The sequence below is a fragment of the Euphorbia lathyris genome, chromosome 2 (genome assembly GCF_963576675.1).
Source record: "Euphorbia lathyris chromosome 2, ddEupLath1.1, whole genome shotgun sequence".
Taxonomy (NCBI): Eukaryota; Viridiplantae; Streptophyta; class Magnoliopsida; order Malpighiales; family Euphorbiaceae; genus Euphorbia; species Euphorbia lathyris.
In genome coordinates, this window is record NC_088911.1 from 110,414,822 (window position 1) to 110,559,000 (window position 144,179).

The following is a 144,179-nucleotide window of genomic DNA, read 5'->3' on the forward strand; positions in this document are numbered from 1 at the left end:
AACAAATGGGCCTTGGACTATAGATAGCCGTGCACTCATATTTGTAGCCTGAATGAAATTTTTCATCCTATTATTTCAAAAGGTATAGTTAGACCCGAAGAATAGGGGAGGCCGAGCTATGGACAAACCCTCAGGTAAAATCTGAGTTGTCAGATTTCCTGGGAGAAACCGAGTGCTGTTTTCAGGCATAGTGGGGATCAGCTCAATGTAGTTAAACCTTGCACAGTGAGCTTTTAAGCTCTGATACCACTTGTTGGTCCCTTATAACGTACAAGTATAGTTCCAAGGGGGGGATAGGAACTATTTTTAAAATTTGTTCGCTAAGGCTGACTTCTTTTTCTTTATGAAAAGAATTTCACAGCGCGCTGAGTGAGTTTAAGACACTAGCTTAGTCAACTGGTAACTAAGTCAGCTTCTTTCCTTGAGTCAGGAGATAGCACTTGAGTCTATTCCTGAACTCAGATACTTAATGCACACAACTCAGCGTGACCTCTTTACTTAGTCAGTTTTCAAGCAAGCAATATATATATATAAGGAGTTTAAGGTTAGAGAGATGTTACTCAGCAGATTTATCCAGGTTCGGCCTCTATACCTACGTCATGTCCCCGGAACACGTTCCGAGCTTTCGAATTCTCTACTCAGCTCTTTAAAGGTAGAGCACCAAACCTTTTACAACTAGAAGCTGAGTATAACAAGAGTACCTTCCTCTATACCTCTACTCACTCCTATTCTACCGCTGAGTACTATAACCGAGTACTCAGCCTCTCCTTTCTATTTCTAGAATTGATAATAAGATTGTCCTAAACAACAATTTCTAAGACACTTTAGATGATTGGAAATCACTCTAGACTTTTACACAATAATATGGAAATTGGTGTAAGTATTGCTTTGCTTTTCTCACAGATTCTTTGAGTATAAATTTGGTCAGCGTAATTGCTAGTTGAAGATCTGCATCGAATGAAGCAACTGAAAGGCCTATTTATAGTGACACTTGAGGCATTCGGTGATTTCGAATTTCGAAATAACCGTTGGAGGGAAACGGCTTTATATCATTGTCACTTAGTCTGCTCAGTGCCGTTGGCCAATCAGATTCTTGCATCTTCTGTCTTCGGTCAGTGCTGAGCAGCTTTTGGCCAGTCCAGCAGAATGTCTCTCCTTTTACGGCAAAGTCAACTAGATAGCTTTCTGTGTCTTCTGAACTTTACCCGAAGTGGAAATACTTTGTCTGGAAGTTGCTCTTGCTCAGTTGCGGTGTTGTACTCTTTGTCGTTCAACTCAGCAGCTTCGTTCCGAAGTAGTCAAGGAAGGTCTTCTCGATCCTTCTCATGCTGAGCTGCGTTTTATCAACAACGATAGCGTTTTGCTTACACGGGCCGAGTGGTCTTGATCTGTTTGACTTGGGCTTTGACTCTCACATTGGGCCTTTAGCCTTTTAATCTTGTATGTCTTATAAACAATTTAACTCAACATTTAACAAACACATTAGTGTAATAGATCAAAGCACTTAAACTTAGTGTGTTTAGAATATTTTTAATTATATACTTAAATAATTTTGTCAAATCAAAATCATGTGGAAAGGTGTTTCAACAAACTCCCCCATTTTGATGTTGACAAAACTAGTCAGTGAAGAACTCAGTGTTGAGCTCCCCCATGATAGTTGACCTAATATTACTTAGCAAACTCCCCCCTCAGGTATGAGCTACTGACTTAGTTTTACTCTAAACATTTTAAGGTTTAATCAAGTAAGTCTAAGGTCAGTTTTCAGATATAGGTCAGCTCATGGAACATATTCTATTTTACTCAGTTTTAAGCGGAAGATTTAACTATCAGAGAGTGCTGAGTCTGTTTTTGTTCAATGAGTCTTTATAAGACAGTGTGTTTAAAACATACAAGTTAATGTCAACATTTGATCAATACAGCAACAAGTATTACACAGTAAACATAGTTGATGTACTTGAAGATGCATAATAACTCAGCATTATATAAGATAAATCAAGTTGGATAAAAGATGCAGGCATTGTATTAAGTTTAAAGTAGTCAGCATACATAAGCAAAATAAACATAGAAGATAAAACTAAGAAAGCTAGTTCTATTTCTTTTTGCTCTTAGGCTTTTGCTGACTGCTCTGCTGACTGCTCCCAACAACATCCTCTTGCTGAGTTCTTCTAGCTTGTTCTTTCTCCCCCGTTTTGGCAGCATCGGGAGGAGGAGGTGGCCTGAAAGAGCTTGTTTGGACAGCTTCAGTAATTTTAGCTGACATGTTTTTAAACTTGAGGGTGCTTGCATTTATGCCATCAAAAATAATGACACCCTCTTCCAGTACATCTTTATCAACCTCGATGTTGGATGAGCTGAGCATGCTCAGCACATATTCTTGTGATTTGCCTACCCAAGTTATGGTGTCCGTCAGCGCAGCAAATGCCTGATGAAACATTCTCAGTAATGATGTGTCATAGTACTGACGTTGGACATTGGAATGATGTATATGGGTGAAGGTACGTTGTGAGTACTGGAGAATTTCGTTCTGCTTCAGTTGGTCAGTTTCCATTTCTTCCTTGTTTAGATTCAGCAAGCGAACAGCTTCGCCGATCTGCTCAACTGAGCATTGAGAGTAGGAAGCCAGCTGATGGTGGGTCTTTGCTTGCTCAGTTTGCAGCTGGTTGAATAGATGGTGGACTTCAGCTGAAGTGGCATACCCAGAATTCACAGCTGGCAAGGTTTGGAATTGTCCCAGAAGGGAGTTAGGGTGTTGAACCATAGTCAGCTGGAGTTCAGCCAGCTTTGTTATGGACTCCTTCTTTGGTTGTTGAGCTTGGATATTGGTCATGACACTCAGCAGGTCTTTTAGACCTCGAACCTCGTTGAGAAGTTGAGTGACTTATGAGAGCTGAGTGGACTCATTGTCGGCAGACCCAGCAGCAGTTTCTGAGGTCTAATGAAGGTCTTGGATCAAGGCCTGCGCCGAATTAATGATCCTTCCACCAGACTCAGTGGCAGTGAGATAGTTGTATGATCTTTCATCAGTTTGACCAGTTGGTGGAGGTGTTAGGTTTAGTTCAGCATTTGAAGTGCCAGCGGGGCCAGTGACTGGTCTTAGTGTTTCAATATGCATTTGTTCTGTTGGTTTGGGAAGTGATTGAATAGCAACATTGATGATAGGTTCAGAGTCAGGCTGAAACTGACTTGTTGGTGAAGGTGGGATAGGTTCAGTGCTGTCTGGAGCAGGAATTTCCGTAGTCGGATGAGGACTAGGTTCAGCAGCGGCATCGAGAACTTGCTCGGTGTTGGTTGGATTTTCAGAAGCATTCGTCTTCTCAAAGTTTATAGGAAAACGTTAATGGTTTGAAATGGTTTAAATTGGTTTCTAATCCTAATTTTGGTTATAGTTACGATTACAACATATAGAAATTAAGTTTAGGTTAAAGTAGGATTCGAGACTTATTTACTCAAAGCAAGAAAACAATTTATAACTTTGATCAGATTATTAAGATGTAACAATTTATCGATTAACATAATTAACGGGATTCGAACTGCAGACGATCTTCCTACTATCGGGCAAGATCGCTACCTTAATCAAATTGGTGTTTTATGTCTGATAAGCCGAGTTACCAATCATATTATCCATAAATCCTAATTCTTTTAAGTGTTCAACAAAGTTTCCTTGTAATTATAACGTTTTAATGAAAACACCAGAACATTACTTCGAAAATCATTTTGCCAGAATAACATCAAAGTAACAACAGAAGAATATATTGAATTGAAAAGATATATTATTAATTGATTATTAATCGAATCAAGTTAACAGAGAAGAAGAAACATGGATAGCATTTTAACTAATTTGAGTTCCGGGTTTTCAATCCTTTCCTCAAACTTCGTAGGTTTGTCAGACCCTGGGACGCTTCAGCCGCTAATTCTTCTCACTGAATCTCGGAATAGAGATTGCTGGATCCACTACCAGAATGCAAACTCATCTTCGAACAACACTCGAACTCTAAACTATAAGAACTACATATCGTATCTTAAACTATTTACACAAACTTGTAACTTTATAACAAGTTTGTGTAACAAAACTATGAACTAGAACAACCAACATAACAACATTGAAATAATCAACATTGAACCATATTAATTTTGAACTTCTTCATCTATTTATAATATTCTAAGAGGTGTATTTGAATAGATGTGTTCGTTGGTGAAGAGATGCGTCCGTTAGTGAAGAGTCGCCTCTATCCGAATGAACAGATGCGTCGTTTGGAATTTAAACATGTGAAATCGGTGCTAGAATCTTCGCTGTTGCTACCGAGATTTAAGAATCTCAGTCGCGACCTGGGGCTGAGAAATGTAGCTGAATGAAAGTGCATTTTCATGTCTAGAGTTAGTGTGTCGCGATCGAGATATGGGAATCTTGGTCGCGACATGGGTGTTTGTGCCAGGTCTCGACTGCTTTCCAACTCTTCGTACCGGTCTTCTAAATTCGCGCGTGCTTTTAGCTCGTAAATGTGATTTTCCTCTCGTTTTTGCTCCGTTTTAGCTCCTATTTGGATTTAACCAAATAATGAAGTACCTTGCATAATAGAAACAAATATAAACGTAAAAGTACTCTAAATGAATATAATTAACATGATTTTCATACAAAACTAACGTAATTATTAATGGTATTTTAGGTATATTTTGGGCTTATCGGCATTTTTCAACTTTTTCTGTTTCATGCTCTGGCTAGATTGGTGGAAGAGTAAACGACAGATCCGGCTATAGTTTTTTCTACATTACAAGAGTATAACCTCAAGTTAAATCCAGAAAGTGTACGTTTGGCGTTTTTTCGAGAAAGTTCTTAGGTTTCATGATATCTCAAAGAGGTATTAAAGCGAACCCGGATATAAAATTCAGGCTATTGTTAATATGGAGCCTCCGAAGAAATTTAATGATGTTCAAAAGTTAAATGGAAAGATCATTGGTTTAGGGCATTTCATTTCTTGTTCGGCCAAGCATTGCATGCCCTTTTACAAAAGCCTTAAGGAAGCTAAAAACTTCAATTGGACGACAGAATGTCAAACATCCTTTAAACAGTTAAAATCGTTTATTGCTTCGCCTCCACTACTTAGTAGACCTCTGCCTGGTGAGACGTTGTATTTGTACATGAGTGTTGCAGAGGATTCATTCGATATGGTGTTAATTCATGAAGAAGGAACAAAGCAGTTAGTTGTTTACTATGTCAGTAGAGTTTTAAGAAATGTAGAGGTTAGGTATCCGAAATTGGAGAAGCTTGCTTTCGGAGTAGTCATCACTATGCAAAAGTTAAGGTATTATTTCTTAAGTCATTTCATTGTGGTAAGAACGGATATGCCTCTTCGTAAACTCTTGCAAAGGCCAGAAACTTCAGGATGAATTGCTGAGTGGGCTTTATAGCTAATAGAGTTAGACATACGATTTGAACCTCGAAAAGATTTTAAAGCACAAGCATTATCTGATTTCTTCATAGAAATTCCAAAAGAAGGAGGTCTCATCCCGAAGCTTTCGGAAGTATGAGAATTTTTTGTTCATGGTAGTTCAAACAAAAATGGTCCAGGGATTGGAGTTTTTGCGCAGGGACCTTAGGGAGTAAAACTTCAAAATGCAGCTGCTTTGGATTTTATTGCATCCAAGAACATCGTAGAATATGAGGCATTACTTTAAGGGCTTCAAATTCTTAACATAATTAAGTAAGATAAATCTATTTTGAAGAGTAATCCTAAACTTGTGGTTAGTCAGCTTACTGAGAATTATGAAGCTCGTGATGATATCATGAAGAAATATTTGGATATACTCAAATCATTGTTGCAAAAAGGGAAGGTTGAAGGCCGAAGCTTGGAAGTTCAAAGAATCCCAAGAGAAGAAAATGGTGAGGCTGGTCATCTATAAAAATTGGCTTCGACTCTTAATAGGTCTCGTCTTTGTTCGCGCCGAATTGAAAGAATCACGACAGCCAGTATTAACCATGAAGAAACATTGGTAATTGATACAACTCAAGAATGTGTTTTTCCTATTTTGTCTTATCTTACCACACGTGTTCTTCCAGAGGACAAAAACGAGCAGGTAAAGGTCTTGAGGAAAGCAGACATATATTCGGTAATTGAAGGAATCTTATAAAGAAGATCCTTTGATAGGACATGGTTTAAAGTGTGTAGAATTTGAGGAAAGAAAATTTATTTTGCAAGAAATTAATGAGGGACTATATGGAGCTCACGAAGGAAGGGATGCATTGGCCAAGAAAGCACAACTATAAAGGTTCTACTAGTCGAAAATGGCCAAAGATGCAACTATAAGGGTAATTCAACCAGCTTGGCCATTCACGACATGAGGTATTGACATTGTAAGAGCTTTTCCAATAGCTAAAGTTGAGAAGAAACTCCTGATTGTAGATGTTGACCATTTTTCCAAGTGGGTAGAAGTCGAGGCAGTGGCAACTATCACTTCGTCTAGGATCATCTCCTTTGTTGATAAAATGATCCTATGCAGATTCAGAATTCTATATACAATTATCACCGATAATGGCAAACAGTTTGACTGTAATTTATTTCGATCATACTGTGAGAATCTACGCAACAAGCTTTGGTTTACTTAAGTTGCTCATCCACAAACTAATGGGATGACTGAAGTCACAAACTAGAAAATTGTCCATGGATTAAAGAAGAGATTGGAAAAATCAAAAGGCTCTTGGGTGGATCAGCTTCAACATGTCTTATCGGCATACAAGACCACTTTAATAGCAGGTACGGGAGAAACACCTTTTTCTCTGACATATGGAGTTGAAGCCTTCATTCCGGTTGAGATTAGGGTGCCTAGTCCTACAACAACGTATTACTCGGTTGATGGAAACAAAAAGCGCATGAGCCGAAGACTGGAATTTTTGGAAGAACGAAGTGAGCATGCCTCAATAAAAATGGCTACTTGCAAGGAAAGAATTAAAATGATAAACGGGTTCGGCCTCATCAATTCTTTTAAGGGGACTTAGTGCTAAGAAGTGCAGAATCTTCTCAATCTAGAGAAGACAAAGAAAGGTTGGTCAAAATTGGGAAGGTCCTTTCTAAGTTGATGAATGTGTTGGCACACATGCATATCAACTTCGGAAAGTAACTGGTAGACCTGTTCACCGAACATGGAACACAAATTCCATAAGAAAGTTTTATCAGTAAACCTACCTTTCGATAGTATGCAATTTTTCTTTGTGATAAACCTATTGTTCGATAGTCTTACTTTTTTGTAAATCCTGCATTTTTTGTGCATTCAAATGCAATCAAATATGGTTCCTTTATTTCAACATCTTATTTAGAATCTTTTTTTTATTATGTTAAAGACTAATCATATCCATGCTATAAGGATTCTAGTCACAATCATTAAGTCGAAACATTCTAAAGAAAGATACTAAATTTTATCTAAACTTTCATACAAAATCGATTAAACAAGTGAATTTTTATATAAAAGTAAAATTCTTGTATACATTCATTAAGGCTTGAAAGATAAAAAAATTGCAATAAAGGCAAGAAGTTAAAAAGGATTAGTGAATTCTCCTTATAGAGCAGCTTTAGGGACATTTTCAGAATCTTCGGGTAGAAACGTTATTACCTATAAATCAAAGTTAGCATCATGATAAATTTGCCTTAAGGTCCGAAGAAACACAACTTTGAACTTTAGTGATCGGATAATTCCTAATGTTTTGGCTTCTTCTGTAACCTGGGTTAAGGTAGTGTTCATATGTTCCTTTAGATCTTTTATTGTTTGCGTGAAGGTAACTTCGGCAACAGACTTCTCTGCCTCTAAGGATTTAACTTTTTTGTGCAAAACAACATTGGAAGAGCTAACATCAATCTTTTGTTAGTCAGTATAACCTTATTTTTCTCTTGAGCAGTTTCGGATTTCGATGTGGCCAAAGCAGTTTACACTATGCCCATATTCTCTTTTAGAGCATAGATGTCGACCTCAAACTTATTCCTTGCTCTCACATAGCTATCTGCATTTTTGGTTTGCAAGTCGTGATCAGCTTGTAATGTTTGCAGATTTTTTAGCTGTTTCTGAATTATCTCAACTTTATCACGGATCACTTGTTCCAAATCCATGGCACCTTTTTCTTGTTGCATAACAAGTTTCTGTTGATGTTTTGCTTTGGCCTCTGCAGCACGGGAAATTTCAACTTCATTTTTCGCTTCATCGAGTTCACCTCTTACATTATCTAACTCTTTAAAAGTTTTGACAGTAATAGAGGTCTTATTGGCAATTATTTCTTGTTGCTTATGGTACTTAGTAGCCAAAATCTGATATTGATCAACTAGCAGAGTGGTAGTAGACAAATCCTGAAAGCAAAGAAATGTGAGCAAAATTTGGGGAATAAATAATTCAGATAAATGCAAGAGGGAAAACTTACGGTAACTTTGCGTTCTAAGGTTTCTGGAGCAGTTGCGTACGCAGATAAATTTTCAAAAAACTCAGTATCATCCAGCATCACTGATAGACAGGCAATGTCCCTTGTGATGCCAGGGATATGCAAAGATAAGCGTTCCCCAAAGACTTTGTGCCATAGCTAGAAAACTGAAAGCATGGAAGATTAAAAAGTGTTAAAAGAAAAGATGAATGGTACAAAATTAGATGTCATTAATACCTTTGAACGATCATATTTGGCGAAGGTCTCCAGCATCTCAAAGCTTACTTTGTCAGTGACCTGATTAACGGTCTTTGTGCTTACTCCGGAGGGGGGGGGGATGGAGTATTTTTTACTTGCTTTTCTTCGAGCTCTCTCTTATTTGTAAACTTTAAATTTCTTTGTCATAGGCTCTTCTAAGTCCATTACTTCAATCTCATCAGATCTAGGACGTTTCTCTATAAAGTGAGAGCCTTCGACAAAAGGGATTTGGGTCCTTCTCAGATGGAGATTTTGGATTACTAGCGTTTTGATACTCATCTTTTCTATTTGCATCATTTCTTCGGTATTGGAAACATCCGAAACGGAGTATGAAGAAACACTTTTTACACTGATATAAGGTTCTTTTAACCGTTTGGCTTTGAGTTAGTTTGTGCAGGCCCTTTTGAACTTTCACATTGACCCGCAATCGAGGTTTGAATGGTTCAGACAACTTTAGGAGAAGAATGCACTGAAAATACTTATGCATTCTATGTTATTTCTTCATCTTGAAGATTTGGGGTGTCATTAAATTTCCCAGGTGAAGGAGGCATTTCTTCACTGGAGATAACTACATCATTTAATAAAGTGGAAGAAGTTAAGGGAAAAGCTTCGACATCTTCAGTAGTAACCAATAGGGGAGGCGTTGAAGCAACAGTAACAGTGGAAGATGTTTCGGCAGTAAGGTTCCCGAGGTTCGATTGAGCCTCTAGAGTTGTGTTTAGTTGAGATTCTGGCATTGAGATCAGTTGAGTTTCTGCAGTAGCATTCATCTCTTCGGCCACAACCTGGGCCAACTGAAGGATTTACCGCTGTTTGTTCGGCCTGCAACTTCTTAAGGCGAGTTATGATTTGATTACGAAGAGTAGACATTGGTCAGAATCGCCTGCATCAAAGAAAAGGAAAACATAAATTATAAGAATGAAAAGAAAGTCGCCTACTACAAAGGCAAATCCTTTAGATCTTGGATACGCGATTCCTTTTATTATGTTGAAAAAGCCGGTGTATCCACCAGTTCAGATCATTTCTATTATGTCCTGATACTTCCACTAAAGTGTGTATACTTCAATCCTTTCAGCTCCCACTTCTTCTTTGGGGCTTAACACTCTATTGGGTTTCCAAGAGGATTTCAGAGTGGGAGTTTCATTCCATTTTATGACGAAAGAAAATCCCAAACGTAGGGATTGTTCTAATCGGCTCTATTCGGTTCCATCCAGGACCACTTCGGTTTAAATTCTTTCACACTCTGGAACTTCTCATTCAAGAAAGTCCGTCTTCAAGAAGAAAGCATCCAATAAACCATGTCCTCATTTGTGTTCTTTATGGGACGCCAGTAGTTCTAAAATATTTCTCCGGTCAATTCAACATTCAAATATTCGCAAACTTTGTTGATGCTGAGAAGTTCAAGCTATGCGTACAAAGTAATTTAACAAAGGCACAAGGCGAACTCATTCATAACAGCCGCCAAGCCTTTGGGAAGAGGAAATCCCATCTGCCATTCTAAATACTGAGTAAATATGCTTAGTTTTGTTAAGGAGGGGGGAAGATGAGCCCTCTCATTACTTTAGGGAAAGGAGATACTCATTCTCCGGAGCCAGAAATATTGCTCTTTAATTGATCTAAGACGGTCAACAGTCAAGGTTAAGGGTTGCTCTGGAACCCTGGGATTCATCTGGCAAGGTTTTACAACTTTCTCGGCATTAGCAGCTTTTGATTGGCGAACTTTCTTTGAGCCAATTTTTGAAGATTTGGGAGCCATTCAAATAAAGAAAACAAAGGAATAAAATGAGAAAAAGAAGCAAAAGAACTTGCAAGTCTGCAAATGGCGGATTCACAGGAGCATGAAATAGAAGAAGTTGAAAAATGCTTTTCTTCTGGAATTTATAGCAGAAGGAAGATGATAAAACGATTTTACTCTTTATTATTCTTGGGGTCATCAAAGCACTTCTTAATGATGAGATTTAAGGGAAATGGTTGTGTGTGGCATTAGGATGATGTCATTAATGTCAGATGTGCCTAATAAGTGATGTTTCCATAAAAAAGAAGAAGCCCTAAAGGACTTTCTAGTATCTTTGGGGGGGGAGAGATTTGATATGATAGTAAATGAATGCGCCTGAAATGCTTAAGCAGTAACTTAGGCCCAGATCTAGTATTTGGGCCTAAGTTTATTAAGCTCGGAAAGAGTTGAAGCAAGAAAGCTTAACATTGAAGAAAGCTTCTTTGGGAGCTGAGACACGTGGACCAATAATTGTCTCGAATACTAAAGGCATGCTCCTAGCTCCCACTTAATATGGAACAATAGGAAAAATAGGGTCTGAACTCAATGGCAGTTGCCACGTGTAAAACACATAAACTTTATGTAAGTAACTGAATTACCTATAAATAGGTTGGGAATCAGGGCCTCTGGTACGTCATTCTCAATACTATATCTCCTATTCAATTGCTTTCAAGCTCATTTCATACTTTCTCAAGTACCATTCAAACTTAGGAATCAGAGAGGGTTCACCGGACTCGGACTCCTTTTCTGACTGTTTATTGTCACCTCATATCATCGGAGATGGTTAGGTAGTAGAATTTAGTAATGAAGACATCGACGAGAAATACCAAGGAAAATCGAGATAATTTAAATTTCCCATAACAACTCAAATTGGAAAACTGCAAAAACAAATCACAAAACAGAAATTTCTCAACATTTCAACGTGTAATTATACACCAAAACAAAAAGGAAATTAGATTTGATGAAAGAAAGTGGTGCCTACACATTTGGGCATTATAACAAACGCCTCAGTTCATAAAGGATCGAGTTTGGAACCGTATTAATTCATGGCATTCCAAGATCCTTTCCCGTGCAGGCAAAGAGATATTACTGAAGACGGTGGTGCAAGTTATTCCTAATTTCGCTATGAATGTTTTCTTACTTCCTAATTGTCTTTGTCTTGAAATTGAGCGTATGCTAAAGGGCTTTTGGTGGTGTAATAAAGGAAAAGACATAAGATGGCTCAGTTGGGATAAGTTTTGTGATGTTAAAGAGATGGTTGGATTGGGCTTTAAAAGGTTGCATGAATTCAATCTAGCTATGTTGGGTAAATAGAGATGGAGGTTTGTGACCCCACCCAATTCTTTGGATTCGCGCATTTTTAAGGCTAAATACTTTAAATATTGTAGTTTTTTTTGTAAGCAGTTAAATGTAATAACCTAAGTTTTGTTTGGAGTAGTATCTTTCAAGCGAAATATTTGTTCATTTAGGGTTGTAGGAGAAAGGTTGAAAGTGGTGAAGATATTAGGATCAGTCATGATCCTTGGTTGATTGGTGGAATTGAAGGGCATCTATGATTCTTCCCCAAGAAATTGCAGATGCAAAAGTTTCATCTCTTTTTGAAGTTAATTGTAGAAGATGAGATGAAGAAATCATAAGAGATGTCTTTAACGAGGAAGATCAAAACCTTATTCTTAGTTTGCCGCTTTCTAGTAATTGCATTCAAGACATTTGGTTTTGTAGTTTAGAGAAGGATGGTTTTTTCTGTGAAGAGTGCTTACAAATGGTTATGTAATGAGACCCAACTGGTTGGTAATAGTATGAGGAAAAAGATGTGGAGCTTGAAAGTTCCCCCTAAGGTGCATAATATGCTTTGGCGTGCTTATAGAAATGTTTTGCCTACAGTTGTTGTGCTTACGGAGAAACATGTGGCTGTCAATCCTATTTGTGTTATCTGTAATTTAGATTTTGAATCTATTTTACATGTGTTTAGAGATTGCATTCACGCTCAGTCTGTTTGGAACGCGTCTGGTTTGGGTAGCGTGTTGGGTGATGATTTTCTTTGCTTTAAAGATTGGTTGGAATTCATTCTTGTGAATTTTAGTGCTGAGAATTGTTGTTTGTGGGTTATGGTTGTATGGAATATGTGGCTGAATAGAAACAATTCTATTTGGAATAATTCAATGAATTCCGCAGATATTTGTTTTCATCCAACGTGCATTGGATTGAAGGAGTGGCAGGATGTTCAATCAAAGGCGATAAATGTTGGTGCCCAGGTTGTTCCAGGTGGGGCAGAGTCTATTCGATGTGCGATTCGCTGGTTACTGCCTCATCCAGCTCGCTTTAAACTGAATGTGGATGCCTCTATTATCTCGGGGTCAGGTCTGCTGGGTTTAGGGGCAGTGCTACAGGACTGCAACGACAAGTTTTGTGGGGTTTTTTTTCCAAATTTGTACGAGGTGATTTCTTGCCTCGTGTAGGGGAAGCTATGTGCATTCGGGAAGCTCTAAGTTGACTCAACAGAAAGGGTATGTACGCATGTCTTGTTGAAACCGGTGCAAAGGTAGTGGTTTTAGATCTTAATCAACCTACTTTCAGGTCTTATTACAGTTTTATTCTTGATAATTGTAATAGGTTGATTCATTCATTTAATGATGTTAGTATTTTTTTTTACTAGTCGTTCCGTAAATAGTGTTGCCTATAAACTTGCAAGGCTATCATATTCTATACCAGTAAATAGTGTTGCCTATAAACTTGCAAGGCTATCATATTCTATACCAAAACTGGTGGAGTGACATGCTAGTCCTTTATATTTTATTGTTCAAACTTATATTATGATCATATTTAATGCATGCGAATTTATAAGAATCAAAACACAAAATTGAATGCCAGTATCAGTTTTTGAATTTTGAATTTCAATTGTTTGAAATGATTTGGGTTTGATAAAGAGTGATGGAATTAAATTTATTTCAATATTTAAAAAAGAGAGAGTATGGGATAGAAAGTAGGACTAATAATATTACATTAAACATTTAAAAATGCTGGAAATTTGTGAGATGACACTTGCACATAATATTACATAGTTTGACAAGTGTAATTTTTCTTCCTCTATTTGTAGTTAGTAATAGATTATAGATTTTTATCAGAAGATTTAGCTAATATTTGGAGATCTAATTTTCCGGAGGATTCGATTCATTTTCTTGTCAACAAGCATGGAATTTGACTCCAAACCCAAACACGAACCCGACACTATCCACTCATGGACCTTTCTCTCCAAGATTCGGAATCAATCACCTCTAATTCAGTGCATCACCAACTTCGTCTCCATGGATTTGATGGCCAACACTCTTCTATCCGCCGGTGCATCGCCCGCCATGATTCACTCCATTGAAGAAATTCCCGATTTTACTCCTCATGCTCGAGCCCTCTGCATCAATGTCGGTACTCTCTCCCCTGACTGGCTACCGGCCATGAAAGCTGCCGCCCAGGTGCTCACTAAATTGGGTAAGCCCTGGGTTCTTGACCCCGTCGCTGCTGGCGCTTCCAATTTCCGATTGAATGCTTGTATGGACCTTGTTGCTATGAAGCCCACTGTTATTAGGGGTAATGCCTCCGAAATCATCTCGCTATCTAAGGCTTCTCTCAGCAGCTCTAAGGTATAACTGTTTCATAAAAAGATAACTTTTTTTTAATTATACAAGATTTTGATTTCAATTGCATATTTGGGGATTATTTTTATTTTCAAGGGTGTAGATAGCTTCCATGAGTCAATGGATGCCATGGAAGCAGCAAAGTCTTTGGCAGAAGCAAGTGGAGCCATAGTTGCAGTTTCAGGTGCTATTGACATTGTCACAGATGGGAACAGAGTTATTGGTGCTCATAATGGAGTTCCCATGATGCAGAAAATTACAGCAACTGGATGTGCAGTTACTGCTCTAGTTGCAGCCTTTGTTGCTGTTGATCCATTACATCCTTTAGAAGCTACTGTCTCTGCATTGTCTATATTTGGTATTGCTGGTGAATTGGGCATGGAGATGGCCAAAGGACCAGCTTCTTTGCGGATGCATTTGATTGATTCCCTTTATGGCCTTGATCAAGCTGCTGTCCTTTCACGCTCCAAAATCATCAGCCTGTAATAGCAATACAGCCAGTGACGGATCCAGGGGGTGATCTCTGGGTGCTCAATTGATATTTTGCAGACAAAATTGAAGGTCCGTAGACAGTTTCAATGGAGTTTTATATCAGTGGTTGCTCAAGCCCCTTGTATCCGTCATTGAATAAAGCCACCTCTTTGCAAATGGTAGGCCAAATAGTTGATTTGTTTATTTACAAAGTAGGATATAAACATAGCACAGTTAGAATTTAGAAAGAGTAATGTAGCAGGAAGACCATGTTTTACTTCAATCCATGTTTTTGTCAAGCAACATCATTAAGAGTTTATAAATAATACTTATGGTAGTACAACAAATTCATTAACAAAGAGAAACTTCACTCCTCAACCACATTCATTTGCACACAAACAATCAAGTGAAGTGCTTAATATTTTAGATGGACAACAATCCTCAGCAATGTTTCTGCACCGTTTAGGAAATGCTGACCTGACGGAATGAGTCCTCGCAGTTCAGCAACCCCTAAAGCATTCTTATACTTGCCTGTTCCACCAGTCACTGAAATCTGTGACATTGCACTTCCAATCTTGTATATGCCATAGAAATTAAGGCTGTCCCCAAACTCTCCACCTTCAAAGAATGCTGTAAATGTCATCATCTGTGTGCTTCCATCTGAAGAACTAGCCAAATAAATTCCTTGAGCTTTTCCCAGCTGTTGTGAACCAAGCTCAGGGCTAGAGGTCAAAATATCATCAATAACTGTGATAGTCCCGAAGCCTAGTCCCAACCCATCAGATCCCAGTTGGGTTTGAACCTGTGTGCTTGGGTTCTGATCATTGGGACTTCCTGCAAAAGTAGTACCAGCCAAGCCAGTTCCAAGTGGAATTCCATTGAGACCATTAACAGTTGGAATGGCACCATTGGCGTTCGGAATTGCTACTCCACTTGGAGGAATAAATCCTATTGGTTTGGCAAATGGTACTTGGCCGCTGTATATGTTTCCGAGCAGGCCAGTGATTGGCCTAGCGGTAGGATTGCTACCCCCAAGAATGTCATGCATATACAACTCTAGAACTGGCTCTTTGTCCGCTGGAGCAGGATTGATAGCAGCCACATATGTTGCTATTTGAACAGCAGCAATCAGGAGTGCAATGAAAAGAGATGGTGATGAGAGCTTCAACATTCTGTGATATTTTTGGAAATCTGAAGTAGTTGAGGAATGAAGGATCTTCAGATGAGAATACAAGTAAGGTGTGCATCTGACTCTTTAAATAACAGGTAATGGGAGAACAAAGATGGAGTAGGTGTGAGACTTAGATGATGGTGAAGTTGTTAGAGTTGCATTAGTTATACAAAGTCTTGCATAGTCTGTTTTAGGTATATCATCTCTTGATTCTTCCTTGTGCAATATTAATAATGTGAATTCCCAATTGCTTTAGTTTAAGTTGAATAACAATTGCTGTCAAAAAAAAAAGTTGAATAACAATGGGTTTATTTTGATCAATTGTTCGATGCACTTCTCATACTTAATTTGTGATCATCTATGTTGCACGAATACAGATACGGAAATAGACACGGGCAATGTTATTTTTAAACATAACTTTCATAAAATAGACTTCAAATGAAAACGGACATGGACACGAAACAGAAACAGATACGGGCATGAAATACAGAAACTCTATTAAAGAGAAGTCTTGTTGTAACATAGGTGATCATGATCATGATTAAATTGTAATCCTAGTTCAGGATTAGTGCTCATGTGATCCATAAGTGTCCAAGTCCTAACCCATCTGCTGCTTTTTCTATTTCTATTTACGGATTGAAAGCAACAGTAAGACTTTAAAAGGGTAAATTGCACCAATTGTCACTGGTATGTTTAAAAAATTTCATACTTGTATTACATATGTGTACTTTAGTGTGCATTTACCCTGATATGTCATGATTTACCTCTAATAGCCGGTCATATATATCATATCATAGTATAAGGGGGTAAATTTCATCAATGGTGTACAACTTTTATCTCATTTCACACTTTGGTGTACAACTTTTAATTTGTCTCACTAATATATACAACCTTATAGGTGACCTCCCAATATGGTATACATCAGGTAAAAATGACCGGTCAACGCCTGGTCAACGCGCCACCTCACTATTTTTTAACTTTAATTAAATACATCACATTTGCAATTACTAAAATACCCTTTAATGGGTTGTCTTCCTAGATTGAAAAATATACTCTTTCCTTCATTTATTTTCTGCAAATAGTTTCTCTCTCTAACTACTCTTCTCTCTTTAACCCCTCTCTCTCTCTGACTTTAATCATCAAACCGAAAAGGAAAATTTAAAGGATTTTGTTTTACCAAAGGTGTGGTTTTGCTTAATCAAAACTTGAAATCTGGAAATTCGACATTTAGGTGCCTAGATCAGTAAGCCATGTCCATTTCTCGTGACCCAAAAATCCTCTCGCTTACTTTTGGTGCAATATCGGCCAAATTGCAGAACTTCGTTCCCAGGAACCTTGGTTTTATTAGGCATTGTGTCTGTGTAGAATTTGGGATCTCGATGGTTATTAGAGTCAGATTCAAAGATAGAACAGTAGATCTGATTAAGGAGAGTAGATGAGAAAGATGGGTTATGCATAATTTGAAGAGACAAGGTTCAGATAGTGTGTTGTTATTGTTTATATAGAGAGGATCAAAAGCTGCAAAAAGAAAGAGCCTTGAGCGATGGGCAGTCATGGGAAATTGCTCTCAGACCTATAAACCTGCAATTGAATTTTGCTGCATCGGATTGAAATTCGAAGTAAGACAAAGGATTTCATAAGTTTCTTTTTCAAACATGAATTCCAAAATTCTTTATTTCATTAATTTGAACCCACCTGCAATTCACAAATTGAGATCATTCTTTATTTCCCTAATTAATTCTTTTGTTTTTTCTTTCCCCTGTTTGTAGCTGCTGGTTTTAATTCATTTAAGATAAAAAAAAATTAATTCATTAATCACCCAACTTTTATAAAATTGAGAATAACAGGAAAGTGGGAGAAAAGTAAGAGAGAAGAAGATAATCCAGGTTAATGGTGGGTTTAAGAAGAAAATCCAAATAAGGTCAATTTTTGACTTTTTGACTGATCAAATGGCTGAGGTGGCGCGTTGACTAGACGTTGACCGGTCATTTTTACCTGCTGTACACCAAAGTGTGAAATGAGGCAAAGGTTGTACACCATTGATGAAATTTACCCTAATATAAGGTCACTATAAGGTTGTACATTTTAATGTGCAGTTCTTTCAATGATGTTTTATGAAACAAATAAAACAAATCTCAAACTTCAACGTGCAATTTTACCCAACTTGAAAAGAGGGTAGAGTTTTTAAAAATTGCCTATTATCAAATAAGCATAGATCAGCTAGTATATATTCCAGAGACTGGAATTAGCACATGTGGAACTGATTAACATAATCATATATATGGTATTAATTTATAGTATTAAAAGGCTAATCTAACAAAATTGTATTAGTTTCGGACTATGATTTATTAATTTTATCTGAGTAGAATATAATACTAATCTGCTATTGGATAGTGTGGCAGGTACAACAGATCCAAAAATATTAATGCAGCAGATCTTCCCTGTGACAACTAGGAAAAAGAATTATCATCATTTTTCTGTGATTTGATTATAAGAAATTTGTCATCTCAGTACTTCTAACATTTCATTTTCAGGACAGGGCGAATCCAGGAAAAAACATTTAGAATACAACTGGAGTAGAATAAAAGGGCTATTGCTAGAACCTTTTAGGGTATAATAAAAAAAAAGACGGCCCGGTGCACTACGCGTCCCCGCTGAGCGAACCTTTTAGGGTATAATAAAAAAAAAAATTACATCTCTTTTTATAAATAATGGAGTATGTACTCCAAGAGTATTCCAAATTTTCTCGTGTGAATCCGCTAGTGAAAAAATAATGAAAAAATAAGGAGGGTTTCAGCTATCAGGTTCAGGTACACTATGTCCCTCCACATCCATGACTTTAGGCTGTCTCACTACTGGGGAAATCAATTTCCACACTGCATATATATGAACACAGAAGAAGAGAAAAGTGGGTATCTGTTAGAAAATAGATAAAAAGTAATATAAAGTGTTGTGAATTGAGATTGCTTACAGTATATAGTGGCTGCAAACCACTCATTGATGATTTTCACCCATGTGCTAGTCCATCCAACATCAATAACCCACCTTTTACATGTTTATATTAAGTGATTTAGGTACACTAATTCAATGTTTATGAAAAGCAGTAACTTAGGATCTGTGGATTCTTACTTGGTTGCAGAATTGTTTAGGTTCCAACTGATGAATAACATTGCAAAGTACATTGCTCCCAGTGCAAATACCATGTGAAAAAACCCATAATCATATGGGATATTATCCTCCTCTTCCACTTTATTCGTCCGGAACTGAATGATTGTGAATCAATCAACACATGATTAGCTCTTTTTGACAACAATCTTCTGTTTGAATTAACAATGTCTTACCTGAAATGATTGTGAATCAATTCCAGTCGAAAACGTCGCCATGACAATTGCACATATTGCTATTATGAACCCCTGCCACAACAACATAAATCAGAATACCAAAACCAAAATGCGATTTCTAGTTTATTTCATGCTGATATCTGAACATGTTCATCTTTATTTCATTCGAGAAAGTTGAGCCTTACGAGTATGGTGGTCCAATCTCTATTTCCATCAGCTTGATTCTGTTTGTTGCATTTTTCGTTCACAGGTTCGCTGAAAAACCATAAAAGGTTAGTGTTCGAGAAACAATATGAGTGAATAGTATAGTAATGCTCCTAACCTTCTCATAGCAGACCAACAGAGGAAGACAAGGTAAGAAGCCATAATTCCTGAAGACAAAAGACCTCTATTTACCTGCCATATTATGTTACTCAATAGCTTTGCTTGCATCTACAAACAATTTTCATCTTCACACAAGACACATTATAATAAAGATATACCTTGGAATGTAAAGATATAGCCATCATCACTGTAAGCAGGACGACAGTCCATGTAATAAAGAATATGTTGAGTGAACAATCTAGACTTCGCCCGTAGAAGAAATACATCACCAGGATTCCACATACCGAAGCAATGTAAATAATCGTTGACATGAATAATCCAAGAGAACAACTGCAAAAGAAGAAAATGGCTCGTCGGGGGAAGAAACCAACCAATACCGAAGCAATATAACAAGTAGGAACGGGGTTCGGGTGTGGATGTTAAGTGAACAAGTCTCACCTTTGCTTCATTTTCTTATCAGGCATCCAATAGTTGTTCCACCATGTAATAAACTCAATTACACTTACAAGTTGCAGGACTAGAAAAACCCTGTTGCATCCAACCCAAAAACTTTGAACATTATGCACAGAATCAACTGGTTTCAGCACAAGTAAAAGATCCAAAGATTACCCTGCTCCAATCCGAGCAAGTTCGCCTGCACGATGATTGAACATTCTTGTTAAAAAAAGAGACTTGTACATGATGATCTTCTCAAATGTATCACAGATTTATGCACTTGTGAAAATAAATATGCAGTTAAATGAACAAAGAACTCATACCATAGAGTTGAATGTACTTAGAAGGGAAGAAAAAAGGAGCTGCAGCTGAAATAATCAATAGGAAAAACTTCGGTGTCCACCATTCCGAGTGCCATTTGCTTCGAGCTTCGTATAATTTTCTCGTTTTTATTGTGGTAACGAACATACCGAAGAAAAATATCTGATTTAAATGTCAAGGATGCAGATTGCAGAGTACTAATTAATATAATTTCATAAATTGTCTGAAACATAAGTTGCATTTTCATGCTTCATAACGCGGCAGGCTCCAAAAGTCGCGTCGCGTGCCTTATGAACACCTCCCGCATCTATGTTTCTCAGGCGCGCATTTAACAACTATGTTTTATACTATCTGAAGAAAGATACAAAGCATCCTAAGCTAACACGAAGAACTCCGAAAGTATGACAGCAATCTTGTCCCTCAATTCCACAAGCCTTGATATCTGGAGAATTAAACAATAAAAATAAGTAGAAAGAAAAAAAACAGTAATGTTGATATAAATCATGAAAATATGGAACACCTTAGACCACCATTAACTCACAATTGAACTTAGACAGAATTTTTTGCCCGTAATCACGAAAGAACCAAGCTTTAAGATTCATGACTAAGAAGATAATGCCATATACGAAACGAGCACGCAACGACTTGTGTCTTTCTCGCGAACATTCATGCTTCCTTCGCATTTCCTCCTCAGAGTTGCTTACAGCCCTTGTTCCAACTAATTGCTCCATTCTGCTGCACCTTCCAGCAAAATTCTAGCAAATTGTACTTTCAAAACAAAAGAAAAAATGCAGATTTCTGATATAAGTTTGACAAACTTGCAGCAAATTCAAGATGGGGCGTTTCCATTTTCAGAAAAGACCTTAAATTTCTTTCACAAACGTGTGGACACAACTTATTTTTTTCCTGTGAGTTTGAAAACGCAAAAGTCTCTACAACCCAAACTGAGAGTCCAATTTCAAACTGCATTTAATCTACAAGAATGGAAATTAAACCCAAATGAACGTTATAGAAAAGGGTTAATAAATGAGTTTGTTCAAGCAGGTAACTGAGAATATTAATGCCCTTAACGGCTAAAATGCTATCCATCATAATGAATCTGACTGCAACAACAATTAAAGACAGTAAGTCTAACCTTTTTCTGATTCACCTGAGGAGGATAGAACACAGAAAGTGACTGAAGTTAATCATAACTCTTATACAAAACCCATAAAATCCCTATAAAAAAGGGAAAAGGAAAAGTTGTTTATTATTTTAAGGTTTATTAAATTGCATTCTAAGCTGATAGTCATAACCGTTCAAATTTAAAGTTTTGGTTAATTAAAGATGATAAAGAAAGGGGTTTTAATATTTAGTTGAAAAGATAATTAATTGATAATACACTCATTCACATGTTAATAACATAATAATGATGAACATATTAGAGATGTCTAATCAATAATTAATTAGTTGTAAATGTCTCAAATCCTTACTTTTATGCTGTTGTCTTTTTATGACTTTTATGGTAATAATAAGGGAGGGGAGCGTCTTGAATGGCACTCAACTAATATACAGCTAATTGGGTGTGTTTTTATAATAGAAAGTGTTGTTTTTTTTTGAAGAAATAGGAAGTGTTGTTAATCTTCAATCAGAAGAAACAAAATACAAGTTCACAAGAAAATTAAATACAGTAAGAGGGACAACCAAAGGTAATAAGAAAGAGTAATACTAAATAGAGGGATCAAACAATCTAAGAAAGAAATAGATAGACAAAGACAAGGAAATTGGAGACACAGTTTGACATTTTGATCATTTCTCCATGTTTCTAGACCGTGTGGGCCCATTTTCACTTGCAAATGCATATGATATGGACTATAGAGTACAGGGGTTTATAGTATAGTGGTGGGCATCCTATTACACAATAGTATTCACATGGACTTTAATAACCACAGTGGATTTCGTCATTCATCATTCAATTTAGGCTGGTTAAAATTTTAAGATGGAGATTCAAAATATCCTAAGACTTAGATTTAATCAGCCTAAATTGAATGGTGAATGACCAAATCTGCTATGGTCATTAGGGTCCATATGAAAAATATTGTCCGACTACATTACATGAAATGAAATAGAGAGTTTGGATTTAATTTAATAAATAATGGGTCATTTTTTATTCATGCGAAACTAATATATAATTTTTTAGGTTAAGGTTTACATACTAATCCAAAAATGAAACGAAATGACATAAATATTTAAAACTAGTGTTATATTCTTTTATATTTTTACATGTCACATTTATTATTAAATGCAATAAAATTACAATTATTACTGAAAACACGAGTTGAACATCCTATGTTGTTATTAACTTATTAGCATAGAACCAATTGAACTAATAGTTTAATTTTTTAGTTCAATTGGTTTTATGATATGGTATCAGAGTATATTTGACTAAGTGTTCAAAGGTTCGATACCTGTCAATCGCATACATAATATATGGTAAGATGTACATTTGTTATACATGATTTAATCCTAATGGGCATTGCGTGCGGTGCGGGGTTGATATTAGGCCTCAACTACCAGTTTAAGATTTTAGTTCAAATGGTTTATTCACATGATATCGAAGCCTCTTAGACCAAGTGATCGAGTGTGTTGGGGTTTTAGTGTCCTATAGACAATTGTTCTAGGATACAAACTTAATGTAAATGAAGTGTTCTTTATATCGTTTGTTTTAGTGAGATATGGTTTCATAACTATATAAAGGCAATCCCTTTTAAGAACTAAATAAAGTCTAATAAAACGAAATCCGTAAGTTTGTTTAAAGTGATTATAAAGTGTTCATACAAGCATGAAGTGAGACGAAACTTTATAATAAACTAATAAACTTAAAACCACCCCAAGTCAAGTAATATGTTTAGGATTGACATATCACTGCTGAGACTTGCATGTAACAATGTCTTCTGTCGCGACAGAAAGCTGATCTCACAAGCTTCATATATACAGATATCTGGACAGTTGCGTGGATCCAATGAAAAGGAGTTCATTAGGATTGGGGACCCGACTTGAGATAATAGGATGGGTAGATTCATCCTTGTCACCTGTTTATCTCATTGGTATTAATAGGTATAAGTAATCCTCAGACTCAAAGGAATGTTAATTAGTAATTCTGGATTACGGAATGTGACGCTTTGATCCTGTTGTAACACGATCCTTAACAGAGATGACTCCGGGGTGTGAACGGCAGACGTTGGGTATCACAGGAAGTAATTGCAGGATAGTTATACATTGGATTGAGCATTTATCCGATAAATGGGAGATATGTCCATGGATCGCTTGTGGAAGACTTGACTCTAAATCCTTGCAAAGTGATAGCTTAAGATTGAAATACAGATTTCTCTTAACCTATCTAATTGGAGTTGACTCGGCCTGTACAAGTAAAACGAACGTCTCGTTATATGTGACTTGACATTATCCATAGTCATAAGATTCAGTTGAAGGATGTAGTTGATAAAGGATCGAATTATACTGTAACTAATACGGAAAGGTCAATGACAGAATCAACCTGTCTTCTTATAGCTCCGGGGGAATGTTTCGGATTTGCCAATCACATTTTGCGTACTCATTCCGTTATGCAAAGATTAAATATAATTCTGTGAAAATTAATTTAATAGTTGCATACGGCTAGAAGCAATAAGAACCTAATGGGTCACACATAAGACTTGGAACCCAAAAGAGAAACAGATGTTAATTAATTGATGGAAGCCCAACTGAGCCCAATAAGGCCCAGTTAATGAAGGGGACGATTTTTTATGTATATAAGGGAGCGTTTGGTTTAAATTTCGGAATCGGAATGGGAATGTTACGGAATCAGAATCGGAATCACTATTTTATAATTATGTTTGGTTTAATCCGGAATCGGAATTTAAAAATAATAAAATAATATTAACTTTCATAAAAAAAATGTTAAACGAAATTGCATAGAAAAAATAACTGCAACTTAAAAAAATTCAATTAAAATAATCAGTTATTTGCAACTATTTTGAAAGCATAGCTATTAAAAAAAACAATCAGTTATTGGTTAATGTATTTTTTATAAAAAAAATTCAATTATGTGCAAACAGTTTAATGGAAAATGGGAGTGGAATCGTGGATGATATCTTTTTTAATAATTAATATTTTAATTATTAATAGATTAGGAGTGGAATCAATTATAATTGATGGGTTAGGAGGTGGGAATGAGATTCCCATTCTTTTGGGAATGAGATTCCTATACCATACCCCTTTTTTGTGCAACCAAACACTCAGAATGGAAAACAACCATTCCCATTCCCATTTCCGAGTAAAAAATCAATTAACCAAACACCATCTAAGATACATAAATAATTAATTTGATTTTATCAATTCTAATTAGATTAGGATTATGAACTAAATTAATTAAAGGATAAATAAGTTAGGAGTTTTAATTAGATTATATTACTCTCATTATTATCCTATAATGTTAATAATATTATCTTTATATTTAAGATATAATTATAGATAATAAATAAGAATTATATTCCGAATTAAATTCTTATTCAGTAACCTAATTCTATCTAACTAGGGTTTAGATACAAGAGGATATAAATACCCCCCTCCTATGCAATTTTCGAAATACACAAGCAAGCCAGGAGAGAGAAATTTCGATCCACACACTAGAGGACGAGATTATCTACCGCTTCCTTCCGTTCAATTGATTTTCATCTCTTTCTCTTTATCCTTGATCTTGTGTTGATTAATTAGAGACAATCTATTTTGGTTGTTATAAACGGTTGATTCTAACTTGATCTTCAATTGTTTTATTTTGTGCTCGGGAACTCGGAGTAAAAGTTGTGGGCACTTCGTTTGCAACGGTAGATAGAACTTCTGAAATGTATTTCTTTTATCCCTCTTTATATGAAATAACGATTAACGGATCTTGGGTTAATGGAAATAGGTTAAAAAATTTTATATTTCCGCTGCTATACGTTAGCCTATTTTCCTTCAGTGGTATCAGAGTCTGCGTTAAATCTGTTATTTCATATATGAAAATTTAGAAGTTTTTCAATCAGGTTGAATAATTATTTATAGTTAGGTTAATTAACAAAACTGTTTTGATTAATTAGTTCTAAAGATAAATAAGTTTTAATTAATTGTTAATTAAAATAGTTTATGCATATGTTCCTAATTATTTCGGTTGATAATCATTATAACAAAATCTATTAGTTTTATAGTTAGATTGATAAAAGTTAATTTTATTGATTCTAAAGATAAAACGGAAAATCTATAATAGGTTTTCTTATTTTCTGAAAATCGTTTTGAAACCGTTTTAAAACTGATATATATATACATAAAAAAAAGGACAGCAGCTCGGGTCGCGCCTCACGGCGCGACCCGGCTGCTGTCGCACGGTTGCTGCCCCGCGGCAGCAACCGCGCGGCGGCTGGCCGCCGCTGCCGCAAGGCAGCGGCTGGCCAGACGCACTAGGGCTGCTGCCAAACGGCAGCAGCCGCGTCCTCGGGCCCGGTCCGAGACCCACTTGTTTTTAAAACCGTTTTAATATCAGTTTTTAAATATATTTGTATATGTATATATATGTTTCAGAAATTAATAATTTTCTGTTTTGATTATCGAATGAAAATTTATTTAAAAGTTTGTTTTACCTATTTGTAAATCAAAAGTATTAAATGAATTGAAATCAAAAGTATTAAATGAATTGAAATCAAAATAATTGGGACATGCATAAATTAAAGTTTTGTATAGTAATATTAATCTAAAAGGTTAATATAGAAGATACGAAACTATTAGAAGTAAAATTGGATGAAAGTTAATTTAATGTGTTAATGTGATTAACCTAAATATTACATAAAGTATTTATGTAATCAACCAATTAAATTTATTTAATTGAGTCTATGCATGTTTGGAGTTATGGACATATTTGGACCCTCTTTTAGTCTTTTGGTATTTTTGAAATAGGGTCTGCGAGTCTTGCCTTTCTACTATCTATTGTAATTTCTCCTCTCATCTAATTCCCTTCAATTTAATTGAAGTTTTCTTTAGTAGAATAGAAATTAATATGTAATTTCAAGGCGCCATGGAGAAGACGGATGACCTATAGAGAAATATGTAATAGTTAGTATTTCCCTAGGTTTGGCCTTTTATTCCGTCTCTGGCTCGACGGAATAATTTAGATAATATTTCCATAACACCAATGTATGTGTCTGATGTATGCTAAAGCAAATCAAGACAAAGTTAGATTATGAGACTTAAAATAAAAATCCCTCACTAATTAAAAGTTAAGTAAATAAGCAAGTTATTAAAATCGGTTGCCCCTCCCTAATATTATAATTCAGCCAGCAGTACTGGGGGCCTTTGGGTTGTTGAGTAAACTCAAGCTCGGGGTCTTATGGTAACACCTGAATTATTGAAAATAATCTTTTCATGAATATGGGGTAATACTTAAATTAGATTATGATAATTGGATGAGTAAACTCATGTTTTCATAAACTAATGGGCAATATGGTTGGGATTAACATGAATAACATATTAAGTTACTAATGTGGTTAGTAACCCAATAACCTAGGAATCACATCAAAGATGTGATTGATTACATGAATCTACCTAACAAATGAGACTAGCTTGTTGAGTAAACTCAAGGCGAAATCTCAGGAGTTAGGATCCTAGCTCACTAAAGGATTTGTGAAATTCTTCGAATTAATATGGAGGGCTATTAATTTGGCAAAATAGTGGGAGCAATCTAAAATAAACTAAAAGGCCTATAATTTTAGATTGATGTATTTTAAAGCAAATGAATAACATACGTTTACTCTTTCTCACATCGCAGGTTTAATTAAACACTATTAAAATCATGACTAAAACCAATCTGCAAAACATTCTTACCGATAACAAATTGAACGGTTCAAACTTCACCGACTGGTTTCGTAACCTCAAAATCGTTTTGAAGTTCAATAAGATAGGGTATGTACTTGATACAACGATACCCCCTATCCCAGCTGATGGTGCTCCCATCGAAGAAATTGATGCTTACCAGAAGCACAAAGCTGATGACGATCATGCGGGATGCATCATACTTGCATCGATGACACCGGAATTGCAAAGGCAATATGAGGAAATGGATGCCTATTCCATCATCATGCACCTTAAGGAGCTGTTTGGGAAACAGACTAGGTGCGAACGCTACGAGATATCCAAGTTGCTATATCGTTGCAGGATGCAAGAGGGCACATCTGTGATGACACATTGTGTCAAGATGATTGGCTATATTACCAAACTTTCTAGTATTGGATTCATGATGGATAACGAACTAAGCATAGACTTAATTCTTCAATCCCTCCCAGAGAGTTATTCACAGTTCATCATGAACTACCAGATGAATGACTTGCAAACCTCTCTTGAAGAGCTTGCAAATATGCTCAAGTCAGTTGAGCCCAATATGAAGAAAGACAAGGCAATACCGGCTCTTGTGATAGAGGGATCAAAGAAGAGGAAGGGGAATTTTCCCAATCCTAAATATCCCAAGAAAGGCAAGGGAGCCTGCCCACTAGAGCTAAGGGAAAGGAAGTGAAGAAGCCCAAAGGAGAGTGCCACTTCTGTGGTAAAGACGGGCATTGGAGAAGGAACTGCAGGGAGTACCTAGCCTCCCTCAAGAAGGGAAAAGGCGGTGCTTCAACGTCTGGTATGTTTTATATTGAAATAAATACAGTTTCACAGTCTGAATCTTGGGTACTTGATACCGGATGTGGATCTCATATTTGTACAAATATGCAGGAACTAAATCGGACTAGGGAACTGAAGAAAGGAAGCATAAACTTACGAGTAGGAAATGGAGCAAGAGTTGCCGCCCTCGCCATTGGAGATTATGCTTTAAATTTGCCCTCTGGGCTTGTAATAGAACTAGGGAACTGTTTATATGTTCCAGAAATGTCTCGTAACATTATTTCTATTAGCCGTCTTGTTGACGACGGTTTTCATATTTCAATAAAAGACAAACACTGCGATTTTTATAGAGATGGGCTTATAAATTCAATTGATCCTGAATCATTGGAAACATGCGAAGCATGTTTAAAAGGTAAAATGACAAAGACACCCTTTAGCAATAAAGGTGAGCGTGTATCAGACACTCTAGGATTAATACATTCTGATGTATGCGGTCCTATGTCAGTCCAAGCAAGAGAAGGATTCAGATTATACTTCATATGCTTCATAGACGACCATACCCGATATGGTTATATCTACTTGATGAGGCACAAGTCCGAAGCCTTTGAGAAATTCAAATGCTTCAAGAATGAAGTAGAAAATCAATTAGGAAAGAAAATAAAGACACTTCGATCCGATCGAGGTGGCGAATATCTTTCAGATGATTTTCTGAATTATCTAACTAAATGTGGGATATGCTCACAATGGACACCTCCCTATACACCATAACACAATGGTGTATCCGAGAGGAGGAACCGTACCTTACTAGATATGGTACGATCCATGATGAGCATAGCATTACTTCCAAAGACATTCTGGGGCTATGCCTTAGAAACCGCCCTCTTCACCCTGAATCGAGTACCAACTAAATCCGCTAGTTCCACACCATATGAATTGTTCGTTGGTAGGAAACCCGTGTTCTCATTCATGAGAGTATAGGGTTGTTCAACATTTGTCAAACGCATTGCGTCCGATAAACTAGATTCTAAATCTGATAAATGTTTCTTTATTGGATACCCTAAGGAAACTATGGGATATTACTTCTATCATCCAGATGATCAGAAAGTAATAGTATCCAAGCACGCAGCCTTCTTAGAGAAAGAGTTTCTCGAAGAAATAGAAAAGGGAAGCATGATTGAACTTGATGAAGTTCAAGAACAAGAAACATCGACTGAAACAACAGAAGCGTTTGAGGAACCCGATGCAGTCCCATTAGATGAGACTCAAGTGCCACCCATTCGTAGATCACAAAGAGTTTGTGAACTCCCTATTAGATATGGTTTTCTAGTGGGAGATGATGATGAGGTTCCCGTGTTAGATGATGAACCCGAAAACTACGAAGAGGCTCTTAACAGTCCAGATTCTAAAGCATGGCTCGAAGCCATGGATTCTGAGATGGATTCCATGTACACCAACCAAGTGTGGACTTTGGTTGATCCACCCGAAGGGATAAAACCCATTGGGTGCAGGTGGATCTTCAAAAAGAAGACTGACATGGATGGAAAGGTTAGCACCTACAAAGCTAGGTTAGTAGCGAAAGGATATCGTCAGAAACAAGGAATTGATTATGACGAAACTTTCTCTCCTGTGGCTATGTCCAAATCAATCAGAATAATGCTTGCTATTGCCGCTCACTACGATTACGAGATTTGGCAAATGGATGTGAAAACAGCTTTCCTAAACGGAAACCTGCTTGAGGATGTATATATGATGCAACCTGAAGGTTTCATATCAAAGGATGCAAACAAGGTTTGCAAACTTCAGAGATCCATTTATGGACTCAAGCAAGCATCAAAAAGCTGGAACAAGCGTTTTGAAGAAACCATAAAACAATTTGGTTTCGAACAAAATTGCGAAGAAGCTTGCATTTACAAGAAAGTAAGTGGGAGCTTAGTTGCATTTCTGATATTATATGTGGACGATATATTATTAATGGGAAATGACATAGCTCTACTACAGTCGGTAAAAGTATGGTTATCTGGTAACTTCTCCATGAAAGACCTTGGTGAAGCAGCTTATATACTTGATATAAAGATCTACAGAGATAGATCAAGAAGACTGCTTGGTCTTTCACAGGCTACATACATCGAAAAGGTGATAAAGCGGTTTAGCATGCTTGAATCGAAACGAGGTAACTTACCCATGATACATGGAGTAAAGTTAAGCAATCATCAATGTCCTAAAACCGAAGATGATAAGAAGCGCATGGCTGTAGTCCCGTACGCCAGCGCAATCGGTTCGATTATGTATGCTATGCTATGCACTAAACCTGACGTAGCGTTCGCGTTAAGTATAACGAGCCGTTACCAAGGTAATCCGGGAGACGAGCACAGGAATGCCGTCAAAAACATTCTTAAGTACTTGAGAAGGACTAAAGACATGTTCCTAGTGTACGGAGAAGGGGATCTGAAAATAGAAGGATTTTCAGATGCCAGTCATCTCACAGATGAGAACGATTTTAAATCCCAATCAGGATACCTGTTTATCCTGAATGAGGGCGCGGTCAGCTGGAAGAGTTCCAAGCAAGGAAGCGTAGCTTTCTCTACGACCGAGTCAGAGTATATCGCTGCTACGGAAGCAGCAAAGGAAGCGGTTTGGATTAGAAAGTTCATTACTGAACTTGGTGTGGTGCCTGACATTGTAAAATCTCATTACACTGTACTGTGATAACAATCGAGCCATTGCGCAAGCAAAGGAACCACGGTCTCATAATGCATCCAAACATTACCTGAAGCGATACCACATTGTAAGAGAAATTGTGGCAAGAGGAGATGTGAGAATAGAAAGAGTACCTACTGAGGACAACGTTGCAGATCCGTTGACAAAGGCCTTAACCGAGAAAGTACATGATCGTCATCTAACTTCTACTGGGATAAGTTGTAGAAACAATTGGCTTTAGTCCAAGTGGGAGTATGTTGGGGTTTTAGTGTCCTATAGACAATTGTTCTAGGATACAAACTTAATGTAAATGAAGTGTTCTTTATATCGTTTGTTTTAATGAGATATGGTTTCATAACTATATAAAGGCAATCCCTTTTAAGAACTAAATAAAGTCTAATAAAACGAAATCCGTAAGTTTGTTTAAAGTGATTATAAAGTGTTCATACAAGCATGAAGTGAGACGAAACTTTATAATAAACTAATAAACTTAAAACCACCCCAAGTCAAGTAATATGTTTAGGATTGACATATCACTGCTGAGACTTGCATGTAACAATGTCTTCTGTCGCGACAGAAAGCTGATCTCACAAGCTTCATATATACAGATATCTGGACAGTTGCGTGGATCCAATGAAAAGGAGTTCATTAGGATTGGGGACCCGACTTGAGATAATAGGATGGGTAGATTCATCCTTGTCACCTGTTTATCTCATTGGTATTAATAGGTATAAGTAATCCTCAGACTCAAAGGAATGTTAATTAGTAATTCTGGATTACGGAATGTGACGCTTTGATCCTGTTGTAACACGATCCTTAACAGAGATGACTCCGGGGTGTGAACGGCAGACGTTGGGTATCACAGGAAGTAATTGCAGGATAGTTATACATTGGATTGAGCATTTATCACTCCCGATAAATGGGAGATATGTCCATGGATCGCTTGTGGAAGACTTGACTCTTAATCCTTGCAAGGTGATAGCTTAAGATTGAAATACAGATTTCTCTTAACCTATCTAAGTGGAGTTGACTCGGCCTGTACAAGTAAAACGAACGTCTCGCTATATGTGACTTGACATTATCCATAGTCATAAGATTCAGTTGAAGGATGTAGTTGATAAAGGATCGAATTATACTGTAACTAATACGGAAAGGTCAACGACAGAATCAACCTGTCTTCTTATAGCTCTGGGGGAATGTTTCGGATTTGCTAATCACATTTTGCGTACTCATTCCGTTATGCAAAGATTAAATATAATTCTGTGAAAATTAATTTAATAGTTGCATACGGCTAGAAGCAATAAGAACCTAATGGGTCACACATAAGACTTGGAACCCAAAAGAGAAACAGATGTTAATTAATTGATGGAAGCCCAACTGAGTCCACTAAGGCACAATATATAGGGAGCGATTTTATGTATATAAAATACATAAATAATTAATTTAATTTTAACAATTTTAATTAGATTATAAATTGTGGATTAAATTAATTATAGGATAATTCAATTAGAAGGTTTATTATGATTAAATTACTTCTGATTGTTATCCTATTAAATAAGTTAATATTATCTTTATATTTAGATATAGTTATAGATAATAATAACAAGAGTATTATTCCGAATATAACTCTTATTAAGTAACCTAATTCTATCTAACTAGGGTTTAGATACAAGAGGTTATTTATACCCCTCCTATTAGCAAATTTCGACCAGCCCTAGTATTCCTGGAGAGAGAATTTCGACACCCCTTGTTGAGGACGAGATCATCCACCGCTTCCTTCCGTTCAATTGATTTTCATCTCTTTCTCTTATTCCTTGATCTTGTGTTGATTAATTAGAGGCAATCTATTCTTGATTGCTTTCATACGGTTGAGTTCTAACTTGATTTGATCTTGTGTTTTGTTTTGTGCTCGTGAACTCGGAGTAAGAGTTGAGGGCACTTCGCTTGGAACGGTAGATAGTTTATCAAAAAGTATTTCCTTCTATCCCTCTTTATATGAAATAACGATTAACGGATCTTGGTTTAATGGAAAAAGGTTAAAATTTTTATATTTCCGCTGCCAAACGTTAGCCTATTTTCCTTCAACAACCTCATTAGCTGGTTGAATTTCAACACATGGTAGGGCGGGTCGTGTTATACACGCTAATTCATATTATTGGGTCTATAAGCTTGACATAAATATTAAAAGACTTTTGGATGATTAGTGTTAATATATTAATCCAAAAATGACATAAATATTTAAAATAGTATCACATCCTTTTATATTGCTAAAACTCACCATTAAAATACATACATAGTAAAATTACACGTGACTTTAAAATACGACAAGAAATCGACACTAACCTAATTAGGTTAACACGATTATGACACGAAATTTTTTTAGTTGAGTTAGGGTTTGACTCATTCTGACACTAACATGGAATTGACACGCCATGAATTCGATAATTGGCACCTCCATACAGTAAGGACTGTGGACTTGGTCTCCCCCACACACATGTTTTTACGACAAAAACAACACGTCCCGTTTGATGCGGGGTCCTTGTTATATATGGTTATAAATGAGCCGAGCTACGTATGAGCGGCTCAATAAAAGTTCAACCCTATTGAAATCGATTTATAAATGAGTCGAGGTTGAGCACGATTTTAGGGCTCCATTCATAAACGAGTCGAGTTTTAGTACAGTGAAACTCAGCTCAAAAGATTATGAACAAGATCGATTATAGGTTCGTGAACAAGTTCATAAACAAATTCATGAACAAGCTCAACTTTTTAATGTTCATGAACAGTCTCTTGAGCAAGCTCAGTTTGATTATGTTTTCAATAATAGTAATTAATGGAGATTTGGGGTAGCAAGTAATCTCTAAAGCCCTTTACATCCCTGCACTGAGAGAGGTCCCTAAAAACACTATGATGGTCAAGTCATTAACTAAGAGAGAGAGAGAGATTCAGGATATTAAAGTAGAGAGAATATGACATATTTGTTTATTGGGTATTAGGGAGTCTCTTTATAGAGTGTAATTGTGATATAGTGAGTCGATGGGCCTTAGCCTATGCTTTAATATAGTGGGTCGATGGGCCTTGACCCATGTTGCATGGCTAAGTGTTCAGTGGGCCTTGGTTGCATGAAATATATTCCTTATCAAGTTGTCCCCCTAAACGGTTTTGGACGCTAAGTAGTCCGACAAACCATTTGATCTTGTGTTGATTAATTAGAGGCAATCTATTCTTGATTGCTTTCATACGGTTGAGTTCTAACTTGATTTGATCTTGTGTTTTGTTTTGTGCTCGTGAACTCGGAGTAAGAGTTGAGGGCACTTCGCTTGGAACGGTAGATAGTTTATCAAAAAGTATTTCCTTCTATCCCTCTTTATATGAAATAACGATTAACGGATCTTGGTTTAATGGAAAAAGGTTAAAATTTTTATATTTCCGCTGCCAAACGTTAGCCTATTTTCCTTCAACAACCTCATTAGCTGGTTGAATTTCAACACATGGTAGGGCGGGTCGTGTTATACACGCTAATTCATATTATTGGGTCTATAAGCTTGACATAAATATTAAAAGACTTTTGGATGATTAGTGTTAATATATTAATCCAAAAATGACATAAATATTTAAAATAGTATCACATCCTTTTATATTGCTAAAACTCACCATTAAAATACGTACATAGTAAAATTACACGTGACTTTAAAATACGACAAGAAATCGACACTAACCTAATTAGGTTAACACGATTATGACACGAAATTTTTTTAGTTGAGTTAGGGTTTGACTCATTCTGACACTAACATGGAATTGACACGCCATGAATTCGATAATTGGCACCTCCATACAGTAAGGACTGTGGACTTGGTCTCCCCCACACACATGTTTTTACGACAAAAACAACACGTCCCGTTTGATGCGGGGTCCTTGTTATATATGGTTATAAATGAGCCGAGCTACGTATGAGCGGCTCAATAAAAGTTCAACCCTATTGAAATCGATTTATAAATGAGTCGAGGTTGAGCACGATTTTAGGGCTCCATTCATAAACGAGTCGAGTTTTAGTACAGTGAAACTCAGCTCAAAAGATTATGAACAAGATCGATTATAGGTTCGTGAACAAGTTCATAAACAAATTCATGAACAAGCTCAACTTTTTAATGTTCATGAACAGTCTCTTGAGCAAGCTCAGTTTGATTATGTTTTCAATAATAGTAATTAATGGAGATTTGGGGTAGCAAGTAATCTCTAAAGCCCTTTACATCCCTGCACTGGGAGAGGTCCCTAAAAACACTATGATGGTCAAGTCATTAACTAAGAGAGAGAGAGAGATTCAGGATATTAAAGTAGAGAGAATATGACATATTTGTTTATTGGGTATTAGGGAGTCTCTTTATAGAGTGTAATTGTGATATAGTGAGTCGATGGGCCTTAGCCTATGCTTTAATATAGTGGGTCGATGGGCCTTGACCCATGTTGCATGGCTAAGTGTTCAGTGGGCCTTGGTTGCATGGCATATATTCCTTATCAAGTTGTCCCCCTGAACGGTTTTGGACGCTAAGTAGTCCGACAAACCATTTGATCTTGTGTTGATTAATTAGAGGCAATCTATTCTTGATTGCTTTCATACGGTTGAGTTCTAACTTGATTTGATCTTGTGTTTTGTTTTGTGCTCGTGAACTCGGAGTAAGAGTTGAGGGCACTTCGCTTGGAACGGTAGATAGTTTATCAAAAAGTATTTCCTTCTATCCCTCTTTATATGAAATAACGATTAACGGATCTTGGTTTAATGGAAAAAGGTTAAAATTTTTATATTTCCGCTGCCAAACGTTAGCCTATTTTCCTTCAACAACCTCATTAGCTGGTTGAATTTCAACACATGGTAGGGCGGGTCGTGTTATACACGCTAATTCATATTATTGGGTCTATAAGCTTGACATAAATATTAAAAGACTTTTGGATGATTAGTGTTAATATATTAATCCAAAAATGACATAAATATTTAAAATAGTATCACATCCTTTTATATTGCTAAAACTCACCATTAAAATACGTACATAGTAAAATTACACGTGACTTTAAAATACGACAAGAAATCGACACTAACCTAATTAGGTTAACACGATTATGACACGAAATTTTTTTAATTGAGTTAGGGTTTGACTCATTCTGACACTAACATGGAATTGACACGCCATGAATTCGATAATTGGCACCTCCATACAGTAAGGACTGTGGACTTGGTCTCCCCCACACACATGTTTTTACGAAAAAAACAACACGTCCCGTTTGATGCGAGGTCCTTGTTATATATGGTTATAAATGAGCCGAGCTACGTATGAGCGGCTCAATAAAAGTTCAACCCTATTGAAATCGATTTATAAATGAGTCGAGGTTGAGCACGATTTTAAGGCTCCATTCATAAACGAGTCGAGTTTTAGTACAGTGAAACTTAGCTCAAAAGATTATGAACAAGATCGATTATAGGTTCGTGAACAAGTTCATAAACAAATTCATGAACAAGCTCAACTTTTTAATGTTCATGAACAGTCTCTTGAGCAAGCTCAGTTTGATTATGTTTTCAATAATAGTAATTAATGGAGATGTGGGGTAGCAAGTAATCTCTAAAGCCCTTTACATCCCTGCACTGGGAGAGGTCCCTAAAAACACTATGATGGTCAAGTCATTAACTAAGAGAGAGAGAGAGAGAGATTCGGGATATTAAAGTAGAGAGAATATGACATATTTATTTATTGGGTATTGGAGAGTCTCTTTATAGAGTGTAATTGTGATATAGTGAGTCGCTGGACCTTAGCCTATGCTTTAATATAGTGGGTCGATGGGCCTTAACCCATGTTGCATGGCTAAGTGTTCAGTGGGCCTTGGTTGCATGACATATATTCCTTATCAAGTTGTCCCCCTGAACGGTTTTGGACGCTAAGTAGTCCGACAAACCATTTGATGTGAGTTGCCATCGTCTTTCTGCAGGATGTCACTCGATGTTCCGGTATCTGGCGCTTCGTGGCTACCCTTTATTGTGAAATAAATTTTGAAATTCATTATTGTGCTATTATTATTAAGTGATGATGATTAACAATGCGACAATTTGTGTTATTATTGTCGATTTTCAATTCCATTTAGTGGATGTATTCTTATTTTTCTATATATGATTACTATTAAATTTACATATAATATAATAAATGTTTACTGAGATAACTTTTCGACAATTGAAATCTCAATAATTATTATATTATAATTGAAATTAATTTAAATTTTATAAAAGAAATTAAAACTTAATAGGAGGCCTATGGAAAAAAAATATGAGATCATTTAATTGTTTTAATTTTGTTTTCTTTGCGAACCAAATTTTTTTAATAAAATGATTTCATTAGAAAAATTTGAATTCGGAGATAACTTTTCGACAATTGAAATCTCAATAATTATTATATTATAATTGAAATTAATTTAAATTTTATAAAAAAATTAAAATTTAACGGGAGGCCTAAGCAGTTGCCTAAATGGAAAAAATTGTTTTAATTTTGTTTTCTTTGTGAACCAAATTTTTTAATTTTTTAATAAAATGATTTCATTAGGAAAATTTGAATTCTTGCGTTAAGAAGATGCTTTGGATAAAGGAATAGTAGGGCTTATAATTGGGCTTTGGATAAAGGAATAGTAGTAGCTTATAATGGACCGTTGACCATAAAGTCAATATAGTTGGACTTTTCTGTTTCAGAAAAATAAAGGGTTAAGGTGCAAAAATACCCCTAACGTTTTGGGTCTGGAGCAATTTTACCCCTAACGTCTAAAATGGTGCAATTTTACCCTTAACGTTTGTAGCCAAGAGCAATTTTACCCCTAACGTTGATAAATTGGATCAATTTCAGAAATAATTCATCAAACTGTCTTCTCGGTCATGAATCTTATCATCTACACTTCATATATGCGTCATTTTATCAGTAACAAATCATAAACATATGCTGGGATGTGAAAAAAATAAAAAAATATATTGTCTTTTGTATGAATTAGATAAAAAAAAATTCAAAAAATTCACCGAATTTGTAAATATTAATCTCCAATTCTATTATTAAATTACAAAAAAACATGAAATTCTTTTTTTAGGATGAATTGATATGAAATTGGTGCAAAATAATGAATAAAAATATATGTGTTTTATAATAATATCTGAAATTGACCCAAATTACCAACGTTAGGGGTAAAATTGCTCCTGACCCAAAACGTTAGGGGTATTTTTGCACCTTAACCCAAAAATAAAATGCCCTCACGCAGGATCGAACTACAGACCTTCAATTTACAAGACTGGCGCTCTACCACTGAGCTATAAGGGCAACTTGTAAAGGGTTCAATATTTAAAAATTATAAAGCATACAAATTACATTGATCCAAATAAATATTTTATCTAAAGAGAGAATAGCTAAGCTTTGAATATCCAAGTTGGGTTAAGGTGCAAAAATACCCCTAACGTTTTGGGTCAGGAGCAATTTTACCCTTAATGTCTAAAATGGTGCAATTTTGCCCCTAACGTTTGTAGCCAAGAGCAATTTTACCCCTAACGTTGGTAATTTGAGTCAATTTCAGATATTATTATAAAATACATATATTTTTATTCATTATTTTGCACCAATTTCATATCAATTCATCCTAAAAAAAGAATTTCATGTTTTTTTGTAATTTAATAATAGAATTGGAGATTAATATTTACAAATTCGGTGAATTTTTTGAATTTTTTTTTATCTAATTCATACAAAAGACAATATATTTTTTTATTTTTTTCACATCCCAGCATATGTTTATGATTTGTTACTGATAAAATGACGCATATATGAAGTGTAGATGATAAGATTCATGACCGAGAAGACAGTTTGATGAATTATTTCTGAAATTGATCCAATTTATCAACGTTAGGGGTAAAATTGCTCTTGGCTACAAACGTTAAGGGTAAAATTGCACCATTTTAGACGTTAGGGGTAAAATTACTCCAGACCCAAAACGTTAGGGGTATTTTTGCACCTTAACCCTATTTTTATTTATTCAAAAAATTGAATATTTCTTTTTCTTCAAAAAAAAAAAAAGCTTTGAATATTTAGTTTCCTTATAATATTGACAAAAAAACGATGTCGTTCTTTAACGTTACATCTGTTGTTTCATCGGCGTAGAAAATCAGTTGCAGAGGCCATGGCGGGAAGTATTATTACACCAAGTCAAGTGTCGTGATTTTGAGATATACGTAACATAGAATATACTGTCTGCTTTCCATTTCTAGACCCTCAATTCAATTTCTTTCTTTCTATATATACTCTATGTGTAAGCAAAGGTTCACTCCCTTTTCACCTTATCTCCAATTCTAAACCCTAATTCCCCTTAAAATGTCTTTCCTTGACGATTTTCAGGCCAGTAAGTGCTCTTTCTTTCTTTTATTGTATATTCACTTCTTATATGCATATCTTCAAATCATTATCGGGGTAAACCCCTTTCACTTGTTCCATTCCAGTATTTTTTTTATCAGTTGCTAAAAAAAGAGAAAAAAGACGCTAATTATGTCTCCAAATTCTAATTAGATGGTGATTCCATGATAGAGAAATCCAGAATACGGAACTGCGTCCTATTTAGATGTTAATCATGAAAATTTGAAATTTTTGCTTGTTTACTTACAGAATTTAAAGGTTTATGCTCTTCAGAATCTACTAGGAATGTTTGTTGGACTGTTGTCTTTGCCTTTTTTTAGTAATTGTTGTTTCAGAAGATATTTTTGAAGTGCTCTCATAACATAAGTGGCATGTGCTCCTAGCTGCAAATGTTTGTATGTTTTCCTTCTCTTCAATTTTATCAGTTAGGTGTTTGTGCATTTTAGACTTGTTATTAAGGATTAAAAAGAATCTTTGAGATAAAAGCAGTTTTTCAGTGTTAGATAGTTCAGAATTAATTTTCTGACAATAGAATTATGTTTGAATGATCTTCAATTTCTGGTAAAACATATTGCAACTTGTTTTGACATTTATTAAAATGTTCTTAATACATTTTTAAGTAAACTGTTGTCGTCCTTTTTTTTTGTGCCATTGAATGACTCTAAGTCCTTGCATTGGACAGATCTGGAATCGTTGCCCAACACTCTGCAAAAGAAATATTCACTGTTACGTGATCTTGATAAAAGTTTGCAAGGTTTGCTTACTCTTAGTAGAATTTTAGTAATAGTTGTATCATTATCTTTGTCTTGTAAAAACGAAAGAAAAGGAAAATCTGTACCACAAATTTATCATTCAATTATTGGTATAGCAGCTGACATCATCCTAATAAATTTTTTGGTGGACAAAGAACTTGCACTTTCAAAGATGTCAAAGATAGGATGAATTGGTCACTATCATTTTTCTTGTTTGTCTTCATTAGTATTTCCATACTTTCGATGTTTGTGTTATTCCTATATATTTTCTTTCCATGACCAAATTTTACAAGTATATTTGAACAGAAATTCAACGACAGAATGAACAACGTTGTGAAAAAGAAATAGAGGACATTAAGCTTGGTGTCAAGGCTGGAAATATCACACCAGATACCTCACTTATTAGATTCTCAGATGATGCACTTGATGAACAAAAGCATAGCATCAGGATTGCAGATGAAAAGGTTGCATTGGCTGCCCAAGCTTATGATTTGGTATGTCTGTTATCTTATGTTCTTGTTAGTTAGTAGACTTGGGATGTCTTTCATTTTTCATTGTAGTTGTAGTTGTTGGTTTTATGATTGTCTGTTTATGCAAATTCAGATTCTGTGTCTGGGCATCAGTTTGCAGACTTTGCATTCTGGTAGGAAAGAGACTTATGTTATTATGTCGATTATGGAAGACTTTTGCAGCTTTATAGCTTAAATGCTTATTTATAAGTGATGTTGGTAGTGCTCTTTGAAAAACCCTCTTTCAGCAAAGCAATATTTTTAAAATCATGTTTGAGCTTTTCTGAAGTTTTTTGTGATTAAAGAAAAATCAACCTCAGAATCCACTATGAATTTTTGATTGACATATTCAAGAGAGTACCTTCTCCAAAATAAACAAATCTTTAGTAGATGATGATTTTAATAGTTATGTTTGACCAATTTTGCTGGAAAATTTAAAGTAAGACTTAACACTTCAAGAGTTCGAATCAGACCTTGACAATCTTAAAGGCATTTTTGCCTTTATGAAGTTCTCTGGAGTCTTTCCAAGATTATCAGCCTGTAAGACCTTCATTTTGAGAAAAAAATACACTTGTTTGGATTAAGTTTGTTTTATATAAAGTAAAGTTTTTCATATTTGATTACCCTTTCAGATTTTTTTTAATGATAATTGGGAGAGCGGGTCTTAAAAAGTATGATTTTGACTTTTGAGGGTTTAATTACAGCTTTACAAAATCATCAATTTCAACCTTATCATAATCCATATTTTGCTTCCAAAAAAGAAAAGAAAAAACTGAAAAAAAGAAGTTAAAATCATGCCTTATCCCTCACAGCAGAATCTAAGTAACCACATAACTAGGTTTAGGAATCAGTGCGCTTTCGCCAAATCAATCTCTTAAACTTATGAGGTGTTTTATCTTGTTTGAATTTTCTATCTTTTGACCTTTTCTGATAATTACTCCAAGTCATTCAATCACTGGCTGGAGTTTGTCATATTATAGAAATATCCATCTGACCAATTGGCATGACCCTGGAAATCAACCGCAGTTCTTGCATTTTGAAAGTTAACTAGTATTTTGATGGCCAAGTAGAGCTTTTTTCTTCCCCAACCTTAGGAAAAAATATTTTTGTAACTCATTGGCCATTATTGACCTAATATAATACCTTTTTAATTATGTTATCAATTGTGCTTCAGGTTGACACACACATACAACAATTAGATCAATATCTGAAAAAGTTTGATGAAGAGCTTCGACGTGGTACTTTTACTGTTTATTGCTATAAATAGCATCCTTTTTGGCAAGAGTGTTCAATAGAAATGTTACTCTTATAATCAGTGTGATATGCGACCTTTTTCTATGTCCTAATTATATGCAATGCTATGTTTTATAGAAAGAGAGAGTGCTGCAGCAACTGCATTGTCTGGTTCAAGCCTTGATGCAAGTGCTAAATCTGGAAGGGGTAGTGAGGGTGGTAGAGGAGGGCGTAAAAAGTACCCATCTTTCCTTGTTATGCTTTAACAAATTTTATTATTTGTACCCTTTTTTTGGAGTTTTGTTGTGACTTGATTTGCATTTGTTCTGAGTTTTTTCAGCTTTCTTCTAATTGTCTTTATTTTCAAGTCTTGTTAAATGGAGTTCTGACATTGAGAGTTGTGAGAATTGAAACTAGAATATTTTCACCAAAGATAAAAGGATAGCTTTGAGGGGGGAAATAGTTTAGGGGACTTCCTTTGCTGGTTATGAGGAGAAAGGGGGAAGTTACAGGAAAGCACAAGACCACCAGCATACTCCAACCCCCCAACACCCAGGCAATTGAGAGAGAGAGAGAGCCCTAGAGTGAATAATATATTTGATAGGGAGGACTTCCTTTTAGCAATTCCACCAGTAATTGAGATTAAATAGCTGTCATTATTAGTTTGAGGAAGTCTTCTCTGCTCCTTGATGCAGATATATTTGACAGGCATGTACAGAAATTTCTAGAATTGTTGGCTGGCTTACTTGGGCAGTTGTGATTCCATTTGAGTTTGCTATCTAGGGGTTGAATTCATCAGTTTGATATGTCCGGCAGAGCATATTTCTTTTCTCATGTTTTTTTATTGAAAAACAAAGCAAATCTGGCTGAAAATTAATATGTGAAAGTTACTAATATCATTAAATTTATGGATCAAACCATCATTGGTACTGTGTCATGATTCCTGGATCAAACTACAAATAGCACCAGATGGTATCTAAAACTTCTTGTACGCATATAATATCTTCTACTGTGATAAGAGACATTGGAAAATATGGATGAAACGCTATCGTGGCTTGGGTTGACTGCAGTCTGCAGTAGTAATTAACATTCATGCCTAGATCAAGTGGAATTTGCAAACAATTGGACCATGGTCTAACTTGGTTTATAACATATAAGAATAGGCTTCCTGCTCATTAATTTAGAATTAAGTTATTAAAACAGGGATTTGGCTCCAATAGAAAACCATATCAGTTGAATCCATTATATTTTTTCCAACCAGAAGAATAGGAAAATGACAAATCATAATATGAGACATACATCAACATTTTCTAGTCAATTTTATTTATAATCTTCTTCTTGGCTTGCTATCTGGTCTACATGATTGTGCTGCATTACATTCGAGGGAATGACGCTCCTACTAGAGATGTTCCCCTCAGCTACCCTCATATAGCTAATTTATTTTGCATTCCTAAGTTCATTTGTTGAACATGATCAATACGATTTAAATATTTTTCGACTTCTTTTTTCGTATCTGCCTGCGAGTACCATGCATAAGTACTTGCTCATTCACATCTAGCTTGCATCTAAACAAAAGTACTTGTATGAGTGGGATTCTCTAAATTCCTGATTTCTTGATTAAATTTCCTTTCACTTTGTTGTTATAACATTCTCTATCAAATCAGCTGGCACTTTTTGGATAAATTGTTTCGCTGCGTTGTTATAAGATTCTCTATTAGATAAGTTCGTATTTATGTTTCTGGATAAGTTATGAAATTGGATATTGGTATCATTTATTTAGAACACGCTTGGGAATGGCGGCGGCAGTAGCAGCAACTGAAGCAGGAGCAGCAGCTACTTCTGCAAATACTGTTACAGTTATGGAATTAGATTGCCCTGTGGATCCAAATGAACCAACATACTGTTTTTGCCAACAAGTTAGCTTCGGCGAGATGGTTGCCTGTGATAATCCGCAGGTGTGTTTTTAAACTCTTTTTTTGTTTGTTTCTTCTAAACCTTCTTCGTAGTATGGTTACAATCACCTTCTGAGACCTGCAAATTGATGAAAGTATGTGCTTTTTTTTAACAGTGTCCTATAGAATGGTTCCATTTTGGCTGTGTTGGTTTGAAAGAAAAACCAAAAGGAAAATGGTATTGCTCAGATTGTGCTGCTACGAAAAACCGCAGAAAAGACAGATGATATGGAGGTGGATGTGCTGGAATTCAATGTTATAAATCTGTAGAGCTATAATGTTATGAAGAATACAATACCCATGACGCTGAAGTTAATGTTTTATTTATTCATGATCTGATTTTGCAATCAGCTCTAACTTTTTGTTTACCCTTCTCTTTCTTCAATCTAGATTTGGCTAAATGGGCCTTCTGCACTTGTGTCTCAATAGATATTTTTCGCGAGTATTTTTAGTAGATCACTGATTGATTTGGCATTATATGAGTTCAGGTTCTTGATGTCACATGAGAACACTCTATATACATTTTGACACGTGGGCTGTGACTCCATCCAAGAAAAAATAATGTTGTGAAGTTTCCTATAACATGTGTGTTACTGCCTATGTCAAAATGTGTATGGGGATCTTTCATCCGACATGGAAGTCAATAATTTATATAATTTATATAGTTCGGTTATCCTTAAAATCGTCTAAATATCCTTATAGCATCTTGTTTGGAGATAAAGAAGGTAAAGAATTTATGAGAAATATTATTAATCGAATCAACGAATCTCTTTTATTTCTATGTTTAGGGATGCAAGTGGGGCAGGGATTTTCCGTCCCCATCAGTGATCCGCCTGACATGGATGGGGAATCACCGATAAGAATCCCCATGGGACGGGGATGAAGATAATTTTTATCCTCTGTGACAGGGATGGGGCAGAGATGGGGAATGGTATCCCCGTCCCGTGGGGATCCCCGACCCCGCTCCGTTAATCCCCGATGGAGGATCCTTGATGGATCTCCAATTATTCCCCGTTATAACTAAAATTATACTTTCAATATTATAATTTATAACATTTAACTTAAATTAAATAGATTTATTTTCAAATAAAAAATTAAATGGAATGAATAAAATATGAACCAAGAATTAAATGGATGTTTTTTCCAACCTAAACTAAACTAAAGGCATAATATTTTTGTCATTCTTTCGAACAAAACCTAGAATTAGAAAGGAGAAAGAAAAAAAAAATACATACTGGTTTTTTTTAAAATATAAATGATGACTCCCCGCAGGGATGGAGATGTGGAACAGGGAAAAAGTGTTTTTAAATGGGGATGAGATTTCTACGGGGATGGGGATGGGCGACAAATCTGTCACCGTCTAACTCGTGGGGATGGGAAATCCCCGACTAGTTGGGGACGGGGATGGGAATGCATTCCCCGTCCCGCTCCGTTTGCATCCCTACTTAATATTCTTAACCTGTGACAGGGGCAATAAAGTAATAAGAGTGACACATGGGGCTGGCTGTCCTAACTGTAATTAGTTATATCAGCGGTTTAGTGTGAGTTTAGGGTGAGGAGTATATATAGTTGCTTAATAAAAGGAGGGATATAGTCTTTAGGGTTAAACACGTAAAAGGGTTAATTGAAAAAATAATTCTCCATATAAGAAAGATTAAGAAATATTTTCCACCAAGAGGCTGTTTTTAACCCATAGTTAAAAATAGTTCCAAAAAAAAAATTATATATAAAAATATTAAATAAATTAAAAATATTTATGTATATACATTTTTATAATAAATATTCATTAAAATTTCCATTTTAAAAATTAGATATTAGTTTTTTATTTTCATAAATTAATACGAGTCGTGATTAAATATATATTTAGTTCCCATTTTTTCACGTAACATACTATTTAGCCACTCTATTTTGAGCCGCGAAACAGCAGCGCAAGTGCTGTCCGCAAGACAGCAGTCGCGAGACTGCTGTCCGCAAGACAGCAGTCGCGAGACTGCTGTCCCGGGACTTGCCACGGACGGCAGCAACGTCCCGTGCAACAGACAGTCTGCTGTGGACAGGACAGACGCGGGCTAACCGTGGCGAGTCCAAATTCGTTTTAATTTGGATTTAGCAGGACAAATTTTATGTTTTACAATTTTTACGGGTATTTTGATAAAATTTCGGCTCATATACCGTTTAATTATTAAAAAAAATTTAATTAAAATTAGTCAGTATATTTTGTATTTTACTCTAACAATAATATAGTTAATTATTTTGTTATATGCAAATTGTTCTAAAAGTTTGATCTTTATTTGATTTTTCTTTATCAGTAAAAAATCAATTTAATTTTAATTTATAAAAAAGTATACGAAAACTAATGGTCTATAGCCTCTAAAATACAAGAACCGCTTCTGCCTGCGGATAATGTCAATTTCATAACCTTGTCAGTTAGAGAAATTGGACGGAATGAGTAATTCAAAATATAAACAGGTAATGTTATACATAGCCATGATATTATTATTTTTTTGACAGAATGTCTGGAACTGCACAAACCACAAAATCCTATTTGTAAGTTTTTAAACCACGGTACCGTGTTTACAAAAAGGTTAAACCTCAATCTTTTTTGTATTTTACTCTAACAATAATATAGTTGCTAACTGTTTCGTTCTCTGTAAAATTGTCCTGAAAGTTTGATCTTTATTTATTTGATTTTTCTGGTTCAGTCAAAAATTAATTTTAATTTATAAAAATAGAATATAAAAGCGGCTTAGACCTCTAAAATACTGAAGCAGCCCCTACATATGCATAATGTTAATTTCATACCCTTATCCTTTAGGGTTTGAACGGGATGAGCAATTCAAAAAATAAACGGGTAATATCCTTTTCATAATCTTACCGTTAGAATGATTGGACGGAATGAGTAATTAAAAAAAATAAATAAACGGGTAATATGAATTGCATACTAGATATCCTAAAAAATATAAAATTCATAATATATACTAAATATATAATATAAAAATAATTTTTAATATAAACTAAAAAAATTAAATATTATAATTTTTTATATATATTATTATCTCCTCCGAGAAATCCCTTAAAAGAAATCTCTTAAAAAGGATTCCTGCTTTTTGCCTCATTACAGTGCTGTAGGCACCATAACGAGGTAAAACAAAATCTTTTTTTACCCATTACGGTGAATAAAGCACCGTAATGGGACTGTTTTTTAACTGGAGTTAAAAACCACCTCTTTGAAAGAAATAATTTTTAACTATACCTAAATTGGAAATTATTTTTTAATTTAACACCATTTAAAGGTTTAACCCTAGTCTTTAGATATTTCATTTTGGTGTTTTGGGATCTCCTAGATTGTGCTTCGTATAGATTTATGTTTTCTATTACTTTCTAGTTCATCAATGCAAGTCTTTTTCCTGTTTCATTGTGTCTGGGTAAATCAACAGTGTCTGTGTTTATTCATTGTGTTTGGGTTAACCATTGTTGAGGTTCTCATCAGTTTACATGAACCCCCATTGACCAAATCTATTGTGTTTGGGTGAACCATTATTGAGATTCTCATCAGTTTACATGGACCCTCATTGACCAAATCACCTTTTTTTCAGGCTCAACTAGATAGGTAGATCGACTAAAACTATTAGAATTATAATGTGAATAGATGTGTTTGGATCAATAGTATTTTACCTAAAGCTAATCAGTAATATATAAAGCACATTCATACAAGACCTATAACTAATCAGTAATATATACAAGCACATTTTAGATTGTTCTTTAGAGCTGCCTTTTTTCTGGTTCAATTTTTCCAGTCAATTTATAGTATGCCCTAGTGAGCACATAATATGTGGTACAAAATAGAAGAGATAGAAGGCCAAGAGCTTAATGAATCAATAAAAATGCCTCGGGATGCTTTTTATGACATCCAACAATTGAACAAAATCGAGTCTTTATTGAAGGGGAACAAAAAGCCTATTCTACTGCCTAGCACATCAAGAATACAGGATGCTCTTCAATGCTTCGTCCCAACAACTACCCTACAATTTGCAGATCTCACTTATATGATTACAATGAAGCCTTAAAAGGTAATAAATAACCCCCAAACTATTTTTATGGATTTTTGGTAAATGTTCTAAAAGTTCTACCAGGAAATCAGTAATCCATTCCCATTCCAGGAGGCATTGCTGGACCATCCTTCTCATCCTTCGGCAATTCACACACCACAGCTTCAGTCGTTGTCATCAAGGATGTCACGCTGCGAACCAACAGACAACATTTTAATTTAATGCAACTTTTAAATAAACTGGAGAAAGAAACCAAACCACAACATAATACAAGTTTCTAAGCTTACCTAGCAGCATCAACCAAAGCAGTTCGGATTACTTTCAATGGATCTATGATCCCTGATTTAACCATATCCACGTACTCACCTGGTAATACAACAACACCAATTTACAACTGATACAGAATCCTCAATTACACTGAGATAATCCATTCCCAAAAAGTTAGATTGTCACTAACCTTTGGCAGCATCATAGCCAAGTTCATAATCATCCTGCTCCAATAGCTTACCGACAACAACAGCTCCCTCTACTCCCGCATTACTAGCGATTGTGTATACTGGAGTCTGCAATTGAAGTTCAAATAATGAATAAGCAGACAATACTTACATGTATAGTCATCACACATTTTTGAAGATTCAACTCAGGACGTAGATATCTCAGCTTGCAACCTTATTTGAGTTAACATGGTAAATCGACAAACCTTTAGGGCATTCTGAATGATTTGGACACCGATCTTCTGGTCAAAGTTAGCAGTCTGCAATTTATCCAACTCTTTTGATGCATAAAGGAGAGCAACACCACCGCCTGTAAAAGAAGAGTGCACATAAGAGAATGGCCTACTGATTTTCATTTCCATTATCTATGAAGAGAAAGTTAGAACTTAAGTTACCAGGTACAATGCCCTCTTCGACAGCTGCTTTTGTGGCATTTAAAGCATCTGTAACCCTATCTTTCTTCTCACCAACTTCAGTTTCACTAGCTCCTCCAATCTGTAACAACCAAATTTTTACAATTTAGTACACACAAATGCAGTAGTCTATACTCTATAAGATTGTATCGGCATGGGATAGTGTAGGCAAAGGCAAACCTTGAGAACAGCAACACCCCCAGAAAGCTTTGCTAGCCTTTCTTGCAACTTCTCTTTGTCATAATCAGAAGTACTCAACTCTATTGCAGACCTTATCTGCAGTCATAACAAAACGCATAGGCCATGTTTTACATTGAATGAAAAAAAAATGTCTAAAGCATGTTTCAACAAAGACACAACAGAAACCTGTTCACATCTTTCTTCAAGGGCCTTCTTGTCACCAGCACCATCAAGAACAACAGTGTCGTCCTTTGAGACCGTAACCTATACAACGTAAACAGGTACCAAGATTAGTAGCTTGGTATCAGTAAGTTTGCAACATAATCCAGTGTCGTCTTTTTACCTTTTTGCAACTGCCAAGCATATTTAAATCCACCTTTTCAAGATTGAGGCCAAGTTCTTCAGTTATGACCTGCATGGCAGAAGTAAGAGATCTCAGCACCGTACCAAGCAATGCAAATAAAATTACAATAGATATACACCCAGAAGTAACTCACCTCACCGCCAGTGAGAACTGCAAGATCCTGGAGTCCAGATTTTCTGTTTTCTCCGAAACCAGGAGCTTTTATGGCACATACCTGAACCAAAACATAATTGCAGTATTATACAAGTATGAACTCTAACTAACAATCTTCAACCAATTCGAAAAACAGGAAATTCATTTTGTGCATTATGTCTTGTAATATCTAACCTTAATTCCAGCACGAAGCTTGTTGAGAATAAGTGTGGCCAGTGCATCACTATCCACATCTTCAGCAATTATCAACAATGGTCTTTGTTTCTGAATAATGATGATATAAAATAGTCAAGAACACATACTCGAAGGTGAAAACACCTTGCCTTATAGGGTGTAGCACTCGTAACAACAAAATTCAACACTCACCTTCAAAGCCAATTCTAATACTTTCACCATAGCATGTATACTTGAGATTTTTTTCTCATGGATCAGAATGAGAGGATCATCTAGTTCCTGTGAGCAGACAAGCATATATATATCAGGAAAAGAGTATTTCAAAAATAAAAGAAACAACAACTAATTGTATTTCTCAATCGTGCATACAATGTAAAAGTAAACGCGTTTGATCTAGATGAAGTAGAGGCTTACACATTTCTGGTTCTTTTGGTTGGTGACGAAATAAGGGGATATATAACCCCTGTCCAATTTCATTCCCTCGACAACTTCCAACTCATTATATAATGTCTTTCCATCCTGCATCATATGAAGTACAAGTAAGACATACACATCTTGTAAGCGCAATAGGTATTAGTCAGATACCAACTAAAAAGAAAATGGTTCGCGTTTGGCATTAGAAGGATGATAATTTCATAACATCATGAACCACCAAGGTTAAGTAAAGAGATTCCTTGAAATTGGGCAAACAGGTTACTACTTAAGGTCATTTAACATGATGAATCAACATGGACTAACTTACTTGGATTGTGATAACACCCTCTTTCCCAACCTTCTCCATTGCCTTTGCAATTAGCTCGCCAATTTCTCTCTCTCCATTTGCAGATATGGTTCCAACTTGAGCTATTTCTTCTGATGTGCTGATCATTTTCGCTCTGCTTTTCAAATTGGTAACAACAGAATCAACAGCCATGCTGATCCCACGTCTTAGGTCCATTGCATTCATCCCTGCTGCAACTGACTTGCATCCTTCTGCGAATATAGCTCGTGTAAGAACTGTGGCACAAGTGGTCCCTGCAAAAACAGAAAACATCATATCACTTGTTAGGATAAAGTGATTGCAGCCAAGTATCTCATTGCTAAGTGAATAAGGAGTTGTAAACATGTTGACAAGCGCTAGATCTACCAACATTTGGAGACAATTCCATAATGGAAGTAATATTTGTCAAGCTATCAAAATGATAATCCTATAATTAAGAAGAAGAGAATAAGTTACCATCGCCAGCAGCATCATTGGTTGCATTTGCGACCTGCTTCACTAGGCTGGCACCAACATTCTTGACTTTATCTTTAAATTCAATGCTTTTTGCAACGGTCACGCCATCCTTTGTAACTTTGGGGGCACCAAAGCTTTGTTCAATAACCACATTGCGCCCCTACAAATAATAAATCACCATATTTGGAATCAACATCAAGCCTCCAGGAAAAGGCTAACTTATAACAAAATATAATAGTTCATTATGTCAACTAAATGAACGAGCACACCACCAATCACACTCAATGCTAATGAATGATAAACACAATAACCTAGCCATTACACAGATATCATCCAACATAGAAAACTGCCAATATTGTAAGGAAAGATAACATTTGCAAATTGATGGCATCCCACACTGCTAAATCATCAATTCTCTTCCCAATTTATTTGACAAAATTATCTATTACTTAAAGTAAATCTGCCCGATGAAACGCAAAGCTTAGATCGTAAACCTTGGGACCCATGGTGACTTTCACAGCATCAGCCAGCTCTTCAACACCCTGAAGCATTAAAGCACGGGCTTCAACGCCAAATCTGATATCTTTGGCAGCATAGTTTCTGCTCCAACTGAGTCTATTTCCAACCTATAACAAATGCAAACGAAAACTTTTAAGAAACGAGCAATATACCAGAGAATAAATTACTAGGCGTAACAAAATAAAACCTGCTGCGTGCTGCTCCTTGCGATCCTGTGAATCAAAAGAACATTTTAATACACCGCATTAGGAAACACAAAATTGAACCTCATTCTAGTTGCTGGAAATTGAGATTGAATAAAAAGAAAAACTAAATATATATTTTCTTTGCAGTTTTATGTTCAAAAAAATTCTCAGGAAAAACAAACAAACAGTTGACAGGCAAGTAAACATACCGAGCTTTAGAAGCGAGGCTGGAGGCCAAACGATACATGATGAAGAAATTGTAGAAGGAAAAAAAAAAGTAGACTTTGAAGAAGAGAAAAACGCAAAAGCTTGAAGAAAATGGAGAGTGCAGGAGGAGGACTGGGAGAAGAGTTGAAAGAATGTATTTTTCTAAACAACCAGGAAGGCTCTAGAAAGCAGCTCCCGCAGCTTCTAGTGCTAGGGTTTAGGGTTTTATGTCTTTACTAGTTGCAGCCCCACATACATATTAAAATAATAATAAAAATTAATGAAAAATGCTAATCTCTACAACCAAAAAAACAGTAAAGAATAAAACTAACCTAATATTTATTAGAAGGGATATAGGAGGTGTGATAGGGATAAAAAAACACGAGATAAGTTATCCCGTATTTGTTTGAAAGATAGAAGCGTGAGACAGATGAAGGATAAGTTTCTTATCCCTCAAATCCTATACCCAAGAGGGGGTGGTATAAAGAGGTGGGATAAGCTCATGCGATTTTAATAGGATGGAAAAATACATCTTATCCCTCAAATTAATGTTATGTAGTTTAAATAAGGTTAAAATAGTAAAATGTATTGGTTTATCCCTATCCCTATCCCACATACCAAACATTGGATAATAATTCTCGACTATCGTATTTTTATCCTTATCCCAACCATTTATCATTATCTCTATCTCAACCTTTATCATTATCCATATCCCAATAGAATATCAAACGCCCCGTAAGATCTTTCTTGTCTTTTCGAATTGAATACGAGTAGATAAAAAGTTTTACGAAAAAAGTACAACCAAAAAACAATAAAAAATAAAATTTTTGTACGGGCTAAATCTAATATAAAACCTTTCTTGCCTTTTCGGATTGAATACGAGTAGATAAAAAGTTTTACGAAAAAAAGTACAACCAAAAAATAGTAAAAAATAAAACTTTAGTACGGGCTAAATCTAATATAAGATCTTTCTTGCCTTTTCGAATTGAATACGAGTAGATAAAAAGATTTACGAAAAAACTTCCAAAAGCATAAGAAGAGATTTCTAATCAAACGTTGTGAAGCTTAAAATGACGAAAAAACTAATGGAGTGTTCGTTTATTTAAATTTATACTATGGAATAGGAATGGAAATGAGAATGAATTATTCCATTTATTACTATAGCTAGGGAATGAGACTCTCATTCCCCAACCATGAGAACCATTAATTCCCACTCTTCCACACCTCAATCAACTTTCATTCCCGTTGTTATGGAATTGAAACCTTACCAAATTGAAATTGAATTGAATTGAAGTTGGAATTGAAATTGAAAACTTACCAAATTGGGAATTGAAGTTGCAAAGCTTAAGGAAAGACTAAGAATTGAAAACTAGAAATTGAAATTAACATAGGTTTTATATTGAGTTGTCTCAAGTTTTTGTGTGTTGATTTGATTATTCCTTATTGTCGTTGTTTATTCTTCAATTTATAGTTGCTTTTATGTAACTATTTTCCAGTTTCTCTAAGGATGCTCCAATGTTACATTAACTTCAATTGCTCTCATTCCAACCACTTTCTTCAACTGGTCGCATAACTTCCACGTTCAAATTAACTGAACAGTAACTTCCACATGTACTCACTCTACTTAACTAAACTAGCTTTATACTCGTGCATTGCGCGAGGTTTTTTTAGTTATTTAAGTGTATATTTTATTTGCATTATGCATTTATTTATATCTTTTTAATTAATGCAATACTCTATATATTTTTTTTGGTAGGAAAAGGAAAAGAAAAGAAAAAACACAAACCAAAAAACCTAGCCTGGGATTAGCCTAGGGAAGCTAACCCCTACCCCCATCTTCAAAAAGAAGAGAAGAAAGATAATCAAGAGGATAAGTCAAGGTCGTGGAGCCCAACGTCCCTTCATGACCAGTCGCCGCCAAACGGTCCGCTACCCCGTTCTGTTCCCTGAAGATATGGCTGAATTTTATGAAATCAAAGGAAGAGCAAAACCTTCTAATACCTTTGATTAGATTTTGGCTATTTAAACAAATATCATTATTATGGGAAACTATTTTGATAGCCTCAAGGTTGTCGGATTCAACAATCAACTTCTTTAAACCCAAACTTTTGGCAAGAACAAGGCCAGAAAAAAATCCCCCACAGCTCAGCCGAAAAGGAAGAGCCCAAACCCAAATTATGAGTAAAACCAGACAGCCAGTTACCCTCATCGTCTCTCAAAACACCTCCTGCAGCAATATTACCATCTTTAAGGCAAAAACCATCCGTGTTTAATTTCACCACCCCTTCCCTAGGCCTGCACCAACCAAGGAGGTGAACAGTCTTCTTCTGGGTCGTCCTAGCAAGAGAATCTCCTTTGAAGCTATCATTAATATTGAATAATTTCTCCGAGAAGAACTCAACTAAATTAGGCATAGAAACAGTTTTCTTTCCAAAGATCTCTTCATTCCTCCATTTCCAAATCTGGTGACAGACAATAGCAAAGAGAATATCTCCATGCTCAAGGTTAGCCAACAACTTCCCTTTCACTCCATCAATAAACCAGTCATGATCAGAATGAGCCAATAAAGTAGGCAGCAGGTGATGAGGGAGATTTTCTTCCACACCTCTTTACTTTTAGAGCATTCCCTAAGAGCATGGCAAATAGTCTCAACATGCCCTCTGCATCTGCTGCAAGCACTTGAATCCACCAGATGCCGTCTATTTCTCTCCGAATTAGTGAGCAGCCTCTCCTTAACACCAAGCCACAGAAAGCTCCTAATGCGGTGAGGAATCTTCAAGGCCCAAATGGTTTTCCAAACTTCAGAGTGAGGGCCCGTCCCATTACGGATGAAAGCTTCAAAGGCAGACTTGCAGGTATAAGTCCCATTGTTTGTCAGAGCCCAACAATGACTATCCCTATCCTCCTCCTTGTTACTAATCTTTACCCCTCTAATCCTCAGGAGAGTCTCCAAACTAAGAAAGGAATCAAATTTAGACCAGATCCAATCCCCCTCTAAATCCACCACATCGGCGATCCTCCAATTGCGGATATTACTAGGCGGCGGGGAGCTACACACCTCTATTAAAGATTTATCTCCAATCCAGATGTCATTCCAGAAGCTGATGGACTTACCATTTCCCACCTCCCAACCTATCCCAGAGCAAAACTCTGAAAACACAGTACTGAGGCCTTTCCAAAGAAAAGAACAATTGGCAACTCTCTCCTTAGGGCCCCCAAAAATCTTATCTTTTTTATATTTCCCACAAAGAAGACGAACCCAAAGAAAAGAGGGGAGTTGCCACATTCTCCACAAAAGTTTCATTAATAAAACTTTGTTATTGTCCTTGGCTTATCTTATCCCCAGGCCTCCCATGCTTTTAGGCTGGCAAACCTCTCTCCAAGGAACAAGGTGGATCTTTTTCCCCTCCGCAGAGTCTCCCCAAAGGAAACGCCGATTGATTTTATCAAGATCATTAAGGACAGGCTCAGGCAATCTACAAGCTTGCATAATATGATTAGGGACCGCACAATTGACAGACTGAATTAAAGTAAGACGGTCCGCAAGAGAAAGAGTTTTAGCTTTCCAACTTGCACACTTGCCATTAGTTTTGTCCAGAGTCTCTTTAAAAGATGCTTTGGAGACTCTTTCACTATGGAGGGGAATCCCCAGATACTTACCCAAGGAATTAGTCAAAGGAATACCAAATAAGTCACTGAGCCTTTTGCAGACACCCTTACTCATGTTATTGGAGCACAGCATCCGGGATTTTTGGATATTGATCTTCTGTCTAGAAGCGGCGCAGAAATAGTTAAGGATATCCATAACCACACCCATTTGCTCCTCATTTCCTTCCACAAAGATCATGACATCATCTGCAAAGAACAAATGGGTAATCGAATGACAGAATTTATTGATGGAAACATGATGGAAATTCCCATTACCCACGGCCTCTTGGATAAGGTGAGACAATCTTTCTATAGCAATAACAAATAAAAAAGGGCTCATAGGGCCCCCTTGACAGATCCCTCTGGAAGGAGTAAACTCCTCCGACATATCTCCATTGATTAAAACCTGAAAAATAGGAGAAGAAATGCAGACCTCGATCAATCTCCTCCAACTATCCGGGATACCAGCTCTCTTCAGACTATCCAGAAGAAAACTTCAGTTTAAGCGGTCATAAGCTTTCTCCAGGTCCAGCTTCAGAGCCACAATACCTTTCCTACCCTTTTTAATTTTCATGGAATGGACCATCTCCTGGGCAATAACAATGTTATCCATCATGTGTCTGCCCGGAACAAAGCTACCCTGATTCTGGCTAATAATCTCAGGAAGAATACACCGGAGTCTATTAGCCACCATTTTTGTAATCGCTTTGTACAACACATTACAAAGACTAATAGGTCTCATTTGTAAAAAGGATGATGGTTTCTCAACTTTTGGGATCAAGACCAGAAGAGTTTTATTCACAAGCTTAATATCGTTGGATCCACTAAAAACTCCTCTGAAAAAACTGTAAATGCCTTCCTTTACAGTATCCCAATGCTTGTGATAAAAACTGGCCGGAATACCGTCAATCCCAGGAGCTTTGGTAGCTCCAATACTCAAGAAGGCCAGATCAATCTCTTTCTGGTCAATAGGATGGAAAGCTTCCCGAATAGTTTCCTCTCCCAACCTAGGAAACGAAGTCCTAGAAAGGGCTTTATCCAGATCCACATCCTCCTCTTGAAATAAGTCTTTATAAAAATTAAGGGCCAAGCGACGGATGTCCTCATCCTCATAGACCCAATCTCCATTTGAATCTTTGATAGCATCGATCTGATTCCTCTATCTTCTAATAATAGTAGAAAGGTGGAAAACCCTGGTATTGCGGTCACCATCTTTGATCCATGCCTTTCTAGATTTCTGAAACCAAAGTAGCTCTTCCTGCCTCAGCGCAGCTTCCAATTCGTTCTGGAGAGATCTAAGAAGACCATTCAGACTATGATCAAAACTGACCTCCAACTTGCGATGAATACCTTCGATTCTGCTTAAAAGCTTATTCTTTCTTCTAATAATGTGGCCAAAGATGTTTTTATTCCATCCAACCACATTCATTCTAAACCCTTCAGCCGCAAGGAGAACATTGGAGTGGGGCTGCCAATTGTCCTGAACAAAGTTTTTAAACTCAGGGTGAGAATCCCAGGCCACCTGGTATCTAAAAGGTCTGTCCCCTTTAGGTCTATGACTCTTAACTAATTTAACTAAAATAGGACAGTGATCAGAATGACGGAAAGGGAGATTCAACACATTCACTTCGGGAAATCTATAAATAGCCATAATATTCGCATAAACTTTGTCCAAACGAACAAAAACACTGTTACGTTTCCAAGTGAATCTATGACCAGCAGCACCCAGATCAGAAAGCCCACACAAATCCATATTCTGCTTATGGTTGAGACACCGGTTCACATAGTGGTTCCCACCCCCTCTTTGATCGCTCATCTGGCCAATATCATTAAAATCCCCCGCCACAAACCAGGCGTCAAAAATGCTCGTACTCATAGTATACAGGATTTTCCATAACCTTTTACGATTGGCCATGATAGGATCAACATAAATAAAGGTGATAAAGAAGGGTTTATTACCAGGAAAACTAACCTTACTATGAATAAATTGATTATCCATCCTGACAATGTCAATCTGAACACAATCTAGCTTCCAGAAGAGCCAAATCCCCCCAGCCCGGCCAGTAGCCTCCGATCTGACACAATTCCAATTTCTAAACTTTCTAACCACCTCATCTGCTTTACTACCACTGATCTTGGTTTCCAGCAAAGCAAAACAAGAAGGATTAACTTGTTTAATTAAATCTTTAACATGGATACGGGTAGCCTTGCTAGCTGCACCTCTAACATTCCAAACAAAAAAGTCCATCAGAAAGGCAGACAACTGACCACAGGTCCAACACCCTAAACCAGGTATTTATTCGGGGCTCCTGAGAGCCTAGAAGAGGTACCAGCATGCCCCCTTTTATCCTAAACATCCAAAGAACTATGGTTAATTTTCGGATTACCTTTAGGTCTTTTCATAGTCGTTTTATTGACCCTCATAGCCTTTCCATTTGAATTATCAACATAGGTTTTCGGGTTACTAACCTCATTGTGCTTCTTTTTCCCAAATGGGGCATGACTCTGGGAGCTCTCCAAGGCAACAACTTTGGACTCAAACAGAGGGTTAACAGTCTCTACTTTATTGGTCTCTGGCTCAGCAGATTCTAGCTCTGGCATGCTTAGCTCCATATGTTCCTTTGAGTGGTCAGATTCCTGAGCCTCCTCAATAGACAGGACCCCAAATCTACTTCCTGAACCGATGACCGATTCACCACCAGAACCAACTTTCTTATTGGGGGGTCTTTCCTTGATCTCAGGGACAATCTGGAGAGAATTCATCTCCTTACTAATGTTAGGAGGACGATTCTGAACAACAGTTTCCCGAGTTCTTCGTCTAACTGACCTCTTCGGCAACATCCAAGGGCCAAAGTTCCTCCCTTCACCTTGAATGCCCTCTTCTCTCTCTTTATCAGCCACCATGACCTCTTCTACCAGCTTCTCTTTCTTTGGGCAACCTTCATAAGTGTGGCCAAACATACCACACTCATAGCAAATATTACGAATGCCTTCATATTCAATATAGTACACCATATTCTGAACACAGAATTTAGACAAAAGAGGCTTAGCAAGATCAATATCAATACAAACCCTGGCAAACTTGCCTCTTACTGCCCCAATGGTGGTTTTGTCCACATGGTGAACTTTCCCAACAAGACCACCAACTTTATTAAGAAAGCTTTCATTATAGTATTCAATAGGTAAACCTGGGAATCTTACCCAAGTAAGAATCCTATTAACTGAACAGTCATGAGGATTAAAATTAGGGACCCATGGCCTTAAGGCCAGAACATGATTAGATATAATATAAGGGCCACCATTGATAACAACATTAAAGTCCTCTGTCCTAATAAATTTGATAACGTAATAGTCATTCTCTAAGTCAGTAATGGTGACTTTCCCTTTTTTTGCCCACTGTGCTTGGATCCTCTGAGCGAAATAGTTAAAACTAATTCTTTTACCAAGCACAGTTACAATTAAAGCAAGCTTCCATTTAGACCTCAGGGCACGTTTATCCGCTGAGGATAGCCGAATCACAGGACAAAGTGGATCGTCATGTTCTCCATCCTCCTTATCAGAGTCCGAATAGTATTCCTTAAAATCATCCTCAATTATCACTTCATCTAACCCGGGTTCCTCCTCGACCACCCCCATCACAGTATCTCTCCAAGACATTTTCCTTACGCATTGCTCGTTAACATTTTTATTATCCGCATCCTCAAATGCCTTAGATCCCACATTCAATGTGGACCTAGCCTCCTTGTTCATCTCCAACCCCTCCATTCGAATCCCCCCATTGGCCAAGGCCAAATCTCCAAATATCCCAGCCCCCTGCACATTTTGCTCAACCCTTAGGTCATGCGCAGAACTCTCTGCCCGGGTACCCGACGTACCGCAAGCGGCGACTCCTTCTGTCGCAAGGGAGACGCCCCCTAAACCCCCTCCTATCGCAAACGACCCAATCCCTTGTTCCTTAGGCAAAGCGCCTCCTACGCCCGCCCTGCTCCCATCCCGTGGCTCACCCCCTCCCAGATCAGCATTTTTGGGAGCCGCATCACCCTCTCCACCTGACCTTCTCAAATCTGATCCCTTATCTCTCCTTCCTCTGCCCTCTATGGTAGCCGCCCCACCAGATCCGCCAATATCTTCCCCTTCCGATCCCGTCTCTGTCCCTCCTCCTCTCTCTAACTCCCCATTCAGCCTTTCAACCCCACCGTACCCCCTGCCCCCCTTCAGATCCGTGCCATCCGCCCAGAAACAGCCGCTCGGACCGTCGAACACCGTCTGCTCCTGTGACCGGTCGCGTTCCCGAATCCTATCTCGCACCTTCCCTTTTGTCATCGCTCTTTATTTCTGCTTTCTTTTCAATGCAATACTCTATATAATAAATAATAAATTATATTTTTAAGTTAAAAAGAAAATAATATTATTAAATATATATATGAATAGTTCACTCAATATTTTGAAATTTATTTTCAATAAAAAAATCTACACTTTGAATATATCTTATCGTTTTGTTTTCTTTTATCACAAATTAGAATTTTCAATCTTTTTTCACATATATTTTATTATGATTGAAAAGTGGATGTTAAAGATATAATCCAAAAAAATTCCTTTAAAAAAAGATATAATCCAAATTTTAGCTTTTATTTACTATCATGGCAAAACAAACAATTAAAGAATTTGATATTCGAATGGATGAATATATTTATGTATCACTTGTAATCTTTTTACTTCAGGTACATGTTTTCTTAATTGAATTACTAATTAAATGTCATTACATAAATCAAAAGTTTGATGTATATTATGAATTAGCATAATAGGTATTTAAAGCTATGATTAGGTAATCATATATATGATTTTATGCTATTCAAAATCTTAGAATATAGACAATAATGTGACCATGTGATTCATTTTCAACTTTGAAAAATAGTAACCAATTGCATTTATTTTAGTTCCCGAACACTTTTAATGAGGTAAAAAGTCTATTATGGAGTTTAAACCACTCCAACCTTTTGTGTGTGTGCTTAGAACATTTAAATATTAATAGACATGTATTTTCCTAAATAACCTCTTTACATAATATGCACCCAACACTTGTAAATTGGTTTTCGGGTTGAGATTATTTGAAATCCCGTTATTTTGAAATTTCGTCATTAACAATTCAATACCCAAATTTTTTTTGTCGTTTTCTTTATAAATGTTTTAAAACAATGTTGTTGGTAGGGGTAAACATAAAAAACCGAAAAACCGAGAAACCAAACCATAACCAAACCGAAAAATAGGTTAACCGAAACCGATGGACTAGTGTATGGTGGATGCCTAGTTTGTTGCTGGAGATTTTAATGATATTGCTATTATGAGTGATCAAAGAGGGGGAGGGAGTCACTATATTAATCGTTGTCTAAATCATAAGCAGAATATGGATTTGTGTGGACTGTCGGATCTTGGTGCTGCTGGGCATAAGTTTACTTGGAAACGAAATAGTACCTTTGTTCGGTTGGACAAAGTTTATGCTAATATTGTTGCTCAGAGTAGGTTTCCTGAGGAAGTTGTGTTGAATCTCCCCTTCCGTCATTCTGACTATTATCCTATCTTAGTCAGGTTGGTGAGAGCTCCGCGTCCTAGAGGGGAAAGGCCTTTTAGATATCTGGTGGCTTGGGAATCTCATCTTGAGTTTAAGAATTTTGTTCATGATAATTGGAAACCCCATTCTAATGTTTTAATGGCTGCGGAGGGTTTTAGAAGTAATGTGGTGGGCTGGAATAGAAATGTTTTTGGCTATATTATCAGAAGGAAACAGAAAATTCTGAGTAGGATTGAAGGCATCCAACGTATCTTGGAGATCAGGTTTGACCATAGATTGAGTTGTCTTCTAAGATCCCTCCAAAATGAATTGGAAGCAGTTCTTAGACAAGAGGAGTACTTGAGAAGGACTAAAGATATGTTCCTAGTGTACGGAGAAGGGGATCTGAAAATAAAAGGATTTTTAGATGCCATTCATCTCACAGATGAGAACGATTTTAGATCCCAATCAGGATACCTGTTTATCTTGAATGGGGGTGCGGTCAGTTGGAAGAGTTCCAAGCAGGGAAGCGTGGCTTTCTCTACGACCGAGTCAGAGTACATCGCTGCTGAGGAGGCAGCAAAGGAAGCAGTTTGGATTAAGAAGTTCATTACCGAACTTGGTGTGGTGCCTGACATTGTAAATCCCATTACTCTGTACCGTGATAACAATGGAGCCATTGCACAAGCAAAGGAACCACGGTCTCATAATGCATCCAAGTATTACCTTAAGCGTACCACCTTGTAAGAGAGATTGTTGCAAGAGGAGATGTGAGAATAGAAAGAGTACCTACAGAGGACAACGTTGCAGATCCGTTGACAAAGCCCTTAACCCAGAAAGTACATGATCGTCATTTAAGTTCTACTGGGATAAGTTGTAGAAACAATTGGCTTTAGTCCAAGTGGGAGTATGTTGGGGTTTAGTGTCCTATAGACAATTGTTCTAGGATATAAACCTAATGTAAATGAATTGTTCTTTATGTCATTTGTTTTAATAAGATATGGTTTCATAATTGTATAAAGGCAACCTCTTTTAAAGAACTAAATAAGTCTAATAAAAGGAAATCCCTAAGTTTATTTAAAGTGATTATAAAGTGTTCATACAAGCATGAAGTGAGACGAAACATTATAATAAACTAATAAACTTAAAGCCACCCCAAGTCAAGTGATATGTTTTGAATAGGGATTGACATAACATTGTTGAGACTTGCATGTAACAATGTTTTCTGTCGAGACAGAGAGCTGATCTCACAAGCTTCAGATATGCAGATATCTGGACAGTTACATGGATCCAATGAAAGGGGTTCATTAGGATTGAGGACCCGACTTGAGATAACAGGATGGGTAGATTTATCCTTGTCACCTGTTTATCTCATTGGTATTAATAGGTATAAGTAATCCTGAGACTCAAAGGAATGTTAATTAGTGATTCTGGATTATAAAATGTGATGCTTTGATCCTGTTGTAACACGGTCCATAACAGGGATGACTCTGGGGTGTGTACGACAGACGTTGGATATCACATGAAGTAATTGCAGGATAGTTATACATTGGATTGAGCATTTGTCACTCCTGATAAATGGGAGATACGTCCAAGGATCGCTTGTGGAAGACTTAACTCTAAATCCTTGCAAGGTGATAGCTTAAGACTTGAAATGCAGATTTCACTTAACCTATCTAATTAGAGTTAACTCGGCATGTACAAGTAAAACGAACGTCTCACTATATATGACTTGACATTATCCATAGTCATAAGATTCTATTCAAGGATGTAGTTGATGAAGGATCGAATTATACTGTAACTAATATGGAAAGGACAACGACAGAATCAACCTGTCTTCTTATAGCTATGGGGGAATGTTTCGGATCTGCCAATCATAGTTCGCGTACTCATTCCGTTATACAAAGTTTAAATATAATTCTGAGAAATTAATTTAATGGTTGTATACGGCTAGAAGCAATAAGAACCTAATGGGTCACACATAAGAATTGGAACCCAAAAGAGAAACAGATGTTAATTAATTGACGGAAGCTCAACTAAGTCCACTAAGGCCCAGTAACAAGGGGGGCGATTTATGTGTTATAACACATAAAGGAATTAATTTATTTTTAAATAATTATAATTAGATTACGATTATAAATTAAATTAATTATAGGATAAATAAGTTAGGAGGTTTAATGAGATTAAATTGCTTCTAATTATTATCCTATTAATAAGTTATTATTATCTTTATATTTAGATATAATTATAGATAATAACAATAAGAGTTTTATTCCGAATTAAATTCTTATTCAGTAACCTAATTCTATCTGACTAGGGTTTAGATGGAAGAGGCTATATAAACCCCTCCTAATGGTAAATTTCGGCCAACACAAGCAACCCCGGGAGAGAGAAAAATCGACCCCTACCGTAGTGGATCAATTCTTCACCGCTTGCTTCCGATCAATTGATTTTTCATCTCTTTCTTTTATTCCTTGATCTTGTGTTGATTAATTAGAGGCAATCTACTTTGATTACTATTATACGGTTGAATTCTAACTTCGTTTGAATTGTGTTTTGTCTTGTGCTCGTGAACTCGGAGTAAGAGTTGAGGGCACTTCGATTGCAACAGTAGATAGTTCATCAAAAGGTATTTCCTTCTATCTCTCTTTATATGAAATAACGATTAACGGATCTTGGTTAAAGGAAATAGGTCAAAAAATTTATATTTCCGCTGCCAAACGTTTGCCTATTTTCCTTCATAAAGCTTCTGGGATTGATGGGCTTCCGGCCGGTTTTTATCATAAACACTGGGAAACTGTGAAGGAAGGTATTGACAGTTTTGTCAATGGGGTTTTTAATGGGTCTGAGGATATTATGATTGTAAATAAAACTCTTATGGTCCTAATTCCTAAAGTGGAGAAACCTTCCTCTTTCTTACAAATGAGACCTATTAGTCTGTGTAATGTGCTTTATAAGGTGGTTACCAAAATCGTGGCTAATAGGCTTCGGTGTATCCTTCTTGATATTATTAGCCAGAATCAAGGCAGTTTTGTCCCGGGAAGACAGATGATGGATAATATTGTTATCGCTCAGGAGATGGTTCATTCGATGAAGGTAAAAAAGGGAAAGCGTGGTATTGTGGCTCTTAAGCTGGATCTGGAGAAAGCTTATGATCGGATTAACTGGAGTTTCCTTTTTGATAGTCTAGAGAGAGCTAGGATTCCGGAGAATTGGAGGAAATTGATTGAGGTTTGTATTTCTTCTCATGTCTTCCAAGTTTTGATTAATGGAGATATATCTGAGGAATTTACTCCATCCCGGGGTATCCGGCAAGGGGACCCTATGAGCCCGTTCTTATTTGTTATTACTATGGAGAGGTTAACTCATCTTATCCAAGATGCTGTTAACACTAGGATTTTTTGTCCGGTTTCTATTAATAAATTATGTCCCCCGGTCACTCATCTGTTCTTTGCTGATGATGTTATGATCTTTGTTGAGGGAAGTGAGGAGCAAATTGGTGTGATTATGGATATCCTCGGTAAATTTTGCTCTGCTTCAGGTCAAAAACTTAATGTCCATAAATCTAGAATGTTGTGCTCTAGAAATATGGACCAAAAAGTCTGTAAAAGGATGAGTGAGATTTCTGGTATTCCTCTTACCAAGGCTTTTGGTAACTATCTGGGGGTTCCTCTCCATAGTGATAGAGTTTCTAAAGCTTCTTTTAAAGAGATCTTCGATAGATATAATAGTAAATGTGCTAGTTGGAAAGCTAAGTCCCTTTCGCTTGCGGTCCGTCTAACCTTGGTCCAATCGGTGAACTGTGCGGTTCCTAATCACATTATGCAAGCTTGTAAATTGCCGGAGCCTGTTCTTAATGGTCTCGATAAAATCAATCGTCGTTTCCTGTGGGGGGACTCGGAAGAGGGGAAAAAGATCCATCTTGTTCCTTGGAAGGAGGTTTGCCAACCTAAGAATATGGGAGATTTGGGGACCAGACAAGCCAGGGACAACAATAAAGTGTTGTTAATGAAGCTTCTTTGGAGGATATGGCAATCCACGTCTGCTCTTTGGGTGCGGTTATTATGCGGGAAATATAGAAAGGATAGGATTTTTGGGGGACCAAAATAGAGGGTTCTTAATTGTTCTTTCTTATGGAAAGGGGCTAATGCTGTGTTTTCTGAGTTTTGCTCTGGGATTGGTTGGTCTGTGGGAAATGGCAGATCTATTAGTTTTTGGAATGACATCTGGCTTGGGAAGAAGCCTTTATTAGAGATTTGTACTTCTTTGCCGCCTCTAGAGATTCGTAATTGGAAAATTGCAGATGTTGTGGATTCAGAGGGTGATTGGGTTTGGTCAAGATTTGAGGCTTACCTTAGTCTAGAAACGCTCTTGAAAATTTAGGGAGTTAAAGTTAGTAGTAAGGAGGAAGATGGGGATAATCATTGTTGGTCCCTTACTAACAACGGTGCTTATTCTTGCAAATCTGCTTTTGAGGCTTTTAATCTGAATTTGAATTCTCCCCCTTCAGTCACCTGGAAGAATATTTGGGCCTTAAAAGTTCCTTTTCGCATTAGAAGTTTCCTGTGGCTTGGTGCTAAGAATAGGTTGCTAACAAATGTTGAAAGGAAAAGACGCCATTTAGTAGATTATGATACTTGTGGTAGATGCAGAGCTCAGGCGGAAGCCACCTGCCATGTTCTAAGAGAATGTGCTAAAAGTAAAAATGTGTGGAGGCAAGTTCTTCCGGTTCATTTGCTTTCAGATTTCTTTGCCCATTCTGACCGAGATTGGTTTGTTGATGGTGTTAGTGGATTATTACTGCCTGAGCTGGAGCATGGTGCTATCCTCTTTGCCGTCGTCTGTCACCAGCTTTGGTAGTGGAGGAATGCGGATATCTTTGGAGATGGAGCTATTGTTATTCCTAATTTACTTGTCTTCTTCTCTAAAAAAATCAATACTATTATTGATAGTTTCAAGGAGGATATTTTATCCAATACTATCCAGAGAACTATTGTTCAACTATTTGGATGGAGTAGACATGGGGAAGGGATAGTTAAATTAAATACTGACGGCTCTTATCTTAGTGATGGCAGAATTGCGACTGGGTGTGCTTTGAGAGATGCAGGTGGTGCTTGGGTGTCTGGCTTTGCTCAGAACCTGGGGTTGGGATCTTCCTTCACTGCCGAGCTCTGGGGGATCTTCTTTGGACTTAGGATCGCCAAACATATAGGCTTGAAAAGACTATTCGTGGAATCAGACAACCTCGAAGCAGTCAAAATGATCTCTGATAACAATGCTATGAGTCTAGGTTGCCAAAACTTAGTTAAAGAGATCAAAAGATTGGGCACCTCTTTCGATTCCATCAGCTTTGGCCACATTTTCAGGGAGCAAAATCGGGTGGCAGACCGCCTTGCTGCTGAAGGCCATATGAGGACCTTGGGAGTAACAACTTTCTCTTCTCCTCCGGACTTCCTTTCTTCTTTACTTTCAGATGATCAAGTGGGGGTTAGCTTTCCTAGGCTAATCCTGGGCTAGTTTGTGGGGCTTTTGTTTGTTTTTTCTTTCCTCTTCTACCAAAAAAAACATGACATTTCTTATTAAAGTATAAATATAAAACTATTTCCTTATTTGTCTAAGAGATTTTAGAATCACGCCCCATCTAGATAAAAAGAAAAAACCCTATCTTATCCCCTGCTCATCTTCTTCATCTCGTGCGACTGCTTCTCCCTCTCATCTTCCTCCAGCACCGGCGCTGGTGTCATCTTCCTCAATGGTATGTCTTTTTCTCTCTACCCTCTTATTTTCTGCAAACAAAATAAAAAGTTCGTTTATATGCAATTTTGAGAAAATAGGTCGACATGATCCAATTAGCCTCCCTTTGCTGTTTACACGCTCTTCTATTGATTTTATTTAGTATTTTCAATTGGATCTTAGGTACTTGGGTTCATATGCTGCTTTAGGCTTTCCCTTTCGCCCATATATTTGAGTTACCATTTTTAGTCATTCCGTTTTTTCATGACATTGATCCGCCTTCGGGATCTTTATTCCTTTGAGAGTGTTGAGAGTTAATCATTCAATTAGTTCTTTTTCCCCAGAAGACCGAGAAATCTACACAGGAGCCCAAGTCTCCTGCTAAGGCGGCTAAGTCTCCAAAGAAGGCTTGATTACTGTTGTTTAATCATTCAATCAGTTTAGGATTTCTAATGTCACTGTATTTGGAAATGTATTGTAATTTGGAACTAAGTCTCCAAAGAAGGTTTGTGTCACTGTTGTTTAATTTGTTGCTAATAAATTATGTAAAAACTTGATTATTTTAGAGTTGTATACACTAAGAATGTTTAAGATTTTACTAATATACTTTAGTAGGAAGCATGGGTAAAATACGATTTAATGATATGTAAATTTGACTATTGAAACGTCCATTCAAAGGCAACTCTGAAGATAAACATTAAAGTTTCATATTTGCCTAAATAAATTTATATAATACCATCGTAGTTTAAATTATGATTCTCTATTAAAAAATCTTGTATAGTTTCCATTAAAAGAAAATGATATGTAGAAATGACAATAATTGAATATAATAATTAATTTTGGTTTAAAAAAGAATTGAATATAATCATTTATTAAATTCTATTAATTCCTCAAACCTTTTTTCACCTCTGGTTTCACAAATTAATGTCACTTTACTACGAAAGGTTTCTCTTAGTTTAATCCTTTTTTTTCACTTTTCTAATTCACCAAAAAGATCCATTAATTTTTCAAGTTTTCATCATAAATCACACTATCTTATCCAATTCTACTTTTGTCCTTATTATCATATATTCTACATTTCTTCAGTTGAATCTTTTTTATCATGGACAGAGAGAGATAGAGAGAGGTGATGATGATGGGTTAGGAAATGTTGAGTTAGATAAGCACTACCAGTTAGCTTGTCAATAGTAAAAACCTTAAGCTCAGACTCAACACCTTAGACATTTTAGTTTCTTTCTTGATGTGTTTTAAATTAGATTCTGTAGTATTCTATTGTCAAGCATTTTTGTTCTTGTTTTTTCTTTCTGTCTTGTAACTAGTTGCCTTCATCATGCAAATTCTAACCGTCTTTTTTAATCTTTTATTCATCATGTTGATTGCTTATTTCATTTATTATTTCAATGTTTATTTATTAATGGTTAAAAACCAAAATAAAAGGTTAATCGACTGAATAATTGGTTAATCGATTAGTGGTTAACCGAATTTAATGGACTAGTGTATGGTTAATATATTAAAAAAACCGAAAAATGGTTAACCGACCGAATTAACCTTAATGGATTGGTTAACCGATCGCGTGCACCCTTAGTTGTTGGTTCTCTATTTTTTTAGTTGTACACTTCTCATTTAGTTTCATGGGTGCAAACTGAATTAAGTCACAACAATTGAAGCACCATAAGTTTCCATGTTTGGTCTATAATTGATATCATACTAATGATTGTATTGCACAGAAAATCCATCTTTAAAAAACAGTTGATGTTAAGTGAATGAGATTATTTATTCAATTTAGAAAATGAGGGGAAGAAAAAAAATAAATGAAGCGATTTCTTCTATGAAATTTTGTGCAACTCATAATTCAATAATGAAGAAAAATGCTCAATTGCTAAGATTTTGGAAGTGCATGAGATGATAAATTGGAGTGTTAACATGAAAGCAAAATTGCAAAATAGTAAAGGAATAATAAATATTAATCAAGTAGCAAAATGTTCGACTCTTTTTATATGTTGAAAGCTAAATGGAAAATGATAAATTGGTAAATTAATTTATATTTTAAACAGAATAAACAAAGAGAACAACAAATATTTAAGTTGAATCAAATCTTATTGTCAGTATCTTCTTTGGAGTTACTGGCGTCGGCAACTCCAATTTTTTTTTATTATCTCCTAATTTCATCCTTGAATCGAAATTTGTTTTACATTTGAATAATTCTTGGTTTTTCTTCTATGAGTTTCAAAGTAGAATCTATTTTCTACTACTAAAATGTTTGATGGTTTAAGAAAAACAACCTTATTTTCCCCATGGCTTAAACTATCTAACTATTATTGCACAAAAATCCAACCACCTAAAAAACATTGATAAGCAAACTCGGCGTAGAAAATAAACTAAAACAATGAAATGCAAATATTTGATAAATGCATGGATATTTGTTCTACATATTCGTTAGCACTTATTAAAAAAAGTCAACCATCATATCTTTTAATACATATATAAAACCTTTAAAAATAAGAACTCAAGCAAACAATTAAAACATGGGAAGTCAACCATATAAAAATTCAAGCTAACATCAACCGTTAATATACTAATGCAGTTTTATAAGGACTGCTTCGATATAGCACTGCAAACACTCTAATCATTATATTTGTGCCACAATATGGCTTTGATTGGATGAGAAGTTTTAAAGGGTAATTAAAGGGGGGGGGGGTAGGGAAGGGTTAATGGAAACCCTTGTTTGAAAGATTAAAAAATATGAGGGTAAGGGTTTTGAAGGGTTCAAAATCAATGAGTTTTTAACAGATTTTCAACCCACCAAATCGGTGGGTTTAGAAGGGTTTAATCTTTTTCGGACAAAAATACCCTCAGACAATTTAATTAATTCCATTGAACCTAGGTCAATTTATCTACATCGTTCTCCCTCTTTTCTACTCTCGTTCTCTGCTCGTGCGTTTTTCTGAAGCTGCTCCTCTCGTTTTTCTTCTTTGATTTTCCAGGTAAGCTTTATTGGATTTTCATATGAGTTGATGCTATCTTGTTTCCCATTGAAGCTCCCTAAGTTCATTCTTTTGTGAATTTTTTTATATGCATTGATGAATTTTTTAAACTTGAAATTGCAGCAAACAGGTTTGCTGAATTGCAACAAACTAATTTGCTGCAATTGGCAGCAAACCAAATTGTTTGCTGCAATTTTATTACAGCAAATCAGGTTTGCTGAATTCTAGCAAAACAATTTGGTTTGCTGTTTGCTGAATTGCAACAAACTGATTTGCTGCAATTGGCAGCAAACCAAATTGTTTGCTGCAATTTTATTGCAACAAATCAGGTTTGCTGAATTCCAGCAAACTGATCTGCCATTACAGCAAAACAATTTGGTTTGCTGCAATTTGGTTTAATTGCAGCAAATCAGAGCAGACTGATTTGTTGCAATTAAACCAAATTGCAGCAAACCAAATTGTTTTGTTGCAATTAAACCAAATTACAGCAAACAATTTGGTTTGCTGCCAATTGCAGCAAACTGGTTTGTATTTAAGACCTATATACTTCAATTTAAGACCTTTTTCAATTGCCAATTTCAAGTTTATATTTTGATTATTTTGTACTTGTGCTGAAATAGTGATTTATTTTTTATTAGGATGGATGACAAACTTAAACTTGTCATATTAATGCATCATTGATATAAGTTAGCGGGAGCTCATGTTTGTGTTGTTGCTTGTTGGTATATGAGATGTAGACGTCTACTTAGGAACAATATGGTTCATAGAACGTGTGAAATTAAGCTTGAATATGAACGAGTACGAGGTGAAATATTAGATCATTTGTCTTCAAACAACCTCTGTCATAATATGATAAGAATAAGTTATAGCGAGTTTAATGGGTTGTGCGATATATTAGTTAGAGAGGGTGGTCTAAGACCAACTCTACAAGCAAGTGTTGAAGAACAAGTTATAAAAACGCTTTGGTTGCTCGGACACAATGTTTCTCAACGTGAACTTGCGGTTATCTTCCGTCGATCGTCTGAGACAGTAAGTTGACATTTTCATAATGTCGTTAATATCATAATCGAATTGGAGGAATTTTTTTTCAAACAACCTGATGGATTACACATTCCTTCTGAGATACTCAGCTGCACCAAATTTTTCCCATACTTTAAGGTGATCCATCCCCCTTTCTAAAATTACCTAGTAGTGTATCATCTGTTTTAGTATTAAGCATAAAATTCAATTTCAGGATTGTGTTGGTGCAATTGATGGAACACATGTTCGAGTGAAAGTTTTGAATATAGAAGCTCTTAGATATCGTGGGAGGAAAGACTATCCTACACATAATGTATTGGCTGCATGCACTTTTAATTTGAAATTCACTTATGTACTAGCTGGGTGGGAAGGGACGGCTTCTGATTCAAGAATAATTAAACATGCATTAACAAGAGAATTTCCTCTAAAAATTCCAGAAGGTGATTTTAAGAATAAATTCATTTTAGTTAGATTTTTTTTATCGTTTATAAACACTTCAATAACATAATTCATTATATGTTTAGGAAAATATTATCTTGTCGATGTTGGATTCATGTTGAGGAGTGGACTTATTACACCATATCGAGGTGAACGATATCACTTGAAAGAGTATTCAAGAAATCCACCGCGAAATGCACGTGAATTGTTTAATCTACGACATGCATCTTTGCGTAATGCAATTGAACTGTGTTTTGGAGTACTTAAGAAACGATTTCCTATATTAGGAAGCGGAACCGAGCCAACTTATTGTGTTAAGACACAAAATAAAATAATTCTTGCATGTTGTATTTTGCATAATTATATGATTGGTGTGGAGCCAACCTATCCAATAATTGGACAAATGGATGAAGAACTTCTCAATCGGAACAACTTGGAAGATAAGTGTGATAATGCAAGAGAAAATAATGAAGAAACAAGACAAGGAGAGTTAATTAGAGATTCGATAACAACTAATATGTGGGTTGATTATGTCCGTTGAGTGTTTGTTTCTCGAATTGTGTTTATTTTTTATGTTTTTAACTTTGAAGTTCTCTTGAATATTATGTGTTATTAGTTTTGAAGTTGCCTTGAATATTATTTATGTTATTAACTTTTAAGTTATCTTTAATATTACTTGTGTTATTAATTTTGAAATCGTCTTGAATTTTGTTTGTTCAATACATATTCGATATTTGTTATCTTTTTTTTGGTAGTTGAAAAAATGACAAAAGACGGTATTAATAAGTGGACGAATGAAATGGATGATGCTCTAATTGATGAATATATGTACCAACAAACACAAGGAAATAGAATTGGTGGAACTTATACAACTCGTGCATTGGAAGACATTGTGAAAGTATTAAAGTGTAAATTTCCCGATAAGCCTATTAATAAGGATAAAGCTCAAAATCGCATGAAAACTATCAAGAAGGCGTTCAATCGTTGCTATGATGTTTTTAAGGATGGAATGAGCAGCTTTTCGTGGGATCCCGTTCTAGAAATGTGGGACGCTGAGCCTGAAGTTTGGGAAAAGTTAATTGAGGTAATTTACAAAACAATTTGAATTGCATCGAAACAATTTAATTGAGCCTAAAGATGGTTTGCTGCAATGGTAGCAAACAATTTGGGTTGCTGCCAATGGCAGCAAACTGTTTTACATTTATTTTTACGAGTTTGTTTCATTTTTTTTCTTTTTCATTGCAGGCTCATCCGGATGCTATTGAATGGAAGAACAAACGTGTTAGGAATTATTTAAAGTTGGTTAGTCTTTATGGACAAGATAGAGCTTCTAGGGAGCATACTGAATGTGCAACAGATATTAGGCGAAAAAGGGTGAGAGATGCAAATTCAACAACTACCATTGATGGCATTGACTTCATGATTTCTCAGAATGAGATGTCACTAGATAATACTATGGATCAGATGGATGATAGTGTAAATGTAGGTGCACATGAAAATGTGTTTGAAGAACACGTTACTCCTAATAAAGGAGTAAGAAATGAAGATGTATTTGATAATCCAACTTCATCTAGGGCCAAAAAAAGGAAAAGAACTGAAGTTGATGAAATATCTGCTATGACTAATTCGATGGATAAAGTAGTTACTACTATATCCAAAGCAAATAAGGATTTGGTGTATATTTTTAAACCTAGGTCACTAAACAAGGATTTCAACATGTGGAAATATGTAGAGGATATTGGAATGGAGAAAGACCAATATCATATTGCATGCAATTATCTTCTTGCAAATCCAGAGAAGTTTGAAACCTTGGATACAATGCCTGCAGAGCATCGAAAGAACATGTTATTGTTGTGGATTACTAAACCTTGAAAAAGGTTGGTTGAAAACATTTCTTTTTTCTATTTCAGTAATTCATTTTTTTTAACTAATTCTATTTTATTTGGTTGCAGGTTCTTATTATGTATCAAGTCAATTTTGACGTTTTGTTGATGTGGATCACGTCATTTTGGATCAAGTTATATTAGACGTGTAATCAATCGATTATTTACTTATATTACAGACATTGGTTGCAGGTTCTTATTATGTATCAAGTCAATTTGGACGTTTTGTTGATGTGGATCACATCATTTTGGATCAAGTTATATTAGACGTGTAATCAATCAATTATTTAGCTATATTATTTAACTATTTTTGTTATTAATTATTAATTATTTGTAATTTTTTTATCCATTACTTATTTCAAAATATGATTATATAAATTTTATCTACATAATAATGTCAAATTGTTAAAATAAATTTTGTGAAATGTGTTTTTTAAGTCAAAATTTAATAAAATAAGATACAAGTATATATATAATTAAAAAGGATATTTTAGTCATTTTATAATAATTCATCCCTTTATAAACCTTTCATTCCAAACAAGATAAAGGAAGAGTTCAAAATTTTATGAACCCTTACCTTTCTCCCAAACAACGGTAAGAGTAATACCCTCTCTCCCATTTCTTACCCTCCCTTTAATTACCCTTCAAAACCTCTCATCCAATCAAAGCCTAAGAAGTTCCAACCTACTTTGAAGTTTACTGATAAGAAACATAAACTTAATGATCTTAAAAAAAGACATTAAATAAACTTGAAGTTTCTTTCAAAAACGTTGATCAATCGTATCAACACAAGAACAACGGAAAACATATAAAACTACATTTAATTAATAAAATAACAAATGACAAAACAAATGCAAATAATATTTACCAACAACATGTTCAACCGAAAAAATTAATTTTCTATGTTCCAAGAATTATTGAACGAACAATAGCATGATAATCAATCAGTTTTAGTTAAACCATTTCATACCATCCTTTAAACCATGTCCTATAAAGATACACACCTTAAACTCTCAAAAATCATAGATCAAATACAATAAAACATAAGTATATTTGAAATTGGAGTAAGATATGCAAAATAAAATAAATAAAAATATTTACTTATTTCATACTTATATGAACTAACTGGTGGAAAACCTTTAATATTCCTTAGCTTAAATGCCTTATTGCGGTTGGTAAAAGTAAAATGATCTGAAATAGTAATCCATAAGAGATTAATATAGAAATTTGCATAAGCTAAGTGAGATATAATTGATTGAATCATAGAAAAAAAAACTTTATTCCAATTATATAACACAATGCATGAGATAAATGCCAAAAAAATAGCAAGCAAACTCATGTTCAGTCCTTTAAAGTTAGTAAGATACTTGTAAATGACTATACGATGGGGCAATGCATTCGAGCTTCATATCCAAAGATCCGATTTAATGTAATTGTCATGCTTAATTAAAGTACACAATTGTCTACCATGTAAAAACAAAGTGCACACATGTATAATTTCCATTTTTAATTAAAATTTTAACATTAAAAATATTGAAAAAGTCTAATGGAACACATTTGCCAAAAAAAAGAACAACATTGTCATCTAGATCTGTTAAACAGCGTAGTATAAAAACACTAAATGAGATTAAAGGGTTAATTACATACATGGTGTACAACTTTTACCCATTATCACACTTTGGTGTACAACCTTCAATTTTGCACACTCAAATGTACAACCTTCTCGTGACCTCACACTAAAGTGTACAGCCGGTAATTGTGACTGGTCAACCCAAAGTCAACGTGCCACCTCATCATTTTTCATTCTACCAATTTAAAAAAGTGGGACCCACTCCTTATATACTTATTAAATACCCTAATCCTTTATGTAATTACTAAAATACCCATGTCTTCTTCCTTCATTTTTACAACTTCTATCTCTATCTTTTCCTTTCTCTCTCAAAGTCGTCTCTCTCTAACTCCTCTCTCTAAAAACGAATTCTATTATGGAAGAATTCTCCTTCGTATTCGAAATTCTCTAAGATGGATGAACAGTTTACCGATATACTGCTCTTGTTTGGCGGTCGGCAGACGGCTAGATTCATCTCTGAGGATTGAAAACGAATCCATTTTCAGAGTTTAGATTTTGAATCTCTTGTTTTTAATCTGATTTTCTACTAATAGTTATTATTCTACTACAACTACTTTTTTCTCTTTCTCCCCGACTTAGATTTGGTGATGGTATTGGTGTTATCAATGGCGCCGTGTTGCAAGTGCAATTGAGGATGGCGAAGGTTCATGTGGATGGCGAGAAGAGGAACATATTTCCATGTAGTGCTACAGATGGGCATATTCAAACAAATTTCACAGCTACTCTGCCAAATCAAATGCAAAAGAAAAAAAATTAAAAACCTGAAACTGAAAATAGATCTCTTTGTATAAAAAAAAATAAAGAAAGGGGATGGAGTAATGAAGGAGAGTTAGTTGTCTGCAAAAGAAAAAAAAATTAAAAAACCAGAAACTGAAAATAGATCTATTTGTATAAAAAAATAAAGAAAGGGGATGGAGTAATGAAGGAGAGTTAGTTGTCTGCTTTATAATTACATATATCTGTCAGCCTCTTATTTCTTCCCCCCTTCATACATTTGGTTGATTCATGAATATGTTCATTCATACATGGAGTTCAAGTTTTTTGTTTTTGACGGGGAAACAAAAAGAAAAGCTGATATCAAAGGGCTAGATTCAATCACAAGTTCGTTTAATTGACGATTCTTTATTGCATGTAAATTTGATGTGGCTTTGCTAATGTTCTGGTTTTACAGGGAGAGAGGATCTAGAGAGAGAAAGGAAGAGAGTGAGAGAGAGATGAGTTGCAAGGAAGAGGATAAGGTTATTTTAGTAATTTCATAATGGGGTATCAATTTTTGACTTTTCAAGTGGTCAAATTGTTTAGGTGGCAAGGTTGACTTATGTTGACCGGTCATAAATACCGGCTGTATACTTTAGTAGGAGGTCACCAAAAGGTTGTATATTTTAGTGTGCAAAATTGAAGGTTGTGCACCTAAGTGTGATAATGGGTAAAAGTTGTACACCACATATGTAATTAACCTTGAGATTAAATGTAAAAGAACAGAACTTGAAGTGTTTCATGATAAGACTTTTGATAATGGAAATGAATTTAGCTATGGTTTTTTTAAATAAAATATACATGCCTAAACAATCACCAATAAAGACACTAAATTCCATCCACTACAAAAAAAAAAGCCCTTTACCGACTGACTTTTTCGCTGACTTTAAAGATATATTACCTGATAATGTATAATAGTTGTCCATTTGTATCCATCAGCTGTAACTGCAAAGGTTCAAAAAATATTTCAAATTCCAGTAACAAACAAAAACTAAAGGAAAGTCCTTGTGATTAGCATGATACACACAACAAACTGGAAACCACAGTCTGTCAATCGTGGAGCTTCTTTATCCCTATAGAAAAAGGCACATACTTAACAAATTATAAACATGAAATGCTGCACAACATTCAAAATGAAGGGTTGCATGCAACAAAAATGAATACCTTTGACTCAAAAGACCTCGCCGATGAATATTTATCATGGAAAAGTTCATCCGATGTAATGATCCACCAGAGCAAATAACGGGTCACACATTGAATAAGCCATATCATTTTTGGATCATTTCTCTACTAGGAACATGAACCAAGAGACCCTACATATGCTTTTATAGCTAATAAAGCTCTATAAGAGCTTCTATACACTAAGAGGGAAATCCGATAACATGCCAAATAACATTAGTATACGTGTTGCCATCTCAGGCTATCAATCATATCTGGAGCATGAGAGACCGTCAGATTCAGCCAATAAGGATATCGTCACTCCTCTAATATATGGACCAATAAAAAGATCTCAATATCTAAGCAAGACTGCATCCTGCCATGACCGCTTAGAATCAAGGAAGTTCAGAACATGAATGATCAAACTTACCTAAACTGTCTCCCGTGGACTCTTAGAACGGTAATTTCCTATAAATACGCCTAAATATCACAAAATTAAGGTATATAGTCACATTCTCAATAATTGCTCTCTGATTGCAATATCACTCCATTATATACACCACTGATTTAGGCACTAAAGTGGAACCCTCTATCAATAGTCAAGAGTTTAATGGATCAAATAGAAAAGATAAAAGGTTTAATGTATGTGTAAGTACTTAATGCACAATTAAAAAACATAAAATAAAAGATCATGTACTGAGAATGGTTTTTGCCAACAATAAACAACTAAACCCCCCCGAAAAGAGGAGCCTAAGCTCAGCGGCCTATGCTACACCCGACACCACCTGATTTTCTTTTTCATCGTCTTCTGCTTCTCCATCCTGCTCTTCATCTCCTTCCTTAATCCATCACTTCGATATTGATCCGCAGACACACAGAAACAATTCAAGATGACGGAGGCTATGATTAGGAACAAGCCTGGGATGGCTAGCGTTAAGGACATGCCGATTCTCCAAGACGGCCCTCCTCCCGGTGGTTTCGCACCTGTCCGTTTCGCCCGAAGGATCCCTACCAAGGGACCCAGCGCCATCGCCATCTTCCTTGCTACTTTTGGTGCTTTCTCATATGGGATGTATCAAGTGGGTAAGGGAAACAAGATCCGCAGGTACCACTAGCATTTTTTAATTTTATCTTTATAACTGTGCTCTGTAATATGTTATTTTCCTCATTTTATTGGTTTCTCTTGGTATTTTTAGCATCTGGATTCCAATTGATCTTTGAACATAGAATTGAAAATGTGAACAATTTCGGTGTTTGCCACTGTTTCTAGTGTATTCGAATTACATTGAGAATGATTAGGGTTTGTCATTCTATATCAATATTTTCGTTTTGGTTATTGTTTAGGTAGACTCGTTTGGTTGTCAATCTCAGTTGAGTTGTTGCTGATATTGAAATGGAGAGAATGCTATGACCATTTTTGCCCTTGTTCATGCTTTTCAAAACAAATCAAGCTGAGTTTGTAAATGGTAGAGACCAGAAAAACTTCAAATTTGCTGAGGAGGTTAATATTTTTAGGAAGTTCTTCTGTTTCTTGGATTTTAAAATGTTAGAAAATTTTAGGATATGGTATTATTTAGCTGCAAGAGCCACATGTTGGTCATGATTGTTTGATTATAAAAGCTAAAGATTAACTAATGATAATGAAGTTACAAAGAAGGTTAGCCTTCTAATGTTTTCTGTTCATAGCTAAAGGTTGTCTTAAAACTCCTTTTCCTTGCCATAGTTTTGTTGTAAATATGTGGGGATTAGCAAGAAACGTTTTAACTCTTAATGATTCTAAGATGATGATGGAATGGATTTTTATTCTTTTGGTAAATACACCAAATGAAGAGAGAAAAAAAATCTAGATGAAAGTGTCTTGGTTGTTGATCTATGTTTGTATTGTATAATCCCATTCCCATCGGGCACATATATGTTTAATGGTCAAGTGCTCTGTTGTAAGGAATGTTATATTGAACTGTGTTAACATGATTGTTTGGATCCGGTGAATGGGAGTGTTCGTATGCTGTAGTGTTGGCTTTAACAAATTCCTCTACTTTAACTAAGGGAAAGCAAGAGTTTGTCCAAATAAGATTGAGATAGTGGCGTTATTGCAGTCAGTAGTCAAATATAGAGGACATACTGAATTAATGAAGTAATCATGATATAAATTTTGATAATGTCTAATAGTGCTCTAGTTTTACGTACAAGGATGAATTGTTGGCCATCCAAGCCTTGTTTCTTATGCATTACACACAGAAATATGAACTAGCTGTGATTTTATTCGTTTCAAATTTTGAATGTCCCTTGTAGAAATCATAGGTGTTACCACATTTATGAGTTTACTTCGTTAGTGCATTGATCGAGTTCAAAACAGCATAAATCCATAATTGTAGTTATAAGAAGAGCAGTTGTCAGAATATAGCATACTGGTCTTAATTGATAATTCATGCTATTAACCAGTGTTCAAGAAAACGGCCACCTGAACCGCCTAGGTGCTCGAAATTGAGATTCTGTTCTGATTTTTCCTGATTAGGCCCCAAGGTGTTGTTTGGCCCACTAAAGCGAACCCTAAGGGCTGCTTGGGGGCACCTAGGCCGCGATCGGAACAAAAAAACATTTTTTTTTGCTTTATTATAATTCACTTTTGAATATTCTTGTATGGTTGTTGGTGAATTGTGTTTTTAGATAGTATAATACATATTTTATATAATAATTTGTTTATTAACAAATAAAAAAAATACTAACCCCCGATTAATCCCCAAGGGTCTTGTCCGTCCGACTATTGCCTAGCGTTTTTTACAACCTTGACTATAACAGTTTATAAACTGGGATTTTTTTGCTGTTGTTTATGATTAAAAAGCAAATACCAGATGACTTGGACATATGCTCGAGGTCTATCTTTCCATTTTATTAGGGAATATCTTAACACCTAAACAGATTCTTTTAATTATTTGGATGATACAGGGCGCTTAAGGAAGAGAAGTATGCAGCCCGAAGAACAATATTACCAGTTCTTCAAGCAGAAGAAGATGAAAGGTAGTAGAGCTTTTCCTACTGAAATGCCTTACATATGCTCACATTTAAGCATTTCCAGCTGAATGACACTTATTTTTTGTATTTTACTGTTTTTAACCCTTAGGTTTGTGAAAGAATGGAAGAAGTATCTCGAGTACGAGGCAGAAATAATGAAGGATGTGCCTGGTTGGAAGGTTGGGGAGAGTGTGTACAATTCTGGTAGATGGATGCCACCAGCAACTGGTGAGCTGCGCCCAGAGGTTTGGTGACATTATTTTGTTCAAATGTCGAATCCAAGTTTCTATTGTCACTTGGTTGTTTTCCTGAAAATAAAAAGTTAATCTGATAAAACTCCTTGAATGTGCTGAAAGTACTACAAAAAGTAGCTATCATGTTCTCCTGGCATGCAAAAGTTTTTTAAGATAATTTCATATACAGACATTTTGGCCGGAAGTGTTTCTCAGTTGTTGATTCTGGGGCTAGGCTTTACTTGGTTAATAACCACTTATCTGTACTTTATGTGGGTAGATTCTTTCAGTTGATTTTTTTTTTTTTTTTTTTTATTATGCTGCCTTCCTATCCAGAACTCAAAATAATGTTTTTTCCCTTAAGATGTAGTTAAATTTTTTTTTTTCCAGACCTAATGTTGTACGAAATCGGTGTTTTAAACACCGATTTTCAAATGTAAAGAACCGGGTGATCCAGTCACCTGGTGATATTTGTACTGAACAGGTTGATTGGATCACCAGGTTCTTTACATTTGAAACTGGTATTTTGAACACTAGTTCCATACGTCCTCTGACACTGTTAAAAATAACATTACAATGGGAAAATCTTTTAACTCAACCTTACCTTCTGATATACGTTCAGAACAATAATTATTTTGAGTAAAAATCCCTATGTGTTAGGATTATGTTTTTGAGCCAGGAGAGGAGCCTTCTGACTTCTGGTGATTGATCTGGTATTCTTTCATCATTGTGGCTTAACATTAGATTTTTGCCTTCAGACCTTGGAAGAAAATAAGAAGGAAACCTGAATTTTATTTTATTTTTCTTGAGATTTTGACAGATTAACAAAGAAGAATTGCATGTAATTATTTCTGTATTTTCTTTTTTCGACTGGTTTAATATAACATATTCCATTTTACCTCTCGTCCCATGAATACAGGATAAATTTATCTTTTTGACGTCCTACTTCATAGACATAATTACAAATAGCTACTATTAATTTTCTGCTATGTCCCTATTTACCGTGGTTCAAAATTGGCTCTATGGTTAGGGAGAATAGAATTTTAGACTAAGTGTAAAATCATGTAATGTTAGTACTACCGTTTTATAGATGAAACAATTTTAAACTCTATTATTTTAATTTTTTCGTCAATTTGGTTTCGTGTCTATGCCACCCAAACTAAAACTCTGCCGATACTGTACAGTTTTATATGTGAAGTAAAAATCTATTATTTTTCACTAATCATCAAGCTAAATGTAGAACTAAATTAATGAGAAATTGACTTTTAGATCTGCAGTTAATGGAGCTTGAAATTGTTCATTAGGTTTTATATATGGAATATAAATCTGTTCTCCTCAGAGTTCCTCAATAATCATAGTTCAAAAAAAAAAAAAATCACAATTTTTTTTTCTCACATTCTACATCTACAGTAGTAAACTTGTAGTAATAATATTTCTCGAAAAAAGAATAAGGTGTCAATATAATGTAATGTAACAGTTTTGTCTGTAGAGCAAAACCGGGCTAGGCCCAACCCAATTCGTGTTGGTGCAAGTTTAATCCAAAACTTGCATCAATGTTTAGTAATTCATCTAGAAAATTTTGGACTTCACGAACAAAGTTTAGAAAAATCTCAAATATATTACAAGTCTGCAAAATTATTAACCAAGTTTATATACATTGGTAGTTTATAAGCATCCCATAAAGTAATTTTCTATTTGGGCAAGAAGTAAATAAGAATCCAAACAGTATGCTATTTTGTGAATGTTTTTGATGGTCAAACTTGATGTGTTCCTTGTTGTCCGAATGGTTGCTTTAAAATATGTAAAAAGCAACATTTGCTCCCCTGATCTATTGTGCATTTGATTTGGAATCTATTATTTAGTCACATTTGGCTCATCATCTATCTGAATTGGTAAAAGCTCATCATAGAAAGTTAAATGTGTTTGATTCCTACAAAATAAGAGAGGTGCAGGTGGCTCGGAGCAGACATGTTGATGCTTAAGTCAACAATTTACCCCAAAATAGAAAAAAGCAATCACGACTAGGGTTTAGAACGTACTTGAAGGGCTCAATTAGTCCTCTATTTATAGTCTTTCCACAGTTCCGTTTAGGGTTTTAGGACGTTGCTTCTTATTAGAGGATAGTTGTCCCGGTAGAAAGCTTTTATTTGTTGTCTCTTTAGGGAATGTCCATGTTGGATTCCTCTAGGCGTATATCTCCTGATCATACTATCATATAAATCCTAGACATGCAAGGGCATTCGGATAACCATGCATCAGTTATTGTCTGGATCTCTGACGTGCAGTGCTAGGATGCTGGGATAATTGCCTGTCCATCTTCATTAGGATCTCTATCATATAGGGCATTCGGCTCAGAATTCATGCAGAAGCTCTAAGAGATAACATCCACTTGTCGTTACAGTAGAATATATTACTTGCAATATTTATTTTAAAAACTGGATTTGGTGAACAAATATTATCTCCTTAACCCTCATAAAAGATTGTTAATGTAGGTTAGGTTATTTCTTTTGTTCAATGTGGATTTACAAAGTTTATCTTTTCTTTATTTTGTTCTACATTGGTTAATCACCATAGAATTAATTTAAGACTAATGATTATACAATAGTGACTGTAAATGAGCTGATCCAGTCATGAGTGATTCTTGATAAAAAAATTTGATCGTGTTCGCTCGATTTATAAATGAGCCGAGTTTGAATACAATTTTGAGGCTCGATCCGTAAACAAGCTGATGTTGAGTACGATGAAACTAGACTTAAAAGCTTATGGACATGTTCTATTATGGGTTCGTGAACAAACTCATGAGCAAGCTCAATTATCCAATTGATCAAAATATTTTAATATTGAAGAGAAGTCTCTGTTTGCAGTGCAGTTTCACACTAGAAATTGAAATTAATTAAAAATAGCTATAATCAGTGTAATAGTAATTATAAACATCACATGATAGAACAGCCATGAGGGTTTTCGTCGCTGAAAGTGGAACCAGTCTGGTGGCTAAAAATGGAGGACTGGACAGGATGACCATAATAGCCCTGATCATTGCTATCATATCCATGCTTATAGTAGTTGTAAGAAGATGAAGGTTGAGGGGCATGATAGGTCAAAGGACCATTAATTTCATGTTGATTAATATACTGATTAGATTGTGGATTATAAGGTAATTGCCATAGCTCAGCTCTTCTTCCTGTTTTCCTAACTGTTTTTAGAACTTTTTTCTGGTCTGCCCATCCTGTTACTGTTACCTTCTGCATTCCCATATCTATTTCAACATCATCCACGCCTGCATTACCATTTTTATAACCTAACTTAAAAATTAAATAACACGAGATAAATAATTTATTGGTCGTTGAGTTTATACCTTTCAATTTCTGCAGAGCACTTTTGACTTTGCTTTCGCATCCGGCACAATCCATATGAACTCTCATCTCTATCATCTGAGAATTAATTAGATTTATAGTCGCAATAAAATAAATTAACAGAAAATTAAGTAAAATGGAAATGAAAATTGCTTACACTAGTCATTTTGATTGATTTGCCAATATATTTGAAGAAGTGTCAAGTGTTTTTTGATTTGGTAATTGAAAGAAATGCATGAGATGAGGTATTTATATATGTTTTATTTATTCTAAATTAATTATTCTGAACCGACCAGCATGTGGAAGGTATTGGGCCCTTGAAGGAAGGGCCAGTATAAAGGCTGAGAGAATAGAGCCTCCTTTGGACGAATAGAAGGTTGACACGTCATATGGACATTGCTAAAATCTGCATAAAATATTATTTGACTTTTATTTATGCGAGTAATGGAAGAAATAGAGTTTTAATGGAGTAATTGCAGTGCACATGAGACAGCGATTCAACCGGATCCTAAGGTTTAGATTATTTTTGGGAATAATCAGACTTGCAAACTCTTAAAAAAAATGTAAGTATTAATTCAACATTCATTTATTTATATATTACTGAAGGATTTGTCAAATACGCTAATTAATAATAATTTGTAATTAACAAGGAAACTGAAGATGAAGTACATTAGTTAAACAAATCTCATCATGGGATTCTTAAGTGGAATCTTCTATCTACCAATCAATCACTAAAAGGGCAAACAGTAATTGTTATTAATTACAAGGATTGTTTACTCATTTGTTGGAATTCAAAAAGGTACTGTGACGACTATTGTAGAAATTTTTGTATAAGCACGGAAACAATTGTTGTTTGAGGGAATATGCTATACTGAAGAATCATATATACGTTTGAATAAGGGTTAGTTTGATATTGTTGTAACCAACGGAACCTGTTATGAGGAAAAATATAGTGCCATGGAAAAAAGCTCATGAGTATTTAGTAAAAGCACAATAAAAGTTCTAAAAGACAAAAAAAACAAAAAATATATAATATTTTATAGGGTAATTAATTTATTAGTCCTTATATTTTAACAATTTTTTTAATATCAATCTTCTTAATAAATTTTGATAATTATTTTTCTCAAAAACTACAAATTGGAGCCTTTTCTATTGGAAAACAATTTTGTATATCAAACGCTCTAAGAAAGATGTTTTTAGGATAGGAGAAAACATTGTAAATTACCCCCTAAGTCATCTATTTGATTTCAATTTCAAGTGTTATTTGAATAAATTATCTTTTTCATTTATTCTAACTATGTCACCTATTCAGCAGAGGAACTTCTCCATCAAGAAGGCCACATGTTGGCTAATTAGTAATTACTAGTTTACTTAAAAGCTGAAAAGTTACAATTTGTAGTCTTTACATCTTGTAAGAAAAACTGGTATGAATTTTTTTATCCATAAAAATAGTCCTAATTTTCAATATAATATTACATAATATATATATATTTATATATTCTGCTGGGATAATTTAAGCCTTTCTAAAGTTTGAAAACAAATCGATTCTGAGTTAAGGGTCAAAATGACCCTTAAGTTATCATTCGTGATCAAATTAAACAAATAGAATTTTAAGTAAGTCAATCCTCATATTAGCAAATTTTGACAAATGGTTCAAATACAATCAGTTTTCTCAGTCTTGTTCAATTGGACCCTAATGACCAAATAGAACTTGAACCTTCACCCTTAGATTTAGTCTATTGATAATTCTACGGTTGGTTAAATCAAACAATTAAATATTAATTAACACATTTCTTTTTATTTTTTTTATTTATTAATCTCATCCAACTCCTAAAAACAAGAAACACCTTAAGAGAGAGATTCGTAGAAACAAGTAAGGAATCTTTGAGTTTGCAGAACCACCTTCTTTTTGAAGAAAAAAAATTTGATATTTTTTTAATATCTTGTCCAGGGAAGATAAGGGAGTGTTAGAATTTAATTCTAGATATAGAATATTTGGGGCAAATATGTTTTCCAAATTTCTCTTCCTAGATTGGCTATGAAAACTGGTAATTTTACTAAGCATCAGAATAAGCAACTCGTTCTTCTTCCTTCCTTCAATATTAAAGTTTGTAAACTTCAGTTTTACCAACTGAAATTTTCTGGGTTTTTGTTGTTCGATAAATTGCAGCCAATTGTAATTTTATGCGCGAGAAATTGCTTATATCAGCGTTCAATTTGCTGAACAAAAATAATCCAGAAGAAAGTCTTGAAATTCCACAGTTTTCGACATCAAAGTTTTCGACATAAATGGCTCCAGCATTTTTTCCTTCTCTCCAGAAAAGCTGCGACCTGCAAACTATTTTCTCTCTTAAGGTGTTCCTTGTTTTTAAGAGTTGGATGAGATTAATAGATAAAAAAATAAAAAGAAATGTGTTAATTAATATTTAATTGTTTGATTTAACCAACCGTAGGATTACTAATAGGCTAGATCCAAGGGCGAAGGTCCAAGTTCCACTTGGTCATTAAGATCCAATTGAGCGGGACTGCAGTTTTCTATACCTAAAATTTGTAGAATTTGAATGAATTTATGCAAGTTGATATCTAAACTTCAATTTTGACTAAATTGATATCCGCTGCCAACTTTATGGCCATTGTGACCCTTAATTCAAATAATTCTGAACATATTAAAATCTCATTTGCAATGCACAGATTAAAATCTCATTCACTTTGGATTTGGGAGTTCACAGAAGAAATCAAAGCTCTCCAACTTCTTCAATTCATGAAATCACCATCATTTCCAGCACAATCATGCTCTATTAAGGAATAACCAACCATTATGTTCAATCCAGTCTCTTTTAACAAGAAATCTTACAGCGTGATTGCATGTGAACTGATAATTTAGTAATTTAATCTCCAATAATACTTAAACAAAAATAAACCTGCATATTGCAAAGACTAACTCTGCTCGCAGGTGATAAGAGTATTATAGTGCCTACCTGATCGAATTAGGCACCACGGAATTATAATGCTCTCCCAGTCCAAACGCGTGCTTATGATACGACAACAATAAAGCTGCGTTGGATGAAACCGTCTTCCCATCGGATTTATACTCTTTCCCCATCTCCACATCAGGGATAGATCCAGAATATATCATGATAGGTCTTCTGAGACAGTGAGACAGAGCGTCCAGCTCTAGATGTCCGCCCCATGCTGATGTAGACTCAACTTCTTTGCAGTAATTCTCAAATCTGTCTGCTAATGAATCATCCGCATCTCCTTCCGTTATATCTTCTGATGGGAAAAAGGGAAGAAACTCTGAAGTATGCTCTCTCATATATGCAGCAACCATTCTGCGCAGATCCTGGAAATTATATGGAGAAGAACCTCCAGAATGGACAGCTAGCTGATCTTCAATAGCTCGGTAGAGGCAGTGGCCATCCGGCTTTATTTCATGAACAGTTAATTGGAGGGGTTCAAGCTTCTCTTTCAATTTCTCATTTTCAATCATCCGATCACTTACTAGGTTGCTCTGCTCTTCCTGAATTCTTTGCTCTCTTTCTGCTTCTTGCTGAGCCCTTTTTCCACGTCTCTTTGCACCTTTACTGACCTTGGCATTTTCTTGTTGGTTGGTTACAGAAACACCAGCTATGGCCTTCACCAAGTTGTCGAGATTGCTTTTCTCATTTCCGTTACTACTGCTGCCGCTATAGCCTAGTGAAGCAAGTTGTTCAGCATGCTTTTCTTTCAGCTTAGTTGAAAGTTGAGAGATCTGCTCTTCAACTTGCTTCTTCTTAGCTTTTTGTTCAGCCTTGCTACCTTTTGCTGCTGCCTTCTTCAGTTCTATTTCTTTATGCTGCAGCTGTGTTGTCTCCTTCCTGCATAAGTAGTTATTGACACGAACCTCCACATGAATGAAACCTTTAACGAAATGCCATCCTCATAAATAGAATCTCGCAATAACAAATAAGACAGATATAATTACATCATGTGTTATGTAATAAATTGAAGCGTGATTTAAAGAAATACATACTCAAATTGGATTTGCATTCAAACATAGAAGTTCTACAGAAGCATTGAACGATTAATCTATCTATATATAATCAGCTTAAATGATGCTTTTGTATGACCCACAAACTTTATATATTAGAATGCTATCCAAAATTAAATATCATGAAATCAACAAGCTCAACCATAAGACCGGCAATTACCATATCGGATCCTGCTCATGAGTAAATGAAGAAACAAATATATAATCATGTGAATACAAACCAAATGAATTTACCTGTGCCTAGATAGCATTTCATCACGAGTTTCCTGCTCCTCATATTCATTAGTAGGAATCTGATCAGACTGTATTTCTTCAATTTCTTGAGTGTCCATCAGTTAAAAACCTAATCAAAGTAGCAGCAACACAGGGCATAAACACATACTATCCAGAAAACCAAATACGAAGGAGTGAGCATTCAATATAACATGAGGTGGAAAAGTGATAAAATAAACCCAAATATCAAAACAAACAGTATTTCGATGTTTGTACCACAATTAAATTAAGATTAAGAAAAGTAAGCTCCAAAAGTACTTCTAATTAAGCAAAAACTTGATGCATAAAAACCTTCATAGGAACCAAACACCAATGCTATATCTAAATATGATTATACTGCAAATGAACTATCAGAGAAGCTGGAACAGTGAATATATATAACAAATCCCAACACAATCAATCAAGTTCCTAGAATAGATAAGTCAACTAACAACAATCTGCATAGACAATGCCTTCCATCAAAATCTCATCTGGTACTTCAAATTTTCATGTTACTAAAATAAATAAATAAATACACAATCAGTAAAAGAATTCCAAAATCAATTGGAGTATATGAATCGTATTCTTCTTGTTCCAAATACAAAGGAAATAATAATAGAAGATAAACATTATTTAGCATAATAAAAGATCATATCTTTACACACCAAAAATAATAATAAGAGAAGACAATCAAGAAAATTAGAAAGAAAAATTAGTGAAGTGTGAGTTTATGCGTGAAATCTACAACATTCACAAGCATAAGAGGAATACATAGCTTAAAGGAATCAAAATCTAATAACCCATATTATATTACTAATTTTGAAGACCTAATACAATCTGATAGACAAAATTAAAGTATGATTAGGTTATACCTTATCTGTAGCAGATGGAATAATCACCCGAAAGTAGTTCATGACAAATTGGAAGAGAAACCAAAACGGAATAAGAGACGAAGATAGGAGGAGAGTGAGAGTGTGGGGTGTCCGGCATTTGAAAAGAATGAAAAAGGGCTTTCATTGGGACTACGCCGTTTTGGCAATAGCAAAAGAAGCATGCAAATAGTAGACATACATGGCAAATTCAACACATCTATTTTTATCCAATGTTGTTAGAACTAGACCGGACATAAAACCGGATTTATAGTTGGGTCAATAGGTCACAAATAGAGAAACAGTGTGGTTATCCTTTTCTAACATTTGAGACCTTATCCTTGATAGAAGAAAAATTTCCATAATCTAAGTAATAAACAAAAAAAGGTTGTTTTAGAGTCATATCATCTGCTACTCTCAAAACTTGTAATCAGCTTAAAGCAACTGGAAAAGGATGCTTAGTTCAATCTTGAGTTTGTAACTTAGCTAAAGGAAAGGTGGAAAAACGGAATTTATCTAAAAAATGTTTTCTAATTAGGGATATATAGCTCCAAACAGAAAAAATCAATTTATTGCACGAAAAAGAATCCAAAGCAATAGCAGAGCACGGATCAAAACTAAGGCTTTAATGTTAATACAATCCGAATAAGATCAATTACAACATTACCCAGCAACCTTACCAGAGACAAGTATGCTGTTAGCATTTCCTCTTAACAAAGAACACCCACCTGCCCGTAATTCATGCTAAATTCAATTGAACCAACATCTAATTACTAACTAAGCAATAGAATCAGAAAAGGAAGAACCTGAACTCTTTAATACAATGACCAAGCAATAGAATATTAGAATCAGAAAAAGACCCAGCAATAGAATCACAAAAGGAACAACCTGAAATAAAAAAACTCTTCTCTGATAATGAAGAAGGAGAAGCGATCGAACAGCAGCAAGGGAAGAAGGAGAAGAGGGCGTTCGAACAGCAGCAACTCGAAGAAGGGGCGATGGAAGAGTTTAGATTTTCATTTTTTAGGGTTCTGGATATTTTCTTAACAAGTTTTTTTTTTTTTTTTTTTTTTTTTTTTTTTTTTTTTTTTTTTGTAATATTTTCTTAACACGTGTTGAAAAATAAATATGTTAATATTTTAAGCCATGAAAGTATTAAATTGATGTCTACCAAAAAAAAAAAAAAAGTATTAAATTGATGGAGTTGTGATAAATATAAAAATTAATTACTAAATGATTGAATGGAAGGTTATTTTTTTTCAAAAAATAACCATTGCTTTATTTGTTTATATCATTAGATTAATTTTACATTCCACTATTCAATAAACAAAGTAATGATTACTTTATCAAATCAATTAAATAATGTTTATTTTGTTAAATCAATTAATTTATGTTCGTTAAGAGCAACTCTAGTGGTTGGAGGGTTGCACACCCTCCAACCAATCACTACATCTCACAAATTTCTAACAACTCAAGCATATAAAATAAAAAAAAGCAGAAATTGACGCACCAATTATATTGCGTGAATGAGACTTTGCTTTGGAGATTTGGCGGTGTACAATCAGTTCTCACTTGCGCGTCATCTTTCCTTTTAAACCATTTCTTCCTAGAGAGTCGTCGGATTAGGCGACTCATCTCAGCGACAATAAATTTTTCTCGATACTGGTTGGAAGTACCTACCTAATTACAAATTAGTCCAAAACAGTATCACTAAAGTTGCTCTAACTATTTTTTTTTCATATTATGGTTGGAAACAATGTTAAAAAACACATTGATCAAAACAAAAAAATTGAATGATTAGATAAAAAAACTAAATTAAAAATTATTATAATATTAGAATGATTTATACAAGGAAATGAAGGAAGTAGTTGATAATTTTCAATTTAAAGTTTAAAATTAAATATTTTAATTTGCCAAAATAAATATTTTCTTTAACTTATGAATAATTTAAAGGCAAATGATATATACAGCCCCTAGGGCTGTATATAAGCATTAATTATTCTTATATTTTCAATAAAAAAGTCTTAACTCTAAAATAAGCATTTATTTTGTATTGAAAATGTAACAAAATATTATGACTCTATATATTTCAGTATTAAAATATGTAAGTATTAAAGAGTTTTATGTATTGAACATCTAAATAAATACTAAAAATAGAAATTTTGGGTTTTTATTTACAGCCCTAAGGGCTGTAAATATCGGAACCCTTATTTAAATAGTTAAAGAATTATAATTTTTAAATAAAGTAAAAAAAATAATTGCTGAATTTATTTAAATAAGTGAATTTTTTATTTATTAAACATGACCTAGTTTTTTTTTTGTTTTTAGTTTGTTTTGTTTAAAAAGTAATAATTATAGTGAGGGTCATACCAGTTCTCGGTTAGATCTCCATTCCCAATTCGACCCCGATTCAGTCCGGCTATTTGAAGATTAAAAAACCCATAAAAATCATTGATATATGTGTTGCAAATTATCTCGAATATACAATCTAAGAGAAATTATATAGTGTGCCAGACATACCACATTAGAATCTTGGCCAATCAAAACAAAACATATGGAATTTACTTCAAAAAATTTTAATAATTAAAAATATTAATTCATTTTTTTATCTATCTGTTGTTCTCATTATTTGTAGTATGAAATTTTTTAATAATTAAAAATATTACTTTAACCGGATTACATAATCAAGTGGTGACCGGCGGTAATATGTATATATTTGTTTTAGACAGATTATTTCGAGAATCCTTATTCTAATTAACCTAGAATATGTTGTTCAATTTTTTTTACAGTTGTCTTAATCACATTGGCCAAGGCATACCACGTCAGATTTTGATGTGGTATGCCTGGCACACTATATACTCAAATTAACTAAATCATAAGAATTTTTTCATCGATTTGATTCATATATCATCTCGAGCTTAAAGGAAGACATGGTGATAAAGAGCTGCAACTCCATCAAAGAACTTTCTCAACAGAAGGAGGCCCCACAACGGCTTAATCTCAAAAAGTTGACTCTTCATCTTACAGAGTGTCAATGCAAACAAGCTTAAACCAAGAGTAAACTACACCAATGGTACCCGAACTTTACATAGTTTACACTTTGGTACCTAGATTAAATTTTATTCCAAAAATATACCTGAAGTAATGATGACCGGATAATTTAGTATATTTTTACCGGTTATGACCGGTCAACGCGAGTTTCATGAGTTAATTACATTAATGGTACCCGAACTTTACCATAATTTACACTTCGGTACTTGAATTTTATTTTATCCTAAAAACATAACACAAGTAAAGGTGACTGAAAGGTTTAGTTTATTTGATCGATTAGTGACCGGGTAATATGAACTAAATATTGTGACTCACCATACACTCAATTAACATAAAATTATAATATTGTCTTTTATGAGCTAAATGACAGTATTATAATTTTATGTTAATTGAGTGTATGATTGGTCTCAATTTTTAATTTAAAATGGTCAAACTCGGGTTGACCAATCACTAACGGTCAAATATACTAAAATATTGAGTCATCTTTACTTGAAATGTATTTTTTGGACAAAATGAAATCTAGGTACCAAAATGTAAATTCAGGTAAAGTTCAGGTACCATCAGTGTAATTTACTCGTCAAAATCGCATTGACCGGCCATTAACCGGTAAAATATACTTAATTGTCCGGTCATCGTTACTTCGGGTATATTTTTGAGACAAAATGTAATCTAGATACCAAAGTGTGAATTAGGATAAAGTTCAGGTACCATTGGCGTAATTTACTCCTTAAACCAATAAAGTAAAAAAAGAAAGTTGGATAGTGTCCTTAGGAGAGGAGTGAGAACTTCTCATTGATCTAATAAAAAACAAGTAAAATTCACAAAGTACAAACCTCTGTTTGTAAATTTTAAACCACGGGGACTATATTTATAAATCCATAAAACCGCAAGATTTATTTTTATAGTTTTCTCTAATTTTACACTGAATATTTTATTAATATCTGTTTTCTTAGTTATCTATTTGAAATAATACATTATAAATTATAAATTTTTATTTTATTCAACAATACAGTCTTTTTTGTCCATTTAAAATATTAATTAATTTTTTTTATCTTTTATTCTTTCTTTCTCTCATCTCATATTTCTTCATTATCTTTAATATTTTTTAATTAATATTAACTCATATTTAAATTTATATTAGTGTTATGTAAATTATGCAAAATATTTACACGAATATTAATAGTTATTCATTTAGGCGATTAGAAACTCTTTAAGTTATTCTACCAAAAAAAAAGAAACTCTTTAAGTTAACTTTAATTAAACTGGAGATTTGACTAAATTTTTATAATAGTTTAAGTTAGACGATTAAAAACTCTCTCAATTTAAGTTAACTTTAATTAAACTCGAGATTTGACTTTTTATTGGATTTTTATAGATTTTAACTTGTATTTAAATTTATATTCATGTTGTATAAAATATTTACATGAATATTAATCGTTATTAATTTAGGAGATTAGAAACTCTCTCAATTTAAGTTAAATTTAATTAAACTCGAGATTTTGAATAAATTTTTATAGATTTTATGATTAGTTTTTTTTTATTATAAAGTAACTATTATTTTGTGTTGATACATAGATTTAGACAGATTAAATATGATTTTGTATTATAAAAACAAATTGAATATGGTAGAAAATATTGTGTAAGGCATTAAAATGTATGTATTGAAACTTTAGTTTTAGAAATAATACGGGAAAATGATAAAACTTTCATTGTTTTAAGGATTAAATTTTAGTTGACCAAATTTAAATGAAAATAGTATAAAAGTTAGATGAGAATATTAAAATTAGTTTTCAATATAAAAAATGCAAAAAATTATTTGATAATTAATAAGAAGACTAAATCATGAATTATACAAATATGATGACATCAATTTTGCCTATGATGTTTTAGCATCAATTTTGCCTTGAAGTGCGACTCTTGCCCGAAGTGACTTAATATGTTCCCACATCCCTCCAGGGATGACAACGGGAAGGGTATCCGCGGGTAGTGCCAATCCCAAACTCTTATCCTTTCATTTTTTAATTACCCGTACCATTCACATTACCCTTACGGGTATATATTTTGCATCCCATACCCTTCCCATTTAATTCACGGGTACCCTCACCCGTTAAGAATCAATAAATAAAATAAAAAAGATTACAAATTTAACAAAGTATAAATTTAATAAATCATCGATTTAAAAATTGAACAAATTGAACCTTAATCAATAAAAATAAAATAGTTTAGTGATATCACTTAATGGTTAAAGAATAAAATTTTAGTATTCAAATCTCACATCTTACATCTAAAACACAATAACATTTTTTAATATATAAAAAATTTATGACGGGTAACGGATACCGGGTACCCTGGAGGGTCTTCCTATACCCGTCCCATTACCCTAACGGGTAATGGTTTTGATTTCATACCTGTCCCATACCCTTTTATACAGGGTACGGATAGTCCCATTAAGGTCGGATAGTGTCGGGTACCCGCGGGTAGAGTACCCGTTGCCATCCCTACATCCCTCCTTGTATGCTCTACTTATTACACGTTTCGATGCCATATATGAACTTCAAAGCTAAACCGAGGAGGACTAGGTCCATCACATGCATCAAGCGTGCACAATGTGAGACCTAAGATAAGAATGGGCAAATAATAATTTGAAGAGGATGATGAAAACATGTTTGGTAATAGTTATTAAATTGTTGGTGTTAGCTTTATATAAACACAGTTACTACTATTTCTTACTATTTCTTTTTATAGAATTAACTTTGATTTTTTTGCCATATAAAGATGAGTTCATTTACATTAATGCTTTTACACAAGTTAACTTTATTTTAGAATTTTCAAAGATTATACAAGGATACATAAAACATACTAGTTTTCAGCCAAAACTACCAAATATAGATCTATCTTATATGAAGAGGCAATGGTGTTACATTAATTCTTTTATACAAGTTAACTTTATTTTAGAATTTTCAAAGATTATATAAGGATACCTAAAAACATACTTCTTTTCAGTGACTTTGAAAGTTAGCAGCAGTAGCACGAATACACATAACTCGATTCTCCGAAATGTCGAGCTCATCACTAAAAATTGCCATATTTCTCCACTTCCAACTAGGGATGTAAACGGGGCGGGGCGAAGCGGGGATTTGGTTTCCCATCCCCGTCCCCGCCCCACGGGGATCCCCGCGGGTACGGGGAATCCCCGTTTACCCATTTAGTACAAAATTATCAATTATAATTTATAGTAAATTCTAAATCACCTAAAAATTAAAATGTACCATATTCATAATTCCATTAAAAAAAATACCAAATCACACCACAATCACCAAAAAATGGTAATCTGAGTTCTGAGATATATTCATTGACAAGGAAGTTCCACTCTATATACATATACAATTAGGAACCACATTGTCTTGTATTTTATATTGTTCATTTACAAAACCAAGCATTTAAATAATTAATCATATGGTTGTTAAGAAAATGCCTCCTGGAAACTCCACAAACAAATTGTATATCAGATGTTAAGAAAATGCCTCCTAGAAACCTAGAAAGGAATCAGAAGAGAAGAATGGAGGCGAGGTGGTGGTGTGACGTGGTGACGGCAGATGGCGGTAGAATTGAGAGTGAAGGAGATAGAAACCTAGAAAGGAAGCAGAAGAGAAGAATGGAGAGGCGAGGCGAGGGAGGCGAGGCACACTGTGTATCTCGAAAAGAAAGAGATAAGAAATTAGGGTTGTAAAATCTGTGAATCTTATTTTAATTGTTTGAAAATATTTCAACATTATAAATTAATATATTTTACATAATTAATGGTTAACATAAAATGGAACGTGTCCGGATGATAAGACGTTTGATAGTGTTTCAATTGGTTATAGGTTCGAACCTCATTTCACTTATAAACGAGGATTAATCGGGGATCCTGATGGAGCTTCATGGGGGCGGGGATACCATTTCCCATCCCCGCCCCGTACCCGCCTATGGGGACCATATTGCTCCCCATCCCCATCCCTGTTAACAAACGGGGTGGGGCCCCGACGGGTACGGGTATTACCCGCCCCAGTTACATCCCTACTTCCAACACAAGCAGCAGCCTACTAAAAAGAGAATTTGCCAATTAGAGATACTAGATACTAACTCAAAGAGGCCATTCAAACCAATTAGACGCAACAAAAGAAAAAAAATTACGCTGTCAGATTGGCGAAGTATTTACTGCTAAATATAAGCACTTAAGGGGAAGTTTCGAATGACATGTGACGAACTTTTCATCGGGGAAGTGCAGTGAGAATAGGTCGAGGAACTCGATAAATGTTGCCAAAATCTTTCATCATTAGTGAGAAGCTTATTGTGTAAGCAGAGCTAAGCAACTGCGAAGCCTTTGGGGGACCCCGCAGAGTCCAAATGCATTTTCAATTTCGGTCAATCAGAATATTGTTCAGGTCACAAACCATAGAATATGCAGATATGCAACCAACGTTATCAGGCTCGGACCGGACCGGACCGATCGGTTCGACTGGTCGGATTGGGAACCGGCCAAATAGCCAATCCGACCTCTCTGGGTTGTTGAATGTTCAACAAATCAGAGTGACCTGGGGTTGGACCAGAACCCGGTGGTTCGGTCGGGAACCGGTGTGGCCCCGGGTCAATAATTTTTTTTTCAAGGCGTAACTTACCCAAATTGCAGCTGTTGTGAATTACTGACCCTCTCACTTGCCTTTTTATAAAGTAAAAATTCATTTCTCGTCTTTAAAAGCCGCGATGTGGGATATGTTCCTTATGGTTTCACTGCACACTAAATTTATCCCACATCGTCAATAGTTGGTGTTAAGCCCAAAATATACCTAAAATACCATATATAAATGCGTTAAATTTACATTGAAATCGTGCTAATTATATTCATTTAGAGTACTTTTACGTCTTTATATACTTCTTTGATGCAAGGTACTTAATTATTTGGTTAAATCCAAATAGGAGCTAAAACGAGGGAAAAACCTAAGTTACGTGCCAAAAATACGTATTAATCAGAAGATCGACTCAAGGAGACAAGAAGCAGCCGAGAGACGGGGAAGAATACCCCTGTCGCGACTGAGATTCTTAAAATCTCAGTCACGACACGCTAATGCCAGTCACCAAAAAGATCAAAATTTTCAACCTTCTTCCGTGCCCCCTGTCTCAGTTGAGATTCTCAGAATCTCAGTTGAGACAGCGAAGAATTCTGCACAACTTTCACATGTCAGAAATCCAAAAAACGCGTCTGTTCGTTTGGATAAAAGCGACCCTTCACCAGCGGACACGACCCTTCAATTACAACCATTCACCAACTATAAATAAGTGATTCATTTTAGAATTCAAGAGGGGATTAAGTTGGTTAAGTGGGTTATGAGAGTTGTTATTATGTTGAAGAAACTCTGACTCAAAAATGAGTCAGATTAGTTTTCAATTCTGTAAAAGCAAACTTGCTGTACACAAGTTGTTCTTAGATTAGTTATAAACACAGTAGTGATTAGTTTAGTTTTAAAGATTGTTCAAAGACAAGTTCTCATTATGGTAGTGGACCTAGCGGTCTCTATTCCGAAGATTCAGAGAGAAGAACTAACGGCTGAAGCACAAAAGGGTCTGACAAACCTACGTAGTTTGAGGGAAAGATTGACAACCCGGATCTCAAAGATTTCGTCAAAATGCTATCCATGTTTCTTCCTCTCTGTTAACTTGTGAAGATTCACAATTCACTAATAATTCATTTATCTTATTCAATATATTCTTTCTGTTGTTATTTTGATGTTATTCTGACAAAATGATTTTCAAAGTAATAAACTGGCGTTTTCATTAAAACGTTTTACACAATTATATTTACAAGGAAACTTTGTTGAACACTTGAAAGAATTAGTTTTTATGGATGATATGATTGTGAGCGCGGCTTATCGGATATAAAATACTAATTTGATTAAGGTAGAAATCTGCTCGGATCCAGAGAGATTTCTACGGTTCAAAGCCCATTAATTGCGTAAATTCTTGAATTATTACATGTTCATAATCTTACCAAAGTTATAGTTGCTTTCTTTGCTTAATGCGAATAAGTTTTATACACTTTTTATTCTAAACACAAAAGTTTCTGTCTTGTAATCAAATCTCACGACAGAATTGTTCTCTAAAGTTCAACATATAATTCTCATCTAATCCTAACCAATACAAACCAATATAATTAATTAAACGATTTTCTTAAATTAAACCTAAAGTCGAGAATAAAACTGAATTAAAATAAGTTTTAGTTAAAAAGCGTTCCCTGTGGGTCCGATATCTTTTATTACTACAAGCGTATACCGTGCACTTGCGGAAATCGCTCAACAAGTTTTTGGCGCCGTTGCCAGGGAACGCCAAATTTTTAACAAAAATTTATGTTTTTCGTGTTTTATTTCGAACCTTGGTTTGTAATATATGTATTTATTTATTTTATAGTTTTTTTTTATTTTTGAGGATGGTCGCTAGGACTAAATCCTCGTTGTTATTTAACGTTTGCAATTAGATGTTTGCAGATAAAGAGAGAAAAAAGTCCAAGTTTCTCAAAAGATACCCTGGAGATTTGATTAACAATAAAATTCATAGAAGGAGTCTACAGAAAAGAAATTAAGCATGCAGATACATCAGAAGGAAAAGAAAATTTTATGAAACATGATGTCAGACGTGACAGATGATTTTTCCAGAAAATTTACCTCTTCCCAAACACATTTACCTCTTTTCTATACACTTAATCCTTCACCAAAATATCACATCTCTTTGTAATTTTTTTTTTCAATTCCTACATTACACCCACATAATTTCTTCTTTTATCATATCATTTCCTTAAACACCTACATTTATCTCTCTAAGAAATAGCCGATCAACTTTTCTCAGACAGATATATTAGAAAGTAGGAATAAGGAATAGAGTCCTTGAGATTATCTTATCCCCCAGGAAGGAATTGTCGATTTTTACCATAGTTTCAACAGTTTCAGTTCATGCACGTAGTTCTTGTTTATGCGCGAAACCAGAAGTGCGGGCATTTAACCGAAATCATTAGATCCTTAAATTGAGAAACACTAAAAAAGAAAGCGCTTAAAAAATGCTAAAAAAAAGAAAAAAAATAAAAAAATATAATAATTTCAAAATGTGGGATACAGTTCTACTTTCTTTTATTCCCACTTGAAATTATTCTCAGGTAAGTTAAATGGACAGGACCATTATTTAAAATCGGTCTAGGTAATTGACTCTGTCCATAATTTTGATTCTCCTTGAGAATTCTTAAGGATGATCACATTTTTAGTTTTTAATATTTCATATTCTAAATTTTACATTTTATTTTAGTTTAATTTTTATATTCATCTTTAGTTTAGCAATAATGATTAGATTAGAAATAAATTTTTTTTATTGAAAGATATTGAAAATATGCTATGTATCTTAAATATTTGTACTTAATGAGGAAAGTGTCTTTAGATTTAAAGAAATCTCAATTGAATTAAAATCACACATAATTTAAGTTTCTGATTGTATAGAGATTTTTAAACAAATCTCTACAGTGATTTTTATTTGACGTTTTATAAATTTCTGAACTTACTGAGAATTTTTAATTCTCAACTGAGGTTTTAAAATTCTCTATAGAACTAGGGAGGACCAATGCAAAGCATTCATTGCTACTGGACAAGACGAGTCGCGATCGATATTCCAATTTCTCGACCATGACACGCATAATTTTCAATAAGATATCTTTTGTTTTATGAAAATTAATTTATTTAGTTTTCATATTTTTTAATTTTTAGTTTTTCTTATCTTTTGTTCATAACTTTTATTTCTATTTTTATTTATTTTTAGTTTAGTTTATTTTTTTTTTCATTTCTAGTTTTGTGTACAAATAAGTTTTGTAAAATAAAAATCAAATTTAGTCATGTTTTGAAATTTATTTCATAAAGAATAAAGTGTTTTTGAAAAATTCTAGAAATCTCAGTTGAGATTGTCCATGTTTTAGGATTAGGGAATTCTCAGTAGAGATTCCAGAAATCTCGTTCGAGATTTTCAGTATTTTAACACTTCGAAATAACTGTAGAGATTCCAGAAATCTCAGTTGAGATTTTTAGTAAGTTTTATCCAAAAGGTATCAGTTTGACACCATTTCATTTGCAACAGACACAACTTTTCACTTAAGTAACCTATATATTCCTGTAGATTCAGAATTCTTTTATTTCACTTCATCTCTTTCAGAATTCTGAATTTCTTTCTTCATTTCTAAAGGTTACAGACACTTTAATTCTGAAACATGACTACCTCTCTGAAAAATTCTAAAAAAAATACTTCTGCTCGTAGCAAGCGTGTTGACATTTCAAAACGCTATGGAGCATGGTTTCCCATCTACAATCATGATGAGGGACGCTGATATTTGAGGTTTAGATATGCACAGTTTTGTGGAATGCTGTATAAGGACGAGTTCATGAATAAAGAACTCGGGATCAACGATGATATGAATCGCTATCTGACAAACTTAAGATGGATCAAGTTTGCATCAATGATGTTTCCTATTATTGGCAACTGGGTACTAGAGTTTCTGTCTACTGTTCGTTTCGTAAACAAGAGGCGTGTTCGTCTCAGTTTTTGTTATGAGGGTAAGATATTCACTTTTGGATATCCTGAACTTCATTCTTGGTTTGGTTTTCCACCACGGGACACCACTCTGCACCATCCTGGAAGAGATATGACTTCTAGAGATATATGGAGAATGTTGACGGGATTTTGGAGATTCAATCCAAGTCTTGCCTACAACAAATCATAAATTCTAACTCCATGCTGTATCTTCACAAATTTCTCTATCATAGTTTGTTTGGTCGAGTCAGAAGCAATGTCGTCCAATATACAGATTTGTATGTTTTAGGAGATATTTTCCAAGGCAACACAGTTAATTCCTCAAAGATTTTAATGGAGGGATTAGTTATCGCTTCACATTCGAAGAATCGGAAAATAGGGTTTGGGAATATCAAATGTGGAATAATTTTAGGTACCAAGGGATCAATTTCTGTTCCTTGGACTGATAAGGAACCATTTCCTATTCTTAATTACGAGTTTCTGGAAAATGAGGGACTTGTAAAGCGAGAGTTTCGTTCTGGTCCAAAATTTCTTTCTCCTGGAGAAAGGCAAATCTTCATTCAAGCGAAGATTGACAGGGCCAATGCACGCCGTATTCCAATTCACAGGGATACTGTTTAAATTTATAATGTTTGATTGTAAATTCTGTACATATGTTTGATGTTCATGTATATAGATTTATTTCTTGTGTACATATGTTTGATAAGTAATTAATAGGTCATTATGATTAATAAAGTGCATTAATTCTTTCATTAATTTCTTATTTATTAAGGCAAAACCTTTGGTTTTCCTTCAATTTAATGTTTCAGTTTTGTTTGTTTCAGTTTCAGTTTCAGGAATTAAACTTAACATTAATGTTACTTAATTACAAGAGGAATTGAATTAATCATGTTGATATTGTCAACAATATCCAGTTTTTAGCCAGAAATTCCAGAATCTCAGTTGAGATTCTGTAATCTCGGTTGAGACAGCAAAGGAACAAATTTTCAGAAGATTTAACCCCCCTGGAAAGCTCGCTGTCGCGACTGAGATTTTGAAAATCTCAATCGCGACACGCGAAGTGTATGACGAGATTGAGGAAGTTTTTTGGGTTAATTCCTATTTCTACTCTAATTACATACCTATTAATATATCCTAATCAATACCTACTACTTACACCTATATACATCACCTCTATTTTACACCAATCAATCATCTTTTACTCTTCCCAATATATCTTTACCCTATTTATCTTCTTCTTCCCTAAATCACCACCATTATCTTTACTCTACCATTTATCTCTTTCAAATCTTTTCATCTCTTTCACCAAAATCACAAAAAAATGCCTAGAGAAAAGAGAGTTGCTAACAAAACCAAAGCCACTAAAGTCAATAGATTACGAGTTCAATATGGAGCACCGTTCGATATTGCGACGGAGGCAGAGGGCCATAAATTTGCCACTTTTCTCATCACAAGATCGAGTTCATCGACATGCCTTTTATCGATACTGACACGGTAAACGTATTTTCTTTTACCGAACGTATTGATGAATTTTTATCCGTTCTTGGTTGGACAAAATTTTCTAGTATGCGTTTGCCTAGTAGTAAATCGCATATTATGGAGTTTTTAGTCACTCTCAATTATGACAAGAACCGTGGTATTATTTCTTTTCAAAATAATGGTATTCATTTTGAGGTCGGGTATGCGACGATGGGACAATGGTTTGGTTTTCCTACTCAAAACTTTTATTCAAAACAAAAAATTTTTGATGCACATACGGTTTGGCAATCTTTAACTGGCTTAGATGTTTGATGCCAATGCCCAAGAGCAAGCAAATGAGGAACCAAATGTTGAAGACCAAGTTGGATGGCAACGTGTTTTGACACATATGAACAAGAATAACCGTCAAATGCATTTGCGGTTAGATGAAGTCATTGCCAACAATATCGAAATGAGTTCGAGGATAAACACGGTGGATGCCAATATCACTACTTTGAGACGTGAGCACAAATCTACTCATCGCCGGTTGCTATCTTTCTTCCGACGCCAAGGAGTTGAGACTACGCCTTCACCACCGAGTTCACCTTGATAGGTTTTATCCTTTCCATCTTTACTTCATTTTCGTTATTTTTATTATGTTTTGTTAAGTTTGGTACACTATTTCTAATTATGTTTGGTACAATTATATTTGAATGTTCTCGTACCATATTTTTAATTCACATTCGTATGATTTAATTTCGTACTATTTTTCGTGTTTTATCAATTTTTGCACCAATGAGGACATGGTCCAAATTAAGTGTGGGAGGAGATATTTCATATTCGTTTTAATTTTAAGTACGAATGAATGCAACAAATGAGAATGAATGCTATATATTTAAGTATAAATGCATGTTGTTATTAATGTTTAAGTAATGTATATAATGCAACATTTTTATAAACAGAAATGCAAAGTTTTTTGTGCAACATTTTTCAAAAACAATGACATTCATTTTTCACTAACATAAATTTTTATTACGTATATATTTCATATGTTTCAACAATTCAATTTTTAAAATAATGTTTAACATATTTTAAGGTTATCATTATCGTTAGAAATGATATTTCTATACGGGCAATATTTTTACAAATATTTTTACAAATCTCCGAAACGCTTTTTATCAAAACGTCTCGAGTAAATGTATATAAATAAAATTTCTTTAGTTTCAAATCTCTATTTTATATCATGAGTACATGATAAATATAAATCTTATTTTCAATTAGGTTTATAGGCATAAATCGAACTAACAACTTTAGCTTTTTAGCTCGGTATGATTTTCGTTTTACATTAAAAACCAATTGAAGTTTTTAAGGAAACTTTAGCCATAATACATGTTGAATTTCAAGTCAATATAGGATGAATGTGCTATTTTTCTTTCCCAATTTTATTTACATGTTAATTAAATCAAGTAGTCGTATTCTCAACTTTTGGCCACGATTGAGACCAACCTTATCACAATCGAGGTATGAAAGGAAAGAAAAAGTAAACAAACGGTACTTTTGGCCACGATTGCGACCACCCTTATCACGGTCGAGGTATGAAAGTAACGTTAGAAATTAAAGCAAAATTAAACGTGTTTAAAGTTTTAAGCAACGATTGCGTCCACCCATGGCATGGTCGGTACCTCTTAAACGAACACAAAAGCAAATTAATTCATATAAAGTCACGGACGAGACCACCCTTATCACAGGCGTGACTAAGTAAATATATAAAACCTAAGTCCTTAATAAATCTATATTTGTAATAGTCTAGGTTTGGGAAAGGAAATTTTGTGCTTTGAAATGCCTTGAGATGAAAGATTAAAAAACATGCATGCTTACACCGTCCCGAATACTTCAATATAAAAATTGAGATACAAGATGAATGATATATCTCTTTTACACTAGCTAGTTTGATACTTTGCGTATAAATTTACCATGTAAAGTTTTTCTTTCGGTTTAACTAATTTAAAAAGGAATACAAAGATATATGTTTTATTTTCATAAAGAGATTAGTTAAAGAATAAATTCAGTGAAATTTTGGTCGGGACTAGCAAAAGCTTAAGTGTGGGAGTTTGTTAAGCCCAAAATATACCTAAAATATCATATATAAATACGTTAAATTTATATTGAAATCGTGCTAATTATATTCATTTAGAGTACTTTTACGTCTTTATATACTTCTTTGATGCAAGGTACTTAATTATTTGGTTAAATCCAAATAGGAGCTAAAACAGAGCTAAAACGAGGGAAAAACCTAAGTTACGTGCCAAAAATACGTATTAATCAGAAGATCGACTCAAGGAGATAAGAAGCAGCCGAGAGACGGGGAAGAATACCCCTGTCGCGACTGAGATTCTCAAAATCTCAGTCGTGACACGCTAATGCCAGTCACCAAAAAGATCAAAATTTTCAGCCTTCTTCCATGCCCCCTGTCTCGGTTGAGATTCTCAGAATCTCAGTTGAGACAGTGAAGAATTCTGCACAGCTTTCACATGTCAGAAATCCAAAAAACGCGTCTGTTCGTTTGGATAAAAGCGACCCTTCACCAGCAGACACGATCCTTCAATTACAACCATTCACCAACTATAAATAAGTGATTCATTTCAGAATTCAAGAGGGGATTAAGTTGGTTAAGTGGGTTATGAGAGTTGTTATTATGTTGAAGAAACTCTGACTCAGAAATGAGTCAGATTAGTTTTCAATTCTGTAAAAGCAAACTTGCTGTACACAAGTTGTTCTTAGATTAGTTATAAACACAGTAGTGATTAGTTTAGTTTTAAAGATTGTTCAAAGACAAGTTCTCATTCTGGTAGTGGACCTAGCGGTCTCTATTCCGAAGATTCAGTGAGAAGAACTAACGGCTGAAGCGCAAAAGGGTCTAACAAACCTACGGAGTTTGAAGGAAAGATTGACAACCCGGATCTCAAAGATTTCGTCAAAATGCTATCCATATTTCTTCCTCTCTGTTAACTTGTGAAGATTCACAATTCACTAATAATTCATTTATCTTATTCAATATATTCTTTCTGTTGTTATTTTGATGTTATTCTGACAAAATGATTTTCAAAGTAATAAACTGGTGTTTTCATTAAAACATTTTACACAATTATATTTACAAGGAAACTTTGTTGAACACTTGAAAGAATTAGTTTTTATGGATGATATGATCGTGAGCACGGCTTATCGGATATAAAATACTAATTTGATTAAGGTAGAAATCTGCTCCGATCCAGAGAGATTTCTATGGTTCAAAGCCCATTAATTGCGTAAATTCTTGAATTATTACATGTTCATAATCTTACCAAAGTTATAGTTGCTTTCTTTGCTTAATGCGAATAAGTTTTATACACTTTTTATTCTAAACACGAAAGTTTCTGTCTTGTAATCAAATCTCAAGACAGAATTGTTCTCTAAAGTTCAACATATAATTCTCATCTAATCCTAACCAATACAAACCAATATAATTAATTAAACGATTATCTTAAGTTAAACCTAAAGTCGAGAATAAAACTGAATTAAAATAAGTTTTAGTTAAAAAGCGTTCCCTGTGGGTTCGATATCTTTTATTACTACAATCGTATACCATGCACTTGCGGAAATCGCTCAACAGTTGGGAATGAGAAATGAGCATGTGGGTATAAATATTAAGCCATCCAAAACTTCATCTCTGAAAATTTTCTTCAATTAGATAATATGCTTGTAAAGGCCTTTTATCAAAATAATTTATTTATTTTGGATAAAATAATTTTAAATAAATTATATATATTTAATGTATATAAATACTATTTATTTATTTATTACATCATTCGGTTTGACCAATCCAAACTATCCGGTCCGACCAAGTGACGTGTGACCCAACTATCAATCCGATTTAATGTCAGGTCCGGTTCTAATAATATTGTATACAACTGAAGGTCCCGTTATTTGTAAGCCCCTAACACCGTTTATCCCCTTTATAATGATCAGTACCTATCCTAATTCTGTGGACCCAAAGCAGCAAGTCTAGACTCAAGAATTGCTTGAACGAAAACCATCTCCAATTACCTTCCGTATCCACATAATCGACAATATTCAACAACAATTGTCTATTAGTAGGTGTCTGAGTAGCAACATCAATAAGAGCAGTGCCATCCAACCATTTATCAATCTAGAAGCAAATCGACAGGCCATTACCTACATCCTAGGCCACCCCACTATAGAATTCCCGAAACAGGCTATAAATCCCTTTCCAAAGCTACGAGCAATTCTTAACCCAACCCTTATTGTTGTCTCCTAAACAGACTCTAGCAAGTGCACTAGATACAAGTAATAAAGTGATAAGTCAAGTATCGTATCCACAGGGATTGAGGACCAAAGTTTACAAGAAATACTTTGCAGAACAGGGTGTTCGTAGTGTGTGATTCTTTTATAATGACAGATGTTGATAGCTATAAAAACTAGTGACTAAACAAGTTGCTCTGCGTGTGATGCGCCTCCCGTTAAGAAGGCTCACTAAGGGATAAGTGTACCCCGTCGTTATCAAGTAATAAAATTTGGAAAGTCCAGGTATCGAATCCACAAGATTTATTTACTACAAGTATCGAGCTACTTGGTCTCAGGTGTTATCTAGGCTGTGTGGGTTTTGAGTTGGTTTTGCTTAAGTTAATCTACTCCCAGTTGAATTATGCTACTCCTAGCTAAGTTATACTAATTCGAACTAAGTTATTCTACTCCTAACTAAGTTATTCTACTCCTAATTAAGTTAAACTACTCCTAAGTGATCTTTCACTAATGCAACTACCCGAAGGAACATGGTATGAACAATAATGATGAAGATAGATTATTAGGTCAATAGATTAAAAACCTAATATAAGTCACTTGTATTCAAAGCGATTAACCCTACTTATCCTCCTGAAGTCCCTAGTGCGTGATTCCCTTGTAAGGCACTAGGTCTAAGGCTCAGCAATTTGGGCTTAATCAACTAAGAGTTCGTCAATCTTCTAGGCTCTGACTAGGTCAGATTCAGCTCACAATATGTGCCTACTAGATTTTGGGGCTTTTGAATGAGTTAAACCAATTGAATAAAGCGTAAGACAAAGATTAAATAAATGAATCATAGAACAAAACAAGAGCTAAAATATCATTAAAGGCGAAGAATATTGTCACGGGATACAATTAGCCTAGGATTCATAGACGGTATCAAAGGGTACAAACATAGTAAGATAAAAGGTGATACGAAAATCCCTTTCAGGGAACCTGTCTACCCTGCAGCCGGCTTCCTAGGTCTTAAGGATGAACCTTGAATAATCCTCGATGGGTGGAGCTTCGGAGCTTCGGAGCTTCTTCAATGGAGGTTGAAGGAGATGGAGAAGGTGGAGAGAATTCTTCAAGGGTGAAAAGCTAAGGTAATTTACAAGAATGAAAGATATCTAATTTACAATTGAAAAGTTCTATTTATAGATGCGGTTCGGGCCCTCTTTCTGACCTAATTCGTATCCTTTTGCAGGTGGGAAGTCATGAGGTCAATCGTGGCTTCGTGGGGCCGGGAATCAGTCTTTTGACTGATTCCCGCAGGCTGCCCATCTCGCCCGAGCAGGCCCCTGAGGGCCAGCTCGCCCAAGCAGTGCCTGGGTAGCTCGCCGAGCAGCGCCTGGGTTGCTCGCCGATGCCTAATTCGCCGAGCGACTGCCGGGGGTCCCCGAGACGCGATTTTTGCCTGAAATTGATCATGTTTTAACCTGCACACGCTCATAAACTCCAAACAACATTAGTTCTGAGGCTAAATTGACCCGCCAATCGCTCATTTTGAGTAAACACTCCGTTTGGTGCGACTTTTGGCGGATCAATTAGCTATAAAAGATAATGGAAATTTAACGTACATGCTATTTTGGCCATATTTGCCTAAAATAACCAGAAAACGAGCCTAAACAACGAAAAGTAAATAAAACATTTCCAATTTCAAACTAACTCACACAAAAGCATATAAATGCGAGAATTACTCGCTTATTCATGAAATAACGCTAAAAACCGTCCTAAAACCGTACCAAAAGATAGGGGTTTTTGACCCCTATCAAACCTCATCGCACTTAAAACTTTACTTGTCCCCAAGTAAACTAAAAAACTAAACCCGCAATCACAAGCAAGCTAGAAAACCTCCTGGTTTGACTAGGTGCTTGACACAATTTCGAGCATCTGTAATTACATGCGTTCGGAAATACAAAGTAGAGACACGATATCCAAAATCCGCATTCCAATTATCACAGGTCATATGTTTAAGAAAAAGGACACATGTTCAATTAAACGAGCTTAAGCGGATAGCTAAATAAAACACCTCACCATAGGTAGTTCACTCAATTCACACAATTTTGGTGGCTAAAGTGTTTACTCTCGGTTTATGTTCTTGCTTAGGATTACGTTGATTTTGCACGTTCATCCGAGTTCCTCTACTATGCTATATGACTCCGATGATATAAAAAACAGCCTCGAATTGGGGTTGTAATGTGGTAAGAGGGTTAAAGGTACAACAAGGGTTAGGAGTTCTAGCGCTAGAAAAACAAAGTTTAAAAATGGCTTTAGCAAATTGTGAAGTGATTGAGCTTTTTATTCACATATATTTTTTTTCTGAGACGTTCTAATTTTAAGAACTGGGAGATAGAGTTCTCCCTTTTTTTTTTTTTCTGTTTGTCTCTTTTCTTTTCCTTTTCTGTTTTTTTTTTATTCTTTTTCTTTTGGATAGTAATGCTCATTCACTTCTTAGTCTTTTGACTTGCTACTATGGTTCCATAAACAAAGATAAAGCGCTAGAAGAAAACAAGGCTCAATGCGAGCTTTGCAAAAACTCGGGTTAAGTAACAAACCAAGTGATGGTTTGCAAAAATTGGGTTAGAACGAAAGAAAAATCTACAAACTACACAAGCTCAAAGGGGCTTCCTAGAGTAGATGAAAAAGAGAAAATAAGGTAAAGAAAAGGTTAATTCTAATGAGGCTGATTCATCGTTTAACATCTCAAACCATCGCATGTAGGTTCAACCCAGTATTAGGTGCAAAATCTGTAATCTTTCCACAAGTCAAAGAATTCACACAAAAATGTCAAGAAAAATAGCTTTTTGATGTTCGCTCTTGGGCTCAAATTCAACTCACAGTTCTTGGGTTTCAAATTTGTGCTTACTAGTTCTCCCCAAACTCAAGTTTAATATCACATGCCTTCAATTCTTAAGTTATCTACCTAAGTAATGATTTTAGCATTTCTTCAAAAGTAGGGTCTAAATGCAAACTTTAGCTCATGCTTTTACAGATACAGGGATTGTGTCCTACACCTAAACTAGTTGTCATGCAATTTTAGATTCGGTTCACAGCCCTCAGAAACAAATAATGAAGTTTAGATTCGAAGGAGGTTTACGGTTTTAGGTCCTAAACATGCAAAAACATAAATGAAGCATAAATAAAACCCGAAAACGCTAAACTAAACTAGACACGACGCAACAAAAATTTAAAAATTATACAAAGTTTTGTAAGTTTGTCTACCCCTCCTCCTCACACTTAAATCATGCAATAAGTTCCAACATTGCATATAAAACAATAAAACACATGTGAAAGAAGTTAGGGTGGAGAAGACAACTTACTAACCAAAGTTAAAAAACAGAAATCTATAATTGAATTAAAAAGAAAAACAAACCTAGAAAAAGTTTAATCCAAACTTGGGTTGCCTCCCGAGAAGCGCTACTTTTATAGTCGGTTAGCTCGACATAGAGTTCCTTCTTAAGTATAAGCTTCTATCCGTGTTAGGAACTCAAATTCCTTAACAAATAATCCGTACCTACAAAACGGATTAGGGGCCTCAAATAAGTTTAATGAAAATAAGCAGCCAGATTTAAACATATTATGAAAAAATTTGGTTTGCTCCCTTTTGGATTCTCTTGGTAGGTCGAAGAGAGTGAAAGCTTCTGAGTATGAAGCAAACCTAAACTTTTCTAACTTTTAAGGAAAAGGTAGTTGAGATACACAAGTTTTGATTTGATCTTTTATCTCTTTCACATGATTTAGAATTTCAGATTTTGAACCGGGGTTGCTTACCGCTTCCGGTTCCTCACTTACCTTGAGTGATGCATGTGACAGTGGACTTGGTGCTACCTTTTTGTCATTCCTCAAAGAGATGGCTTGAGCTGATTCCCTTTGTGGGATTTCTATGTTTTCCTTTATGCTTGGGAGAGCATCTCGGGATTGCTCTTGCATCTCATGGTTTATTTGAGCCAATTGGTTGCTCAAGTCCTTGCAAACCTCCTCATTGATTGTAAGTCGGGCTGATATTCCTTTCAAAAGGGACAGCACCTCATCTTGTGAACTAGAGGGTTGTGGAGAAACTTGGCTTGCTTGTTCATAAGGAAACACTCCCAATTCGTTTTCCCTGTTCTCATTAACAAACATATTTGGAGGCCTCAACATGTTAGGGTTCTCGTAGGACAGATTTGAGTGTTGAGGTCTCCTCCAATCACTACCATAAAAGCTGTAAAAATTGGGGTTAGAATTATACCTTTGGTGATTACCCACAAAACTTACACTTTCATTGGTGTTGAGGCTCAGTTTCGCCATCAAGATATCTATTTTCTTATTTAACTCGGCCATGGAGGGATTGGGAGCCTCATTCTCTAGGGCATGAATGTATTGTCTTGATGGGATAGTAAACTTTTGAGCTTGCCACTCGACTCTTTCTTGCCAATTCATTGATCAGAGAATGCTGAGAAAAAGTGAAGTTCTAGCACAAAAGTTGATAAGTATATAGTTATGAACAAATACAAAAGATATGAACAAGTATAGAAGTTATAAAGAATTAAATATAAACAGGTATAAACGATATAAACAAACGATATTGACAAGTATAGATAATATAAACAAGTACAAATTTAAACAAGTATGATTATAAACAAGTATAAATGATATGAACAAAGAATATTCACAAAGGAATCGTATATAAACAAGTATTTGTATAAACAAGTATAGATATAAACAAGTATAAGTTTAAACAAGTATAAATATAAACAGGTATAAATATAAACAAATATAAATATAAACAAGTATATATAATATGAACAAAGAATATTCACAAAAGAATGCCTAAACTAACAAATCGACCTTTGGTTCGATATTGCAGAAGAAATAAATCCCTGGCAACAGCGCCAAAAACTTGATTATTGGCGGTTGTTGGGTATTTATAGAATTAATCTACTTTCCCCGGCAATGGCGCCAAAAACTTGATGCACCTCCGTTAAAGAAGGCTCACTAAGGGATAAGTGTACCCCGCCCTTATCAAGTAATCAAATCTGGAAAGTCCAGGTATCGAATCCACATGATTTATTTACTACAAGTATCAAACTACTTGGTCTCAGGTGTTATCTAGGCTGTGTGAGTTTTGAGTTTGTTTTGATTAAGTTAATCTACTCCTAGTTGAATTACTCTACTCCTAGCTAAGTTACACTAATTCGAACTAAGTTATTCTACTCCTAATTAAGTTAAACTACTCCTAAGTGATCTTTCACTAATGCAATTACCCGAAGGAACATGGTATGAACAATAATGATGAAGATAGATTATTAGGTCAATAGATTAAAAACCTAATCTAAGTCACTTGTATTCAAGGCGATTAACCCTACTTACCCTCCTGAAGTCCCTAGTGCGTGATTCCCTTATAAGGCCGAAACTAGGTCTAAGGCTCAGCAATTTGGGCTTAATCAACTAAGAGGTCGTCAGTCTCCTAGGCTCTGACTAGGTCAGATTCAGCTCACAATATGTGCCTACTAGATTTTGGGGCTTTTGAATGAGTTAAACCAATTGAATAAAGCGTAAGACAAAGATTAAATAAATGAATCATAGAACAAAATAAGAGCTAAAATATCATTAAAGGCGAAGAATATTGTTACAGGATACAATTAGCCTAGGATTCATAGACTGTATCAAAGGGTACAAACATAGTAAGATAAAAGGTGATACGAAAATCCTTTTCAGGGAACCTGTCTACCATGCAACGGGCTTCCTAGGTCTTAAGGACGGACCTTGAATAATCCTCGGTGGGTGGAGCTTCGGAGCTTCTTCAATGGAGGTTGAAGGAGATGGAGAAGGTGGAGAGAATTCTTCAAGGGTGAAAAGTGATAGGGGCATTTCGTCCCTATCTTTTAGCGTGGTTTACGGTTTATTTTCGAGCTAAATAAATAAGTTTAATTACAAAAATAATGCGTTTTAATAAAATAATGAAATAAAAATAAAAACCGAGCTTTCGGGTAATTTCCGCTATTTTTAGTTAAATTTAGGGAATAAACGTCAAGCTAACTCCACTCGTGAGAAGTGTATTTCGCAGGTAGAAAAATACAATACACGCAGGGCGTATTCCCATCCACGCGGGACGTGTAGACAGGCGTGTCAGAAATGATTGATCAATCCTGAACCACCACATGGAATCTACTCAGCACACGCAGGGCGTGTCAACCACCATGCAGGGCGTAGGACATCTGTCAGAAAATGATTAACCCAATTCTGAAAGTCAGACTGCATTGTCCCCTAAGTCAACTATCAATACGCAGGGCGTGTTTTGGGATACGCAGGGCGTACATAGGGTAATTCGAGCAATAAAATGCCAGGAGCTCAAACACGCAGGGCGTATAGCAAGACACGCAGGGCGTCTCCTCCCATACGCAGGGCGTGCCCTGAGAATTCTGCACCAAATAATGTACCTCTATAATTTTACTTTGTGAAATTACCACTCCACCCCTAGCTTGATGTATAAATAAGAGTGACTAGCACTCATTTTAGTATCTAGACTTGGCTATAGAGTTTAGACATTCAGATTTTGTATAGCTTTATTCTATCCCCTTTCGGGCTTGTTCGTTGATCCCGGCATTCCGTCAAAGTTCCGTTCCTTCTCCGTACACCAAGCTCGAAAGTTCCACCTCCAAGTCCTGAGAGACGACCTTGAGTCCGGTTGGCTAGTTCCGAGGGCCGATTCTTCCCTCTTCGCTTGCTAATTAGCTTGCACTCTTCCTATGTACTAGGCTTGGTTGTATTCTACATTTTTATTCTCCATATTTATAATATATGATTTGCAATTTCCGTTTTTATATACGTGTTAATGTTTATTACTTGCTTTGATACTTATAATTGACTATTGTGTAGGGGAACACGATTTCCGACGCCATTCGGGCTATCTTTAGGGATTCATATAGGTGTTGCCTTACCGGAAGTGACGCTCCGGAAACCGTAGGAATTGACACACCACGGAACTTACGGGCCCTAGTTTCTGATCCCCAGCATTAGACACGCCTTGACTAGGAATCACGTAGTCTAAGTACTTCACGGGTCGGTCGAACTACACGTAGTCGTCTTTGCAAGAATAGACTATCAATCGTATATATTCGGAATCTTTGTTTGTCGTATTTATAACTTATCGTCGCCATTGCACTTCGTAGAGTATTTGTTATATAAAATCTGTCTCACCAATAGTTTAGGAGTAGTTGGTAGTCGTCACCAAAACCCCTTTAAAGTATTCACCGCTTAAATAACGTATAAAACCGAGTCGTCTAATATTTGCAATTATAAATCCCGTGGATTCGATACCCGGTCTTAACCGGATTATTACTTGATACGACGGGGTACACTTGCCCCTAAGTAGTGACGTCTAGGAGAGTTAGAGCATTTAAAAGATCACATCCATATTCATAGCGCACTTATCGTAATATACATTTTGTCGTAGAAAAGCTCTACACCTAGATTTTACCCATCAAGTTTTTGGCGCCGTTGCCGGGGATTTATAATTTCTTGCAATATTAGACAAAAACATTTTATTGTTAGTTTAAGCATTTGTAAATATTACTTTATTTTTGTATGAATAATTTATTTTGTTTCGTGTTGTTACTAATGATTTGCTTCATGGTATGATGCTTCATAGTCGTCATCGGTGGGACGACCGCATGGATGACGAATGCCCACACTCAACCTCGCAATTCGATGTGATAAATTCTTTGCTTAAAGATATTCGTGAAAGATAATCTAACACTGAGACATATTTCAGGGAAATAGGAAATCTATGGGCCAGATTGAAGTCTCCTCTTGATTCCGCCGCGGACGAATCAATTCGAGATTCCAATTCGGTTCGTCAAAATGGGAAGCTCGAGTTAATTGAGTTTTCTCAAAAGGATCCCCCAAGGAATAAAAGTCGTTTCAGTTATGAGAAAACGGACATCGATGAGTCGGTTGTGCGCGGACCCATGGAAATAAATCCAAAGTTAGAAGAGTCGGAGGTTCCTTCTACGTCGGAACATTTCGCTCTTTTTGAACTACCAAAGGAGTAAAAAAGGGAGCAAACTAAACTCTTCGATAATTTCTGTAAATATAGTTTTTGGTTTTTGTTAAATTCTTTTGAAGCTAACAATCCGTTTTGTATTATTCAAGAATTTGGATATCTTACGCGACTAGAGGCATTCACCTAGGATGGAAAGAAGTCGAGCTACTCCGACTCTAAACGTAGCATCGGTTTGAACTTCTCAAACCACTTGTTTATATATATCTAAACCATTTTTCGGCTTATTTATTTGCACTCTTTCTCTATTTTTACGTGTGCCATTTTTCTCGTGTCTTGTTATATTGGTACTATTTTTATTTTTATTTTTATCTTTTCTCAAAAATTAAAAGAAAATCAAATCCCTTTAGAAATCCAAATATACGCAGGGCGTACACACCCTTACGCCCCGCGTGTTCCGGGCTCTGCTCTTTTTCATAGCAAAAATTGCAGGACACGCGGGGCGTCCCTACTCCACACCCTGCGTGTTTCCCTGTTCTATAAGGAATAAAAAGGCCACGTGACAAGGACACGCAGGGCGTCCCTTCAGACACGCCCCGCGTATCATGGGGAGCTGCGAAATGCAGATTCCCCATGGCAACCTTTCCTCCTTCCTCTCCCATCAATCACCTCTTCCCCAAAAATCTTTCCCACTTCTCCACTCCACCTCCCTTTCTCCCCAATCACATCACAACCTTTTCAAATCCATAATAAATTCATCTTAATCACTCTCTTAATTACTCATTAGAATAATAAAAACATTAAATACACCATTAAAACCCATAAAAATTTGAAAAGTCTAAGAAAAAAAAAACGTGCATGCACACGGGATGTACCCCTGAGTACGCCCCGCGTCTCCGCCTTCTCCCAAAAAAAACTCTAACTAGGAGACTTGACACGCAGGGCGTGCACCCAGGCACGCCCCGCGTGTCCAACCAAAATAAAACCAGGAGGCGGGACACGCAGGACGTGGCCCCTTCACGCCCTGCGTGTCCCGCCTGGGAATCCGAACACTCTTGGATTCCCCCTTCTTTTTCTATTTAAACTTACCCTTCTCTTCCCCTTTCTTCCTCACAAATCACTCTAACCTTCCCCACTATCTCTTCATTCTTACTTCCCCCTCATACAACCATGACCCGAAGTAAGCGACCCGCGAGTGACCGCCCCCCACGGGCCACTCGTGCTCGCTCCGCTCGTTCCACCCAAAATCAACCATCCCCCGAATGGGAAGAAACTCCACCCCTCACCCGACAATACCGGGCACCCTTCCACCTTCTTTCCGAGGCCGAGGCCGAGGCATATCAAGCCCTCTCCACCAATCAGCCCTTGATCCTCCCGTACTTCACATTGGACATCCTCGAGCATGATAACGTCTGTGATGCTTTCGTAGAGCGCCTCCGCACTCTTGGTTTGGAGGACCACTTCCGGGCACGGCATCATGTTTATCCATCCTTGGTGTTGGAATTTTTCACCACCATGGCCTCCAACAATGTCCCGGGTGCGGTCCTTTTCAACTTCCGTCTGCATAACCACCCCTTCTCCATTGACACTCAATGGATCCGCACTCACTTCACCAAACAAACCGAATAGGGCATCGCTGTATGGCCGGATGGCGTCTCCGCTAAGGAATTCTGGACCTCCATCACCGGGTCCAACAAATTTGACGTCTCCAACCTCTAGCCATCATGCATCCGAGACCCCGGCCTCCAACTTCTCCACCGGTTCATCAATTATTATTTCTCGGGGAAATCGGAGGCCGTCAAAGTGAACATACACGAACTGCTGGCCCTCTATTGTGCCGAGAATGCGCTCACTTACGACTGGTCCTATCTCGTGGCGGTCCACCTCCACGCAATGCCACGGTGGAAGCGGACTCAACTCAGTTTGGGCCACCTCATCACTGTCTTCGCCACCTCCGCCCTCGGCGCAAACACCTTGGATCACCTCCCAAGCCACGAACCACGGCCGCTAAGTAAAAACGCTTTCAAATCCCTTGGGCAGCCTACTTCCGGTCCGGGGGAGAGTTCAGGAGCAGCCCGACATGCGGAGGAGGCCCAATATCAAGGGGATATCGGTTCGGACTCGGACATGGGGCTTAACTTCAGCCCACCGCCCAACCATGACTTCAATGACATTTATTCCCGGTTGGATACGGTGGAGGCCCAACAACGTCAAGACCGGGCCCATTTCGATTCTCGATTCGAGAACCTCCATGCCACCATCACCACTCGCTTCGACACTCTTGAAGCTCACCGCCTCATGGATCACTCAACTTTCATCACCCGTTTTGATGCGCTTGAGGCCCAACAAAGAGAGGATCGGGCCAACTTTGACACTTTTACCCACACCTTCTTCGCCCACTTCAACATCCGCGAACCCACTCCGCCTTCTTCTTAGTCCTTTAGTCTTTGTGTTTTCTTTATTTTGTGCTCGTTTCTATTTCGTTACTTTCGTTATCCTCTATGTCCTTTTGATTTTGTTAATCGTATCGTATGCTTTGTTATTTCCGGTTTTATGTGTTTTGGAATAAACCGGCACGCAGGGCGCCCATCGCACTACGCCCTGCGTGCCCCCGTTAATTAAGCAATAATCGGACCAGGAGCAGAAACACGCAGGGCGTCCCATTCGGTACGCCCCGCGTGTTTCCGCCTCTGGTCCCAACGTGTTTAAAAAACACCTTTTGCGCAGGGCGCCTCTTCTAGCACGCCCTGCGTGGGGACCAACAATCTGGGCCCCCCTTTTTTTTCTTTATCTTCATTTTTGCTTTTGTTTTCTTTCTTTTCTTTTGCGACGTTTTTGGAATTAACGTCACCTTTAAACGCGCGGAGGGCCGTGCAACCCCGCACTTTCAGTTTGTTTTGCACTAAACAAAAACAAAAATCAAATAACATCAAAATAATTAAACAAAGTTATTAGCTCATAAATCACTCCGACACACCACCTCCCTCGGAAATCAATTAAAGTTCCGTTATTTGTCCTTAAAAGTAAAAACATCGAAACAAAGGATCGGTTTCGTTAAGGAATTTTGGTCTTAGTTCCGAAGTTAGGGAATTTATGCAAAATCTAGGTTTGTACTAATCAAAAGCATTTGAGTCCTAACCCACGGGTCATCTCCATAATGAAGTTTAAAAAGGCAATAAAAACGGGATAGTTGAGAATTTAGCGAAAACTTGATAGTACACAATTTGAACCCGAATCTTTGTGAGGTATTTTTTTGAGCCTAAAAGAGTTCGTGCGAGAACTCTAATTCTTTCACAATTTTTCGAGAGCTTTGACTTCACTCGACTCATAGATTTTGCATCCAATACCGGGTTAAGTACACTTATTTATGGTGAAAACGGCAATAGATGATAAACCGAACCCACTTAGGCTAATTTTTCTTAATTTATTTTTCTCGTTTTCATTAAACATTAGGAAACCCCTTCGAGCCTAATAACCCATTTTTCTGTTAATACCCTTTTATCATTCAACCCTTTTTCCTCTTGTCCAAATACCGACAAAATCAATTTGCACCTGAATTATCCGAAATAAGTCACGACCTTAGCAAATGAGTACCATAAGCTTTCAAAATTTTGTTTTTGTGCCTCTATCAAAACAAAGGATACAATAAAAGTAAAAAGGCATTCTCAAGCTCCACCCGAACAATTTTGAAGTATATCTTGTAAAATTCGCTAAGGCCGAAGCAAAATACGGTGCGATCATAAGTCGGTATTTTGAAACTTGAGTTTCTAAAAAACTAACCACTGAAAAGCCTCCCACATTACAACCCCCCTCCGGGTTCGTTTTTAATATTGCCTAAACCATAAAGTAGGAGGAAAAACCCGGATAAAAATGCAAATTCAACATGATCTCGAGTAAGTGCAAAGAAGAGCGATAAAACACCGACCCACCTAAAATTGAGCGTAAGAGCGAAATTCCTTGGTGAGGTACTATCGGGTCCTCAAAAGATAAACAACCCCCGTTAATATTGCCTATTAATCTTGATCATGGAGGTTTCAAACAAGTTTTGTACTCAATTGTTTGCGTAGGTACTTACCGAAACCTTTGCATAAAACCGTAACTTTGAAACCACGCACTTGGTAAAACCCCGAAGGTTTGTTTCTTAATCATCTCAATCCCTTGTCTTTCGATTTCTTTTTACTTGAGGACAAGTAAAACTTTAAAGTCCGAGGAGGTTTGATAGGGGCGTTTCGTCCCTATCTTTTAGCGTGGTTTACGGTTTATTTTCGAGCTAAATAAATAAGTTTAATTACAAAAATAATGCGTTTTAATAAAATAATGAAATAAAAATAAAAACCGAGCTTTCGGGTAATTTCCGCTATTTTTAGTTAAATTTAGGGAATAAACGTCAAGCTAACTCGACTCGTGAGAAGTGTATTTCGCAGGTAGAAAAATACAATACATGCAGGGCGTATTCCCATCCACGCGGGACGTGTAGACAGGCGTGTCAGAAATGATTGATCAATCCTGAACCACCACATGGAATCTACTCAGCACACGCAGGGCGTGTCAACCACCACGCAGGGCGTGTCAACCACCACGCAGGGCGTGTCAACCACCACGCAGGGCGTAGGACATCTGTCAGAAAATGATTAACCCAATCCTGAAAGTCAGACTGCATTGTCCCCTAAGTCAACTATCAATACGCAGGGCGTGTTTTGGGATACGCAGGGCGTACATAGGGTAATTCGAGCAATAAAATGCCAGGAGCTCAAACACGCAGGGATTATAGTAAGACACGCAGGGCGTCTCCTCCCATACGCAGGGCGTGCCCTGAGAATTCTGCACCAAATAATGTACCTCTATGATTGTACTTTGTGAAATTACCACTCCACCCCTAGCTTGATGTATAAATAAGAGTGACTAGCACTCATTTTAGTATCTAGACTTGGCTATAGAGTTTAGACATTCAGATTTTGTATAGCTTTATTCTATCCCCTTTCGGGCTTGTTCGTTGATCCCGGCATTCCGTCAAAGTTCCGTTCCTTCTCCGTACACCAAGCTCGAAAGTTCCACCTCCAAGTCCTGAGAGACGACCTTGAGTCCGGTTGGCTAGTTCCGAGGGCCGATTCTTCCCTCTTCGCTTGCTAATTAGCTTGCACTCTTCCTATGTACTAGGCTTGGTTGTATTCTACATTTTTATTCTCCATATTTATAATATATGATTTGCAATTTCCGTTTTTATATACGTGTTAATGTTTATTACTTGCTTTGATACTTATAATTGACTATTGTGTAGGGGAACACGATTTCCGACGCCATTCGGGCTATCTTTAGGGATTCATATAGGTGTTGCCTTACCGGAAGTGACGCTCCGGAAACCGTAGGAATTGACACACCACGGAACTTATGGGCCCTAGTTTCTGATCCCCAGCATTAGACACACCTTGACTAGGAATCACGTAGTCTAAGTACTTCACGGGTCGGTCGAACTACACGTAGTCGTCTTTGCAAGAATAGACTATCAATCGTATATATTCGGAATCTTTGTTTTTCGTATTTATAACTTATCGTCGCCATTGCACTTCGTAGAGTATTTGTTATATAAAATCTGTCTCACCAATAGTTTAGGAGTAGTTGGTAGTCGTCACCAAAACCCCTTTAAAGTATTCACCGCTTAAATAACGTATAAAACCGAGTCGTCTAATATTTGTAATTATAAATCCCGTGGATTCGATACCCGGTCTTAACCGGATTATTACTTGATACGACGGGGTACACTTGCCCCTAAGTAGTGACGTCTAGGAGCGTTAGAGCATTTAAAAGATCACATACATATTCATAGCGCACTTATCGTAATATACATTTTGTCGTAGAAAAGCTCTACACCTAGATTTTACCCATCAAAAAGCTAAGGTAATTTACAAGAATGAAAGATATCTAATTTACAATTGAAAAGTTCTATTTATAGATGCGGTTCGGGCCCTCTTTCTGATTTAATTCGTATCCTTTTGCAGGTGGGAAGTCGTGGGGTCAATCGTGGCTTCGTCGCCTCGGTGAGCTGCCCTGCGGGAATCAGTCAAAAGACTGATTCCCGACCCCACGAAGCCATGATTGACCCCACGACTTCCTACCTGCAAAAGGATACAAATTAGGTCAGAAAGAGGGCCCGAACCGCATCTATAAATAGGACTTTTCAATTGTAAATTAGATATCTTTCATTCTTGTAAATTACCTTAGCTTTTCACCCTTGAAGAATTCTCTCCACCTTCTCCATCTCCTTCAACCTCCATTGAAGAAGCTCCGAAGCTCCGAAGCTCCATCCACCGAGGATTATTCAAGGTCCGTCCTTAAGACCTAGGAAGCCAGCTATAGGGTAGACAGGTTCCCTGAAAGGGATTTTCGTATCACCTTTTATCTTACTATGTTTGTACCCTTTGATACAGTCTATGAATCCTAGGCTAATTGTATCACGTGACAATATTCTTCGCCTTTAATGATATTTTAGCTCTTGTTTTGTCTATGATTCATTTATTTAATCTTTGTCTTACGCTTTATTCAATTGGTTTAACTCATTCAAAAGCCCCAAAATCTAGTAGGCACATATTGCGAGCTGAATCTGACCTAGTCAGAGCCTAGGAGACTGAAGACCTCTTAGTTGATTAAGCCCAAATTGCTGAGCCTTAGACCTAGTTTCGGCCTTACAAGGGAATCACGCACTAGGGACTTCAGGAGGGTAAGTAGGGTTAATCGCCTTGAATACAAGTGACTTAGATTAGGTTTTTAATCTATTGACCTAATAATCTATCTTCATCATTATTGTTCATACCATGTTCCTTCGGGTAATTGCATTAGTGAAAGATCACTTAGGAGTAGTTTAACTTAATTAGGAGTAGAATAACTTAATTAGGAGTAGAATAACTTAGTTCGAATTAGTATAACTTAGCTAGGAGTAGAGTAATTCAACTAGGAGTAGATTAACTTAATCAAAACAAACTCAAAACTCACACAACCTAGATAACACCTGAGACCAAGTAGTTTGATACTTGTAGTAAATAAATCCTGTGGATTCGATACCTGGACTTTCCAGATTTTATTACTTGATAACGACGGGGTACACTTATCCCTTAGTGAGCCTTCTTTAACGGAGGCGCATCAAGTTCTTTATATGCCGGTTCGTTCATCTCGAAGAAGCATCCGAAATGCCCCGCCTCCATGAGTTTCCTCACTCTTTCAGCAAACCTGAGTTTTTTCAATGTATCCCAGCACACGGTTCTGATTGGCCCAAACTCGATCTGAGCAAGATCACCATAATATTTTTGTGTGGCGGCGTCCTTGAACTGGGAGAGCTTCTTTACTAATTTCTCGTCGGGAACAAATGCAACCGTGCTTGTGCCCGCCATTTTGCTCTTGCCCTTTTCTTTCTTTGTGCCCTCGATTTTAACTTGCTTGCCAGATCCTCGAGTTCTCATCCCGTGCTCAAGTCTAAATAGGGTTTCCCAACGATAACGATCACATAACATGTGGTGAACAGTGTGAGAAAGATGTGTGAAAAAGAAAGAAAGTTGAACAAGGGTCCTTAATTTGGTCTGTCTTCTTAAGTAGGGAGAAGAATGAAACGACTTGTTGCCGACCCGTCTTTATGATAGCGCTCAAATGAACACCACCTAGACGAGTGGTTGGAAAAAGGCACGTTCATTCGAAGAGACTCCTGGGTGGCGAACGATCATTTTTCTAAATGTGAATTCATTACTCTCCTATCCATTTGGTTTTACCGAGAAAGGAGAATAAGTAGAGTAGGTACCCAGTGACAGACGATTAGCTGTTTACTTTTTCAGTCCACAGTTTGCCTCCCTTTTCCCAAGGAGAAGTCTTCAACAAAAGTGTATTTCATTTATCTACTTAGAACCAGTAAAAATGTAAAACTTGACCCATATGGAAGGGAAAAGTTTTACGTCTTTGCTTGCACAGGAATTACCGAAATCACGGACCCTCATATGACACAAAATTTGATCTTAACTACCCTTAATATTATTTAACAAAACTGAAAATGTAAACTACTTAATTAAAAATAGGCAATGTTACTTGTGCTACAATTGGTGTTTGTAGCGAACACCCTGTTTGTGCTTCTATTGACGTGGGGGGTCTTGGAAGTGGACTGTGTCGATCTTCCTTGTGTGATGCAAAGAGACCCATTTAGTCTTGAGTTGGGAGAAATGCCACTTCATGGTTACCGGTGGAATTGTTCTCGGGCATAAAATTTCTGAAAAGGGAATGGAAGTGGATAAAGCCAAGGTGGAAGTAATAGAGAAATTAGCTGTTCCAACTAATGTAAAGGATGTGAGAAGTTTCCTGGGACACGCAGGGTTCTACCGGAGGTTTATCAAAGATTTTTCGAAGATTGCGCTACCTTTGTCAGTTTTGCTTCATAAGGATGTGGAATTTTCATTTGATACAAACTATCTGAAAGCGTTTGAACTATTGAAAGGCAAGCTGATCAACTCGCCTATACTGGCAGGACTGTTAGTGCATGTATATATGAACAGTTTATACAAAAAGAATGCTTAGGCTAAGAATAGAACTTTTTGGTCTAATATCGCAAGAAAATAAATTCCCAGCGACAATGCCAAAAACTTGATGGGAGTCGTAGAGCGGCGATGCACTCGAGGTGATCTCCACTACCACGACTACTCAACTAAGGGATAAGTGTATGGTATGATAAATATGGACGCTAGCAAGTATACTAGATCAAATGGATATTTGGTAAGACCAAGTGTCGTATTCCACAGGGATTGAAACTAGTTGGTTGAAAAAGTTACCTTAATTGTTAGAATGTAAAAGTTGGTTGGTTTGAGTTTCAAAATAACTAGGCATAAATAGGCAAAATGAGTGAAACGATAAATGAGAAAATAAACAACAGATAAAACAAGCACAGGCCTAGCACTACGCCTACGAACAACTGTAACTAAGCTATTCCATATTAATAAAGTAATACCATATTCCTGATTTGGATATCTTTCTCGATGTTCACTAAGGTCCGGTGTCCCATTTCCAAAGATTCTAAACAACAGCCTTTTGAGATGATGTGTGACGCTAGCGATACATGCGTGGGAGCTGTTCTTGGGCAGAGGATTGAGAAGAAGTTCAGGCCTATCTATTATGCAAGCAAAACATTAACCGAGACCCAACAGAACTATACCACTACCGAGAAGGAGCTCCTTGCAGTAGTGTATGCGTTCGACAAATTTCATCCCTACTTGGTTCTATCAAAAGTCATTGTTCACACAGACCACGCTGTGCTACACTACTTGTTTTCAAAGAAGGATGCAAATCCAAGGTTGATACGAGCGTCTGTATATTGTACAGCCTGCTCCGTGGTTTGCCGACATCGCCAATTATCTAGCCAGTTCACTAAAACCTCACAACCTGTCCACTAATCAAAGGAGGAAGTTCTATGCAGAAATTAAATATTATTTTTGGGAAGAACCCTATCTTTTCAGGTTGTGCGCTGATCAAATTATTCGCAGGTGTATATCTCAAGAGGAGGGACAGACTGTTCTAAGCCATTGTCATGACAGAGAAGCAGGTGGACATCATAGCGCTAGCAGGACTGCAGCCAAAGTACTTCAATCAGGTTTTTTCTGGCCAACACTTTTTAAAGATGCCAATTCGTTTGTTCGCACTTGCAATGAGTGCCAACGAACATGCAATATTTCAGCTAGAAATGCCATGCCCCTCAATAACATAGTAGTTTGTGAAATTTTTGATATATGGGGAATAGATTTTATGGGTCCATTCCTTACATCTTTTGGGCATAAATATACCTTAGTGGCTGTTGATTATATGAGCAAGTGGGTTGAAGCAATGGCTAGCCCCACTAATGACGCCCGTGTGGTTGTAAAATTCCTAAAAAGGCTGTTTGCCCGATTCGGTGTCCCACGAGTGATCATTAGTGATCAAGGAACCCACTTTTGCAATGCCAAATTTGAGAAGCTGATGGGCAAGCTTGGAGTCTCTTATAGAATTGCCACGCCTTACCATCCACAAACAAGTGGATAGGTTGAGATTTCAAATCGAGAAATCAAGAGAATTTTAGAGAAAACTGTTGGAAATTCTAGGAGAGACTGGGCAAACAAGCTTGACGATATTCTTTGGGCGTATATGACGGCCTATAAGACACCAATCGGAATGTCCCCATTTAGATTATTGTATGGCAAGTCTTGTCATTTGTCGGTTGAAATGGAACACATGGCCTTTTGGGCATTAACCTTTTTAAATTCTGAGCAACAGGCTGTGGGAGACCAGAGAAGACTTCAACTCTGTGATATGGAAGAGTTCAGGCTATTTTCATATGAAAACGCGGTAAATTACAAGGACAAGACCAAGATGTGGCACGATAGAAAAATCCAGACGAAGACGTTCACGAAGGACAGCAAGTTCTCTTGTACAATTCGAGACTCAGGTTGTTTCCTGGAAAGCTGAAATCAAGATGGTCAGGATCTTATTTGGTAAACAAGGTGTTTGGTCATGGAGCAGTTGAAATTGGCAAAGAAGGTCAGGAACCTTTCAAAGTAAATGGGCAAAGATTGAAACCATATCTGGAGAATCACACACTACGAACACCCTGTTCTGCAAAGTATTTCTTGTAAACTTTGGTCCTTAATCCCTGTGGATACGATACTTGACTTATCACTTTATTACTTGTATTTAGTGCACTTGCTAGAGTCTGTTTAGGAGACAACAAGTTTTTGGCGCCGTTGTCGGGGATCGAACCCGGGTCACCCGATCAGGAGTTAACTTTGAAGATATAATTACTGGGCTTCCACTGGGTGGTTCCAGGAAAGCATACTCAAGATGTGAGGGTAAGGGTTTTAGTTCGGGTCTAGACAATGGCACAGTGGGTATTTCAGGTGGTTCTTGATGAGTGGGAACAGTAGGATCTGGAGGAAGTGTAGGGAAGTTGGTTTCAATGGAACAACCTGTTCCTTCACATAAGTTCACCTCTTCTCCTAAGAGAGTCTCCAGAGTGTCATGTTCCTGTTCCTGTAAATTAGAAAGACTTTGAAAATCATCTAAGAAACAGCACGTGTCATCAATAGTGTTAGATCATCTCATTGCTTCATTCATTTTGAAAATGATTTCTTCTCCATTAATTATCAAAAATAGTTGCCCTTCTCCCACATCGATCAATGCTTTACCTGTTGCTAAAAAAGGTCTACCTAGGATAATAGGAACATGCAGGTCCTCATCTATGTCCATTATGATAAAATCAACGGGCAATATGAATTTTCCTACTTTGACCAACACATCTTCCACAACTCCCCTAGGGTAACACACTGATCGATCGACCAACTGAATGGACATTCTGGTTGGTTGTGGTTCCCCTAATCCTAGCTTGGCATACACAGAATATGGCATAAGGTTTATGCTAGCTCCTAGGTCACATAGTGCATTTTCAATATTTAACTTGCCAATCGAACAGGGAATAGAAAAACTCCCTGGATCTTTTAGCTTTTTCGGAAGCTGCTGCTTGTTCTGGAGTATTGAAGAACAATCCCTGTTGAGTTGGATCATTGAGATGTTTTCCAGCTTTTTCTTGTTTGACAATATGTCTTTCAGGAATTTTGCATACGTCGGCATTTGGGCAAGTGCTTCCACGAAGGGAATGTTGATATGCAATTTCCTCAAGGTGTCGAGCACATTAGAATTTTGTTCTTCTAGCTTCTTGTTAATTAACCTCGTTGGATAAGGTATAGGTGGAACATAGGGTGGAGGTGGCTTGTGCATCTTTCATCGTTCCTCCTGATCTTGATCACTGGGTGATTTTATTCCGACGGTTTCTTTTTAACTAGGAACAGTTTGTTCCTGCTATCCTTCAGCCTTTTCGGATGTTTCTGCACACTCGGCATTTTCATCAGTAGATACAGTTGGTTGAGTTTGCTTACCAGATCTCAAAGTGATGGCCATGACATCGCCCTTGGGGTTTGGCTCTGTGTTGCTTGGCATTATTCCCTTCCCTTTTGACGTAGATGCAACTAGTTGATGGACTTGTGTTTCCAGATTTTTAATTAACGCTTGTGTCTGCTTCATGAACTGCATCATCATTGTCTTCATGTCTGGCTCTATGTCTTCCTTGGGCGGAACAGGTTGTTTATAATGCTGTTGAGGTTGCCTCTAGTAATGTCCTCCTTGCTGTTGTTGATATCTTGGTTGTTCCTGCTGATTAGGCTGGCCTGTCCATTCGAAATTTGGATGATTTCTTGTTGCTGGGTTGTAGGTGTTTGAGTATGGATTTGGTGGATTTCTTTGATTATACCCGGCATAATCACATTCTCCCTGCTCACATTTCCCTTGTTTAACTCCAGGGCAGTTGATATTGAAATGATGCCCTCCATAAAAATCACATATGTCATTGATCGGTGGTTCATTGTGAATTGACGACACATTTATCTTGCCGAGCTGTCTGGCAATCTGTTCCACTTGGCTAGTCAATTTTGACATAACATCATTATTTCCCGTTCTTTTACCTTCACTCTTGGTGGAGTGCTAGTTATAACTCGTGCTCACTACTCTTTCAATAAGGTCATACAAGGCTTGTGGTTCAAGATCTTCAGGGTTTCCATTGGCAATGAATTCGATCTGGATTTTATAAATGTTGGTGACTCCATTGTAAAAGTTCTGCACTTGCATCCACATAGGGATGCCATGATTTGGCACCCTTCTTAGTAGTCCCTTGTATCTTTCCCATGCCTCGGCTAAGGATTCATCCTCTTCTTGCACGAAATGGGATACATCGTTTCTGAGTTTAATGGCCTATCTTGGTGGAAAATATTTCATCAGAAATGCGATGGCCATTTCTTCCCAAGTGGTGATCGTTCCTGGTTGCAAGTTTCTCAACCAGTTCTTTGCTTTATCCCTTAGAGAAAAGGGAAACAGCTTTAGCCTGATCACATTGTCAGAAACCCCTCGGTTTGATCTGAAAGTGTTGCACAGTGTTATGAACTCCTGGATATGCCCATTTGGATCTTCCGACTGGTATCCATTGAACTGTACTACTGCCTGCAACATCTGTAACATCGATGCTTTCACCTCAAACATGTTGTTTCCTTCGTTGGGCAACACAATGCACGACGAATGTCCTTCCGTGGTTGGCCTCGAATAGTCTCTGATTCTCATAACAGGAGGATTGTTATTCTCTCCTTCTTCCTCTCGATTGGGTTGAACTGGCTGTTCGGGTGGTACCCTTCCAGCCATCCTTCTTTCTCTTTGTCGCTCTCTTTGTCTTGCACGTCGAGCTCCCGCTCGGTTTCGTCTACACGTTCTCTCTAACTCGAGATCGATAGGAAAAATAGGAGGTCCAGCTCTGCGCATAAACAGTTAAAGAACTCCTTTTGGCTGCACTATTTAGCAAACAAATTAAAAACACCTTGTTTCACAGAAAATTTCGTATAAAATTTGTTACTTTCAATCCCCGGCAACGGCGCCAAAAACTTATTGTCTCCTAAACAGACTCTAGCAAGTGCACTAGATACAAGTAATAAAGTGATAAGTCAAGTATCGTATCCACAGGGATTGAGGACCAAAGTTTACAAGAAATAATTTGCAGAACAGGGTGTTCGTAGTGTGTGATTCTTTTATAATGATAGATGTTGGTAGCTATAAAAACTAGTGACTAAACAAGTTGCTTTGCGTGCGAAACTGATTACTTGATAATGATAATAAAGGGAACAGACTAAGCACAGCGGAACAGGTTACTGCAAGTCTCCAAACAACCTAATAAGTCATGAATGATGCAACTGAAGCCTAGGTTTTTGCTTTAACACTCACTTAAGTCAACTCTCGTGTGTTCTTAAGATTCTAAAACTTACTAAAACCAATAGCGTCCTACAGGTTTGTTCTTTCTTGCATTAAGATTTAAGCAGTATTTCAAATGAGAAAACCCTTGATAAAACCACCTAACATTTCTGCTTCGGGGTTGGATGTTTGATAGAGCGTTCGGTGAAGATGAAAGTAGTGTCCTATCATTCATCTAACACAAGCATACATGCATAAGCATTGGAATATAAAGCCTCAACAAACACTTCCTGCATTAACATCATTCATTCATTACTAGACTTGGGAAACTTACATTACCGGCCCTGACTGGCCGAGCCCATTCAAAAGGATTACTCACTCATACTGGCGAGTGAGCAATCAAATAGTTTAAAGCTCTGAAACTCCATCTATGGAACACTCCTTCTTCCGCAAGGTCTATATTTGTGTTTTCTAAAAAGTGCGATCCCTTTCCTTCCTTACTACATCTATTTAAAGGAAAGGACAGGGTCCAAAACGGTACTAGAAAAGTATCCGCTCAAAATAAATTACAAAACAAAGTCAAAAGTTCAGAAATAAAAAAGTTGCTAAAAGTGGTGAAGATCATTTTGACCATTGAACACTCAAGGGCTGAGCTTTCTTTTCATCATGTTGCTTTCCGCCTGCACTTATCCGCCTTTCTGCCTGCAACTACTGTCGTACTTGTGTCCCGTCTAGTCGCTGTCCATCATCAGAAGTTCCGACGTTTGACCGCTGGATCAAAGAATGGCATAATCTCCTCTTGGTATGAGCGAACAGGCTGCTTCCAGTCTATTCGGCTAAGTCTATCCTTATCTGCATAAAAGCACCTATAAGACCTTCTTTCTTGCAATAAAACACTACAAACACCCTTAATTCATTATAATTAATATGTTAAAATGTAGTCAATTTCATGCCTAACACTTATCACCACCAAAAACATCATCTTTACGGTACTTACCATGCATAATTTTAACCCACAGGGCCTCTGGATCTTGCCACATACGCCAGATAATATTCATTAATATCGCCTTGTTATTATCACTAGCTTTTCGAATTCCTGAGCCGCCATTCCGCTTTGGTCTACAAACATCATCCCATGGTATCATATTAACTTTCCTCTAATGATTTTTGGGTCCCCACAAGAAGCACATATTCAATTTATCCAATTCCTGCAAAACAACACTAGGGAGAAGATTAACCTGCATGACATGATATGGGGAAGTGGTAGTGACAAATTATACAAGCATCATCTGCCCAGCTAAAGATAGCGTACTACTCTTCTAAATGGTTGGTTTAGTTTGAACATAGTCAATTGTCTTCTTAAATGACTACCTAGTAATATGGCCACTAAAAAAGGAATACTCAAATAGGTACAAAAGAACTAGACAACGGAATTCCACAAGCAGAGCTCAACTATTGGCAAAGGTGACTCGATATATTTTTAGAGCACATCATCCGATATTTCTATAAGTTAAGTTTTTGACCTGAAGCCGTGCAAAATATATTAAGAATTTCCATGACCTTATTCAACTGATTCATATTGCCTTCCAATTAAATCAACACATAATCTGCAAAGAAAAGGACAAAAATAGAAGGGCATAATTTATTAACTTTAACAGGTTTTAAATTCCCATTATAAACAACATTCATAATTAAGTGAGCAAGTCTCTCCATTGCAAGGACAAAGAGGTATTAAGACATCGGGTCACCTGGGTAGATACCTCGAGAAGGGTAAAAGGGATCAGACATATGCCCATTTAGCAAATAGCCACAATCGAGAGACAAGACTTGATAAGAGGATGTCAACTGTTGGGGTTTTAGTGTCCTATAGTCAATTGTTGTAGGATATAAACCGGTTGTAAATGAATTGTTTATTATCGTTTATTTTATAAGATATATTATGTTTAACTATATAAAGGCATTCATCTTTTTATCAGAACTAATCAAGTTAAATAAAAGAAATCCCGAAGTTTATTTAAGTAATCATAAAATGTTCATACAAGCATGAAGTGAGATGAAACTTTATAATAAACTGATAACTTAAAATAGCCCCAAGTCAAGTAATGTGTTTATTGGGATTAACATAATACTATTGAGACTTGCATGCAATAATGTCTTCTGTTGTGAACAAAGAGCTGATCTCACAAGCTTTAGATATGGAGATATTTAGACAGTTATGTGGATTCGGTGAAGGAGTTTATTAGGATTGGGGACTCGACTTGAGATAACAGGATGGATGGATTTATCTAATGTCACATGTTTCATCTCAAATGGTATTAGTAGGTATAAGTAATCCTCAGAAACGCGTTTGACACATCAAGCTGAGTAATAAACCAATTATCTGACATGACAATAGAAAGCAACAACCAAATTGTAGTTGGTTTAATTACAGGGCTATAAGTTTGTTCAAACTCCAGCCTAGGGAATTGATGGAACCCTTTTGCAACAAGTCTCGCTTTATAGCGACTAAATATTGCCATCCAGATTAAGTTTAACATAGAATATCCATCGATTACCAACAACATTTATCACCTCATCATCGAGCACTAGTTCCCAGGTACCGTTCTCAACCAATAAGAATAGTGACAAGCTCAGGTTGTGTAGGTGGGACACTATTTGTTGTTGGAATTGAATTATGGGGTATTAACCTTGAAATAGGCACATTCGAAGAAGTAGGAGAAAGTGAGAGTGGCATGGGATAAGGTACAATGGACAGTATTGAAGTAAACGGTTCCCATATTGTTGGAAAGGTGATTTGGAAGGGTTCAAACTGACTGGAAGAAGACGACGTGCATGACTCACCAACTGTGAATAAGGAAACACCTACTCAGCGAAAACAACATGGCGTGAGATAATTTTTTTTATCACTGAGTAAATCAAAGCAATCATAACCCTTATGAACTTTACTGTAACCCAAGAAAATACACTTCCGAGGAAAAGGATACAACTTATTAGGATTATATGGAAGAAGCCACGGGTAACATAAACATCCAAACACACGAAGCAAGGCATAATCAGGTTTAATCCCCAAAAGTTTCTCATACAGCGTAGTATAATACAATGCAGAAATAGGTAAATAATTTATAGCATACATTGCATTATCAAAAGCAAACGTCCAGAATTTGGAAGGCAAACCCGACTTATGAAGTAATAACAAACTCGTTTCAACCACATGTCTATGCTTTCGTTCCGCACACCCATTTTGTTCGGGAGTGTGAGGACATGAAACACGTTGATTAATGCCATTTGTTGTTAGGCATTCAGTTAAAGCTTGAAATTCCCCACCTTAATTTGAGTGAAACAATTTTATTGTGTGATTAAAAATCTTCTCAACAAGAGTCCGAAACTTAATGAATACACTAACAACTTTAAATTTAAAATGAACAAAATACAACCAAGATAATTTACTATAATGGTCATAAAACAACATATAGTATCGATATTTGTCATAAGATTCAACAAGGAATAAATCAAGTTTAACGGTTCTGAAGCAACATAATTAGGTTTGGGAAGAGGAAGACGATGCGATTAACTAACACAACATGATTCACACAAACTTGGACTTTTATTATCATCAATGAAGGAAATTTTATTTATCATAAGAGCGTATTTAACAGTTGGGAAATTAGCATGTCCTAAATGTTCATGCCACAAAGGTAAAGAAACATTAAAAGCCTGAATCTGATGAGGAATAGAGGTCGATAGAGACATAGTATAAAGTCCATTCTTATGTTGCCTTTGATGAATCACCAGTTTTTTCTTCAAGTCCTTCAAAACAAAGTGATTAGCAAAGAACTCAATTGAAATTGGGTTAGAACGAGTAAGCGAAGACACAAAGAGTAAATTATTTATAGTTTTTGGGACACGAAGAATGTTATTAAACTTTAAATGAGAATCAAAGATACAAAAATTCGAATCACCAATACGAGATATAAGAACAGAATTACCATTGCAAACTGTGACGTCCTTAGGGCCATCATAATTCGAGTTAACATGAAGATTTCTAAGATCCGAAGTTAAATGGTGAATAGCGTCTAAATCAACTAACTAATCAGTCTGGGACAGGGTAGAGGTAGCAGCAAGGTTTGATTGTGGTCGATTAGCATTACAGGTTGACCAATTGTACCTCAGAGACGGACATTGCTTAGAAATATATCCATGGCCATGAAAGTTGTGACAAACAATAGTAGAAGAATCCATTGGAGCAGAAACAATGTTACTGTTGTTGTATTGATGAGAGGAATTCTGATTAGGATAAGAATGACCATGGCCCTTCGTCTTCCACCTTTTCTGGCTGAAAAATTAACAGAGGGAGAAAACGACTATGGAACAGTTTCCCTTGCCAACTGTCTTTATTCATTATGTAACAGACTAATCAAGTCATCAAAACACACTAGTTCCAATCGTGCTTCTAGGCACGAACAAATGGCATATAGGCCGATTTGAGACCTTTAAGGACTGCCTCTACAAGATCTCCATCCGAGATTGGATGATGCAATTCATCAAGTTTATTAAAAAGCGACTTTGTAGTAAAAAAGGTAAGAGGAGATACCCTTATTCTCCCGTTTGAGATTATGAAGATGATTTGAGTTCTCTTTGTTGAAACACCTTTCCACATGATTTTGATTTGACAAAATTATTTATGTGAATGATAAAAATATTCTAACACATTAAATTTAAATGCTTTGATTTATTCACACTAATGTGTTTGTTCAATGTTGAGTTAATTTGATTTATAAGACATTAAGATAAAAAGCCTAAAGGCCCATAAGAGGAAGTCAAGCCCAAGTCAACAGATCAAGACCTCACGGCCCAAGAAGACAAAACGCAGTCGTTCTAAGCAAAGCACTAGCTCAGCATAAAGAAGGATCGATAAGCCTTCTATAAATTGCTTCAAGATGAAGCTGCTGAGTTGAACGACAAGAAGTACAAGTCAGCAGCAGAACAGAACCAACTTAGAGATAAAGTATTTCCACTTTGGGTAAAGCTCAGAAGACGCAGTTAGCTGTCTGGAAGACTTTACTATAAATGTCAAAACATTCTGTTCATCTGACGAAAAGCTGCTGAGCACTGCCGTAAACAGAAGATACAAGAATCTCATTGGCCAACGACACTGAGTACGTCCAGAATGAAAGCGACAGGAAGCCGTTAGCCTCCAACGGTTATTTCAAAATTCGAAATCACCGGTGCTTGAAGTGTCACTATAAATAGGCCTCTCAAATGCTTCATTCTATACAGATCTTCAATCAAGTCGAAACGCTGACCAAATTCATACTTGAAGTTCTGTGAGAAAAGCAAAGCAAATCTTACACCAATTCCAATCATTGTGTAAAAGTCTAGAGTGATATCATTCATCTAAAGTGTCTTAGCAATTGTTGTTTAGGACAAACACTTATCATTTCTAGAAGAATAGAAAGGAGAAGCTGAGTACTCGGTTATAGTACTCAGCGGTAGTTATAGGAGTGAGTAGAGGAATAGAGGAAGGTACTCTTGTATACTCAGCTTCTGTTGTAAAAGGTTTCGTGCTCTACCTTTAAAGAGCTCAGTAGAGGATTCAAAAAGCTCGGAACGAGTTCCGGGGACTGGACGTAGGCGAAGAGGCCGAACCAGGATATGTCTGCTGAGTAACATATTTCTAACCTTTAAATTCCTTTATATATTGCTTGCTATAAAACTAACTAAGTAACGAACTCACGCTAAGTTGAGTGCGCTAAGAAGTTGAGTTCAGGAATAGACTTAAGTGCTATCTCCTGACTCAAGGAAAGAAACAAACTTAGTCACCAGTTGACTAAGCTTGTGTCTTAAAAAAGAAAGAAGTCAACCTTAACGGACAAAATTTTAAATAGTTCCTATCCCCCCCTTGGAACTAACCTTGTCACGTTATACGGGATTGGACGAAATAGATACTGACATAAGGTGCAATGTTGTGAAAACCGAACCGGACCAGCTGGTTCGACCGGTTCGACCGTGAACCGGTCACGTGGCCGATCAGGTTGAGACTGGTTATTAGGAGGCTGAACAAACCGGACTGAACCGTGTGAACCGGTCGGGTCAACCGGTTCGACCGCAAACCAGTCCGATTGAGCGGTTTGGTCCGGTTAACCATTCATCCATATTTAGTTAAAAAAAATAAATGTGTAGAAGGAAGGCTTCGAACCTGGGCCATTAGCTATGACAATAAACACCTTACCAATAAGCTAGCTTTCAACCTATGTTTAATAACAACACTATATAGTTATAGGGTTAATTACAAATAACTGCCATGTGGTTTGGCTGATTTGCGATGTGGTACATGTGGTATTTTTTTTTTTGCAAACACAGCCCTATGGTTGCAAAATTTTACATGTTTTTTTACTTTACCAAATTTGGCCGATAACGACTTCGAAATAAAAAATTTCACTTGTAACAATAATTGTTACATATTTTAAATTTTTAGTTACAACTATTAATTGTAACAAAAATATTGTAATTACAACTAAAATTTAGTGTTACAAATTAATAATTAATTTGTGACAATTTCTTTTAACATGTCACATAATTAATTTTTGTGATAACTATAAACTTATTGTCATATATTTGATATTTTATCGTTACAATTTTAATTGTCATATAAATTTTTTAGTTATAACTAAATTATTATTGTTACAAAATCATTTATCTATTTGTAATAATTTATAAAAATTGTTATAAAATTAATTTTTGTGATAATTAAAAAGTTATTGTAACAAATAATGAGGTTTTTGTTACAATAATGTTTGTGATAATTAAATTATTGTCGCATATACTATGATTTCTTGTAGTGACACAATCATCATGGATAATGGAACACAGTTTAACTGTGAGGAATTCAAATCATTTTGCGAGAACCAAGGCATCCAAAATAGATTCGCCTCGGTGTATTACCCACAGTCAAATGGAATGACCGAAGTCACCAACGGAACAATTGTGAAAGGCATAAAGAAGAGGTTAGGTGAACATAACAAGAAGTGGGCGGATCAACCCGCTTCAAGTCAGTCCGAATTTGACTGGGGATGAAATCACGAGCATTAGCCATTTTATCATACCTTTTAGCTTCCTCGGTGGTAGGAACAAGCAGCTCAGGATCTAAGAAGCCTATCTCCGAATAGCGGATCTTAACAAAAGCCACGATCCGCTCGCCATAATAGAAGGCACAGCTACCGCATATGACATCCATATTCTGCAACTCGGCTTTATGATCTTTGGTAGCTTCCGCTAGCTTATCCTCCAGTTCATGGATCTTGGCATCTTTGCTTTTATTAAGAGCAACAGCTGCAGCAATGTTGGAGCTGGCAATGGACACTTCAGACTCTAGATTTTTGATGGTGGCCTTATCAGCAACACCCTGGATGACATCCGCCTCCATTGCACACATGTGGGTATACGCTTGCCGGAAACAAAGAATAATTTAGAAAGGATCCATAAGGTCAGGATCACTCTTTCATCCAAAAATGTGGAAAGATAAGAAACTTACTGCAAGGAGGTCTCTCTTTCCCATCTTTGCATAAGCATGCCCAGAATACTTAGCACGGTTCTCCCGGACCTTACCCAACTGTCTGATAGCCTCGTCTAGATCGTTCATCACCGCTTCATTCTCGATAGCTCCACTTTCTCCATGTTTGGCGAACCAATACTTTCCCAAGTTTGGCTTCACCAACTAAACAAAGAGGAGTGGAAGTTAGAAACCGTAATAAAGGAGGAAGCAAAGCAATAAGGGAAAAAATCTTACCTGTTCCTGAGTAGGAGGGAACCAATCCACTTTGGGCCTCCCCGCCCTCGCAGCGGCAGCCATTAGCTTCACTCTGCCAGCTGGAGCCGCCTTCACCTTCTTATCCGTAGGAAGATTGGCACCTTCCAAAGGGCGCTTCCCATCCTTCTTACTAGGATTCTCCACCTGCTCATTCTTTTTTTTTTGGCCTCCAGCTCGTTCATCCTTTTTCGCCTCTTTGCAACGGCACGATTGGTGTCAGACAACTCCCTGTCAAGGGGACAAAAAGAAAGTCAAAATTCTCTAAAAATAGAAGTACCTTTATCAAGTTGGGAATACGTCAGATAGTGGATCAGAGTGCCCACTCGGCGGACCAGCGAAACCCCACTCATCATGAATTCAAGGGCCTCAGCATACGTCCAAGTGTCTTTCTTGACACTCCTCATAAGGTTCGCCACGTTCTTCTCGATTAGGGTCAACTAAATTGATTCGCCAGTCATATGCTGGGGTTTATGATTCCAATACACCGGGAATCCAAGAGATTCGCCCTCTTTCAATTTAACAAAAAAGAATTTTTCATCCTAATTATGGACGTTGGACATCTTATCACTAAAAGGGGAATAACCCCTAAACTTAGCAAAGGTTATGAAAGACTCACTCTTTCATTTAGAGGGCTTATGAAGAGATCTAAAGACTCGAGGTGAGAAGGTTACCCCCAGATTGGCTACCAAATAAGCATCCAAAGCCAGATCCAACCAACCATTCAGATGTAATTGGAAGACAGTGATCCCGAAGTAATCAAGAACCTCTCCAATCACTTGAGGAAGGGGAAGACGAAAACTCCTCTCCACATGGCTTTTATAAACCGAAAGAAATCCCTTTGGGCGATAGGCAGGGCGATGATGGGCATCCACCAACATCAGTTCAAAATCCTTCATCCAAGGATTGTGATCCGCCAAATAAGAAATATCCCTAGAATTCATGCGGGATGAAGTAACCTCCACGCGAGGACCCTTTTTCCTGTGGGGAGTCGAAGGAGAAGCTTCCATCCCCGAGGCAACTCTAGAAGTCGCCGTCGGTACAACAGGAGCAACAGCAGCGACAGAATTCTGGGTTACTATAAACCCAGATTGGCAATCCCTACGCTTCTCTCGAGCACTACGCAAGCTAGAAAAATCGCAGCTTGGAGTGCTCTCGGAAGACTTTGTACTAAATGAGTAATCACTAGAGGAAGACGAGCCAAAAACCTCGGAGATGGAACTCATAAAAAAAAAGAACTAATAAAAAGAGGGAGACAAAACTAACATACATGGAATTCTGAGGCAAAAGTGAGGAATTCTAACAAACAGGTTCTCGGCACGAAAGCAATTTCAAAGGAAACTCAGGCGAAAATTAGAGTTAAGACTGTGAGGAAATGGAATCGGAAGAAAGGGAAAGAAGTTTAAAAGGGGTAAGACATCATTACATCGACACACGCGCCCCAGACATCTGGCAACCAGGGTATGGCCTAGGACAGAGCAGCTATCAATAGGGTGCCTATTGACAGCACGCTCAGAAGATTAAAAGCCCTAAAGGGCTTTAGTGGCATTTTAGGGGGGGCTTCTGATAATATCCCGATATTATTCACGGGATCAAAAGAGTAATTAACCAAACGACTGTGGATAAGGAGGACCGCCAAAAAGATGGCGTATGAAGCAATACATGGAGGCGGCGGATCTATAGATTCCTCAACACGCCTCAGATGGTCAAATATCTTGGGAGATCCGCCATCAAGCCTCGGTACGCCCATAGAGTGGCAGATCCGACTCCCAATGAGGAAACTAACGTTAATAAAGGCAAATAATAATCCATTAATGAGCTAACGGTCATACTTGAATAAGATCAGTAACCGCCATTAATGAGGCATTAATGGAGACTTTCAAGTTACTAAGAGTTACAACTACATGAGTATAAATAGCTTGCACCCCAAGCTATTGAGGTACACACTTTCCAAAATCCTACTTTTATGCTTATAGTTTATTTCCAGACAAATTACTGACTTTGGCATTGGAGTGTCCCCCGCCGATCCCAATGGCGCCTCACAGGGCAGTGCTCCGACCAAGGATTTCTTCACCAGTTATCACAAGGAGACGGTCGAAATTCTGTTAAAAAGATGACATGACACATGGGTATTATGGGAAAAACGATATTTTTTTTTAATTTTTTGATTTTTCTTTCTCTCTATCTTCCTTCTCTCTCCTTCTTCCATGGTTCTTCTTCTTCTTCCATTTCTCCTCCTCATTTCTTTTCTTCTTCTTCCTTTTTTCTCCTTCTTCTTCTTCCTCCTCTCTTCCCTTCTTCTTCTTTTATTTTTTAAATTCTGAATTTTTTTAAATTCTGAAATTTCGAGAATTCTGGAAATTCTCAGAAATTGAAGACGTCTGGAATCTAATCTAATGGAAATTGAAGACGTCTGGAATCTAAATGTTCATCACGTCTGGTTCCAGACATTATGAAATTTCCAGAATTCTGGAAATTTCAGAATTTAAAAAAAAAATTAGAAGAAGATAAAAGGAAGAAGAGAAGAGAGCAGGAAGAAGAAGAGAAGAGAGAGAAGAAGAAGAAGAAGAAAAGAAAGGAGGATGAAGAGGAAGAAGAGGAAGAAGAACAATGGAAGAAGGAGGAGAGAAGGAAGAAGAAGAAGAAGAAGGTCAAATAAAACAAAAATCAAATTATTTTTTCCAAAAATGCCCATGTGCCACTTCAGTTTTTTAACAGAATTTCGACTATCTCCTTGATTTGTCTAACGGTGACAACCACAAGTTTGCGTTTGAAAAAAAAAAATACCATAGGTACCACATTGCAAAAATTCCAAATCACTGAGTAGTTTTTTTGTAATTAACCATTAACTAAATAGTTACATGTAAGAAAAATTTAAGAAAATTGCTGAAAGGAAAGGACAGAAAAATAATGGTGCAGCATTATGGTTTGGATTGCCATTAATAAGCTAACTAACCTTAGGAGTACCCAATGCTGATGCAGTTCTCTTCTTAGACCGATCCAATGCTTTAGGCAAAAAAAAAAAAAAAAAAAAAAAAAATATCATCAGCAATTAAAGCACCCAAATCCTTGGCCATGAAACCAGATGTCTGTCCAACAATGTCTTTTACAGCATCTTCCAAACCAGTCTGGAAGAGGCAACTATCGGAACCCATCAAAGTCAACAGCCATGGTGATCATGAGATGAAATCTCTGAAGGAGACCCTAAATCAGTCAGCATTAATCCTTGCTGACCTTAACCAATTTAATAAAAAAAGATTTGTTGCTAATAGAAAATTTATGTTTCCTTTGCAGCTAAAACGACCCAGCCAATAAAATAGATGATGAAACGACAGAAGCCTTTGTGATCACTTCAATCAGAGACATGAAGAAGACAGCAATTGAAGCTATAAGTCTGTAGATGAAGAAACATAAAATTACATTATAAAACACATTAAAATCCAGTTGATTCTACAAGTGAACCGGCTAGCTGCTGGACAGAGGTCATTAGCAAATCATATCATATCAAATTACATTATGCGAAGAGTTACAGAATTCAAACGGAACTAAAGATGCCAAATTAGCAAGCAGTCAATAGACATCGTTTCACACTAAGAATTAAAAAAAAAAAAAAAAAAAAAAACCCCAAAAGACTGAAGTTTGAGCAAGCTCTCGTCCAACCATTAACCGAGATAAAAAGAAGAATGCAGGTAAGCTAACTATATTGCATTCATCTAGACAACCTAATTAAACAAAGAATTTCTCAAGTATTTGGATAATCATCCTAAAACTAAATTAGAATCATAATCATAAAAGGCAAGGTAATATCCAGCTTTAGGCTTTAGTGAGGCCAACTCCGCTTTCCGACTTAATCGTCAGCCGTCCTTCCAGGCTTGTAATCTAGCCCATTTAAAGGGGTCCATTAACATATTTGATCCACTTTACTTTCATTTTATCAACTTAGACACTTTCATCTATTTTGGACAAGAATACCCTTATTTCAATTCACCTCTTCCTCAGACTCTCAACGTCTTTTTCGCCATCCCAAACAGACGAAAAGACGGTGGTTTATAGAGAGAAGAGATTATGTTTCGTTCAACCTTTGAAAAATTAGTGTTTGCGGAAGAGGATTAGGATGGAAAGCTCAAAAAATGAGAAAGGAAAAAAAAAAAGGGAAAAATTACAAAATTGGGTCAAATGGGAGACCTATTTACATTTTTAACCCTTTTACTCAACCTATTACATATCTAGACTATGTTTGTGTGAGTTTCCCAAAATACCCTCACCCTTTCATATTCCCCCTTCCCCCTTCTCTTCCTTACGCGAACGGTTGTCCCCCAGACTTTTGATCTTCCTCTCTTCCTTTAAATTTCGTGAAATCTACACCATTTCTCCACATCACCATATATTTCTCTTCTTCCTCTCTTCATCTCTTTATTCTTCATCTTCCTAATCCTAGAAAACGAAGCCATGGTTCTTCATCTTCCTGTTCTTGCTCGTTCCTTGGTTTCTTTCTTCTTGTGACCATCAAAGAAATGGTTATTCTACGTTATTTTCATCGTTTTTTCCAGTTTATCATATTGTTATTGTCGATTTTAATGGTGAAAGGCGCGAAAAATATAAGTATCTACTGTTTTCTCTGCGTTTTTCCAGAAAATCACTTTGCGTAGTTTGGTTTTGTGAAAATCTGCGATGAGAAAGAGCCTTAAACGTGACGATCTACTTTGCGAATCGATGATTTCACGAAGTCTGCGAGTGAAAAATCATGAACTTTTCTACTCGTAGACTTCGCGAAACCATCGATTCGTGAAGTAGATCGTCACATTTCAAGCCTCGCAGACTTCGCGAAATCATCGATTCGCGATGTAAAATCATGCTCTTCCCTGCACATTCATATTCGCATGCTTCGTGAATCCTCATTTCGCGAAGCCAAATCGTCCTTTTTTCTACTTAACACGATTAAATTTTTCTGAAGGTGGTTGAATACATAACATCCATTTCTGAAAGGCGGCGTACTGGGGTGCCACGAGAGACATCCATCCCAAAAGGCATGGACTTCCATTTCAAGGTATGTTACATTCACTTTAAAGTGATTTGTTAGGAGTTATTGTGACAATCTTATTGTGTACCATGTGAAACGTCCATCCCAAAAGGTATGGACTTCCATTTATCCTCCCAAAAGGTATGGACTTCCAGTACAGGGAGAAATTTCCGTCTAGATTCGTCACGTTCACTTTAAAATGCTTAGAGCAACTCTAATGGTTGGAGGGTTGCACACCCTCCAACCATTCCACATCACTAATTTCTAACAACTCTCCCCACAAAACAACTCTCTCTAAAAATCTTCTCTAGTGGTTAGTCATAATCAAACTATTCAATGAGTCCCACACGTCATATAATATTTAATTCTATTTACTTTTAATCAATTAATCTATTTTATAATAATATAATTAATAATGAATGGATGTTAATTAAATAAAAAATATCAATTAATATTTATTATGAATTGAATAAATATTTATAATTTGATTAACATATTTAAAAAAATAATTTTGAACATTTGTTTTCTGTGCAAAAAAATATAAAAAATTTGATTATAATTTTGAACAAAAACAATTTTAACACAATTTTGAACAATTTTTTTGCTGTGTAAAATAAACAAATTTGCGTTGGTTTTTATTATAGTGGAGGATCCACTTTTTAAACCATAAAGTTGAAGAAAGTCAAATTTCAGTGGTGGCGCCCACAATTCTTCTCAAACATTAGAGAAATTTCGGATTGTTTTGGAATTATATAGCATCTTCATCCCATGCAACTTTTCTATTCGTCTGTCTCCTTACGTGTTGGTGAGACTGCTTTCGAGCGTGTTGATGTTGTTTCTTGGATTAAAATCCCAGCGACTCTCCCAATCGAGCGACTCGCTTGGTTTGGGAGACTTCTAATTCTTATACTCTAGTGGTTAGTGACTCTTGGCAAACTACAGATTGGTTCTTTTATAAGACCATTAGAGTTGCTCTTAGTTAGAAGTTTATTGTGGCAATCTTGTTGTAAATTTTGATAATGTTATGATTTTAATGTTAGAATCCCTTATTGTTTGGCAGTTTTTGTCATATACCATTTAGCGAATTTGTTAAAAACACATCCAGATTTCGCATATGCTAATTAAAATCATCAACTAAACCAAACATTATTTTCGCAGACTTCGCATATCGCGAAAACTGCGAAGTCAGATTGGAGGGAGATAGCCGCGCCGTAAAATTACAAACATATTGAGTGTATTTTGGGAAAGTCACACAAACATAGTCTAGATATGTAGTAGGTTGACTAATTGGATTAAAAATATAAATAGGTCTCCCATTTGACCCAATTTTGTAATTTTCCCAAAAAAAAAATCTAACAATTGAACTGCTGCGATGTCGCATTTGTGACGAATTTGTCACAAATGTGACAAGAGTTGTCGCATCTACGATAAGAGTTGTCGCATTTGTGACAAGATGCGACAACTATTGTCGTATTTGTAACGAAATGCGATAAATTTCGTCACAAATGCGACAACAATGGAGGAAAATAGAGGAAATTGAAACGATACCGTTATAGAGGAAGAAAGAGGCAAGACCAACGAGAAAAGCAGGCGTATAAGCTAAAAACATAAAATTTCTACGGGAAATTGTACATAATACTTTAATAATCTCAAAAATCGCTAGCGATTGGTATCAGAAACAGAAGAAGATGAACCGAAGAAGAAGTTGAAACGAAGAAGAAGAAGAAGAAGCGAACGAAGCGGAAGAAGAAGAAGAAGTTGGAGCAGGAGTAGCTGGATCGATCGAATAGAATTAAGGATAATTTTGTCCAAAATGGATAATTTGATGAGATAGAAGCAAAGTAGGTTATATATATAATGGAACACTTTAGTTGGGCTAGATTTGTAATTTGTCATAAAAAGAATAGGAAACTAGAATCCTAATTAGAAAAGGAAAATATAAATTAGTTCGAAATTAACACTAATTTGCCATTTTGAGGCCCTAAACAATCAAATTTGACAAAAAGATGGTGGAGTTTTGCATCTGTTTCTAATTAAAATAGGGTTCGAACAACTGAAAAAATTTGACACTTTAAAACATGGCAGAATTTACTGAATTACTGTATATCTTAGAGCGCATCACTAAATAAGGAGTGGTCTTTAAGAATGGTGTAAACATTATGCAATAAAATTTTAGCCGGCTTGCCACTACGTCATTAACAAAATTATGTACAATCCTAACAATAAATAGAATTCGTAAGATCCCCATTAACTGTTGATATTCATGCCTGGTGGACATGGCCTAAACTGAGGAAATTTACATGTATGTATAATATAGCAGACAAGTTGGTTCGACATTTCCCAGCTCCAGTCCTATTTCCTCATAAGAGACATCGCGACCATCAGTTTACTTGTCTCCAGTCCTCTTCCCTCAACAGAGACATCAGCCACTATCGGTTTATCCACGAGCAAGGATACTTGTTATTTGAAGCAACTCCAACTCTGGTAATAATCAGATTTTTCTTTGATAAATAACACGTCATGTCACCGAAGCGAATGTCAATTCCCTTCTTCAAAAGATGAGAGACAATAAGCAAATGATTTTTTAGACCAACAAAAAAATTGACTTGTGATATTCTTTCACCTTTGCTTTGTTTTATCTTCCTTGTGCAAGCATTCATTTGCCAAATGACTAGGTTTGTGACTCTTTGATTTCCATATCCACTTCCTCTTTGTGAACGTTTGAAATTCTGATTTTCATTTGCTTCATTCCGTCTATTCTCCTTACTTGCATGATAGCCTCTTTTAGGAGCATTTTAGCCTATTTCTCCAAAATTTCTTCTTCTTCTTCCACGACCACAATTTCTACCTCCTTGATTTTTGAAATATCTCTTCTTCTCATTTAGAGATAACTTTGATTGGAGTGCTTGATCCAAATTTACCTTCGAGGCCAGTCATTTCATCCTTCTTGGCCTTTCTCATATTATCCCTTCTTCTTCCTCTTATTATCTTTCTGGCTTTGTTGGCAACGGGGTAATTACAGTGAGGTTGAGATAAGTATCTGATTTGTTCAATAAGATTATGTCCGAATAAGTTAGTGGGTCCCAATCGGTAGGGGGCCTATTGTACAAGACTCAATTCTGAAGGAACTTGAGGAAAAGAAATCGAACCAATGGGACGAAGGCTGTTGATCCTGACGCCTTTTTTTTCTCCGTCCGAAATGGGCAACTTCATCGTTACTGGCTCCTCGAAAGAAGAATGAGAAAAAGGAGGTCAATCATACATGGATGCTTTAGTTTTATCCTATATCATTCTCCTTTGGATTTGAGAAGCAGAATTTTAGGATGAACACAGAGAAATAAGATGAAGAACAAAGGAAAAGAGATTAAGAAAGAGGAAAAGATGAGAATGAGTATTATTCCATTCTGATACAACAGTACTAGTGTAGATTCTTATATATAGCAGAGCAACAAGACAAAATAGCAAAACTGAACAAATAACAAATTATGATGAATCACCAGCTCATCATAACTATAACAATGACAAAAAAGGACAATAACGATGAAGCCCATATTTAATCCTTGATACTCCCCCTCAAGCCTTGGAGTGAGAACCAGGTGAAGCTCCAAGCTTGGATAGATGATGCAAATGAGGTTTGACAGGAAGGATTTTAGTGAAAATGTCAGCAACCTGTGAGGAAGATGGAGCATGCTGTGTTTTGAGTGCACCTGCTTGAACTTGATCACGCACATAATGGCAGTCAATCTCAACATGTTTGGTTCATTCATGCAGGACATGATTGGTTGCTATAACAAGAGCTGCTTGATTGTCACAATGCAGAATAGAAGGGGACAAACACTTGAGACCAAGATCCTTTAGTAATTCTATCAGCCACATTACCTCACAAGTTGTAAGAGCCATGGCTCTGTATTTGGCCTCTGCAGAGGAGTGGGCAACAGCCGATTGCTTCTTTGTTTTTCAGGAGATTAGAGAATGGCCAAGGAAAATGCAGAACCCTGAAGTGGATCTCCTTATTGTGGGACAACTGGCCCAATCACTATAACAATATGCTTGAAGTTGAGTAGAAGAAGATGAAGCAAGGAGTATTCCTTGAAAATAGTGCCCGAAAGATATCACAATAGTCTTTTGGCAATTTGCATATGGATAGTTGTTGGTTGTATGCATAAATTGTGTAAGCAATTGCACACAAAATGTGATATCTGGTCTAGTGATAGAGATGTAAAGAAGCTTCCCAATGAGGCGTTGATATGGAGAAGGATCAGGCAGGACATCACCTTTATCTTGAGTTAGTTTAAGATGAGGATCCATTGGTAACTGAAGTGGTTTTGAGTGAAT

At 36.2% G+C, this 144,179-nt stretch overlaps 8 protein-coding genes and 2 non-coding genes across 15 annotated transcripts; 4 read left to right on the forward strand and 6 right to left on the reverse strand.

The window, feature by feature from the left end:
* Positions 1–13,440: 13,440 nt before the first annotated feature.
* LOC136219422 (hydroxyethylthiazole kinase) lies at positions 13,441–14,905 on the forward strand. The gene is made up of 2 exons (XM_066006821.1): positions 13,441–14,062; positions 14,153–14,905. Exons 1-2 carry the CDS (start codon positions 13,619–13,621, stop codon positions 14,540–14,542), a joined length of 834 nt encoding a protein of 277 aa, XP_065862893.1. The 5' UTR covers positions 13,441–13,618; the 3' UTR covers positions 14,543–14,905.
* A 37-nt stretch (positions 14,906–14,942) lies between these two features.
* On the reverse strand, positions 14,943–15,698 carry LOC136219424 (dirigent protein 16). Its single transcript, XM_066006822.1, has one exon. It carries the CDS (start codon positions 15,696–15,698, stop codon positions 14,943–14,945), a length of 756 nt encoding a protein of 251 aa, XP_065862894.1.
* A 2,488-nt stretch (positions 15,699–18,186) lies between these two features.
* Positions 18,187–21,505, reverse strand: LOC136220959 (uncharacterized). Of its 6 annotated transcripts, none has more exons than XM_066008826.1 (13): positions 21,255–21,505; positions 20,661–20,851; positions 20,485–20,561; positions 20,122–20,281; positions 19,973–19,997; positions 19,802–19,891; positions 19,522–19,693; positions 19,362–19,435; positions 19,225–19,294; positions 19,040–19,111; positions 18,828–18,961; positions 18,670–18,743; positions 18,187–18,574 (listed from the first exon to the last, which is right to left on the reverse strand). In XM_066008826.1, the coding sequence occupies exons 2-13, from the start codon at positions 20,848–20,850 to the stop codon at positions 18,492–18,494; spliced, it is 1,221 nt and encodes a 406-aa protein (XP_065864898.1). In that variant the 5' UTR covers position 20,851; positions 21,255–21,505; the 3' UTR covers positions 18,187–18,491. The 6 variants fall into 6 exon arrangements, with proteins under 6 accessions (XP_065864898.1, XP_065864897.1, XP_065864896.1 ...); XM_066008825.1 differs by having other exon boundaries at positions 20,661–20,854; XM_066008824.1 differs by having other exon boundaries at positions 20,661–20,860.
* A 16,241-nt stretch (positions 21,506–37,746) lies between these two features.
* TRNAT-UGU (transfer RNA threonine (anticodon UGU)) lies at positions 37,747–37,818 on the reverse strand. The gene has a single exon. It is a non-coding gene; the product is annotated as a tRNA-Thr (tRNA).
* An 829-nt stretch (positions 37,819–38,647) lies between these two features.
* LOC136219425 (PHD finger protein ING1) lies at positions 38,648–43,755 on the forward strand. Its single transcript, XM_066006823.1, has 7 exons — positions 38,648–38,884; positions 39,578–39,649; positions 39,954–40,141; positions 41,331–41,394; positions 41,528–41,627; positions 43,170–43,344; positions 43,458–43,755. The coding sequence occupies exons 1-7, from the start codon at positions 38,857–38,859 to the stop codon at positions 43,566–43,568; spliced, it is 738 nt and encodes a 245-aa protein (XP_065862895.1). The 5' UTR covers positions 38,648–38,856; the 3' UTR covers positions 43,569–43,755.
* Positions 43,756–47,195: 3,440 nt separating this feature from the next.
* Positions 47,196–51,500, reverse strand: LOC136219426 (chaperonin CPN60-2, mitochondrial). Its single transcript, XM_066006824.1, has 17 exons — positions 51,298–51,500; positions 51,091–51,115; positions 50,879–51,010; positions 50,385–50,544; positions 49,911–50,182; positions 49,583–49,687; positions 49,361–49,447; positions 49,169–49,258; positions 48,975–49,055; positions 48,821–48,889; positions 48,664–48,741; positions 48,478–48,573; positions 48,280–48,379; positions 48,091–48,194; positions 47,848–47,953; positions 47,678–47,756; positions 47,196–47,581 (listed from the first exon to the last, which is right to left on the reverse strand). The coding sequence occupies exons 1-17, from the start codon at positions 51,333–51,335 to the stop codon at positions 47,479–47,481; spliced, it is 1,725 nt and encodes a 574-aa protein (XP_065862896.1). The 5' UTR covers positions 51,336–51,500; the 3' UTR covers positions 47,196–47,478.
* A 25,319-nt stretch (positions 51,501–76,819) lies between these two features.
* On the forward strand, positions 76,820–79,727 carry LOC136219427 (NADH dehydrogenase [ubiquinone] 1 alpha subcomplex subunit 13-A). Its single transcript, XM_066006825.1, has 3 exons — positions 76,820–77,198; positions 79,040–79,111; positions 79,215–79,727. The coding sequence occupies exons 1-3, from the start codon at positions 76,984–76,986 to the stop codon at positions 79,357–79,359; spliced, it is 432 nt and encodes a 143-aa protein (XP_065862897.1). The 5' UTR covers positions 76,820–76,983; the 3' UTR covers positions 79,360–79,727.
* A 2,544-nt stretch (positions 79,728–82,271) lies between these two features.
* Positions 82,272–82,769, reverse strand: LOC136220960 (heavy metal-associated isoprenylated plant protein 28). The gene is made up of 2 exons (XM_066008827.1): positions 82,694–82,769; positions 82,272–82,615 (listed from the first exon to the last, which is right to left on the reverse strand). Exons 1-2 carry the CDS (start codon positions 82,767–82,769, stop codon positions 82,272–82,274), a joined length of 420 nt encoding a protein of 139 aa, XP_065864899.1.
* Positions 82,770–85,449: 2,680 nt separating this feature from the next.
* LOC136219428 (OVARIAN TUMOR DOMAIN-containing deubiquitinating enzyme 5) lies at positions 85,450–88,887 on the reverse strand. Its single transcript, XM_066006826.1, has 3 exons — positions 88,731–88,887; positions 86,956–87,064; positions 85,450–86,548 (listed from the first exon to the last, which is right to left on the reverse strand). The coding sequence occupies exons 2-3, from the start codon at positions 87,051–87,053 to the stop codon at positions 85,666–85,668; spliced, it is 981 nt and encodes a 326-aa protein (XP_065862898.1). The 5' UTR covers positions 87,054–87,064; positions 88,731–88,887; the 3' UTR covers positions 85,450–85,665.
* Positions 88,888–125,926: 37,039 nt separating this feature from the next.
* Positions 125,927–126,033, forward strand: LOC136221225 (small nucleolar RNA R71). Its single transcript, XR_010685003.1, has one exon. It is a non-coding gene; the product is annotated as a small nucleolar RNA R71 (small nucleolar RNA).
* Positions 126,034–144,179: the final 18,146 nt, after the last annotated feature.

Excerpts from the sequence above, each read along its gene's own strand:
- LOC136219425 (XM_066006823.1), top strand. The coding sequence starts at position 38,857 with ATGTCTTTCCTTGACGATTTTCAGGCCA. Across the intron at positions 38,885-39,577 it reads CCTTGACGATTTTCAGGCCA|ATCTGGAATCGTTGCCCAAC; the intron begins GTAAGTGCTCTT and ends TGCATTGGACAG. Across the intron at positions 40,142-41,330 it reads CTGCCCAAGCTTATGATTTG|GTTGACACACACATACAACA; the intron begins GTATGTCTGTTA and ends ATTGTGCTTCAG.
- LOC136219422 (XM_066006821.1), top strand. The coding sequence starts at position 13,619 with ATGGAATTTGACTCCAAACCCAAACACGAACCCGACACTATCCACTCA. Across the intron at positions 14,063-14,152 it reads CTTCTCTCAGCAGCTCTAAG|GGTGTAGATAGCTTCCATGA; the intron begins GTATAACTGTTT and ends TTTATTTTCAAG.
- LOC136220959 (XM_066008826.1), bottom strand. The coding sequence starts at position 20,850 with ATGGAGCAATTAGTTGGAACAAGGGCTGTAAGCAACTCTGAGGAGGAA. Across the intron at positions 19,694-19,801 it reads GATAAGAAAATGAAGCAAAG|TTGTTCTCTTGGATTATTCA; the intron begins GTGAGACTTGTT and ends CTTCTTTTGCAG. Across the intron at positions 19,295-19,361 it reads TGTTGGTCTGCTATGAGAAG|CGAACCTGTGAACGAAAAAT; the intron begins GTTAGGAGCATT and ends ATGGTTTTTCAG.
- LOC136219428 (XM_066006826.1), bottom strand. The coding sequence starts at position 87,053 with ATGGACACTCAAGAAATTGAAGAAATACAGTCTGATCAGATTCCTACT. Across the intron at positions 86,549-86,955 it reads GAAATGCTATCTAGGCACAG|GAAGGAGACAACACAGCTGC; the intron begins GTAAATTCATTT and ends CTACTTATGCAG.
- LOC136220960 (XM_066008827.1), bottom strand. The coding sequence starts at position 82,769 with ATGATAGAGATGAGAGTTCATATGGATTGTGCCGGATGCGAAAGCAAA. Across the intron at positions 82,616-82,693 it reads TGCTCTGCAGAAATTGAAAG|GCGTGGATGATGTTGAAATA; the intron begins GTATAAACTCAA and ends ATGGTAATGCAG.
- LOC136219427 (XM_066006825.1), top strand. The coding sequence starts at position 76,984 with ATGACGGAGGCTATGATTAGGAACAAGCCTGGGATGGCTAGCGTTAAG. Across the intron at positions 77,199-79,039 it reads AAGGGAAACAAGATCCGCAG|GGCGCTTAAGGAAGAGAAGT; the intron begins GTACCACTAGCA and ends TGGATGATACAG. Across the intron at positions 79,112-79,214 it reads CAAGCAGAAGAAGATGAAAG|GTTTGTGAAAGAATGGAAGA; the intron begins GTAGTAGAGCTT and ends TTTAACCCTTAG.
- LOC136219424 (XM_066006822.1), bottom strand. The coding sequence starts at position 15,698 with ATGTTGAAGCTCTCATCACCATCTCTTTTCATTGCACTCCTGATTGCT.
- LOC136219426 (XM_066006824.1), bottom strand. The coding sequence starts at position 51,335 with ATGTATCGTTTGGCCTCCAGCCTCGCTTCTAAAGCTCG. Across the intron at positions 50,183-50,384 it reads CAATGATGCTGCTGGCGATG|GGACCACTTGTGCCACAGTT; the intron begins GTAACTTATTCT and ends CTGTTTTTGCAG. Across the intron at positions 49,448-49,582 it reads ACCAAAAGAACCAGAAATGT|GAACTAGATGATCCTCTCAT; the intron begins GTAAGCCTCTAC and ends GTCTGCTCACAG.